The sequence below is a fragment of the Crotalus tigris genome, unplaced genomic scaffold, assembly GCF_016545835.1.
Source record: "Crotalus tigris isolate CLP2741 ecotype Arizona unplaced genomic scaffold, ASM1654583v1 scf7180000017690.20705106771:4171800, whole genome shotgun sequence".
Taxonomy (NCBI): Eukaryota; Metazoa; Chordata; class Lepidosauria; order Squamata; family Viperidae; genus Crotalus; species Crotalus tigris.
In genome coordinates, this window is record NW_024096569.1 from 3,461,252 (window position 1) to 3,600,000 (window position 138,749).

Consider the following 138,749-nt stretch of genomic DNA (forward strand, 5'->3'; position numbering starts at 1 on the left):
CACCCCAGACTTAACAATTGTCGATAAGAAAGACAAAAAAGTCTGGATAGTGGACGTGGCAGTGCCTGGAGACAGCAGAATAGAAGAGAAAGAACTGGAGAAGATAACAAAATACAAAGACCTACAAATAGAAATAGAAAGACTGTGGCAAAAGCAAGCAAGGGTAGTACCAATAGTCATAGGCTCCTTGGGTGCAATCCCAAAACAACTGGAGCACCACTTGAACACCATTGGCATTGACAAATTCGCTATTAGTCAATTGCAAAAGGCGGCCTTACTAGGAACTGCTTCCATCCTGCGACGATATCTGTAATACCATCAAACATCCACATCTGCCTATCCCAGGTCCTGGGTAAGGACTCGATAGGTAGACAAAATGCCAAATCCAGTCTGAACATCTGGCTGACTGTGTGATGATCAATAATAATACAAATTAAAAACTCCAAAGGCCAAGAAACAAAACCAGGATCCAAATTCAAATGGCAGAAGAAACAGTTGGGGAGGGAGGCGGGAAGAAAAAGAAGAAGAAGAAAAAAAGACTCAAGAGCTAAAGAACAGCAAAAGCCAATAATATTGTATTTCACTTGTTGATTTGAATTAGTTATCCAATTTCTTAGCTGCAGGCTAATTTCACCCTATCCGGAATCGCTCTCCCCCAAATGATTGGTGTGTATGACATAAACGATTATCCTTATCGAACACTTTGTAATTAGTCAGTTATTCCCCCCCCCCCCGACACACACATACACACATACCTAAAGCGGTAATCCTATCCATGCCAAACTCAAGGAAATCCCTTTGAACTCCAGAAAAACATGTAGGATTAGATGGTTAAGGTGCCTGGAATAATTATAGTTCCGTTATGACACACGCGTGCACCGGCTATATACAAAGCCTCTATGGGTTTAAACTGAGCCGATTTAAACCAAAAAAGGCCATTTAAAAGGGGGGGGGGGAGCTTGCTCCAATCCAAATAAGAAGGAAAAAAACCATGAATTTTTTTGCCTTTTTTTTTTTAAAAAAAAGAAAGGCAAATAGGACGATTCTCCAAATGCATAAAACAATAGGGGAAAAAAAAGTTTCCACCGCAAATTTTAAATTTATTCCCATGCACGCTGCCGCCCTTCAGCCTGTGTTCTCTTTTGCGTCTCCTGATCCTTTGTTTGCGCCAGTGGTGGCCCGGCAGCTACGCTCTAAACCCACCCACCGCCAAGCATCATTGGGCTTGTAGTCCTGTAGTGGGTCCATGTGAAAGCTTCGCTTGCTCCTTTTGGGGGTAAGGAGACCCCCCCCCCAATCCATCTCAGGGTATCTCCTGGTCCAGCCAGCCAGCCAGCCAAACACTCCCCCACTCATTCGTGCCATTCCGATAGGCCTCAAGAAAGAAAGATGGAATCTCACCTCCGTGATCCACGAAGGCCAGCCAAAGGAGACGCTGGCAGATGCTCGAACCTTCTGGACCGGATCGGTTGGTATCGGTTAGTCCCAGGTGGTCAGAGGGCACCTTGGGGAAGAGAGAGAGAGAGAACAGCTGGAGAAGGGGAAGGAAGGAAATAGGCAGAGAAGGAAGGAAGGAAGGAAGGAAGGAAGGAAGGAAGGAAGGAAGGAAGGAAGGAAGGAAGGAAGGAAGGAAATGAGAATGAAGTAGGCAGAGAAGGAAGGAAGGAAGGAATATAATGAGAATGAAGTAGGTAGAGAAGGAAGGAAGGAAGGAAGGAAGGAAGGAAGGAAGGAAGGAAGGAAGGAAGGAAGGAAGGAATATAATGAGAATGAAGTAGGTAGAGAAGAAAGGAAGGAAGGAAGCTAATGAGAGTGAAGTAGGCAGAAGGAAGGAAAATGGAGGGATGATAGTGAGAAGGAAAAGGAAAAGGGAGAGATGATAATGAGGGAAGGAAGGAAGGAAGGAAGGAAGGAAGGAAGGAAGGAAGGACCCCAACCAACCTCTTTTCCCGTGCCCACAGGGATGCCAAGGCGGTGGCCGGCCAGCAGCGTTGCCAACAATGCCTCGCCTCCCTCCTCTTCTTTGCAGAGTGTCAACCTCAGGGATTCGGCTCACGTGCCAGCCGGGGCGATGCCAGCCCCCACCAGCTTTGACTCGGTGCCAAGTTCAGGCGGGCACAAGGATGCCAATGGGAAGCAACCTGGGGGGGGGGAGGGAAGACGGTGCAGGCGAAATAGACCGGAGGTGCCAAGGCCCACTTCTCGGGGGCTCAGCCAGGCAGCTTTCGCCATCCCCCGGTCCAGGCGATGCCCACCTGGCGTGCCCGCGCCCGGGGTTTGCTTCCACGGCGTGAGCTGCGCCTGTGCCTCGCTTCCCTCCCTGCCTTGTGGCATCCCTCAATCCGAGTCCCTGCGCTGCTCCCGGGGCACCGCCTCTGATGCCCGAGCCCTCCGCCGTTGCACGGGCACCCTCTTCCCCACCCATGCCAGCTGCCGGCTGGTGCCCAAGTCTCTTTGTAGCCGAGGCCGGGGCGGGGCGAGGGGCACAGTGCCAAGGCTCCTCAAACGTCCCGGAAGACCTGCCAGCCTCCGCCTGGATGCCAGTCCCTTGCCCCGGCCTTCTCTGCCTCCATCTGCCTGGCGGGCACCGCCGTGCCAGCTGCTCTCTTCCCCTCCCCTCCGTGCCGGGTGCCCCCTCCCTCTCTAGGCTGCAATTTGTGCACCAACCTGGCATCTCTCTCGCATGCTGTCCCCCCCCACCCGCCCAGTTGGCATCGGCGATGGTGAGCAGAGCGAATGCCGCAGAAAGGAGGGAGGGAGGGGAGGAGGGAGGGTGGCAGGGTGGGCGGCTGTTCCATGCCAGCTGTCATCACCCCTCCCCTGTGCAGAATCTCTCCTGGTATCCGGCTGGCATACGCCACCTCCCCCTGCCATCTTCCTCTCTTTCCTTCCATCACGGGCGTCCCCTGTTCAAGCCATCTTCGGCTTCTCTGCCCGCGTTCTCTCTCTCTCTCTCTTCCTACTTTCCCTGAGACCTCTGGGCAACCCTCTCCTGCCTCCACTCCTCCTTTTCCCTCTTTCTCCATCACCCCATCCTTTCTCTCTCTCCCACCGTCCCTTTTCCTTAGCGCCAACCTGATTCCGGCACCCCATTCCCAATGCCGGGTCCGGTGCAGGTGCCCTCCTCTTTATGCCAACCACGGGCAAGGGTTGTGTGTGTGTGTGTGTGTGTGTGTGTGTGTGTGTGTGCACGGCCACGTCTAGCATCCTTCTCGGGGAGACGACACTCCCCCCCCCAATGTACGGCACACAACAAGAGAGTCTTTCGGCTTTCATCTCGCCCGGCCCCGCCCGCCGTGGAAAAGTGGCACTCTGCCAGCCCATAAACAGCCATCTGTGCCCCAGTCTGCAGCCCCCTTCCCCCATCGCAGCACTAATTGGCAGCTGAATTAATTAAGTCCGGGTTGCTAATTAACATTCCTACGGTGGCGTGTGCAAGGGGAAACTTACTACCAGCACCGCAGCAAAAAAAACAACAACAACTGGGAACGAAGCACCAGGCGGGCGGTGAGTTGGCAAAGCGTGGCTTGATTTGCACCAGCGAAGGCACCCAAAACTGGGAGAATTTGCATCAGGCTTAAAAATGAAGTAAAATAAAATTGATCAATTGCAGGTCGTCCTCGGCTTAAAACGCTTCGTTTAGTGACCGTTCCAAGTTACAACGGCACTGAAAAAAGGAACTTATGACTTTGTTTTTCACAGTTATGACCCTTGCAGCATCCCCATGATCACGTGATCAAAATTCAGATGCTTGGCAACCGACTCATATTTATGACGGTCGCAGTGTGGCAGGATCCAGTGACTCCCTTTTGGAACCTTCTGACAAGCAAATTCAAAGAATAGAACAGAACAGAACAGAACAGAATAGAATAAGAAATAGAATGTAATATAGAATAGAATAATAAAATATAGAATAGAATAATAAAATATAGAATAGAACAGAATAGAATAAGAAATAGAATGTAATATAGAATACAATAGAATAGAATAAAATAATAAAATATAGAATACAATAGAACAGAATAGAATAAGAAATAGAATGTAATATAGAATAGAATAGAATGATAAAATATAGAATAGAATAATAAAATATAGAATAGAATAGAACAGAGCAATAAAATATAGAATAGAACAGAATAGAATAGAATAAGAAATTGAATGGAATATAGAATAGAATAGAATAATAAAATATAGAATAGAATAGAATAGAATAGAATAGAGCAATAAAATGTAGAATAGAATAAGAAATAGAATGGAATATAGAATAGAATAACAGAGTTGGAAGGGAATTTGAAGGTCATCTAGTCCAACCCCCTGCTCAGACCCCTGGAACTTGCAACCATGATAAGTACATGCCAATTGCTCACATGATCCTGGAGAGGCTGCAACGGTCGCAAGTGTGAAAAACGGTCAGAAGTTCACTTTTTTTGAACGGTCACTAAATGAAAGCTTGTAAGTCGAGGGCTACATGTAAATCTCTCAGTCTTTTTTCTCCCAACATCATTGCTTTAATAAGGACAATAAAAAGAAATTTGAAAAGCTGTCTCAAAGTTAGTATAGCGTACTGTAGACTGCAGAGCAGGGTTTTGCAATCTAGGCGACTTTACGATGGGTAGACTTCAACTCCCAGAATTCCACAGCCAGCAATGTTAGCCAAGGAATTCTGGGAGTTAAAGTCCACCCATCTTCAATTTATTAAGGTTCCTTACAGCCATATTGGCTGGGGTATTCTGGGAGCTGAAGTCCAGCATCTTAAAGTGACTAAGGTTGCTAACTCCCATCCTGACTAAGGAATTCTGGGAATTGGTGATCTCCTGATGATTGGCTCAAAGTTATCCAACCAGTTTTCATACCAAAGGCGGGACTAGAATTCACCATCTCCTAGTGATTGGCTCAGTGTCACCCAGCTGGCTTTCATGCCTAAGGCGGGACTAGAATTCCCTGTCTCCTGGTGATTGGTCCAAAGTCACCCAGTCGGTTTTCATGTATTATGTAGGAAGAATTATTATGTATTAACACAGACAAAGGAGGTATTTACAGTTCATTCAATGCAGTCTCCCCATTGTTTCAAGCTGTGTGGATTTAGTCACTGTAGCTTATTCAACAAACCATGGTTGTAACCAAACCAGATTGCAATGGTTGAAACTCTGATGCGGGATGTGTATGTGTGTGTGTGTGTGTGTGTGTGTGTGTGTGTAACTAGCTAGGATAGATAGATAGATAGATAGATAGATAGATAGATAGATAGATAGATAGATAGATAGATAGATAGATATGGAGGGAGGGAGGGACAGACAGGTATATGAGATAGATAGATGGATGGATGGATGGATGGATGGATGGATGGACGGACAGGTATATGAGATAGATAGATAGATAGATAGATAGATAGATAGATAGATAGATAGATAGATAGATAGATAGATAGATAGATAGAGATGGATGGATGGACGGACAGACAGGCATATGAGATAGATAGATAGATAGATAGATAGATAGATAGATAGATAGATAGATAGATAATTCTCCATTCAATATTAGATTAAAACTAACCAGCACTTTCAATTGTGAAATCAATTCCTCCAAGCTACATGGGACTCTCATCCCCATGTTTCCTAGCTCACCTGGCCCAAAGACTGTGGATACTGGGAACTGGAGTCTACTAATTCAGGAAGAGCCACTTTCAGGCCTTGCCACAGCAAACCAGGGTTCAGATAACCACAAACCTTGGCTAGCTGATCTTACAATTAGTCTTTCCCAGCCTGGCCTACCTGTCAGGTTTTCCCCACCCCCCACCCCAAGATATAATAATAATAATAATAATAATAATAATGGAATGGTGGGAAAATTTGATAGATGGCTATCAGATTCACAGGGCAGGCTACCCCACAGGCCCCCGCTTCAAAGCAAGCCCATAAAGCAATGTTTTTCAATCTTGTCAACCTTGTCAACTCCCAGAATTCCCCAACCAACACAGCGGAATTCTGGGACCTGAAGTCCAGACCTCTTCAAGCTGTTGAGAAAGATTGAGAAACACAGCCATAAAAAAAAAAAATCAAGAAAATAATTATTTTTGGCTTGTGAGCCATGCATCCTAGCAAAGTCCACCATTTAGGAATAGCCAACAGGGGTGTCTTTCGGGAAGAAAAATCCCTGGGTTTTCACCCCCTTCTTTGAATTAGCCCCCTCCCCAATTCCTTTGCTCCCCTCCCTCTCGCTCTGTCGAATCCCCGGTGGAATTTCACATACAGGGCCAAACAAACGAACAAAAAAAGATGTAAAGGGGAAACAGGAGCAGAGAAATTAAATGCAGAAAAAAAAAATGGCAGGCAGACGGAAAGAGGGAGAGGAAGAATGAAAGGGAGGAAAGAGAGAAAAAGAAGGGAGAGGGCTGGTGAGTGGCTGCAGCGAGGGAGACAGGTCGCAGCGCTGAATGGCGGCGCCAAATTAATTTGAGGAGTGGGAGGCTGCGTGGTCGGAATGAAAATGAGGGGGGGGAGAGGGGAGGAATCGGGGTGCAGGGAGCCCCCTGCAGGCCGAGATTGGTAAAGGCACAAAAGATGGTGGGTGGAAGCGATTCGCCCCCCAAATGCAGATGGACTCAGGTGGGTGGGTGGTCAATCCTAAGACCCCCTCCCCTTTCTCCAGGTGAGGTGACCCCACCTGCCCTCTGCCCTTCAGACTCCCATCTCCAGCCCCCCCCCCCGCCCCGGGATCAAACTGGGATCCACGTCCTGACACCTGGGCTCGGGGCACCACCAACCCCATCATCCACTCCCTTGTTTCTCCTTAGGGGCGAACTCTACCGCTTGGGCAGTTGAGGCTGGACAGCCACATTTCGAGGAGCTTTTGCTGCCAATGGAAGGATTCTACAAGCGGTTATCCACCCGGAGCCGAGTTCCGGTCCTGCTTCGGCCACAGCAACTGACAGGGTGACGGGGTTTTTTTTGTTGATTTTTATCTGACTTCCCCCCCCCCCACAACTCAAGGCGGCAAACATACCTAATGCTCTTTCCTCGCCTTTTCCCCACGACAACCCTGTGAGGTAGGTTGGCCTGAGGGGGAGGGGTTGGCCCAAAATCATCCAGCTGGCTTTCATGCTTAAGGCGGGACTAGAACTCACCATCTCCTGGTGATTTGCCCAAAGTTACCCAGCCAGCTTTCACGCTTAAGGTGGGACTAGAACTCCCAGTCTCCTGGTGATTGGCTCAGTCACCCAGCCGTCTTTCAAGTCTAAGGCAGGACTAGAACTCATTGTCTCCTTGTGATTGGTCCAGAGTCACCCAGCGGGCTTTCATGCCTAAGGCAGGACTAGAACTCACTGTCTCCTGATGATTGGCCCAAAGTCACTCAGCGGTTTTCACATTTAAGGCGGGACTAGAACTCACCGCCTCCTGGTGATTGAGCCAAAGCCACCCAGCTGGCTTTCCTCACTAAGGAGATTACGAGTTCTAGTTGCACTTTAGGCCCCAAAACTGGCTGGGTGAATTTGGACTAATCACTAGGCGATGGCGAGTTCTAGTCCCGCCTCAGGCCTGAAAGACAGCTGGGTGATTCTCCGTCAATCACCAGGAGACGGGGAGTTCTAGTCCCACCTTAGGCCTGAAAGCCGGCTGGGTGATTTTGGGCCAATGACCAGGAGACTGGGAGTTCTAGTCCCGCCTTCGGCACAAAAGCTGGCAGGGTGCCCTTGGGCCACGCCCTCTCCCTCAGCCCAACCCACCTCACAAGGTTGGTTTTCTGGAGAAAATATAGAGCAGTGGTTCTCAACCTGTGGGTCGGGACCCCATTTGGGGTCGAACGACCATTTCACGGGGGTCGCCAAACAACGCAGTCCGCCATTTTCTTTCCCCCTTTTCCTTAGCTGTGCTACTCCCTTTTATTCTATTGGCTTTTGAAAGCCAATAGAATAGACTCTCTTGAATAGAGTCTAATTCGATTGGCTTTCAAAAGCCAATAGGAATTGCCCAGGCTGTCTCTGCCCTGCTGAGCCCGCCAAAAGTCCCATTCTGCAAACTGCACCAGTTGAGTAGTCCTCGACTTACGACCGGTTGAGTAGTCCTTGACTTAACGACCGGTTGGGGGTCGCGGCATTAAAAAGGTTGAGAACCACTGATATAGAGGAAGGTGCTTTGGATAGGTTCACCGCCTTATTTATAAAAATAATAAACACGGGACCCAAATAAATAACATTAAAATAAACCATCTCAGGGTGGGTAGGAAGAGTGGAGAAGCCCTGTTCACCCCATCAACACCCCCCCAAACCCCAAAAGCTACCCCCCCCACACACAACTCCTTGCAATCTGGTGCACTTTCTCCATTTCTATCTTCGTCTGTTCTTTTTTTTCTCGTCCTTTTGCCCGCTGCCCCCCCTCCCCGATTCCTCGAGCGTGTTAAGCCATCGATTCCCTCCTCCTGTTTATCGGATTCCACTTAGCCCGATCACAGTTTAAAACAGGCGAGGATTCCCTTCCGCGCTCCGTCGCGGCCTCCCCTCAGCCTGAGTTTGGATCAATGCCATTGATTTTGCCAGTCACTTTAAACGCAGACGAGGGGTTTGGAGGGAGAGGGGGGGAGAAAGACGGAAACGTGGGGATTCCCGTATTAAGGAGGTTGATCGCAAAAAAAAAAAAAAAAGAAGGAAGGAAGGGAATGAGGGAAGGAAGAAAGATAAAAGGAAGGGAATGAGGGAAGGAAGAAAGGAAGGGAGGGAATAGGAAGAAAAGGAAGGTAAAAGGGAATGAGGGAAGGAAGAAAGGAAGGAAGGAAGGTAAAAGGAAGGGAATGAGGGAAGGAAGAAAGGAAGATAAAAGAAAAGGAAGGGAATGGGGAAGGAAGCAAGGAAGGAAGGTAAAAGGGAATGAGGGAAGGAAAAAGGAAGGGAATGAGGGAAGGAAGAAAGGAAGGTAAAAGAAAGAAAAGGAAGGGAGTGGGGGAAGGAAGCAAGGAAGGAAGGGAATAGGAAGAAAAGGAAGGAAGGAAATTAAAGGAAGGGGGAAGGAAGGAAGGCATGAAAAAAGGGAAGAAATGGAGGAAAAAGGAAAAGAATAGGGAGAAGGGAAAGGAAGAAAGGAAAGAGAATAGTGAGAGAGGGAAGGAAGGAAGAGAAAAGGAAGAAAAGGAAGGGAATGGGGGAAGGAACAAGGAAAGAGGGAGGGAGGGAGAAAGGGAGGGAGGCAGGGAGGAAGGAAGAAAAAAGGGAAGAAAGGAAGGAGGAAAAAGAAGGAAAGAAATAGGGAGAAGGGGAAGGGAGGAAGGAAAGGAAGGAAAAAGGAAGAAAGGAAAGGAAATAAGGAGGAAGAAGGGAGGGAAAGAAGGAAGGAAGGGAATGGAAGGAAGGTAAAAAGAAGAAAATGGGGGAAGGAAGGAAGGAAGGAGGGAGGGAGGGAAGAAAAGAAGATGAAAGAAAGAAAAGAAAAAAACACAGCCCGAAGTCACAACATGTTGCTGGCTGAGGAATTCTGGGAGTTGAAGTCCACAAGTCATCAAAGGGCCGCGTTTCAAGACCCCTGTGCTATGCTTTCAGAAAACAACCTGAGATTGGGGGGGGGGGGGTTGAATTGCAGAAACAGCGGAGAAAAATTGAGAAAGGGACAAGCCCTGATCGCCCGTCGGGAACCGGTTTAACCTTGTTAAACTTCAAATTCTTTTGGGGAAAAAAAAATTCCCTTTTCTTCACACCGAGGGGGAAATGGTAAGAGCAAAACCCAAATTTGCTTTTTTTTCCTCACATCCCCCCCAACTGACGTCACAGGAAAGTAAAAAAAAAAAAAAAAAGCAAACCAGAGTTTAAACAGGAAAAGGTGGCCCTTCAGCTTTATTATTCACAACGAATGACTGTTAATTGTTACGGGCTAAATCGGGGTGTCATTCCCAGCTATTGGGGCTCTGCAGACCTCGATCCCGAGTAGTGAGGTTTATCGTCTCCTGCGGAAACCTGGAGGGTGAGGGAGGGAAAAGAAGGGGAGAGAAAGAAAGAAAGGAAAAGGAAAGAAGGAAGGGAAAGAATTTAGTGCAGAAAAAAATATATATAGCTTCAGGTAGGAAGAGGCTGGGTTTCTATCAAGAGGCTAGACCTCAGGAAGGACCACAATGGAGCCGAAAATTTCTGTCGCCTAGCGAGACATTTGCTAAGTGGGGTTTGCTCCATTTTACTACATTTCTTGTCACAGGTGTTAAGTAAATCACTAACAGTAGTAACCCGGTTGTTAACGGAATCTGACTTCCCCCCATTGACTTGGCTTGTCACAAAAAGGGATCACGTGACACGCCCCAGGACACTGCAACAGTCATAAATTTGAAGCAGTTGCCAAGCGTCTGAATTCTGATCACGTGACCACGGAGACGGTGCAATGGGTCGTGTGAAAAAAATGATGCTAAATCGCTTTTTTCCAGTTCCGTTGTAACTTCCAACGGTCACTATACAAATTGCCGTTAAGTCGAGGACTTTACCTGTACTTTACGGCAAATGTGAGGGAAAAAAAACAAAAACCAAAATGCCCGGTAGCTATTTGGGACTTTCGATTTTTTGAGGCTTTCTTGCTTTGTACCGTTCCAGATTTTAATCTTTTCGCAAGGGCAGAATTTGAACTCAGTTTTTTTTCCCCCGTCGCTTCTTAAACCGCCACCGGAGTCAGCCGGAATTTGGGGTGCAGGCAGGAAGTTTTGCTAAACTTCCTAATTTTCTGATTTAAAGGGGGGGGGGGGGAAAGAGATCACCCACTTTTAATTCAGCGCTTACCTTTCCGCTTGCTCCGTTTCGTGCTGATCTTCTTCCTTCTCTTGTTGGGTGGATTTAAATCCTGTAAGGAAGAAACGAGAGAAGAAAAAAAAAAGAGATCAGTGGAAAGAGGAGATCAGGCACGCAGAGGGGAATCTAAGGATAGAGAAGGGGATTCTGCGCTTCAGGAAATAAGTCCTCTATTAAGGACCGCAAGGGAGCCTGGAATTGTGGTGGTAAATCATTGCAATTGTTCAGCAGATCACCAAGGGACCCGATTCCATTTTACAACCGTTCAGTGAGTCACTCCCAGAATTCCCCAGCCAAAATGGCTGTTAGGAACTTTAGTAAATTGAAGATGGGTGGACTTCAACTCCCAGAATTCCTCAGCCAATATGGCTGTTAGGAACCTTAGTAAATTGAAGATGGGTGGACTTCAACTCCCAGAATTCCTCAGCCAATATGGCTGTTAGGAACCTTAGTAAATTGAAGATGGGTGGACTTCAACTCCCAGAATTCCTCAGCCAATATGGCTGTTAGGAACCTTAGTAAATTGAAGATGGGTGGACTTCAACTCCCAGAATTCCTCAGCCAATATAGCTGTTAAGAACCTTAGTAAATTGAAGATGGGTGGACTTCAACTCCCAGAATTCCCCAGCCAACATGGGAGTTAGCAACCATTGTAATTTTAAGATGGGCGGACTTCAACTCCCAGAATCCCTCAGCCAATATGATTGTTAGGAACCTTAGTTAATTTAAGATGGGTGGACCTCATCTCCCAGAATACCTCAGCCAAAATGGCTGTCAGGAACCTTACTAATTTTAAGATGGTAGACTTCAACTCTCAGAATTCCTCAGCTAACATTGCTGGCTGTGGAATGCTGGGAGTTGAAGTCCACCCATCTTAAAGGTGCTGAGGTTGAAAAACACCACCCCAGACTCTCTCAGAAAGAAGCCAGACACGAAAAGTTCTGATGATCCCCTCCATGGCTAAGGGGATCCACTCCCATTTTGCAAAGCATGGTAAGTAGGAAGGTTTACAGGCATAGATCAGCTATTCCAAGGACCTAAGGCTAGAAAAGCAGGAGATTATGAGTTCAAGTCCCACCTTAGCATGAAAGCCAGCTGGGTGACTTTGGGTCAATCACCAGGAGACAGGGAGTTCTAGTCTCATCTTGGGCACCAAAGCCACCGGAGTGACTTTGAGCCAGTCACCAGGAGACAGTGAGTTCTAGTCCTGCTTTAGGCATAAAAGCTAGTTGAGTGACTCTGGGCCCATTCACCCGGAGACAGTGAGTTCTAGTCCTGCCTTAGAAATGAAAGCCAGCTGAGTGACTTTGAGCCAATCACCAGGAGACGGTAAGTTCTAGTCCCGCCTTAGCACAAAAGCCTGTTTTGGGGTGATTTTGGCCCAATCACCAGGAGACGGTGAGTTCTAGTCCTGTCTTAGGCAATAAAGCTAGCTAAGTGACTTTGAGCCAATCACTAGGAGACGGTGAGTTCTAGTCCCGCCTTAGCACAAAAGCCAGCTGGGTGATTTTGGCCCGATCACTAGGAGACGGTGAGTTCTAGTCCTGTCTTAGGCAATAAAGCTAGCTAAGTGACTTTGAGCCAGTCACCAGGAGACAGGGAGTTCTAGTCCCGCTTTAGGAATGAAAGCCAGCTGGACGACTCTAGCCCAATCACCAGGAGACAGGGAATTCTAGTCCCGCCTTAGCACAAAAGCCAGCTGGGTGATTTTGGCCCAATCACCAGGAGACGGTGAGTTCTAGTCCCGCCTTAGCACAAAAGCCAGCTGGGTGATTCTGGCCCAATCACCAGGAGACGGTGAGTTCTAGTCCTAGCTTAGGCAATAAAGCTAGCTAAGTGACTTTGAGCCAATCACCAGGAGACAGTAAGTTCTAGTCCTGCCTTAGCACAAAAGCTAGCTGGGTGATTTTGGCCCAATCACTAGGAGACGGTGAGTTCTAGTCCTGCCTTAGCACAAAAGCCAGCTGGGTGATTTTGGCCCAATCACTAGGAGACGGTGTTCTCGTCCCGCCTTAGGAATGAAAGCCAGCTGGACGACTCTAGCCCAATCACCAGGAGAACGGGAATTCTAGGCCTGTCTTAGCACAAAAGCCAGCTGGGTGATTTTGGCCCAGTCACCAAGAGATGGTGAGTTCTAGTCCCTCCTTAAGCATGAAACTCACTTCTCCCAGAGATGGGGTGGCCCCTGTGAGGGCGCTGATGTCCCGGAAGTGGGTGAGGGAGCTGAGTTGGGAGCCGAGGACCCCTCCTTGTCTACGACGGGCTTTCTCCTTCCGGGTCACGTTGAGACGGACCATCATGCTCTCCTCGTAGTTGGTCCTGCAAGAAGATGGGACACGTTTGGAAAGCAAAGGTAAAAGAAGGCAGCCTGGCTGAAGGTATTCCAAGATAGATTGCATCTGCCTCTGGAGGCTCCGCCTAGTACAACTGAGACTTCTGCTTCAAGGTCTCTGAGGCCTATCCTTTGGATCCTTCCATGGTGCTCTCTCTTATCAGAGCCTGGGCGCCCAACCCTAAACCTTCGAATTGGGTGGGGGGTTGGTCTAGATGACCTATGAGATCCCTTCCAACGGCTATTCTATTCTTATTTTATATTCTATTCTATACTGCATTCTATTCTATATTCTATTCTATACTGCATTCTATTCTATTCTATACTGCATTCTATTCTATATTCTCTTCTATATTCTATTCTATACTGCATTCTATTCTATTCTATATATTTTATTATTCTATTCTATTCTATTCTATTCTATTCTATTCTATTCTATTCTATTCTCCATCATAATGCTGAGAAAAGGCGTTCAGGTAAGACAACGCCTATTCCAGGGGTAGGCACCCTTGGCTCTTTTGTGACTGGTGGACTTCAACTCCCAGGATTCCTGAGCCAGCCATGCTGAGGAGAAAGGGAGAGGTTTCCATGCTGAGTTATGCTGGCTCAGGAATTCTGGGAGTTGAAGTCCACAAGTCATAAAAGAGCCAAGGTTGCCTACCCCTGGCCTATCCTATCCTATCCTATCCTATCCTATCATCCTCTACTATTCTTTATTTCTATTCTATTTTTCCAATCTTGCCAGAAACCTGGGATCTCCCCATTCCTTCTCTCAAGCCCAAATATATTTTGGAAACTTCTGAATCCTGGGTGTTTTCCTCGCACGAGAACTTTTATTTGGCCAAATGTGATTACATACGCAAGAGGAAGGAAGGAAGGAAGGAAGGAAGGAAGGAAGGAAGGAAGGAAGGAAGGAAGGAAGGAAGGAAGGAAGGAAGGAGAAAAAGAAAGAAAAAGAAAGAAGGAAAGAAAGAACTTTTATTTGGCCAAGTGTGATTACATACACAAGAGGAAGGAAAGAAGGAAGGAAGAAAAAAGAAAGAGAAAGAAAGAACGAACAAACTTTTATTTAGCCAAGTGTGATTACATACACAAGAGGAAGGAAGGAAGGAAGGAAGGAAGGAAGAAAAAAGAAAGAAAGAAAGAAAGAAAGAACTTTTATTTGGCCAAGTGTGATTACATACACAAGAGTAAGGAAGGAAGGAAGGAAGGAAGGAAGGAAGGAAGGAAGGAAGGAAGGAAGGAAGGAAGGAAGGAAGGAAAGAAAAAGAAAGAAGGAAAGAAAGAACTTTTATTTGGCCAAGTGTGATTACATACACAAGAGGAAGGAAAGAAGGAAGGAAGGAAGAAAAAAGAAAGAGAAAGAAAGAACAAACTTTTATTTAGCCAAGTGTGATTACATACACAAGAGGAAGGAAGGAAGGAAGGAAGGAAGAAAAAAGAAAGAAAGAAAGAAAGAAAGAACTTTTATTTGGCCAAGTGTGATTACATACACAAGAGGAAAGAAGGAAGAAAGGAAGGAAGGAAGGAAGGAAGGAAGGAAGGAAGGAAGGAAGGAAGGAAGGAAGGAAGGAAGGAAGGAAGGAAGGAAGGCAGTCCCCCTTGCCCTCCTTGCCCCTGGGCTGACCCTTCCCTCCTTCCTCACTAACCGGTGCTCATCCTCCCGGTTCTGCCGGGCCGTGTGGGCGTGACGCCCTTCCCGGATCTCTTCCGGAGCGTCGGAATACTGCTCCTTCAGCTCCCGGATGATGGAGCTACTCAGTGCTCGCTTTTTGGCTTGTTCGGCCATCTTCTTCTCTCTCTCCATCTCGGTTTCGTCTGTGAGAGACAGACAAGAGAGAGATGTTCGTGCCGGATACGGCAAGCCGGTTTATTCTTCCTTACGTCGTGACGCCAAACTCCGCCCCTCGCTTTGCTCAAACCAGGTTGCATCCTTACTGTAATGCACGGGGACCAGACGAGGTGGGACGTATTTCCGGATGCCTCCTTTGGAGGTGTCTTTCCCAGGAGTCTTGGCGGCGCCCCCAACATCCTCTTCCTCTTCTCCCTCTTCCGAGTCACTGAGCTGGGAACGGGACAAAGGAATTGGGCAGGGGGGTTGGACTAGATGACCTTCAAGGTCCCTTCCAACTCTGTTAATTCTAATTGCAAGGGATTGGGGGAACTTAAAGAGTAGATCCATGTTTCTTAATCTGGGTACTTTTATGAGGTGGGGACTTCAATTCCCAGAATCCCCCAGACAGCGGGTCGATCACAACTCTTAGAATTCTCTCCAGCCAGCATTTGTGGATTTCAACTCCCTCACTTTGGGCCAATCACCAGGAGACAGTGAGTTCTAGTCCCGCCTTAGGCATGAGAGCCAGCTAAGTGATTTTAGGCCAAATACTAGGAGGTGGTGAGTTCTAGTCCCAGACATGAAAGCCATCTAGGAGACTTATATAAGGAGCGGTTGCTAGAATTGGGTATGTCTAGTTTAACAAAGAGAAGGACGAGGGGGGATATGATAGTAGTGTTCCAGTATCTCAGGGGCTGCCATAAAGAAGAGGGAGTCAAGCTATTCTCTAAAGCACCTGAAGAAAGGACAAGAAGCAACGGGTGGAAACTAATCAAGGAGAGAAGCAACCTAGAACTAAGGAGAAACTTCCTGACAGTGAGAACAATTAATCAGTGGAACAGCCGGCCTCCAGAAGCAGTAAATGCTCCAACACTGGAAGTTTTTAAGAAGAGACTGGACAGCCATTTGTCCGAAATGGTGTAGGGTTTCTTGCCTGAGCAGGGGGTTGGACTAGATGACCTCCAAGGTCCCTTCCAACTTTACTACTATTACTATATTACTACTTTGGGCCAAATACTAGGAGGTGGTGAGTTCTAGTCATGACAGCTGACCTGGTGACTCTGGGACATTCATGAGAAGATAAATAAAGATAAAAGGAAGATTAAAAACATTTTTGGAAGGACTGCAGGGCATTTTTTGAAGGACAGGTCACTTTCTCCTAAGCACTACCGTGACTTTTTCTCAAGTCACAAAGGCCGAACTGCCATTTAGACCAACATCCCTTTTTCTCCTAGCAATGATCAAGCCATCTTCCAAGCTGGCTTAAAATTGGCCTCGGCTCAACCTCAATCAAATGATAGGATGATTAATATTAAGCCACTGGTCATTTTCCAGAATATCTCTTTCCAAACAGCAGTTCTACCTCATCAAAGAAAGATGGAGAGGGAGGAAGGGATCTACTTGCACACTCCCAGATGTATGCAAAATAACCCAGTCTATTTTAAATCGTCCGGAAATGTTCTTTTTCTCAAAAACACGGCGGGTTTTTTTTTTTTGAGAGCCGGAAGTTTCCATAAATGAACCGTTTGCAGCCTTCCTAGCAAATTCGAAGACCGAAAAAGCAGAGAGGAGAAACAAGAGATCGAGAAAAACTCAAGCACAAAAATACATTTTTGCCAATTTGATTGAACAATAAAAATGAATTTTCTCCAATCTTGACATCACCCAGATTCACTGGCCTGGGGGCTGTCACACAATTCATTTTTGCTCTGAAGGCCCAGCTAGGCTATCAGGAGTCCTCAGTTTACGACCGTTTGTCACATCGGCATGGGAAAAAGGGACTTATGACGGGTCCTCAGACTTACGACGGTCAAAGCATCCCCCACTCTCACAGGAATAAAATTTGGGCGCTTGGCAACAAGTGTGTATTTACACTTGTGCCCTTCGCAGCCAGCTTCAGACAAGCCAAGTCAGTGGGGCGAGCCAGATCCCCTTAATGGCCGTGTGATTCGTTTAACAACCGCAGGGATTTGCTTTCCAACTGTGGCAAAAAAAAAGGGGCGTAAAATCAGCACAGCTCATTTAATAAACTGCCAGGCTTCAGAATGGCAATATTGGGCCCAAATGCGGTCGTAGATCCAGGAACCCCCCCCCAAACTCATTTTTGCTCGACTTACGACCGCAATCGGACCCCAAAGGACTGTTCGAGCTAGTCCTCAACTTACGACCACAATTGAGCCCCCCCCCCCCGAACTGTTGTAAATGGAGGACCGCCTGTCTTCCAATCTTCCTCTTTTCCTACCTTGCTGATCAAGTTATCCGGATTTGGTTTGAATTTCAAGGGATTGTTTTCATCTGAAAGGAAAGAAGCCGGCTTAAGATGGCTCTACTTAAGGGCCCAGTTTGCACCGTGTTTTTCCCAGCACACCCCTCCACACCCCTCATGACTCACCCAGTCCCCCAGTAACAGCTGCCTTCACCAGTTTGTCCACCTGGTATTTCAATTTCTGCTCAATCGGACGCATCTTCTCCAGCACCTGTGCCACCCCCCCAAAAAATATTTAGGTTAAATCAGTGGTTCTCAACCTTTTTAATGCCGCGACCCCCCAACCGGTCATAAGTCGAGGACTACTCAACCGGTCGTAAGTCGAGGACTACTCAACTGGTGCAGCACCGTTTGCAGACTGGGGCTTTGGGCGGGCTCAGCAGGGCAGAGACAGCCTGGACAATTCCTATTGGCTTTTGAAAGCCAATAGAATTAGACTCTATTCAAGAGAGTCTATTCTATTGGCTTTCAAAAGCAAATAGAATAAAAGGGAGTAGCACAGCTAAGGAAAAGGGGGAAAAAAATGGCGGACTGCGTTGTTTGGCGATCCCCGTGAAATGGTCGTTCGACCCCAAATGAGAACCACTGGTTTAAATACATCAATCTTTCTCAACTGTAACAGCCTGAAGATGGGAGGACTTCAACTCCCAGAATTCCAAAGCCAGCAATGTTAGCTGGGGAATTTTGGGAGTTGAAGTCCACCCATCTTAAAATGACCAAGGTTGCTAACGGACATTGCTGGCTATGGAATTCTGGAAGATGAAGTCCAGCCCTCTTCAATTTACTAAGGTTTCTAATGGCCATATTGGCTGGGGAATTCTGGGAGTTGAAGTCCACCCAACTTAAAGCAGCCACGGTTGAGGAACTGATTCATGTTATCCTGAGAGTCTGAGTGACTTATCCATATAAAACATCTTCAATTTTAGCGTTTAGCCTTAAATCACACCTAACAGCTCAGAATTTTATTGATTATTCTGATGATTTATTAGATTGTTATTCAGGAGTTCAAGGCCGCCTACGCAGCTTCGCCTCCCCCCTCTCCCATTTTCCACCACAAGGGTGACTGGCTCACAATCTTTGGGAAAAACCAGGAAGAGAGCAATAAAAATTATTTTGGAAATTGCTTAAGATCCGAGTAAGAATCTTAAGTTGAGGACTACCTGTAGTCTCTTAACCATCCTACTTTGCAGGGCTGTTTATGTGGCTGGAAAGGCTTGGTTTGCTATACAAAATGGAGGATCAACCTCTATCAAATATATAAGCAAATATAATTAATTAAAAAAAATAACAAACATGCATTTAAGATTTTGATTTTTTTTTTTTAAAAAAAAAAAACTTATTCCTTGAGAAGAGCTGTGCCAGCCAATTGCAATCACACAACTTTCCAATATCTGGACTTCAACTCCCAGAATGCCCTAGCCAGCATGAAATTCCCAGAATCCTCCTCCTCAGCTGGCTGGGGAATTCTGGGAGTTGAAGTCCACCCATCTAATGGACCAGGATCTCCCTGAAAGAAGTCCAGGGTGGCTCATACCGTCCGCGTTTCCACCAGCCGCAGTAAGGCAGGGTGATTGGCCACAGACCGTCCCGAGGTCTTCTCCAACATCAAGTGTGAGAGATCTTGAAGATAGAGGAGCAGGAGATGGTCCTTGACTTCCAGGAAACTGAGGCCCTGATAAGAAGAGAAAAGGAGGTTGGTGAACCATGGGGAAGATGTTTTAAGTTTTAAGTAATGTTTAAATTTGTGTTTTGGAGGGAGTATAATTTGTTTATGTTAATGTTTTAAGTTTTAACTTGTTTATTCTAATGTTTTAAGTTTCAAGTAACGTTTAAATTTGTGTTTTGGAGGGAGTATAATTTGTTTAATTAAATGTATTTAGATTTGTTTATGATTTATATTAGATTTTATATTATAGGTATAGATGTTCAAAGAAAGTTTAGAGTATATTATAATGTGTTTAATGATTTTAATTATTATTTTTTTAGAGAAGATAATCTACTTAATTTAAGGTATTCAGATTTGTTTAGGATTCATATGTGTTTTAAGTTTCTTTTTTTTTTTTCTTTTTGAAATATTTAGGATAAGCCTGTAATCAACTCTGGGAGGCCTAGGGGAGGGTTAGGGAGGTTTGGGGAGATGGGGGAGGGTATGGGAGGGTGGGTTTGGGGAGGGGATTAGTTTTGTAAAATTTAAAAAACTTTTAATAAAAAAAAAAGAGAGAAAAGGAGGTTGGTGAACCATGGGGAAGATTTAGGACCTTGAGTGGAGACTCTGCGAACAGAATTCAGGTATGAAATGTCACCACAGAAGAAGACACTGGAATGGACACAGTGGGGGGATAGGATAGGATAGAATAACAGAATGGAACGGAACGGATAGGAATGGAATGGAATGGAATGGAATAGAATAATAGAATGGAACGGAACGGAACAGAATAGAATAGAATGGAATGGAAGGGAATGGAACAGAACAGAGAATAGAATGGAATAGAAATAAGAATAGAATAGAAATAAGAACAGAACAGAATAGAAATAAGAATAGAATAGAATAGAAATAAGAATAGAACAGAATGTAGAAAATATGGAATAGAATATCTTTACTATCATAGTGTAACAACGAAATTGCTGTCCACAGTGCATACTACACACAAGTAAAAACCACAAATAAGAACATACATTATATACACATATCCTTCACTGCTTTATAAAATCCTAGTGAGGCCACACCTGGAGTACTACAGCCAATTTTGGTCACTATATCACTAAAAAGATGTTGAGAGTTTGGAAAAAAAATTCAGAGAAGAGCAACTAAGATGATCCAAGGCCTGGAGACTAAATCATAAGAAGACCGGCTGCGGGACCTGGGTTTGGCTAGTCTAAAGAAAAAAAAGAAATAGGGGAGACATGATAGCTGTATCTGAGGGGCTGCCACAAGGCAGAGTGGGCCAGGTTATTCAACAAAGCACCAGAGGGAAGGACGAGAAACAACGGTTGGAAACTGACCAAAAACAGAAGCAACCTGGAATTAAGGAGAAACTTCCTGACAGTGAGGACAATCAACCAGTGGAACAGCTTGCCACCAGAAGTTATGGGCGCTCCATCACTGGAGGTTTTTAAGAAGAGACTAGAGACATTCCCCTGTCTGAGACAGGTCCTCCTGCTTGAGCAGGGGGCTGGACTAGAAGACCTCCAAGGTCCCTTCCAGCTCTTTTCTATTCTATTCCTCTTATATAATCTACTATAAGCTCCTTGGTCTTAGTCGTGTCAATTGGCCGTGGAGATCTTGCAGATAACTAAAAGTTCACATTAGAAGCACTACAGATAGTCCTCACAACGGTCCGTTTAGTGACTGTTCAAAGTTACGACAACGCTGGAAAAAAGTGACTTATAACCTTTTTTAACACGACTCTTGCAGCGTCTACATAGTCAGGTGATCAAAATTCAAACACTGGGCAACTGACTCATACTTATGACGGCTGTAGTGTCCCGGGGTCATGTGATCCCCTTCTGCAACCTTCTGACCAGCTAAGTCCATGAGGGAAGCCAATTTCACTGAACAATCGTGGAAAGAAAGGCCGTAGAATGGGGCTAAAGCTCACTTCAGAACTGCCTCGCTTAGCAACAGAAATGTTGGGCTCAGTTGTGGTCGTAAGTTGAGGATTACCTGTAGTTTCCATATTTTGCACCCCATGCCTTCCAGACGCTTACCTTCTCGGTGGGGTACTCTCCTGCTCGTATCTTCCGCGCTAAACTTTGTACATGTTGGGTAACTGCAACCACCTTTATTCCCACCAAAGGAAGGAAGGAAGGAAGAAGAAAAATCAAATTTTAGGAAGGGGAGAGAAGAAACGGTGCCAGCTGCAAAAAAAAAAAAAAAGAGCTGGAAAACCGGGCGGAACAATCCAGGTAAACAGGAAAAGTTAAAAGCTTTATCTCACCTGTTCTTGGAGAGATTTGAACAAGGTTAGGGCTGCAGGCAAGTCAGCTTCCACAATATCCTAAAACCAGGAAGAAAATACAGGCAGGGAAGAGGAAAAAAAATTCAATTTCTGCGTCCCAGAATTGTTCCATCTTATTCCCACCTTCCATACTACTCCAGGTGAGTGGACTCTAGGTATAATTTACAGTTTCTGCCTGCAGTGATAAAGAGGTCTTTTTTCTGTCTCTCTCTCTCTCTCTGTTTAATCATGTCAATCAGTAACGCAATAGATTTCCTTCATCAATTTGTCTGAAATGCTATAGGGTTTCCTGCCTGAGCAGGGGGTTGGACTAGATGACCTCTAGGATCCCTTCCAACATTATTATTATTATTGGAGGAAATAGAGTGGAAGAAAAAGAACACACACACACACATATACACACGGCTCATAGACACGCACCTGCGTATACATACAAATACACAAATATATTACAATGCACAAGTACATTAATATATTTAATTGCATTAAATATATCAAATTAAATCGATCCAATTCTGCCCTGATCACACACTCAGGGCAAAGAGCATCTGCTCAGACAAAAGGCATTGTCGACCCGTGTTCAACACGTGTGTGTACGCCTCCCCTCCCTCCAAGGCCCCCCTGCTCACACGCGAGTCCATCAATTCACACGACGGAGGCAGCCGGTCCGCCATCGCTCCGACTCCCACGTGGAAAAGTTCCTGCTGGGAGAAATCCCGCCTTCTTCAAGCGAGTTGTCCAATCCGAGATGACGCCCGCCACTCTGGCACAGACCTCTAGCCAACGGTCGTGCGATACGGAAGCCTCCCAGCCAATCATGCCGAAGTCTAGCGAGGATTTTTTTTTTTTAAAGGAGCAGAGGGAAGTTTTAAAAGCGGACCTCTTCGGTTCTTTGACGAAGGTAAATAGCCAATAGCGCTTAAGAGCCCACCTCCTGCGGAATAGATGTGGCCAATGAGGGGAGGAGGTGGGGCCTCCCCTTTGGAACGTTGACCAGTCAGAAACATTAAAAGGGTTATAAACAGATTCTTGCTGAATCCCCGCCTCGTTGAAGCCAACAGCCTATCAGAATTTGAACCTGAACCATTGGCAAAACCTTTGGTCCAATCACTGAGCTCCTCTTACTTTCACTATTTTCATTGATAATTTTTTTCAGTACAGCATCCTTGATAATTGATTATATTATAGAGAGCCTGTTTTTTTCCATTTCTAATTAATAGATATCATGCAAACCATCCAAAGGCTTCTTCCGTATCTCCCATTATCCCCAGCCAGGATGATAGTCATTGTAGCCCAACAATCTGGAGACTAGGTTTAAAAAGGGTTTTGGAAAATATGCTCTAAATAAAACGGTTTATTTCAACCTTGGCAACTTTAGTATGACTGGAGAATTCTGGGAGCTGAGATCTACACATACCGGTAGCGGCTACAGAATTCTGGGAATTGAAGTCTACAAATGCAACTGGGGAATAATAATAATAATAATGATAAAGTTGGAAGGGACCTTGGAGGTCATCTAGTCCAACCCCCTGCTCAGGCAGGAAACCCTATACCATTTCGGACAAATGGCTGTCGGGTCTCTTAAAAACTTCCAGTGTTGGAGCATTTACCGCTTCTGGAGGCAGGTAGTTCCACTGGTTAATTGTTCTCACTGTCAGGAAGTTTTTCCTTAGTTCTAGGTTGCTTCTCTCCTTGATTAGTTTCCATCCGTTGCTTCTTGTCCTGCCTTCAGGCACTTTGGAGAATAGCTTGACTCCCTCTTCTTTGGGGCAGCCCCTGAGATACTGGAAGACTGCTATCCTGTCCCCCCTTGTCCTTCTCTTTGTTAAACTAGACATACCCAATTCCAGCAACCGTTCCTGGGAGTTGAAGTCCACAAATGCTGCTTGGGGAATTCTGGGAGTGGAAGTCCAGGAATTTTAAAAGTGGCTAAGATTGAGAAACTCTGCTGTGAGGATTGCAACACAGTGCCTAAATATATGCTAATGGCCAAGCACCCAAATTATGATCATGTGACCATGGGGAATGCTGCAGTGGTCGTAAGAGCAAGGACTGGTCATAAATCACTTTTTCAGTGCTGATGTAACTTCGAACATTCGTTAAAGTAGAGTATGCTGGAACGGACTCAAGATGGCTGTTCTTACCTTACTCTACATCAGGGGTCTTCCAACTTGGCCCTTTTATAACTTGTGGACTTCAACTCCCAGAATTCCTCAGCCAGCGCGCCTGGCTGAGGAATTCTGGGAGTTGAAATCCACAAGTCATAAAAGGGCCAAATTTGAAGACCCCCTGCTCTACATCATTTAATCATAAGAGTACCAAATTGGTTATACGAAGATATAAACTTTATGTTAGATCAGCATTTCTCGGCCCCTTGAAGACTTGTGAACTTCAACTCCCAGAATTCCCCAGCCAGCATATAGCGGCTGGGGACTTCTGGGAGTTGAAGTCCACAGGCCTTCAAGGGGACCATGTTTGAGAAACACAGCATCAAAGGAAGCATCTAAAGCAGTGATTCTCAATCTGTGGGTCGGGACCCCATTTGGGGTCGAACAACCATTTTACGGGGGTCGCCAAACAACGGAGTCTGCCATTTCCCCCCCCCCTTTTCCTTAGCTGTGCTACTCCCTTTTATTCTATTGGCTTTTGAAAGCCAATAGAATAGACTCTCTTGAATAGAGTCTAATTCTATTGGCTTTCAAAAGCCAATAGGAATTGTCCAGGCTGTCTCTGCCCTGCTGAGCCCGCCAAAAGTCCCATTCTGCAAACGGTGCTGCACCAGTTGAGTAGTCCTCGACTTACGACCGGTTGGGGGTCGTGGCATTAAAAAGGTTGAGAATCACTGATCTAAAGATCACTGTGAAATTGCAGTAAAAAAATCCGCCCGTTCAACAACCTGAAAATTCAGCGCAATCTCAGCCAATATGAGAGATGCCCAGTTTTTTTCATCCCGAATCCAACTGAGCTAATTTCTGGAAAGCAGCAGCATCAAAAATAAAAATTTAGAAGCAGGTAAATATAGGAGTCCAGCTGAGAATGTGGGCAGCAGGGATTCCCTTTGTGTGTGTGTGTGTGTGTGTGTGTGAGGGTGGTAGGGAGGATTCCCTGCAATCTGGCAATTGTCTTCCTTGGAACAATAGGCAAGTGAGGTCACCCCTCCTAGATGGGAGATGAGTACCGTAGCAGTAGAGAGAGAATGGGATTCCTAGAGTGCTTCCTCTGGGCTCCCACCTGCCCTAGGAATCTGGCTCTCTATTGTTCCAAACATTAGCTTTGCATACAAGAATTTTACTCTATTGTTGCTCTTCCTGGCTGCTGCCTCAGCTCTCCTCCTGCAGCTCATGTCTGGCTGACTCAGCATCATAGGACAGGTAGTCCTTGACGGACAACCGACTTCGAAGTTACAACAGCAGTGTAAAAAGTGACTTACGACCGGTTTTCCCACTTTGCGTCCTTGCGGCATCCCCATGGATATGGGCTTTACCTTCGGATGCTGGGCAACTGACTCACACTTACGACGGTGTTGCTGTGTCCCGGGGTCACGGGATCCCCTTTGGCCAGCTTTGCTGCTCAGCAAAGTCAATGGGGAAGCCAGGTTGACTTAACAACAATGTCACAAACTTAACCACTGCAGCGATTCGTTTCACGCGCGTGGCAAAAGAAGTCATACAATCGGGTATGGTCACAGAATGCCTCACTTGATTATGATGATTTTCCTTATTTTATGATGATGTTCATTATTGTTTCTTTGTTGTTTTGCATCTACAATGAGAGCTCATGCACCAGATTCCTTGTGTATCTAATCACAGTTGGCCAATAAAATTATTCTATTCTATTCTATTCTGTTCTGTTCTGTTCTGTTCTGTTATATTCTATTCTCTACTCTACTATACTATCTTTTATACTCTACTCTAAACTATTCGTATTCTACTGTATTCTGTTCTATTCTGTCCTATTTTATTTTACTCTAGTCTAGTCTAGTCTGCTCTACTACTATACTATACTATACTATACTATACTATACTATACTATACTATACTATACTATACTATACTATACTATACTATACTATACTATACTATACTATACTCTGTTCCTATTCTACTGTATTCTGTTCTGTTCTGTCCTGTTTTATTCTACTCTACTCCACTCTACTCTATTCTACTCTACTCTACTCTACTCTACCCTAAACTACTCTATTCCTATTCTACTGTATTCTGTTCTGTCCTATTTTATTCTACTTTAATCTACTCTCTTTTCTCTTCTACTCTACTCTAAACTACTTTAAACTACTCTAGTCCTATTTTACTCTATTCTGTTCTCTTCTGTCCTATTCTATTCTACTCTAGTCTATCTACTCTACTGTACTTTATTCTACTCTACTCTCTTTTCTCTTCTACTCTACTCTATTCTCGTTTCTCTTCTACTCTACTCTACTCTACTCTAAACTACTCTAGTCCTATTCTACTCTATTCTGTTCTGTCCTATTCTATTCTACTCTACTCTATTCTAAACAACCCCACCACTTCACAATTTTTTAAACAAGAGACTGGACAATCATTTGTCTGGAATGGTCCAGTGTCTCCTGCTTGAGCAGGGGGTTGGACTAGAAGACCTCCACATTCCCTTTCAACTCTGTGATTCTGTTCCTTCTTTTGCAATGAATTTCCCAGTCCCTGTCCCAACTCGAGCGCGACCTGTACTTCATTTGTGCTATTCATATTTGGACTTTTACTTGTACAGCGTCGGCTTTGTGATGACCACGCTGACCGGTCAACACCCTGGAGCATTGTGTTTGCACAGAAATGTCGCCTCTACCTCCAGGAAACACGTAACAATAAATCAGGGGCTGTTTTCAAACTCGGCTGTTCTCCAACAATGCGCAGCCCGGTTACTCAGATTCGGCAACAATAGCTGGAGCATGCCAGGGAAAAAAGCCAGAAAGTGGATGGCATCCCTTTGTATTATTCAAAGTTTCCTGTTTCTAATCCGCGGACTCCATTTTCACCTGCCTATTGTTATTAAAAACCCAGGGCGGATGATAGCCAGCACATTCCTCTTCCTTGAAGTTGGACTACTACTTCTTCGCTTTCTCTTTTTGTTTCTCTCTCTCTTTCTCTCTCTCTCTCTCTCTCTTTCTTTTTGTTTCCTGACTCTTTTTTTAATTGTGACAATTACATGCCCAGCCGGACTTCGACGGCACCAATCCTACCGCAGGTGCTCCTCGACTTAATAACCATTCGTTTAGTGACCGTTCAAAGTGTCAACGGCACTGAAAGAAGTGACTTACGGGTGTTTTTCACACTTTAAAACCGATGTAGCATCTCCAAGGTGACGGGATCAGAATTGGGACGCTTAGCAAACGACTCGTATTTATGACCAAGTTGCAGTATTTCGGGGTCAGGTGATTTTTTTTTAATAATTTTTTTTTTGCTTCCTGTTCCTGTTTTGTTTTTATGTTGTGTGTTTGAATATATATGTGTTTACATATAGTTTGAATATAGAGTCTCTGTTGAGACTCTAGAAAGAGGGCAGAGAAGAGGAACGAAGATGATCAGGGGACTGGAGGCTAAAACATATAAGGAATGGCTGCTGGAATTGGGGATGTCTAGTTTAATGAAGAGAAGGACGAGGGGGGACATGATAGCAGCGTTCCAGTATCTCAGGGGCTGCCCCAAAGAAGAGGGAGTCAAGCTGTTCTCCAAAGTGCCTGAAGGCAGGACAAGAAGCAATGGATGAAAACTGATCAAGGAGAGAAGCAACTTAGAACTAAGGAGAAACTTCCTGACAGTTAGAACAATTAACCAGTGGAACAACTTGCCACCAGAAGCGGTGAATGCTCCAGCACTGAATGTGTTTAAGAAGAGACTGGACAGCCATTTGTCTGAAATGGTATAGCGTGCCTGGCTGAGGAATTCTGGGAGTTGAAGTCCACAAGTCATCAAAGGGCCAAGTTTGAAGGACCCCTGGACTAGAGGACGTCTAGGGTCCTTCCTAACTGTAAAGTTCTAGGATTATGAGCAGTGGGCACTTCCTGCCTTAGGAATAGGGCTGGACCTCCTTCCAACTCTATGGTTCCAGGAATGTGAACAGTCGGCATTTCCTGCCTTGGGAAGAGGGTTGGACTAGAGGACCTCTAGGGTCCCTTCCAACTCTATAGTTCCGAGAATATGAACAGTGGACACTTCCTGCCTTGGGAAGAGGGTTGGACTAGTGGACCTCCAAGGTCCCTTCCAACTCTATGGTTCCAAGAATATGAACAGTGGACACTTCCTGCCTTGAGAAGAGGGACTTCCAAGGTTTCTTCCAACTCTATGGTTCAAGAATATGAACAGTGGACACTTCCTGCCCTTCCAAGGTCCCTTCCAACTCTATGGTTCCGAGAATATGAACAGTGGACACTTCCTGCCTTGGGAAGAGGGTTGGACTAGAGGACCTCCAAGGTTTCTTCCAACTCTATGGTTCAAGAATATGAACAGTGGACACTTCCTGCCTTGGGAGGAGGGTTGGACTAGAGGACCTCCAAGGTCCCTTCCAACTCTATGGTTCCGAGAATATGAACAGTGGGCACTGTCTTGGGAAGAGGGTTGGCAACCCACTCACATTTATGATGGTTGCAGCGTTCCCAGGTCACGTGATTCCCCCTTTGGCGACCTTCCGACAAGCAAAGTCAATGGGGGGAAAATCCAGATTCACTTCACAACTGCATCACTAACTGAACAACTGCAGCGATTCACTTAACAACTGTGGCAAGGAAAGTTCGCAAAACGGGACAAAACGCACTTAGTTGTCTTGTTCGGCTCCTATTTATGACAGTTGCAGTGTCCCAGGTGTGAGGAATAAAAATTCAGCTCCAAGGATGTTGGAAAACAAAACACGTTTTATTAACGCTTTTGCAAAAGCTGGTGTACCCTCCTATACGCAAATAAAGGTAAGGTGACCAACCGTCCTCCTTTAGGGCGGACAGTCCTTCTTGTGTAAGTTCTGTCCTCTCTCGCAAAGTGTCCTCCTACATGTCCTCCTTTTCGATATTTTGAAGACTAATCTGTAAATCTCCATATTCCGTTGCGTGTGACGTGACGTATTTGTATTTGACATGACGATTCGTCGAGGCTCGGTACAGTGCAGTGAGACACGATTATGAGACACATGCCCTCCGCACAGGTGAATTGTTTTGAGAGAGTGTGCCGCGCGCAAGAGTGCGCTGCACGCAAGTGCCTTTGTTTACTTCTTACCGTAAGGTGACCAACCGTCCTCCTTAAGGGAGGACAGTCCTCCTTTTGTAAGTTCTGTCCTCCCTCAAAAAGTGTCCTCCTTCATGACCTCCTTTTTGATATTTGAAGACTAATCTGCAGGGCTTTTTCCCCCCTCATAGAACGCTTAGAACGGCGTTCTGGCACCTTTTTTTGATGTTTTTTTTTTCCAACTTTTGCATGAGCTGTGCTACTCCCACTATTGGCTTTCAAAAGCCAATAGGAATTGCTGCTGAGCGTGCCAAAACACCCAACTGGCAAACTTTGCACATGCAAGTTATTGTTGCAATGAATAAAATGTTTCTTTTATTTATGATATTTTTGTCTTCAATTTATTTGTGTCCTCCTTTTCATTGTAAAAAAGTTGGTCACCTTACTTACCGAAACATGACACACACACACACACGCATTTGACTCATTTTTTTTTCCCAATTTATTTGTGTCCTCCTTCTCATTGTAAAAAAGTTGGTCACCTTAATAAAGGGCCACACCGAGTGAATTTCTGCATAGGTTTTTCATACCCTGTCCCGTGCATCATGCCACATCCAACTGAAATCCAGTTGATAGGTTAACCAAACTGGATCATTTCAATTATAAAAGATTTACATCTTCCCTTGTTTATCTATCAGAGTGCCCGCTTTTCATCTAGAAGCTAGGTGTGTAACAAAGTGCATGCTTCGGTTAAACATGGCTGCACTTTGGTCTATAGCAGTGGTTCTCAACCTGTGGGTCGGGACCCCATTTGGGGTCGAACGACCATTTCATGGGGGTCGCCAAACAACGCAGTCCGCCATTTTTTCCCCCTTTTCCTTAGCTGTGCTACTCCCTTTTATTATATTGGCTTTTGAAAGCCAATAGAATAGACTCTCTTGAATAGAGTCTAATTCTATTGGCTTTCAAAAGCCAATAGGATTTGTCCAGGCTGTCTCTGCCCTGCTGAGCCCGCCAAAAGTCCCATTCTGCAAACGGTGCTGCACCAGTTGAGTAGTCCTCGACTTACGACCGGTTGAGTAGTTCTTGACTTACGACCGGTTGGGGGTCGCGGCATTAAAAAGGTTGAGAACCACTGGTCTATAGTTATACTTTAAAATACTAACTGTAGACAGTTTTGATAAAGAATAAACCTTACATGAATGGATCAGGTGTTATTTATAAGCCATATGCTCTTCTACAATAGCGTGCACTGTTCTAAAAATATGCTTTAAGCCGGTGTGTATAGTTTCTCTCTTATCCTCCAGCTTACTACATCGCCTTTCTTAAAAAAATAGCTTAGCTAAGTGCCTCTATATGCCTATTCCTTTTGCAGAAATGAAAAATTATAACACGTATTTTTATTGCGTGCCTCACACAGGGGGTCATGCGATTCCCCCAAGCCAATGGGGAAGCCAGATTCAAGTTAGTACTGCAGTCCGAAATGGTATAAGGTTTCCTGCCTGAGCAGGGGGTTGGACTAGATGACCTCCAAGGTCCTTCCAACTTTATTACTATTATTATTATTATGGATCATCGCACAGTCAGCCAGATGTTCAGACTGGATTTGCCATTTTGTCTACCTATCGAGTCCTTACCCAGGACCTGGGATAGGCAGATGTGGATGTTTGATGGTATTACAGATATCGTCTCAGGATGGAAGCAGTTCCTAGTAAGGCCGCCTTTTGCAATTGACTAATAGTGAATTTGTCAATGCCAATGGTGTTCAAGTGGTGCTCCAGTTGTTTTGGGATTGCACCCAAGGAGCCTATTACTATTGGTACTACCCTTGCTTGCTTTTGCCACAGTCTTTCTATTTCTATTTGTAAGTCTTTGTATTTTGTTATCTTCTCCAGTTCTTTCTCTTCTATTCTGCTATCTCCAGGCACTGCCACGTCCACTATCCAGACTTTTTTGTCTTTCTTATCGACAGTTGTTAAGTCTGGGGTGTTATGTTGCAGGTGCTTGTCTGTTTGAATTCTGAAGTCCCAGAGCAGTTTAATTTTATCATTTTCGATGACTTTCTCTATTTTATGATCCCACCAGTTTTTGCTTACAGGCAAATGATATTTTTTGCAGATCTTCCAATGCACCATTGTTGCTACTTTGTCATGCCGCTGCTTGTAATCAGTTTGTGCAATATTCTTGCAACAGCTTACCAAGTGGTCCACTGTTTCTTCAGCTTCTTTGCATAGGCGGCACTTACTGTCTGTTGCTGTCTTCTCGATTTTGACTTTGTATGCATTTGTCCTTAAGGCTTGGTCTTGTGCAGCCAGAATTAGTCCCTCGGTCTCTTTCTTCAGTTTTCCTGCTCTTAGCCATTGCCAGGTTTTATTATTATCTGCTTTCCCAGCTATTTTTTCATGTATTGGCCATGTAGTGCTTTGTCTTCCCATGCCTCTATTCTGTTCTTCATTTGGTCTTTGTTGTAGGCCAGTTTGGTCTCTCCAGTAGTCAGTAAGCCTTCCTGATATACTAATTTCAGTGCATCTTCATCATTGTTCTTCAGATATTCTTCCAAAGCCATCTTTTCTTCTTCAACCATCTGATGTACTTGTAGCATTCCACGCCCACCTATTTGCCTTGGTAGATAAAGTCTATCAATGTCACTTTATTATTATTATTATTATTATTATTATTATTATTATTATTATTATTATTACTTAGCAGCTGAGGCCAGAAAGATCGTAAAACGGGATCGAACTTGTTAAGTGTTAAGTAACAGACTTCTCACTCAGCAACATCAATTCCGGGCTCCATTGTCGTCGTAAGTGGAGGATTGCTTGTATTCCTGCACCTTTCTGTGCTCCTCCTGTTCTTTTTTCCTTCTTCGTCCGTCCCCTCCTTTGGCGCCTTGCCTTTCCTGGCCTGTCATGACACACAGCCCTTGTCCCTGGTGGCATTTCCCACCCCAAATGTCAGCTTCTCTTCTCAACCACCCCCCCCCATTAAACACCCCCCCCCCAGACACCCGCCTGGGCCCTGTCACCCGATCCGGCCTTTGACGTGCTTGTCAGTCGGGCCGAACAAAAGGCAAAAAAATGCAGAAGGAGAACAAGGCGACCTTGCTTGCCTACTCCGGTCCTTATATAGCAACGGTGCCTCTACACACAAAGACGTCTTATTTTAGCCACAATGGGCTGACCGGCCCTTGCAAAGCGCCTGGAATAGACCCCCAGGCGTTCCAGGGCGCCCGGTTGACGCAGCAAGCAGCAAGATCAGCTTGCAAGGAGAAAAAACAAAAACAAAAATCGGATTTTTCTGGGATTGAATCAAGCTTTTTTAGCTTTGGGAAGGGAGAAAAAATGGGGTGTGGGGGGGCTTTCTCCTTTTGGGGACCTGCTGAGAGGTGTTTTTGGGGTTGAGGATTTGCTCAGATAAACGGGGTTTTAGGTTCGACATCCTGCACGCTCACCCTGGGGAGAAAATGAAAGAGGATCAAACAGGATCCGTAGGAGATTTTCTCGGAATTAAACCCACATCCAGAACATGCAAAGGCCAATGTACAAGTGGGATTTTTTCCTCCCGATACAGGCGATCCTTGATTTACGACTACAATTGAGCCCCTAATTTCCGTTTTTAAGCCAGATAGTTGTTAAGTGAGTTTTGCACCATTTGACGAGCTTTCTTTAGAATAGAACAGAAGAGAACATAATAGAATAATAAAATAAGGAATAGAATAGAATAGAATAGAATAATAAAATAAGAATAGAATAGAATAGAATAGAAAATAGAATAGAATAGAATAGAATAATAAAATAAGGAATAGAATAGAATAGAATAGAATAATAAAATAAGAATAGAATAGAATAGAATAGAATAGAAAATAGAATAGAATAATAAAATAAGGAATAGAATAGAATAGAATAGAATAGAATAGAATAAGGAATTTCCCAATTTCCCAATTACCTCGTCCCTCTCAGATCTCCTCATGGTCTCCCATCCAAAACTAAATCCCAGCTTGCTTAGCCGGAAGCCCAGCCTGGAAGCAAACGACAGGGTAGTTGTTCCAACTCACAACCACAACTGAGACCACAATTTCCATAGCGCGGCAAATCGACTGTTGGAACGAGTTGGACCAGATTTGACAACTTTTTTTTTTTTTTTTACCGGCGAAGCCCATTGGCTGAAGTCGTTCGATGAATCACAACTTTGTTAAGAGGATCCGGCTTTCCTCGTTGACTTGTTTTGCCAGGAGCCAGATGGGAAAGTCACAAGTGACAATCCCCCAAATTTTAATTATCTGGCTGTGGGGCTGACAGAAGAATAGAGCTGGAAGGGAACCTAGAGGTCCTCTAGTCCAACCCGCTGCTCAAGCAGAAGACCCTATAATATTCCAGACAAATGGTTGTCCGGTCTCTTCTTTAAAAGGAGGAGGAGGAGGAGGAGGAGGAGGAGGAGGATGGAGTTGGAAGGGACCTTGGAGGTCTTCTAGTCCAGTCCCTGCTCAATCAGGAGACCCTGTACCATTCCAGACAAACGGTTGTACAGTCTTTTCTTAAAATGGAAGAGGAGGAGAAGGAGGACAGAGTTAATAATAATAATAAAGTTGAAAGGGACCTTGGAGGTTATCTAGTCCAACCCCCTGCTCAGGCAGGAAACCCTGTACCATTCCAGACAAATGGCTGTCCAGTCTCTTCTTAAAAACTTCCAGCGTTGGAGCATTCAAAGCTTCTGGAGGCAAGGAGTCCCACTGGTTAATTGTTCTCACTGTCAGGAAATTCCTCCTTAGTTCTCGGTGGCTTCTCTCCTTGATTAGTTTCCATCCATTGCTTCTTGTCCTGCCTTCCAGCGAGTTGGGACCCTGGAGGTCTTCTAGTCCAACCCCCTGCTCCAGCAGGAGACCCTTTACCATTCCAGACAACTGGCTGTCCGATCTCTTCTTAAAAACCTCCCGTGATGGAACACCTACAACTTCTGGAGGATGCTGCGACGGCCGTAAGTGTGAGGACCGGCCGCAAACCACTTTTTTTCCGTGCCAACGTAACTTTGATCGCTAAATGGATGTTCATAAATCAAGGATCCCCTGTATATATCATCCCAGCTCGTTTCTGCCAGAGTCAGCAAGTTTCCCCTTTTTGAAATCAAGACAATGGTTTGCTAAAGGGTGGGGTGGGGTGGGAAAACATTCCCAGATAAACTTCTCTTTTCGTTATCGGCAAAACGACAACACTCATTATAGATACGGTGTTGTTTCGCAAGCTTTGGCACCGCAGGAAACGAGTCCTACCCCCCCCCCACACACACACACTAACTCCAAAATGCCAGAGGGGGTTTGCGTGCATGTTAACGCCAAGAATATATTTTGTGCCCTGTTGCAGAGATCATCCCGCTTGTGTCTAACTTCTTCTGAATTTCGCAAAAGATTTGCGGAGTAAAATCAGATGGAAAAAGAGGCATTAAAAAAAAAAAAGATTGCATTTTCAGAAAAAAAAACCCAAGTAAGTTTATTAATCCAGATTATCGTTTATTTTCACGGACTCTAGCAAACCACGTCTCAGCTTTTAATTTCCCAGTTATACAGGGACCGCAAGGGAGTCCAAAGTTTAAGTCGCTAAGCGAGATGGCGAGTTTTGCCCCATTTTGCTAACTACCTTTCTTGCCACAGTCCTTAAGCGAATCACTGCAGTGGTTAAGTCAGCCATGCGGTTGTTAAGTGAATCCTGCCTTCCCCATTGACTTTGGTTCATCAGAAGGCCACAGAAGGGGGTCCCCTGACACCCACCCCCCGGGGACGCTGCAACCGTCGTAAGCACGAGTCGGTGGCCAAGCATCCGCCTTTGGATCGCCCGACCTTGGGAGATGCTGCAAAAAGTCGTAAGTGTGAAAAACAATCCTAACTCGCATTTTTTTCCCTGGGCCGTTGCAATTTCGGTCACTAAAAGGACAGTTGTAAGTTGAGGAGTAACTGCAATAAAAACAACAACTAGTGTTACTTGCTTTAAATCCGAGACAGGTTATTTGGATCAGAGCTGTGGGATCACAAGAGATATTGTTAAACTGTCATCACATACCGCTCCCTATTTTAGAAGCCCTTCCAGGTTGCTATTATTGGTTCCCGGGGGGTGGGGGGAGATATTTCTATCAGACCAGCCCCCCCACACACACCCTTAGTGGGGATTTAAGCTGGGAATGCAAAGTGGAAATCTGAAACAATTAAGATTTGTAACTCCACGGAAATGTATGCTTGGGACTCCCTTGTAGTTTAGGATCTAAGAAAGTTGCAAATAACTCTTAATTAACGGTGCAACACGGGAACAATAGGATAATATGAGATAGAGACCCATAGCAAACATAGAGAGATTGAAAACAAAGAAACAACGATCTGTTCGGTGGTAGTCCTTGACTTAACGACTGCAATTGAGCCCAAATTTTCTGTCGCTAAGCAAGACATCCGTTAAGTGAGTTTTGTTCCATTTTACGACCTTTTCTTCCTGCAGTTGTTAAGTGGCTTCCCGTTGCTTGTCAGACAGTCTCAAAGGGGGATCACGTGACCCAGGGGGACACGGCAACCGTCATAAGTACAAGCCAGTTGCCAAGCATCTGAATTTTGATCACGTGAACATGGAGATGCTGCAACGGTCCTTAAGTGTGAAAAACGGGCGTGTCACTTTTTAAAAGGTCACTCAGCGAATGGTTGTAAGTCAAGGATTACCCACATTGCAGATCAAGTTCAACAAGAATAGGATATTTAAAATGGAAGCACCAATTCTGGACCGTTGGAAGGCCATCGGCGTTGACAAATCAGAATCGGTCCATTTGGAACAGCTTACATCCTGGGATGATATTTGTAACACCATCAGTCAACTACATCTGCCTCTTCTTCAACAGGTGTGCCAAAATGCCAGTTTCAGTCTGAACATCTGGCTGACGGTGCAACAGTTACATCGGTCACCACGATGTAAAAAAGATGTTGAGACTCTAGAAAGAGTACAGAGAAGAGCAACAAAGATGATTAGGGGACTGGAGGCTAAAACATACAAGAAACGGTTGCTAGAATTGGGTATGTCTAGTTTGACGAAGAGAAGGACAAGGGGGGACATGATAGCAGTCTTCCAATATCTCAGGGGCTGCCGTAAAGAAGAGGGAGTCAAGCTATTTTCCAAAGCACCTGAAGGCAGGACAAGAAGCAACGAGTGGAAACTAATCAAGGAGAGAAGCAACCTAGAACTAAGGAGAAACTTCCTGACAGTGAGAACAATTAATCAGTGGAACAGCCTGCCTCCAGAAGCAGTAAATGCTCCAACACTGGAAGTTTTTAAGAAGAGACTGGACAGCCATTTGTCCGAAATGGTGTAGGGTTTCCTGCCTGAGCAGGGGGTTGGACTAGATGACCTCCAAGGTCCCTTCCAACTTTACTACTATTATTATTATATAATATGACAGTTAAAAGTTATGATGCTCTTCAATATTTTTTTCTGTTTCCCAGTTGTGTTACTCCAAAGAAGAATGGGAGGCTAGTTCCAGCTTAAAACTCTTCACAACATCCAGTTCTATCATTTAAAACCAACCCCTAAAATCGATAGTATTAATTTCTACACCAAGTGACATCAGGGCTCCAAATGTATATAATTGGAATAACCTAAATACAGAGTGGATGATGTATAACTAGGCTGCAATGCTCCCCGTGTCCAAAAGGGGTGGTATGAAACACTGTCTGCTGCCATCTAATGGGCATCTGGAGCAATGCTGTTGGATTTTAAATTCCAGAATTGGGAGAGTAATAATCAAGTTTTTTAAAACTCGGGTGAAAAAAAAACATCAGGACTCAACTTCAGTTTATATCAAGAACGTTGTTGGTGTTTCAAAAACCTTTTAATTCACTATGCAAATAGGGATAATATGTGAAAAGTTACGATGCTTGAGATTTTTTTTTTCTATTTTCTTATTTTACACCAAAGAAACACCGGAGGTTAGTTTCATCTTGATGGGAATGGAACTCTCTGAAATCTGAAACTCTTCACATTGTCCAGTTCTGTCATTTAAAACCACTCCATAAAAAATGCTACTATTCATTTCTATGCTCAAGTGACATCAGTGCTTCAAATTTATAACTATAATAATATAAATAGAGAGAGGAAGATGTATAACTAGGCTGCCATACTCTTCGTGCCCACGAGAGGGCAGTATAAAGCATCGTCTGCAGCCCTCTAGTGGCCACTGGAGCTTTGCAGCCCAGGTTTGATATCTTCAATGTAACTAACTCTTTTAGTCTGAGATAAATTACCACTACAAGGTTGCACGCAAGGAGAGGATTCTGTAGCAAAGCCAACAAGCCATCGGCACTCCAAATATATATATAACTAGACCAGTGGTTCTCAACCTGTGGGTCGGGACCCCATTTGGGGTCGAACGACCATTTCACGGGGGTCGCCAAACAACGCAGTCCGCCATTTTTTTCCCCCTTTTCCTTAGCTGTGCTCCTCCCTTTTATTCTATTGGCTTTTGAAAGCCAATAGAATAGACTCTCTTGAATAGAGTCTAATTCTATTGGCTTTCAAAGCCAATAGGAATTGTCCAGGCTGTCTCTGCCCTGCTGAGCCCGCCAAAACTCCCATTCTGCAAACGGTGCTGCACCAGTTGAGTAGTCCTCGACTTATGACCGGTTGAGTAGTCCTTGACTTATGACCTGTTGGGGGTCGCAGCATTAAAAAGGTTGAGAACCACTGAACTAGAATAATATAAATAGAGGAAGATGTATAACCAGGCTGCCATACTCCTCATGTCCACGAGAGGGCAGTATAAAGCATCATCTGCAGCCCTCTAGTGGCTATCTGGAGCTTTGCAGTTTTGGTACCCGCAATGTAAGCTGTCGATAAATCTGCAACTGCAATCTTGGTGTGAGGTTGCATTCTGTGGCGAAGCCAATGAGCCGTTGGAGGGGGGGAGGGTGGCCATTGCACGAATTCTCTCCCCGTGTCTCGCCCTCCCGGGACCCCCTGCTCTCCTTCTCCCCCTCCCTCTGGAATCTCAGTCCTGTTGTTCCAAGATATTTTGACGTCTCTCTCCTGCCCCCTCCTTCTCTCCCCCCCCCCGCCCTGAACCTGTTCCTATTCTTCATACCACGACAATGACGAGAGATTCCAATTGTTCGGGGGGCCAGGCTGGAGATGTGGGGAGGAAGGGGGTGGAGGATGGGTCTGCCTGTCCATATGAGGCTGGCCAGGAGGAGGGGGCGGGAGGGAATTGGGGATTTATAACCAGGGTCCTGAGCCACGGACTCTGCTTAGAACCCCATCCCTTCTCTGCTGGTCTCAGGTAAGACCCCCCCCCCCGTTGCAGCCCTTCAGCCCCCCACAGTGTGGGGTGAGAGATGGGGAATTCCCCCTGTCCAATTCATGCTGCAGGGAAAGGGGTGATGCTTTGGGCGCAAGAAATTATAAACACGGGTCTGACTGGGGTCGTGGGAATGGGATGCGTTTCTTGAAGACCAGGTTGCACGGGGGGGGAGGGCATCGCCCCTTCCTGAATTTTAGAGAGGGGGGAGGAAGCGGTTGTAAGGGGTAATTTGGTGGTAGCCCCGTCCGTCCGCTGAGTGTCTCTGGCACCTGCTGCTGTTAGCGATGTTGCCACCTGTAAGGGAGTGGGTATCCTGCATTTCTCCAGCTGGGAAGCTTTCCCCCAGCTGGGAAGAATGGGAGATGTAGTCCAGTTCAGCTGGAGGACGCAGGCAGGGGAAGGATGAGTTAGCATCACACCTTTGGTGAAGAGGGAAATTCTCCTCTTGAAAACACTCACTTTTGGCCAGGAATATTCTACATCGTCACACCCTAGTCTAACTTTTAATTCAGAAATGTCTTTTCCTTTCTTTTCTTTTCCTTTCTTTTTCCTTCCCTTTCTTTCTTCCTTCCCTTCCTTTCTTTTCCTTCTTTTCATTGCAGTCTCCTTTCCTCTTTCCTTCCTTCCTTCCTTCCTTCCTTCCTTCCTTCCTTCCTTCCTTCCTTCCTCCCTCCCTCCCTCCCTCCCTCCCTTTCTTTCTTTCTTTCCTTCCTTCCTCCCTCCCTCTCCCTTTTTCCTGCTTCTTTCTTTCTTTCCTCCCTCCCTCCCTTCTTTCTTTCCTTCCTTCCTCCCTCCCCCCTTCTTTCCTTCCTCCCTCCCTCTCCCTTTTTCCTGCTTCTTTCTTTCTTTCCTCCCTCCCTCCCTTTCTTTCTTTCCTTCCTTCCTCCTTTCTTTCCTTCCTTCCTCCCTCCCTCTCTCCCTCTCCCTTTTTCCTGCTTCTTTCTTTCTTTCTTTCTTTCTTTCTTTCTTTCTTTCTTTCTTTCTTTCTTTCTTTCCTTCCTCCCTCCCTCCCTTCCTTCTTTCCTTCCTTCCTTCCTCCCTCCCTTCTTTCTTTCTTTCTTTCTTTCCTTCCTTCCTTCCTCCTTCCCTCCCTTCCTTTAATAAAATTGTCAGAAAAGGCACTCTCTTGCTCTGAAATAGTTGGGATTACAACTCCCATCTCTTTGAGATACTATCTGGAAAACATGGTCTTCGTAATCCTTGGGAACAAATGGCGGTCATGCTTGACATGTCTGACTGAAAAAAAAACCCACTTTGGGGAGGATTTAGCTCTTTCATTAGGGAAAGCATACACTGAGAAAATGTACCTTAGAGGCTGATCTTTCATAACATATATGAAAATCTATATATTGTAGCTCCTCTCCTCCCAATATTTTTTTCCTCCCTTAAAATAAAATATATCGGAATCATCCTGGCAGGAACGATACCTGGGTGGCTGGGGAAAGGATTGGGGTGTATTTTATACTAACACGGCCCTTTTCCACGACAGGAGTCCGACCTGAGGTGTCCCCGGTTTTTCTCCTCAGCAATCCTCTAAAAACAAAGGGTAACTATCATAACTATCTATTTCTGACCAACAGAACAATCTATATCTAGTAGTATATCTATTTACACTTCAGTTGCAGCTGTTCTGGGTGGCATCCTTGCCTAAAGCTGGTTTCTAAAGGGTGCAATTCTGCTAACACCCAGCAGGGGGCAGCATATCTGCCCTGGAAGGAGAGGGATTAAATAAGGCGCTGTTCCAGTGTTGTACACCAGGGGGGGAAGCAGCACTATTCAAAACTTGGCTTAGCTCAGGGCGCCCTCCGGTGGATCCCTTCTGAACGACACATTGCAGATTATCTCGCTTTAGCAGTCAGAGCCCTGATGACGTTGCCTAGCTGGGCTGTGAAATGTCTGCCAGAAAACCACCCTTGTTAAAACTTTCCCCCAAGGCTGCAGGTGTGAATCCTGCCCACCTGCCCGCCGGGAGAGCCCCACAGCCTGTATCGACGACATTAACCTGGTTTCGTTGCAGCTCCCACCATGGATGGAGAGACATCTGATTTTGGGGCCGCCGCCCCTTTCTTGCGCATGTCGGAAAAGAGCCGTATCGAAGCTCAGACCCGGCCGTTCGACATGAAGAAGGATGTTTTCGTGCCGGATGCCAAAGAGGAATTTGTGAAAGCCAAGATCGTTTCCAGAGAAGGTGGCAAAATCACCGCGGAAACGGAAAGCGGCAAGGTAGACGTCGTTTGAAGTCAGATCTTTAGACTACAAAAATATACAGAATAACAGAGCTGGAAGGGACCTTGGAGGTCTTCTAGTCCAACCTCCTGCTCAAGCAGGAGACCCTATACTAGCGGTCTTCGAACTTGGCCCTTTGATGACTTGTGGACTTCGACTCCCAGAATTCCTCAGCCAGGCACGCTGGCTGAGGAATTCTGGGAGTCGAAGTCCACAAGCCATCAAAGGGCCAGGTTTAAAGACCCTTGCTTGTGGACTTCAACTCCCAGAATTCCTCAGCCAGGCCTGCTGGCTGAGGAATTCTGGGAGTCGAAGTCCACAAGTCATCAAAGGGCCAGGTTTCAAGACCCCCGTCCTATACCATTCCAGACAAAGGGCTGTAAGCATTCCTCCAGATCTGAAAGATCTCAATTCCTGGCATCTTCCATCCAGCTGTGCTGTAAAGTGGGTCTTCGTGGTGCTGGCTGAGGATGATGGGGCTTAAAGTCCAAGCTGCCTGGACTGGGCCAGTTAGAGAAGGGTAGAGAAACTGAGAAGAAATCATTCAGAGGGCACAGATCAACTTTACTCAGCTGCGGCCATTTTAAGAAGAGCAGAGCTGGCTGGGGAATTCTGGGAGTTGGAAGTCCGCACCTCTTAAAATGGTCGTAGTTCAGAAACTACGGATAGCAGGAGCAGTTGCCACCAAAACAGTGGTTAGATAAGGGGGGGGGGGGCTTGAGCCCTGGCCGAGAAAATGAGAACATATTTCAGACAAGCCCCTTCCCAAGTCGCATGAAGATAAAGGAGGGGAAGGGGACGTGTCTTCAGGCTGCTAGGACCATTACTATAGCTATTACAATATTATATTTATATTGTAATATTGTAATGCTGGCCTAACATGGTGTGGGGCTTCTTAATCCGCTCTAGCCTGTTGGGTTGACAGTGATAAATCTCCCTGAGGGTCAAGCACCGTTGTTCCCTTTACTGTATGTGTGTGTGTGTGTGTGTGTGTGTGTGTGTGTGTGTGTGTTTGTTTGTTAATGTGTGTGGATTCCTGGCAGCGGCCTGGACAAGTCCCTGGAGTTTTCCTGCAAACATTTCGGAAGTGGTGTGCTATTGCTTGCTTCCTAGGGCTGGGAGAGAGGGACTGGCCCAAAGTCACCCAGCCGGTTTTCATGCCTGAGGCAGGACTAGAACTCTCCGTCTCCTGGTGATTGGCCCAAAGTCACCCAGCCGGTTTTCATGCCTGAGGCAGGACTAGAACTTTCTGTCTCCTGGTGATTGACCCAAAGTCACCCAGCCAATTTTCACGCCTGAGGCAGGACTAGAACTCTCCATCTCCTGGTGATTGGCCCAAAGTCACCTAGCCAGCTTTCACGCCTGAGGCGGGACTAGAACTCTCCGTCTCCTGGTGATTGGCCCAAAGTCACCCAGCCGGTTTTCATGCCGGAGGCAGGACTAGAACTCTCCGTCTCCTGGTGATTGGCCCAAAGTCACCTAGCCAGCTTTCATGCCTGAGGCGGGACTAGAACTCTCCGTCTCCTGGTGATTGGCCCAAAGTCACCCAGCCGGTTTTCATGCCGGAGGCAGGACTAGAACTCTCCGTCTCCTGGTGATTGGCCCAAAGTCACCTAGCCAGCTTTCATGCCTGAGGTGGGACTAGAACTCTCTGTCTCCTGGTGATTGGCCCAAAGTCACCCAGCCGGTTTTCATGCTGGAGGCAGGACTAGAACTCTCCGTCTCCTGGTAATTGGCCCAAAGTCACCCAGCCAGCTTTCACGCCTGAGGCAGGACTAGAACTGTCCGTCTCCTGGTAATTGGCCCAAAGTCACCCAGCCAGCTTTCACGCCTGAGGCAGGACTAGAACTCTCCATCTCCCGGTGATTGATCCAAAGTCACCCAGCCGGCTTTCATGCCCAAGGCAGGACTCAAAGCCTCATGGGTCAGGGACGGGTTCAGCAAAGGGAGCCCCGTTCTTGTGGTGAGGCCTATCTGACCTCAAGATCCGATTCCATCTCGTTGGCAGACGGTGACGGTCAAAGAAGATCAAATCATGCAGCAGAACCCGCCCAAGTTCGACAAGATCGAGGATATGGCCATGCTGACTTTTCTGCACGAACCGGCCGTGCTCTACAACCTGAAGGATCGCTACGCCTCCTGGATGATCTACGTAAGCCCAGAGGAATGGGGAGGGAAGACTTTGCATGGAGGACCTTATTCTTACCCCACAGATATCTGGGGGTGATGAGCAAAACAGAATCAGAATCAGAATAGAACTGGAAGGGACCTTGGAGGTCTTCTAGTCCAGCCCCCTGCTCAAGCAGGAGGCCAGGGGTAGGCAACCTTGGCTCTTTTATGACTCGTGGACTTCAACTCCCAGAATTCCTGAGCCAGCCACGCTGAGGGGAAAGGGAGAGGTTTCCAAGCTGAGCCAGGTTGGCTTGGGAATTCTGGGAGTTGAAGTCCACGAGTCATGAAGGGGCCAAAGTTTCCCTCATGCTGGCTCAGGAATTCTGGGAATTGAAATCCACGAGTCATGAGGGGGCCATAGTTCCCCCATGCTGGCTCAGGAATTCTGGGAGTTGAAGTCCACGAGTCATAAAATGGACTAGGCCAGGGGTAGGCAACCCAAAACACTTAAAGAGCCACTTGGACCCGTTTCCCACCAAAAACAAAACACTGGGAGCCGCAAAACCATTTTGATATCTAAAATGAAGATAACACTGCATATATCCTTTTTTACCTTTATTATAGGTGTGTGTGTGTTTGTGTGTGTGTGTTTGTGTGTGTATGTATGTGTGTGTGTATATATATGTATATGTATATGTATATATGTATGTGTATACACACACACACACACACACACACAGGTAAAAAAAAGGATATATGCAGTGTTATCTTCATTTTAGATGTCAAAAGGGTCTCTCTCTCTCTGTCTCTCTCTCTCCCTCCCTCTCTATCTGCCCTTGGTCTGCCACTCCTCTTCCCCCACTCTCTTTCTTTCTCTCTCTCTCTTTCCTCTCTCTCTCTCTCTCCCTCTCTCTCTTTCTCTCTCTCTCTTTCTCCCCCCCCTCTCCTATCTGCTGCTCACCTGACAAGCTTCAAGCTGTTGTCCAACAAGATAAGGGGTAGACAACCTCGTCTCTTTTATGACTCTTGGACTTCAACTCCCAGAATTCCTGAGTCAGCCTAGCTGGGCTAGCTAGCTCTCTCCTGCCCTTCCTGCTTCCTGCAGAGACGCAGCAAAGGGAGGAGCTCCGCCCAGTAAGCTTTTCAGCTCGGAAAACACTGTGAGTCCACTCTCTTTTACATACACACACACTCACACACACACACACACAAAAACACAAACACACCCACACACACACACACACAGAGAGAGAGAGAGAGAGAGAGAGAGAAGCAGGGAAGCGCAATTCCTCTCTCTTCTCTGTCTCTCTCTGCAAAGGCAGAGGAGGCTGGGAGCCGCAGGGGAAGGCTCAAAGAGCCGCATGCGGCTCCGGAGCCGCAGGTTGCCGACCTGTGGACTAGGCCTAGACCAGAGTTAGGCAACCTCAGCTCTTTTATGACTCGTGGACTTCAACTCCCAGAATTCCTGAGCCAGCCATGCTGAGGAGAAAGGGAGAGGTTTCCAAGCTGAGCCAGGTTGGCTCAGGAATTCTGGGAGTTGAAGTCCATGAGTCCTAAAAGAGCCAAGGTGGCCTAGCCCTACGCCTAGGCCATTCCAGACAAGTGGCTGTATAGTCTCTTCTTAAAAAACTCCAGTGATGGAACACCTACTATTTCTGGTGGCAAGCTGTTCCATTGGTTAATTGTCCTCATTGTTAGGAAATTCCTCCTTAATTCCAGGTTGTTTCTCTCCTTGATTAGTTTCCATCCATTGCTAATAATAATAATGATGATGATAGTGGTGGTGGTGGTGGTGATGGAAAGGACCTTGGAAATCATCTAGTGCAACTCCCTGCTCAGGCAGGAAATCCTATATCATTTCAGACAAATGGCTGTTAAAACTTCTTCTTAAAAACTTCCAGTGCTGGAGCATTCACAGCTTCTGGAGGCAGGTGCTTCCACTGGTTAATTGTTAATCTCCTTAATTCCAGGTTGCTTCTCTCCTTGATTAGTTTCCATCTGTTGCTCCTAGTCCTGCCTTCAGGCCCCTTGGATAATAGCTTGACTCCCTCTTCTTTGGGGCAGCCCCTGAGATATTGGAAGACTGCTATCCTGTCCCCCCTAGTCCTTCTTTTCATTAAACTGGACATCCCCAATTCCAGCAATCGTTCCTTATATGCTTTAGCCTCCAGTCCCCTGATCATCTTTGTTGCTCTTCTCTGCACTCTTTCCAGAGTCTCAACATCTTTTTTACATCGTGGTGACCAAAACTGCCTTCGGGTGCTTCGGAAAATAGATCCCCTCTTTCTTTGTGGCAGCCCCTCAAATACCAGAATCCAGCTATCATGTCCCCCCTAAGTCCTTCTTTTCTCTAGAGTCTATCCATACCCAAATCCTGCAACCGTTCTTCCTATGTTTTGTTCTCCAGGCCTTTAATCGTCTTAGTTGCTCTTCTCTGCCCTTTTTCCAAAGTCTCAACCTCTTTTTTGTGACCAAAACTGGATGCAGTATTCCAGGGGTGGCCTTCAAACACAGGTGGGGTGGGGTGTTCAGAAGCCATTCCAGTTACGGGAACCATCCTGGTGGTCTCCCGGCGTCGTTGGCTGGGGGAATCCTGGGAGTTGAAGTCCACGGTCTTTAAAATGTCCCAAGGTTGAGAAAAGACTTCTCCAGAGAAAAGGCAGGCATTCCTCTAGTGAAGAAATAAATTGTCCTCTCCCTAGGCTTTGAGGTTCTACCACAGACCAGGAAGGGCCTTCAAAACTTCACTTCTCTTCCCTCTCTTCTTCTCTAGACCTACTCAGGGCTGTTCTGTGTGACGGTCAACCCCTACAAGTGGTTGCCAGTCTACAACGCTGAAGTGGTGGCTGCCTACCGAGGGAAGAAGCGGAGTGAAGCTCCTCCTCATATCTTCTCCATCTCCGACAATGCCTATCAGTACATGTTGACAGGTAAAGGATCTTACAGGTAAAGGAAGACGAGGGGATCCAGAAGAGGGGAACCTGGTGGTCATGAGAGAAGAATCAATGTTGAAGATTTCAGGAAGTAGACTGGGGCTTCTCCTGTTCCCCTTCTTCCTCTTCCTCTTTGTCTATCTTCTCCTTCTCCTTCTTGTCTTCCTCCTTGTCTATCATCTTCTTCTCTCCCTCCTCCTCCTCGTTGTCTATCTTCTCCTTCTCTTCTTCCTCTTCCTTGTCTGCCTTCTTCTTTTCCTCCTTGTGTATTTTCTCCTGCTTGTCTTTCTCCTCTTCTTCGTTGTCAATTTCTTCTTCTTCTTCTTCTTCTTCTTCTTCTTCTTCTTCTTCTTCTTATTCTTCTTCTTCTTCTTCTTCTTCTTCTTCTTCTTCTTCTTCTTCTTCTTCTTCTTCTTCTTCTTCTTCTTCTTCTTCTTCTTCTTCTTCTTCTTCTTCTTCTTCTTCTACTTCTTCTACTTCTTCTTTTTCTTCTTCTTCTTCTTCTTCTTCTTCTTCTTCTTCTTCTTCTTCCTCCTCCTCCTCCTTGTCTATCTTCACCTCCTCCTTCTCTTCTTCCTCTTCCTCCTTGTCCATCATCCCCTTTTCCTCCTCTTCCTCCTTGACTATCTTCTCCTTCTTTTCCTCTGTTTTCTGCTTCTCCTTCTTCTCTCCCTCCTCCTCCTCCTCCTCGTCCGTCTTCTCTTTCTCTTCTTCCTCTTCTTCATCTGCCTTCTTCTTTTCCTCCTTATGTATTTTCTCCTGCTTGTCTTTCTCCTCTTCTTCGTTGTCAATTTCTTCTTCTTCTTCTTCTTCTTCTTCTTCTTCTTCTTCTTCTTCTTCTTCTTCTTCTTCTTCTTCTTCTTCTTCCTACTCCTCCTCCTCCTTGTCTATCTTCACCTCCTCCTTCTCTTCTTCCTCTTCCTCCTTGTCCATCATCCCCCTTTCCTCCTCTTCCTCCTTCACTATCTTCTCCTTCTTTTCCTCTTCTGTTTTCTGCTTCTCCTCTTCCTCCTCCCCCTCCTTGTCTGTCTTCTCCTTCTTTTCCTCCTCTTCTTCCTTGTCTATCTTCTTCCCCATCCTCCTTGTCTATTTTCGCCTTCTCCTTCTCTTCCTCCTTCTCTTATCTCCTCCTCCTCCTCTGCTTTCTCCTCCATATTCTCCGTCTCCTCTCCCCTTCTTTTTCTTTGTCCTCATCTATCTCCTTCTCCTTCTTGCTTTCATGTTTCTCCCTTTCTTTTCAAATCTTTTTTTTTTCCCCTTCTCTTTTCTAGATCGGGAAAACCAGTCCATTCTTATCACGTAAGTTTCAGCTCCGGCCTTGATCTTTCAAAATACTGTCTAGTTATCAAAATGCTATTTAGTTATCTTACCAACCCCGTGGAACTTGTTTTCCATTTTGATTGGGGGGGGGGCTTGTCTTCTTCTCACAGTGAAATTAAAGTGGTTTTTCTTCAGTCTTTGACCTAGCAGGAAGCTATAGGGACATAACATAGAATAGAACAGAACAGAATAGAATAAAATAGAATAGAAAATATGGGGAATAGAATAGAATAGAATAGAATAGAATAGAATAGAATAGAATAGAATAGAATAGAATAGAATAGAATAGAATAGAATAGAAAATATGGGAATAGAATAGAATAGAATAGAATAGAATAGAATAGAATAGAATAGAATAGAATAGAAAATATGGGAATAGAATAGAATAGAATAGAATAGAAAATATGGGAATAGAATAGAATAGAATAGAATAGAATAGAATAGAAAATATGGGAATAGAATAGAATAGAATAGAATAGAATAGAATAGAATAGAATAGAATAGAATAGAAAATATGGGAATAGAATAGAATAGAATAGAATAGAAAATATGGGAATAGAATAGAATAGAATAGAATAGAATAGAATAGAATAGAATAGAATAGAAAATATGGGAATAGAATAGAATAGAATAGAATAGAATAGAATAGAATACAGTACAGTACAGTACAGTAAGTACAATACAATAGAAAATATGGAATGGGAATGGAATGGAATAGAATAGAATAGAATAGAATAGAATAGAATAGAATAGAATAGAATGTGGAAGGGATCTTGGAGGTCTTCTAGTCCAGCCCCCCGCTCAAGCAGGAGAACCTACACCATCTCAGACAAGTGACTGTCCAGTCTCTTCTTAAAAACCTCCAGTGATGGAGCGCCCACGTTAAGCCCACATAAAAGACAAGAATTGGTAGGATCAACTTAACTTAAAACCACAATTCACCCTCAAAGCTTCTGTTATTAGATGAATCTGGCCTCAGTTATTAAGTGAATCGCTGCAGTTATTAAGTTAGGAACACGGTCGTTAAATGAATCCGGATTCCCCCTTGACTTTGCTTGTCAGACGGTCGTAAAAGGGGATCACATGACCCCCCCGGGGCGCCGCAACTGTCATAAATATGAGTCAGTTGCCAAGCATCTGAATTTGGATCACGTAACCCTGGGGCAAAGCTAGGCCACCTTGGCTCTTTTATGACTCGTGGACTTCAACTCCCAGAATTCCTGAGCCAGCCTGGCTCAGCTTGGAAACCTCTCCCTTTTCCCTCAGCATGGCTGGCTCAGGAATTCTGGGAGTTGAAGTCCACCAGTCATAAAAGAGCCAAGATGGCCTAGCCCTGTCTTAGCTCTAATCAGCTCCTTATTCCTCTGTCTGAGCCAGCGTGAGGGAAACTTTGGCCCCTTCATGATTTGTGGACTTCAACTCCCAGAATTCCTGAGCCAGCAAGGCTCAGCTTGGAAACCTCTCCCTTTCCCCTCAGCATGGCTGGCTCAGGAATTCTGGGAGTTGAAGTCCACGAGTCATAAAAGAGACAAGGTTGCCTACCCCTGCCCTAGGGGATGCCGCAACCGTCGTAATTGTGGAAAAACAGTGCCGAGTCTCTTTTTTTTGTGGTGTTACAACTTCGCATGGTCACTAAATGGGCTTCTGTAAGTCGAGGGCTCCCCACCCTGATCAGATCTGACCTAGCTTAGCTGTCTGATGTCTCCTGGGTTGACTAAATGTTGCTCTATACAGGGAGTCCTCAACTTACGGGACCAGAATTCTGTGCCTAAGCAAGACAGTGGCTACATGAGCCAAAGCTGTTTTGCAATTGGTTTGCCGTGGGGGGTGGTGGTAAGCGAATCACTGCAGTTGTTAAGTGGATCACGTGGTCGTTAAGCGAATCCGGCTTCCCCACCCTCCCCAAATTCAAGTTTGCTTTTCGGGAAGCTGCCTTAGGCAGGTCACCAATGGTGATCTTATTTACATCCACTGTCCCATCAATCAGGCCCGAATTAAGATTATGTTGGGTTTTTTTCCCCCCTCCCTACAGCGGAGAATCCGGTGCTGGGAAGACTGTGAATACCAAACGGGTCATCCAATATTTTGCGGTCATCGCTGCGATTGGCGATCGTAGCAAGAAAGACCAGGCGGCCGCAACGGGGAAGGTGAGCATCCAGTCGGGCAGTGTTTTGTTAACCTTGGGAAGTTTAAGACGGCTGGACTTCAACTCCCAGACTTCCCCATCCAGCTTGGCTGGATGCCCAGGTTGGACATCCCTACTGCAATAATTCAGACTAGTGGATCCTGAACTTGGGCAACTTGAAGACTTAAGTCTTGTGGACTTTGACTCCCAGAATTCCCCAGCCAGCGTGAGGGAACTATGACCCTTTTATGACTTGTGGACTTCAACTCCCAGAATTCCTCAGCCAGCGTGAGGGAACTACGACCCTTTCATGACTTGTGGACTTCAACTCCCAGAATTCCTCAGCCAGCGTGAGGGAACTATGACCCTTTTATGACTTGTGGACTTTAACTCCCAGAATTCCTCAGCCAGCATGAGGGAACTATGACCCTTTTATGACTTGTGACTTTAACTCCCAGAATTCCCCAGCCAGCCATGCTGGCTGGGGAATTCTGGGAGTTGAAGTCCACTCGTCTTAAAGTTCTCAAGGCAGTTACATATTTAAAGCTGGGCTACACATTACACCAGTTCTCTTCAACCGGGTGCTACTTCTATTAACCCTAACCAGATAGCCCAGTAGTAACGGCTATTAATAATTAATTAATTAGTATCAATTAGAACAATTAATTGATTCGTATCAATTAGAACAATTAATCGATTAGTATTAATTAGAACAATTAATTAATTAGTATCAATTAGAACAATTAATTCATTAGTATTAATTAGAACAATATTAATTAGAACAATTAATTAATTAGCATTAATTAGAAAAATGGTGGCCTCTGGTTATCTTGCACTATGACTTCTAACCCTCCATAGAATACTGTATATAGAACAGGGATCTTCAAACTTGGCCCTTTTATGACTTGTGAACTTCAACTCCCGGAATTCCTCAGCCAGGCACACTGGTTGAGGAATTCTGGGAGTTGAAGTCGACAACTCATTAAAAAGGCCACGTTTGTAGACCCCTGATATAGAATAACAAAGTTGGAAGGGACCTTGGAGGTCTTCTAGTCCAACCCCCTATGCCATTCCAGACAAATGGCTGTCCAGTCTCTTCTTAAAAACTTCCAGTATTGGAGCACTCACAATTTCTGGTGGCTGGCTGTTCCACTGGTTAATTGTTCTCATTCTCAAGAAATTCCTCCTTAGTTCTAGGTTGCTTCTCTCCTTGATTAGTTTCCGTCCGTTGTTTCTTGTCCTGCCCTTTGGAGAATAGCTTGACTCCCTCTTCTTTGTGACAGCCCTGAGATACTGGAACACTGCTATCATGTCCCCCCTTCTCTTCATTAAACTAGCCATCCCCAATTCCAGCAACCGTTCCTTATATGTTTCAGCCTCCAGTCCCCTAATCATCTTTGTTGCTCTTCTCTGTATTCTTTCTAGAGTCTCAACATCTTTTTTATCTTTATCTCGTTCTAATGCAGGGCTCTTCAAACTTGGCCCTTGGATGGCTTGTGGACTTCAACTCCCAGAATTCCTGAGGCAGGCAGGCACGCTGGCTGAGGAATTCTGGGAGTTGAAGTCCACAAGTCATCAAAGGGCCAAGACTAAAGACCCCTGGTCTAATACTTCCACCCCACCCATCCACAGGGCACCTTGGAAGATCAAGTCATCCAAGCCAATCCAGCTCTGGAGGCCTTCGGCAACGCCAAGACCCTACGGAACGACAACTCCTCTCGCTTCGTAAGTATGGATGCAAGGAGAAGGCGTGTCCTTTCTGGGATACCATCCTGTCTAATCTTCGCAAGCTTCTACTTGCCCTCAATCCATTTCTCCTTTCTTCTTCAGGGTAAATTCATCCGAATCCATTTTGGGGCGACGGGCAAGCTGGCATCAGCCGACATAGAAACTTGTGAGTGTTGAGTTTCCAGAATTCTCAACTCTTTGATGGATTCTTTGCAAGTTCTTGGATTGTTCTTCTGGACTTTTCGCACTTGTTCACCATCTCGGCATCTTTGTCGTTCTCCGCTTTTCCGTCTTCTTTTCAGATCTCCTGGAAAAGTCCAGGGTCATCTTCCAGCTGAAGTCTGAGAGGAATTATCACATCTATTACCAGATCTTGTCCAACAAGAAGCCAGAGCTACTGGGTGAGTCCTGCTCCGTGAATTATCTTTCGGACCAATCCCAGGTTTTGGTGCCTTGTTTTCGAGGTTCGGGTGAACTTGTCCAAACTGGTTCAGTTCAGCTGCATCTCTTCCATCTTGGCCTTGTACAGGTCTGAAGGGTTCATATATCTGAAGCCAGGAAAGCTTCGTTGAATCCAGGTTGACGTGTCTTGGTCTTGTTGAGTTGGCCATGCTCTTCTGGTTGCTTCTAGTCAGATTTTCCTGACTCGGCCTGAGTTGAATTGGGTCACTCTTCACTAGTTCAACTTAACTGTGCTGGGACTTTTCCAACCTTATTAAGACTGAAGAAGCCTTGATTGGACTACTGGACGCCTTGATCGATTCTCCTCCACTTAGTCTGAAGTTCATCTTTGTCTCCAGCATTGAAGACCTGGTTGACCTGGTTCTCAATCCAAAGAATTGAGAATACCGTACCTGATCTTGTGAGGTCCTGGATGCTCTCTGAGCATGGTTGTTGAAGAGCAGATTCCCCTCTCCCTTCTAGCATTGATGAGGATACCTGGTTGGATCATGAAATGTCTGCAAGAAAGCAACCAAACTCAGAGGAGACTCCACAATCCTCCTCCTCCTCTCCCTTCTCCTTCTCGTCCTTCTCCTCGTCCTCCTCCGCCATCCTCCCCTTTTCTCCTCCACTCCACAAACCCCACTCCTTTCTAGCACTGATGATGTTACCCAGCTGGGTCATGAAACATCTGCAAGAAAACAAGCAAGCTCATAGGATTCCACAATTGTTGTCATCGTTGTCCTCCTCCTCCTCTGTTCTCCTTCTCATCCTTCTCTTCTTCCCACTCCTCTCTTTTTCTCCTCCACTCTACAAACCCCACTCCTTCTAACACTGATGATGTTACCTAGTTGGGTCGTGAAACATCTACAAGGAAACAGCCAAGCTCAGAGGATTCCACAATCCTCCTCCTCTTCCTCCTCCCTCCTTCTCCTTCTCGTCGTCCTCGTCGTCCTCATCCTTGTCCTTCTCCCTTCTCCTTCTCGTCATCCTCCTCGTTCTCGTCCTTCTCCCTTCTCCTTCTCATCCTTCTCTTCCTCCCACTCCTCTCTTTTTCTCCTCCACTCCACAAACCCCACTCCCTTCTAGCTCTGATGATGTTACCTAGTTGGGTTGTGAAACATCTGAAAGGAAACAGCCAAGCTCAAAGGATTCCACAGTCCTCCTCCTCCTTCTCCTCGTCGTCCTCGTCCTCCTCCTTCTCCCCTCTCCTTCTCCATGTCATCATCATTGTCCTCCTCCACCTCCTCCCTTCTCCTTCTCATCCTTCTCTTCCTCCCACTCCTCTCTTTTTCTCCTCCACTCCACAAACCCCACTCCCTTCTAGCTCTGATGATGTTGGCTAGTTGGGCCATGAAAGGTCCACATGAAAACAACCAAGCTCAGAGAGCACCAAACCTAAGGTACAAATTATTCTCTGCTATCGGTACCTGGTCTCCTCTGGGATGACCCTTGTATTCCTTAACAGCATCTTCCTGTGAAGCCCAAGCGGTGGCTATGATTGTTGAAGACCTCTCTCCTCAGCCAGACCTTCTCCCTAAGAATGAAGGACAGCTGGTTTTGATTCCTAGTTTTCATTCCCCGTTATACCTTTCTGCATCTTTTAAATGCGTTGTTTGCACAAGAGGGTTTTCTTGGTTCGACTGTGAGCTGTCTTGAAGATTTACAGCATCGGTAAAGTGCCATTTGCGTTTCAGAATGGTCCTTGACCTCTTCCCCTGATGGAAGAACCACTTAGGAAGAGAAGATTGTCCACGTTTTGTCCACGCCTGACTTCTACCCTCTGTTTCTCCTTCCAGATATGCTGTTGGTCACCAACAATCCTTACGACTACGCCTTTATCTCCCAAGGAGAGACCACGGTGCCCTCGATCGATGACGCAGAGGAACTGTTAGCAACTGATGTGAGTTGTTGAGGGTAGAGTAATGTTCTGAGTGTTCTCCAGCTTGGCTTCTAGATCAGGGGTCCCCAGCCTTGACAACTTGAAGACCCGGGGACTTCAACTCTCAGAATTCCCCATCCAGCATGGCTGGATGCCCAGGTTGGACACCCCTAGTTCAATAATTCAGACTATTGGACCCTGAAGATGGGCAATGTGAAGACTTGAGACTTGTGGACCAACTCTCAGAATTCTGGGAGCTGAAGTCCACAAGACTTCAAATTGCCAAGGTTGAACACCCCTAGTTCAAGATATTTTGGACTATTGAACCCTGAACCCGGGCAACCTAAAGACTTATGGACTTCAACTCCCAGAATTCCCCATCCAGCATGGTGGGCTGGGGAATTCTGGGAGTTGAAGTCCACAAGTCTTCAAATTGCCAAGATTGGAGAGCCCTAGTTCAAGATCTTTTGGACTATTGAACCCTGAAGGTGGGCAACTTGTGGACTTCAACTCCCAGAATTCCCCATCCCGCATGGCTGGATGCCCAGGTTGGACACCCCTAGTTTAATAATTCAGACTATTGGACCCTGAAGCTGGGCAATGTGAAGACTTGAGACTTATGGACTTCAACTCTCAGAATTCTGGGAGCTGAAGTCCACAAGTCTTCAAATTGCCAAGGTTGAACACCCCTAGTTCAAGATATTTTGGACTATTGAACCCTGAACCCGGGCAACCTAAAGACTTGTGGGCTTCAACTCCCAGAATTCCCTATCCAGCATGGCAGGCTGGGGAATTCTGGGAGTTGAAGTCCACAAGTCTTCAAATTGCCAAGATTGGACAGCCCTAGTTCAAGATCTTTTGGACTATTGAACCCTGAAGGTGGGCAACTTGTGGACTTCAACTCCCAGAATTCCCCATCCCGCCTGGCTGACTGGGGAATGCTGGGAATTGAAGATCCACAGCTCTTCAAGGCGCCCAGATTGGACAGCCTTAATTCCAAGATGTTTTTAAAAACTATTGAGCCCTGAATCTTCCCCAAGAAAAGGCTCGTGGGACTTGGAGTCCAACCTATATCTGAGAAATCCGAGATCGATTGGTTGGAATTGAATTAGCTGGCTTTGGGTTGAACTCATCAACTATTTTTTGTTCTCTCCAAACCCAGAATGCCTTCGACATCTTGGGCTTCACCCAGGAGGAGAAAAACTCCATCTACAAATTGACGGGGGCCATCATGCACTACGGCAACATGAAGTTCAAGCAGAAGCAGCGGGAAGAGCAGGCGGAGCCAGATGGCACCGAAGGTCAGGCGAAGAGACGATCAAGGCCACCAAATGATGAAGATGAGCAATAATTTACAAAGACGGATGAATACCCCGTTAACGATAAAATGGGTGCCGGCAATCCTCCACTTAACGAGCCCCCCCCACTGACTCAAACATTTCCCTTGCTCAGCAAGGCAGTGAAGTGTCCCATTTTACGACCTTCTTTGCCAACCGTGGTTAAAACAATCTTGCTTTCCCCCCTTGACTTTGCTTGTCAGAAGATCATAAATGGGGATGATATGATCGCAGGACGCTGCAACCGTCGTAAATGCATATGGGCAGGAAATTACTCCTTCATTCTAGGTCAGTGGTTCTCAACCTTTTTAATGCCGCGACCCCCCAACCGGTCATAAGTCGAGGACTACTCAACCGGTCGTAAGTCGAGGACTACTCAACGGGTGCAGCACCGTTTGCAGAAGGGGACTTTTGGCGGGCTCAGCAGGGCAGAGACAGCCTGGACAATTCCTATGGGCTTTGGAAAGCCAATAGAATGAGACTCTATTCAAGAGAGTCTATTCTATTGGCTTTCAAAAGCCAATAGAATAAAAGGGAGGAGCACAGCTAAGGAAAAGGGGGAAAAAATGGCGGACTGCGTTGTTTGGCGACCCCCGTGAAATGGTCGTTCGACCCCAAATGGGGTCCCGACCCACAGGTTGAGAACCCCTGTTCTAGGTTGATTAGTTTCCATCCGTTGCTTCTCATCCTCTTCTCCATCCTTCCATTCCTCATCCAAGACCGGAGGAGCAATGTTTCTCAATCTTGGCACCTTGAAGGTGGGTGGACTTTCAACCTTGGCGACGTGAAGAAGGGTTGACTTCAACTCCCAGGATTCCCCAGCCAGCTTGGCTGGCTGGGGAATCCTGGGAGTTGAAATCCACCCTTCTTCACGTCGCCAAGGTTGAGGAACACTGCTCCAAAGTGGGGAACTGTGAAAACTCCCAGCTAGTATGTTGCAAAATCTCTACTATAGATCTTGGGAAGCAAGGATTGGAAACGCCAAAGGTTGCATGTCTACGTTCTCCTCTCCTCTATGGTTTTAAAAGATGTCCAGGTGGAGATCTTCAGGCATGCGACTCAATGTTTTGCTTCTCCAAAATGTGTATCAAAAAAAAAAAAACATTCGGACCACTTTCTGTGGGAAAGCACCTTTTTACGGATTGGGTCTTGCACTACAGCAAGCTGGGAACCAACCACTCGGGTCCTTCCCAACCGGTCCACCCTATGCAATAGTGGCGAATATCTGTAGGATGGGGGTCTACGATGGGGGTGAAGGTTTGTCCTCCGAGTGTGTGGGTTGGTTTTCCGAATGTTTCGTTACCAGGGTAGGCAGAATTTAGGGGATGTCTGTGTCAGTGGGCTTCTATTGATAAGGGCTTGAGGTGTGGGTGTGTCAAGTGAGGCTCTTGTCCAAATCAACCGCACAGCCAACCAGAGACAGCACCGACCCTCACCATCCCGCGCAATCCCCCCTCTCCCATCAGTTCCCCTCCCAATGACATAATCTCCCCATCACAAGCCTCTCACTGATGTCTCACACCTGACCCATCACAAGACCTTCTCTTGACACACTCAAACCTGAAGCCCTCATAAAGAGAAGAACAAGCACTGATCCTCACCATCCCGCGCAATCCCCCCTCTCCCATCAGTTCCCCTCCCAATGACATAACCTCCCCATCACAAGACCCGTCACAAGCCTCTCCCTGATGTCTCACACCTGACCCATCACTAGACCCTCTCTTGACACACCCACACCTGAAGCCCTCATAAAGAGAACAACAAGCACCGACCCTCACCATCCCGCGCAGTCCCCCCTCTCTCATCAATTCCTCTCCCAATAACATAACCTCCCCATCACAGGACCCATCACAAGCCTCTCCCTGATGTCTCACACCTGACCCATCACAAGACCTTCTCTTGACACACCCACACCTGAAGCCCTCATAAACAGAAGAACATCGACACTGACATCCCCTAAACTCCGCTGAAGATGTTGCCTAGCCTGGTAATGAAAGGTTTGGAAACCAACCCACAAGATCGGAGAACGAACCTTCGCCCTAGTCCACCCTCTCTTCTTTAACCCAAGAGACGGACGTCTACTGAAACCCTGTCATGGCTCTTGCAGAAGCTGACAAGTCAGCGTACCTGATGGGGCTGAACTCCGCAGACCTGCTCAAGGGGCTTTGCCACCCGAGGGTCAAAGTGGGGAACGAGTACGTCACCAAAGGGCAAAATGTCCAACAGGTAAGACTCCCACCTGTCGAGAGAGGGAGAAAAAAAACAAAACCAACGTCTTGGTCCAAACTCTCAGAAGAAAAATAAGGACCCAGTTTTCAAATTCGGGCTCAGCCTGGACATATTATTTCTTTGATTTCTTTTTTTTTTTTTTTAATGTGGTGAGATGTTCTTATGCACACATACTCAGGCAGACTCAGATTGTCTTCTTGGGTGTCTAATTCAAATTCCTTGTGTGTCTAATCATCCTTGGCCAATAAAGTATTCTATTCTATTCTATTCTATTCTATTCTATTCTATTCTATTCTATTCTATTCTATTCTATATTTTATTATTTTATTCTATTCTATTCTATTCTATTCTATTCTATTCTATTCTATTCTATATTTTATTATTTTATTCTATTCTATTCTATTTTATTCTTTTCTATTCTATATTTTATTGTTCTATTCTATATTCTATTCTATTCTATATTTTATTATTCTATTCTATTCTATTCTATTCTATTCTATTCTATTCTATTCTATTCTATTCTATTCTATTCTATTCCATTCCATTCCATTCCTTATTTTATTATTCTATTCTATTCTACTCTACTCTACTCTACTCTACTCTATTCTATTCTATTCTATTCTATTTTATTCGTGTTGAGCTTTGTCGAAGAATTTAGGACGGGAACAACCTTCGTCTCCCCATAACTTCCGTTTCCTCCGTAGGTGTACTACTCCACTGGTGCTCTGGCCAAGGCTGTCTACGAGAGGATGTTCGTCTGGATGGTCATGAGAATCAACACCACCCTGGAAACTAAGCTTCCCCGACAGTATTTCATTGGAGTGCTGGATATTGCTGGCTTTGAGATCTTTGATGTGAGTCACGCCTTCTTGAGTCATGGGTTTGTTTTGTTTACTGGATGTATCAACCTTCCCCCAGTTGCTTCTCCAATGTGTTGGGACTGCAGTTCTCTGAATTTCCCAGGCAACAATTGGGTAGAAGTTGAGATAGATGGATGGATGGTGCCACCATCTTGCTTGCAGTTAGAAACTGTTGAGATCGTTTTGGGACCAAAGGCCATCTTCTTGAGCTTTTACCAGGTCCATCCATTCTTCCATCCATCCATCTTTCCATTCTTCTAACCCCCCACCCATTCCCCCATCTATTCATTCATCCATTCCTCCCTGACTTTGTTCCATCCATCCATCCACCCGCCCATCCATCCATCTATCCGTCCATCCATCTTTGCATCCCCCATCCATCCTTCCCTTCATCCATCACTCCACCCTTCCTTCCTTCCTTCCTTCCTTCCTCTTTCCCTTCCTTCCTTCCACTCACCCTTCCTTCCTTCCACTCACCCACCCACCCACCCACCCACCCATCTTTCCACCCTTCCACCCACCCAACTATCCATCCATCCCCCCTCCCTCTACCCTTCCTTCCTTCCTTCCTTCTTTGCTTCCTTCCTTCCCTCCCTCCTTCCTTCCTTCCACTCATCCACCCATCCGCCCATCTTTCCACCCATCCACCCATCCATCTATCCATCCCTCCATCCTCCCTCCCTTTACCCTTCCTTCCTTCCTTCCTTCCACCCACCCACCCACCCATCTTTCCATTATTCATCCCACCCTTCCTTCCTCCCTCCCTCCCTAATTTCCAGGAGCCTTGACCTAACTGACAGTGGTTCCTGCTGAAAAAAGAAAAAAAGTCGGATCTTCTGGAAATGCTCACCTGCACGAAGGTCCATAACTTCTTTTCCCCTCCCCCCCAGTTCAACAGCTTTGAGCAGCTCTGCATCAACTTCACCAACGAGAAGCTGCAGCAGTTCTTCAACCACCACATGTTTGTGCTGGAACAAGAGGAGTACAAGAAGGAGGGCATCGAATGGGTCTTCATTGACTTTGGCATGGACCTCCAGGCCTGCATTGACCTCATTGAGAAGGTACCTCATTGAGAAGGTCTTCTCTATAGGCCTTCCTTAAAATACCAACTTCCCTCATTCATGCCTGATTCTGGCCAGTGGGTGGTGACCCCTCCAGAGCCAGGAGGAAATCTTATTTAAGGAGTTAACAGTTCCCTATTGAGGTGATAAGATGGATCCCGTTGGGCTAGTAGTTCTCAAATGTTTTTAGGGTCAGCATCAAGTTATTCATCCAAATAACGTTTTCAGTCAAAATGAACATTTGGGGTTAGGCATAGAGTCAGAGAGTCAGGGGAACGTACTAACTCTTGCAGGGATTTTTCCCCAGAATGAAATGTCTCCATTTAATAAACTTTGGTCCAGATTGCCATGATTTAATTGTCAACTCTACAACGAAATCAGCTGAAGCCATTTTGCCTTTGTTTTCGGTTGCCACAGAACTGGGAGGAGGGAGGAGTGTTTTAGCTTAGACATAACAATAAATTGTTCCGTGGGAACCAAGGTCATTGCTAGCTGCATTTGGGCGGGCTGTATATTTTGCTAGAAAGCCGGGGCAAGTAGTTAATTGGTCTCACCTATCAGAACCGTGACATTAAGGATGAGGACCCAGATTGTTGGGGGCAATGTAAATATATACATACATTGCTTACTGGTGTACACCGCTTAGAGAGTGCTTGCACTTAAAGCAGTATATAAGTCTCATAAATAAATAAATAAATAAATAAATAAATAAATAAATTAACCTTTTTACATATCCCATCAACAGAATAACAGAATTGGAAGGGACTTTGGAGGTCTTCTAGTCCAACCCCCTGCCAAAGCAGGAAACCGTATACCATTTCAGACAAATGTTTGCCCAATGTCTTTGTAAAAGCCTCCAGTGATGGAGCATCCACAATGTCTGTTCCACTGGCTAATCATTCTCACTGTTAGGAAGTTTCTCCTTAGTTCCAGGTTGCTTCTCTCCTTGAGTGGTTTCCATCCGTGGCTTCTTGTCCTGCCTTCAGGCGCTTTGGAGAATAGCTTGACTCCCTCTTCTTTGGGGCAGCCCCTCAAACCCTGGACCATTGCTATCATGTCACCCCTAGTCCTTCTTTTCATACCCTATTCTCGCAACTGTTCTGCCTATGTTTTAGCCTCCAGCCCCCTAATCATCTTTGTGGCTCTTCTCTGCACTTTCCAGAATCTCGGCATCTTTTTGATATCGTGGTGACCCAAACTGGATGCCATAGTCCAGTGGTGGCGAACCTACGGCACGAGTGCCAGAGGCGGCACTCGGAGCCCTCTCTGTGGGCATACGTGCCATTGCCCCAGCCCCACCTCCCCCCACGGCCCCCTCCTCACCAGCAGCCCCCCTGGAGGAGAGTCACCCCCAGGCACAGCCCGCATGGAGCAGAGCAGCCAAGGAGATAGGCGGGCAGCAGGGATAAGACTCCGCCCTCATGCCCCATAGCGTGCAGATGACGCTGTGGGGTGTGGGAGGAGGGCGTGGCTGCCATGGTGCTGCAGGGCTGCCTGGCTGATCTGCTGTGGCGGTGTGTGGCCCTGTGGGTGGGGCGGGGTAGAGGGTGGGCAGAGGCGGAGCAGGCAGGGCGGGAGGCGGAGCGGGGACAGGGGGCGGTTTTGGGGCACTCGGTCTCTAAAAGGTTCGCCATCACTGCCATAGTCCTAGTGTGGCCTTACCAAGGCATCATAGAGCGCTACTAACACTCCACGGGAAATTTCCTAACAGCGAGAACAGAAGTGGTGGGTGCTCCATCACTGGAGGCTTTTAAGAAAAGATTGGACAGTCCTTTGTCCGAAATAGTACATGGTCTCCTTTTTTAAGGAAGGGGCTGGACTAGAAGACCTCCAAGGTCCCATCCAGCTCTATTCGGACTGACGTGATCTTGATTCTGTCCCCTCTGTTAGTGCCGTTCGCGTTAACCCTTGGGGAGATATTGAAGGACAGACCTTCTCCGTCATAATATCTTGGTCTTCTTCTTCTTCAGCCCATGGGCATCATGTCCATCCTGGAAGAAGAGTGCATGTTCCCCAAGGCCACCGACATGACCTTCAAGGCCAAGCTGTACGATAACCACCTGGGCAAGTCGGCCAATTTTGGCAAAGCACGGGCCATCAAGGGGAAACCCGAAGCGCACTTTGCCTTGATGCACTACGCCGGCACCGTGGACTACAATATCATCGGCTGGCTCCAGAAGAACAAGGACCCTCTCAACGAAACGGTGGTGGGCCTCTACCAGAAGTCAGCTCTGAAGCTCCTGGCCAATCTGTTTGCCAACTACGCTGGAGCTGATGCACGTAAGAAAAACCTTTTTAGATTTTAGAAAGAGCCGGCATAGTCAGACTCCATTTTGGATTAAGGCTGACGCTCTGGAGGTGGTCGACAGTATTAAGTATCTGGGGAGGGTGTCAGATCACTAACAATCTGACTTGTTCTCTTCCTACGTTAGCCTTAGTGAAGGGTGCAAGCCAGTGTTTGTATTTGCCGCGTCGGATGAGGAGAACACCTCTTTCTCCTGTCCTCACCACTTTTTACAGAGGCGCGATTGAGAGCGTTTGAACAAACTGCATCACAGTCTTGTTTGGGGATAGCAGAGCCTCAGATGGAAGGTCCATGCAGAGAGTGGTGAGGACAGCTGAAAAGATTATAGGAAGTTCACTTCCCCTTATTCAGGATACGGCTTATAAGCGCTACGTACTTAGAGCTCGGAGCATTGTTAGAGACATCACTCGTCTCCACTTCAGAGTCTGTTTCTGTTGCTCCCCTCTACGAGGAGGTCTTGAAGTATTTATAGTAGGACTACTATATTCTGCAGTAGCTTTGTTCCCTATGACATCTGTGTGGGGAATTCGCACGATTCGTTTTTCTCGCCATGTACTGTATATGTATACATCCCAAGCAAACTCTGTTGTTTCTCTGGACCATATCAGAATCAGAATAACACAGTTGGAAGGGACCTTGGAGGTCATCTAGTCCAACCCCCCCTCCAAGCAGGAGACCCTACACCTTTTCTGATGGCAGTTTCTTAATAATAACAATAGTAAAGTTGGAAGGGACATTGGAGGTCAAGAAGCAACGGATGGAAACTAACCAAAGAGAGAAGCAACCTAGAACTAAGGAGAAATTTTCTGACGGTAATAATAATAATAAAGTTGGAAGGTCATCTAGTCCAACCCCCTGCTCAGGCAGGAAACCCTATACCAGTGGTTCTCAACCTTTCTAATGCCGCGACCCCATAATACAGTTCCCTATGTTGTGGTGACCCCCAACCACTTATACATCACCGGGTGCCAGGGGCGTGGCGAAAGAAAAGGGGGGAAAAAATGGCGGACTGCATTGTTTGGCGACCCCCGTGAAATGGTCGTTTGACCCCAAATGGGGTCCCGACCCACAGGTTGAGAACCACTGCCCTATACCATTTCAGACAAATGGCTGTCCAGTCTCTTCTTAAAAACTTCCAGTGTTGGAGCATTCACCGCTTCTGGAGGCAGGTGGTTCCACTGGTTCATTGTTCTAACTGTCAGGAAGTTTCTCCTTAGTTCTAGGTTGCTTCTCTCCTTGATTAGTTTCCACCCATTGTTTCTTGTCCTGCCTTCAGATGCTTTGGAGAATAGCTTGACTCCCTCTTCTTTGGGGCAGCCCCTGAGATATTGGAACACTGCTATCCTGTCCCCCCTTGTCCTTCTCTTCGTTAAACTGGACATACCCAATTCCAGCAGCCTTTCCGCTTACATGCTTTAGCCTCCAGTCCCCTGATCATCTTTGTTGCTCTTCTCTGTACTCTTTCTAGAGCTTCTTGAAAGCTCCCAGTGATGAAGCTCCCACAACATCTGAAGGCAACTTCTGTTCTATTGGTTGATTGTTCTCACTATCAAGAAATTTCTCCTTATTTCTAGGTTGAATCTCTCCTTAATCAGTTTCCATATGTATGTGTGTGTGCGTGTATGGGTATAAGCATAATTATTATAATTACCTTTGTCCTGTTTATGCAGTGTGTTGGAGGGAATGGCCCTTTGAGAGCTGTATGCAACAAAATCTCATTTTAATGTATGCCGATTAGCGTACATTTAAAGTGACAATAAAGTTATTGTTATTCTAAACAAAAACAAAAACGGGCACAGGAAGAAATAGAGAGGAGGTCCTGATGCCTTCAAACCACTTTCTGGTCTAGGAGATGAAGGCCAAACGAATTACCACAACTCAAGAATCAAGGTCAGGTGAAGTGTTAATATCACTTTACAACGCCTGGGTAACGCCACACTTGGAATAAGGCATCCAGTTTTGGTCACCACGATGTAAAAAAAGATGCTGAGACTCTAGAAAGAGTACAGAGAAGAGCAACAAAGATGATTAGGGGACTGGAGGCTAAAACATACAAGGAATGGTTGCTGGAATTGGGGATGTCTAGTTTAATGAAGAGAAGGACAAGGGGGGACATGATAGCAGGCTTCCAGTATCTCAGGGGCTGCCCCAAAGAAGAAGGGAGTCAAGCTATTCTCCAAAGCGCCTGAAAGCAGGACAAGAAGCAACGGATGGAAACTAATCAAGGAGAGAAGCAACCTAGAACTAAAGAGAAACTTCCTGACAGTTAGAACAATGAACCAGTGGAACCACCTGCCTCCAGAAGCTGTGGGTGCTCCAACACTGGAAGTTTTTAAGAAGAGACTGGACAGCCATATGACTGAAATGGTCTAGGGTGTCCTACCTGAGCAGGGGGTTGGACTCGATGAACTCCAAGGTCCCTTCCAACTCCGCAATTCCGTATTCTAGTTAAAGGACTGGAGGCCAAAACATATGAAGAACAGTTGCTGGAATTGGGTATGTCTAGTTTAATGAAGAGAAGGATGAGGGGGGACGTGATAGCAGTGTTCCAGTATCTCAGGGGCTGCCATAAAGAAGAGGGAGTCCAGCTATTTTCCAAAGTGCCTGAAGGCAGGACAAGAATCAACGGAGGGAAACTAACCAAGGAGAGAAGCAACCTAGAACTAAGGAGAAACTTCCTGACAGTGAGAATAATTAACCAGTGGAACCACCTGCCTCCAGAAGCGGTGAATGCTCCAACACTGGAAATTTTTAAAAAGAGGCTGGACAGCCATTTGTCTGAGACGGAATAGGGTTTCTTGCCTGAGCAGGGGGTTGGACTAGATGACCTCCAGGGTCCCTTCCAACTTTATTATTATTATTGATCATCGCACAGTCAGCCAGATGTTCAGACTGGATTTGGCATTTTGTCAACCTATCGAGTCCTTACCCAGGACCTGGGATAGGCAGATGTGGATGTTTGATGGTATTACAGGTATCGTCGCAGGATGGAAGCAGCTCCTAGCAAGGCCACCTTTTGCAATTGACTAATAGCGAATTTGTCAATGCCAATGGTGTTCAAATGGTGCTCCAGTTGTTTTGGGATTGCACCCAAGGAGCCTATTACTATTGGTACTACCCTTGCTTGCTTTTGCCACAGTCTTTCTATTTCTATTTGTAGGTCTCCAGGGTCCCTTCCAACATCATCATTATTGTTGTTGTTGTTGTTATTATTATTATTATTATTATCTGCCCTCAGAATAGGGAGTGTGGTAGCCAGTGTGACTGTATGGAACGTAGGATGGGACTAGACTCTCGACTAAAGAGAGAGATGGGTTCAGATTCTGGATAAAGCACACTCGGTGCCCTTAGGATAGCAGCGTGGCCTACCTCGCAGGGCAGGGCTCTGATGAGGATAATGGGAAGTGACGACTTCCAGAGGCTTTTTTCCAAAAGGCAACTGGATTTCCTTGAAGACCTTTCGCTTCCCATCCAAGCAGCTCCTTCCGTTCTGACCGAATGGTGGGGAATGGAAGGACTTATATTCTTTGCCGAATAGAATTATTCTTTTCATATATTCATATATTTGGAAAAGCACCAAGTAAAAAGGTAAAAAGGTAAAATCGAGCAAAATTCACTTTACAAACGTCTCACTTAGCAACGTAAATCTCGGCCTCGGGGGTCGTCGTACCTAGAGGACTAGCTGAACGTGCCGGGTGCCAAGGGCCCAAATTCCGATCACGTGACCGCAGGGAGGATGCGACGGTCACAAGAGCGAGGACTGTCCAGAAGTCCCTTTTTTTTTTCCAGGCGTCCTCGCAACTTTGAACAGTCCCTAAACGAACGGTCATAAGTTGAGGACTTACGTTTAGCTAAGTAGGCAGTCAGTCTGGCCTAATGTCAGGCTGTTGCTTCTGTCTTCTGGATTAAGCTTTGCTTTTCTTTATCCGTAAAAACATAACTCCGCCTTCCCTAGCAGAGGGTCCTCCAGAGGTGGGGCATTCCACCCCACGTCTTCTCCAGCCAGCCCACCTTCGGGCCGGGCTGGGAGATGATGGGAATTGTAGTCCGAGACTCAGCTGGCCGACGGCTGGAATCCCCGGGGCTCCGAAGTTGCTTTTCAGCTGGACCCTTCCGTCTTTTCTCTCCTCCGCAGCGCTGGAGACCACCAAGGGGAAGGGGATGCATAAGAAGAAGGGGTCTTCCTTCCAGACGGTGTCGGCCCTGCACAGGGTAAGGGGGAGTCCAAAGTTTAGGGGGAGAGGGTCTTTCAAGGGCCCTGCTTGGACGGGTGGAGGGGTCATCTCGCGTTTACTGTCCCCTGTTTGCTCTGGACCATGGACTTCCGTCCAGGACACCGTCTGATCTCCAGTTCTGGAGCCTTCAGCCACTGGCCAGCTGCGCCCAGGAGGAAACAAGGGGGGGGGAGGAGGAAGCCCCCCCTCTCCCCCCAGGGGGCTGGGCAAAGTCTAGGCGGCCGTTTCAATGAGGGCTCAGCCGAGGCTGGTTCCTCCTTTGAGTTTGTCTTCAGTGGAGATGATTGAAAAGAGTCACACAAGGATTCTTTGGGATGCCCCCCTTCCTCCATTTAAGTCTATTGCTATCGCTCTTCCTTCCTTCCTTCCTTCCTTCCTTCCTTCCTTCCTTCCTTCCTTCCTTCCTCCCTCCCTCCCCCCTCCTGTCTTCTCCTTCCTTCCTTTCTTCCTTCCTCCCTCCCTCCCTCTTTCCCCCCCTCCTCTCCATCCTCTCCTTCCTTCCTCCTCCCTCCCTCCTCCCATCTTCTCCTTCCTTCCTTCCTTCCTTCCTTCCTTCCTTCCTTCCTTCCTTCCTCCCTCCCTCCCTCTTTTCCCTTCCTGTCTTCTCCTTCCTTCCTTCCTTCCTTCCTTCCTTCCTCCCTTCCCTCCCTTCTCTCTTCTCTTTCCCTCCCCCTCCCATCTTCTTTTTCCTTCCTTCCTTCCTTCCTTCCTTCCTTCCTTCCCTTCCTTCCTTCCTTCCTTCCTTCCTTCCTTCCCCTCCTGTCTTCTTCTTCCTTCCTTCCTCCCTCCCTTCCCTCCCCTTCTCTCTTCTCTCTTCTCTTTCCCTCCCCTTCCCATCTTCTCCTTCCTTCCTCCCTCCCTCCCTCCCCCTCCCGTCTTCTCCTTCCTTCCTCCCCCTCCTTTCCTCCTTCCTTCCTCCCTCCCTTCCCCCTCTCCTTTCCCCTCCCCTCCTTCCTTCCTTCCTTCCTTCCTTCCCTCCTTCCTCCCTTCCTCCCTCCCCCTACTTTCCTCCCCTTTTCTTCCTTCCTTCCTTCCTCCCTCCCTCCCTTCCCCCTCTCCCCTCCTCTCCTTCCTTCCTTCCTTCCTCCTTCTCCTCCCCTCCCCTCCCCTTCTCTCTTTTCTTTCCTTTCCTTTCCCTTCCCTTCTCTCTTCTCCTTCCCTTCCCTTCCCTTATCCATCCATCCTATATGTTTATCTCCTTTCTTGCTTGCCTAATTGAAGTTTTCCCCACCAACCTCTATACAAGGGGTCCACAATCCCCGGTCCGTGGACCAGTACCGGTCCGCACAAACAACAAAAGTCCCATCTGTGAGATGCAGGCAGCACATAAAACCACGCCCCCTCCGGTCCGCGGAAAAACCTCTCTCCACGGAAGTGGTCCCTGGTGCCCAAAAGGTTGGGGACCTCTGCTCTATACCATCTGCCTGTTTTTGCATTTCTTCCCTTTCCTCTTCCACCCTCCCTCTGCCCTTCCCCAGTTTCCTCCCGCAGCTCCTTAATCCTCTTTTCCCTCCAAACGTAAAACTAACTCCCGACTTCCTTTTCTTCACCAGGAGAACCTCAACAAGCTGATGACCAACCTGCGTTCCACCCACCCCCACTTTGTCCGTTGCATCATCCCCAACGAGACCAAGACCCCAGGTGAGACCACACACACACACACACACACACCACCCTCGAGGGCCACCCAATTTGTTCGTGACGTCTTCGTTTCAAGCACGTTCACGGCCGCCAGTTTTCATATGGTAACTCTGGGTGGCCAACCAGACATAAATGTAAGATAATAAATACAGTAGTAGCCAAAACTGTGGAAACCTTTTGGGAAAAGCATACATTTGAGGTTTGATGGCTAATAACACCACTTTTTTGGGGTGGGGGAGTGGTACCATAAAATGTATACGTCAATGGAAAGATAATTTAAGCAAGAATGGAGTGCAACAAAGATTGTTCAATTATCTGTACTGTATTCTGTGAAAAGTTATAGCCAAATAACCAGAAAAAGGAATCACAACTTGCTTAGGTTGATCTCAGGTAGATTTCCTTCACCCGATGGTAGCCAATGAGCACGAGTGTTTAGAGAGCCAATCAGGTGTCATCTTGTTTTGGCCATTGGCCAACCAGATTACAGTAGGATCCAGTTATTGATCTCATGTATTGATAAGATAAGATAAGATAAGATAAGATAAAAGATGAGATGAGATGAGATGAGAAGATAAGATAAGATAAGATAAGATAAGATAACCTTTATTGTCATTTTTTTTTTTACCATGGGCACAACGGCACACATCGAAAATGAAATTTAGTTGCCCGCTCTCAAAGAGAAACACATATATGACACACACCTAAACATTCTATGTAGAACATATGTATAGACCCACACCCCTACATATACATAGCAAATAAATATTAAACACTGTCCATCTTGAATATATAACGGAAGGAGGAAGCTTGAGAGTTCACAAGGTTAACGCTGTATGGAATGAAACTATGGAGAGGAGGACGTTTGTCAGTGTGTTATGTCATCGTTATCAAGTTGGCTGGGGTTTTTTGTGTTCTTTCATTGAGTGAGCTTGTAAAACGTAATAAAATAATAATAATAATAGTTGGAAGGGACCTTGGAGGTCATCTAGTCCAACCCCTTGCTCAGGCAGGAAACCCTATACCATTTGAGACAAATGGCTGTCCAGTCTCTTCTTAAAAACTTCCAGTGTTGGAGAATTCACCGTTTCTGGAGGCAGGTGGTTCCACTGGTTAATTGTTCTCACTGTCAGGAAGTTTCTCCTTAGTTCCAGGTTGCTTCTCTCCTTGATTAGTTTCCATCCGTTGCTTCTTGTCCTGCCTTCAGGCGCTTTGGAGAATAGCTTGACTCCCTCTTCTTTGGGGCAGCCCCTGAGATATTGGAACACTGCTATCATGTCCCCCCTCATCCTTCTCTTTGTTAAACTAGACATCCCCAATTCCAGCAACCGTTCCTTATGTGTTTTAGCCTCCAGTCCCCTAATGGTGCAAAGAGTTGACCGGTTGCCCAGAAAGCGATGTAAAATAGCATTATTAAGTGAACAAGGCCACAGTTATAAAGAAATTAGAAGAAAAACGGGTGGAAATTTAAACCAAAGGTGGCATTTCTACTGTACACTTCTCCCAAAAGTTTTCCACAATTTTTGGCCACTACTGTACCAGTACAGTCCTAAGGCACTGCAGTCAAGGGTCCTAAAAAACTGTTTCAGAGCTAGGGGACAATCCCTTAACTAGGAGCAAGCCGTGTGCTGCAGCTGCCGAAAAAGCCAACATAGTTCTAGGCTGCATCAACAGAGGGAGAGCATCAAGATCACGTGAAGTTCCAAGTACCGCTTTATATTGAATTGGTAAGACTTACGGATAGCATCAAATATTAGGAAAGCTCACCTCACCGTCTTCCGATCCTTCCTCAACGAGGACTAGCTTCTTTACTTTTACTTTACTTTACTTTACTACCTTCAATGCCTTGGTAAGGCCACACTTGGAATACTGCATCCAGTTTTGGTCACCACGATGTAAAAAAGATGTTGAGACTCTAGAAAGAGGGCAGAGCAGAGCAACAAAGAGGATTAGGGGACTGGAGGCTAAAACGTATAAGGAACGGTGGCTGGAATTGGGGATGTCTAGTTTAACGAAGAGAAGGACAAGGGGGGACATGATAGCAGTGTTCCAATATCTCAGAGGCTGCCATAAAGAAGAGGGAATTAAGCTATTTTCCAAAGCACCTGAAGGCAGGACAAGAAGCAACGAGTGGAAACTAATCAAGGAGAGAAGCAACCTAGAACTAAGGAGAAACTTCCTGACAGTTAGAACCATTAACCAGTGGAACAACCTGCCTCCAGAAGCAGTAAATGCTCCAACACTGGAAGTTTTTAAGAAGAGATTGGACAGCCATTTGTCCGAAATGGTGTAGGGTTTCCTGCCTGAGCAGGGGGTTGGACTAGATGACCTCCACCTTCCAACTTTACTACTATTACTATTACTACACACCGGCTTCTTCTCTATCTTCCACAGGGATGATAGACAATCCCTTGGTCATGCACCAGCTGCGTTGTAACGGAGTGCTGGAAGGGATCCGGATCTGCCGGAAAGGATTCCCTAACCGGATCCTCTACGGGGATTTCCGGCAAAGGTAGGCCTGAACTTCGCGCGTTTGGGGAGGGGCTTTCAAGACCCTCGGAAAAGTCACCCATCCCCCCCCAAAGAAAAGATTAAAGAAAAAAACACACACACGATGACTTTTGTTTCTACTTGGAAACCACAACTGGACTTTGTGCTCGAGGTGGGGGGAAAAAACCCGAAACTTTGATTTTGGGATTTGCCGATTAGATCCGTTCGTTGTTATGGAAACGGCTAGTTTAGAGTACAGGCCGTCCTCAACTTATGACCACCATGGAGCCCCCCATTTTTGCTACGAAGGCATTTACAAAGTGAACTTTGCCCGCGTCTTACGACCTTTCTCGCCGCAGTTGTTAAATGAATCACTGCAGTTGTTAAATTAGTCACACGGGGATGAAGTGGATCTGGCTCCTTCCCCGTTGACTTTGCGGGTCAGGAGGTCGCAAAAGGGAATCACGCAATCCCGGGACACCGCAACGGTCATAAATGTGAGTCAGTTGTCAAGCATCTGAGTTTGGATCACGGGACCGTGGGAGACGCTGCATCGGTCGTAAGTGTGAGAAACAGTCGTAAGTCCCTTTCGTCAGGGCCGTTGTAACGTTGAACAGTCCCTAAATCAAGATTGTAAGTCGAGGACTACCTGTATTTGACACTGGATGTATGAGAAGAGGAACTTACAGCCTTTCCTTCTTTTCCTTCTGAGGTACCGCATCCTAAACCCTGCAGCCATCCCGGAGGGACAGTTCATTGACAGCCGGAAAGGGGCAGAGAAGCTTCTGGGCTCCCTGGACATTGACCACAGCCAGTACAAATTTGGACACACCAAGGTGAGATAGAATAGAATAAGAATGGAATGGAATGGAATAGAAATAAGAATAAAATAGAATAGAAATTAGAATAGAATACAAAATTAAGAACAAAATTAAGAATAGAATAGAATTAAGAACAAAACAGAATTAAGAATAGAATAGAACAGAACAGAACAGAATAGAATAGAATAGAATAGAATAGAATAGAATAGAATAGAATAGAATAGAATAGAAATAAGGAATGGAATGGAATGGAATAGAATAGAAATAAAAATAGAATAGAATAGAAATAAGAATGGAATGGAATAAAATAGAAATAAGAATAGAATAGAATAGAAATTAGAACAAAATAGAATAGAATTAAGAACAGAATTAAGAATAGAATAGAATAGAAATAAGAATGGAATGGAATGGAATAGAATAGAAATAAAAATAGAATAGAATAGAATAGAATAGAATAGAAATAAGAATAGAATACAATAGAAATAAGAATAGAATAGAATAGAATAGAATAGAAATTAGAATACAATAGAATAGAATAGAAATTAGAATAGAATAGAATTAAGAACAGAATTAAGAATAGAATAGAATAGAATAGAATAGAATAGAATAGAATAGAACAGAATTAAGAACAGAACAGAATTTAGAATAGAATAGAATAATGGAATGAAGACTAGACTAGACTAGACTAGACAATACAATACAATATAATAGAAAATATGGAATGGAATGGAATAGAGTAGAGTAGAGTAGAGTAGAGTAAAATAGAATAGAATAGAATAGAATAATGGGATGGAATAGAATAGAAGCTGGAAGGGACCTTGGAGGTCTTCTAGTCCAACCCCCACTCAAGCAGAAGAACCTATACCATCTCAGACAAGTGACTGTCTAGCCTCTTTTTAAAAACCTCCAGGGATGGAGTGCCCACGATTTCTGGTGTCAAGCCGTTGTTCCACTGGTTGATTGTCCTCACTCCAGTGCTTGGACAAGGACGATGGGCTTCATTCACTGAGCTCCCATTGAGCGCTAGGAGACAACAGCAGCCATTTTAAGAAGAATCTTAAGAAGAAAAGAAGTTGTTGAGACTCTGGAAAAAGTACAGAGAAGAGCAAGAAAGATGATTTGGGGGCTGGAGGCTAAAACATATAAAGAGCAACTGCAGGAATTGGGTATGTCTAACAAAGGAAAGGACCAGGGGGGACATGATAACAGTCTTTCAATATCTGAGGGGCTGCCCCAAAGAAGAGGGAGTCAAGCTATTCTCCAAAGCGCCTGAAGGCAGGACAAGAAGCAACAGATGGAAACTAATCAAGGAGAGAAGCAACCTAGAACTAAGGAGAAATTTCCTTAAAGTGAGAACAATTAATCAATGGAACGGCATAATAATAATAATAATAATAATAATAATAATAATAACCCCCAGTGAGGCACTACCTTGACGTGGTTGTGGGGCTTGTGTACTCTGAGGAAGATGAGAGCTATGCCAGAGGTTCAACCATACTGGACAGGTCTCATCAGAGGAGTCAGACAAAGAGTGTCTCTCCCATAAAAAATATGGTGAGACGTAAATTGCAGAATGCCATACCGGCTCGGACGTCGCCCGGGTTAACAAGGTCCGCGCTAGATATCGGAGTTCCTGGATATCTGGTGAAAAATGGGTTACAGGACTCAGGACTGTTGGCTGAGCAACCAGGGCCAGCAGCTGCAGAACTACTGGAAGAAAAGGTGTTTACCCGTCGCAGATACACAGTGATGGAAAACAAAGAAATAATGATCTGTTACTACAGATCAAGTCCAACAAGAGAGGATATCTAAAACGAATGCACCAGTTCTGGAAAGAACAACATCCAGAATCAGAAATAACAGAACAGAGACTAGCAGATCAACGCCGATTTATAACACGAAATAAAGTATTCACAGAAACAGAATTGGACGAACTGCAAAGGTTTACCCAGGGCAAAGAAATCAAAGCCTTACCAGAAGTAATTCAGAATGTAGAGGCAAACCAGGGGGAGTTGGCAGTGAAGGAATCCAGCAGAGATATACAACTGTTCTCATTTGGAAACCAGGCACCTCTTCCTCAGGAAGAACAAAACCCTCTAACTAAAGAAATAAAAGAATTGAAACAAAGAATAACTGAGCATCTAGAACAGCACAAAAACAACAGAATAAGGCTGCCTGCATTGAAGCTTGTTTCAAAGAAACAGCTAGCACAAGCATTAAAAGATGCAAATACTGCAATAGCAAGTATAAGCACCAATTCACTGCAAGAAACAAACCAACTAATGTACAGCACAGCTGCAGTTATAACTGAATACCTGGGATGCAAAATCAACAAAGAAGAAAAACAAACAAACAGTGCACCAGAAAAATGGAAGGTTAGACTAGAAAATAAGATCAGCAAGTTAAGATCACATGCAAGCAAGCTAGAACAGATGAAAGAAAAGAAGCTGAAGAACAAGAAGACCAAAGAATACCTAATCAAGAAATACCACTTAGAAACAAGGAAGATCAAGGAAGCACTGGAAATAATAAAGCAACAAATAACAGCTATAGCCAGGAAAATCAGTAGATATGAAGCTCGAATTGCAAACTATAGGCAGAACCTCCAATTTCAATCCAATCAGAAACGTTTCTACCAATCCATCAATGGAGAAACTGCAAGGAATCAGTCAGTACCTGACAAGGAAGAAACAGTGCAGTTCTGGAAGCAGATATGGGATAACCCAAAGAAATACAACAAGGATGCGGCTTGGTTAAAAGAGGTGGATGCAAATAAAACAGAAGTTGAAATGAAAGAACTAGTAATAACAACAAAAATGGTAGAAAAAAGAGCAAAGAAAATCAAAAATTGGTCAGCACCAGGTGAAGATGAACTGCATGGGTTTTGGTTGAAACATCTAACTGTTATACACCCACTCATTGCCAAACAGTTCAACAATATACTACAAGGAGGAGAAATTGAAAAGTGGCTAACAACTGGGAAAACCTACCTAATAATGAAAAATCCAGCAAAAGGGGCAACACCAGGTAACTACAGGCCAATTACCTGCTTACCAACAACTTTCAAATTACTAACTGGTGTGGTAGCTGATGCAGTACAACAGCATCTAGTTGAAAACAATCTCTTTCCACCTGAGCAGAAAGGAAACCGCCCCAATAGCAGAGGAACAAAAGATCAACTCCTAATAGACAAAATGATCTTGGAAAACTGCAAGAGAAGGAAGACCAACCTGAATGTTGCATGGATTGACTACAAAAAGGCATTTGACTCTCTGCCACATGATTGGATAATCAAGTGCCTAGAAATAACAGGAGTCAGTAGAAACATCAGAAAATTTGTGCAAAGATCGATGGCACAATGGAAGACACAGTTGCAGATCAATGGTGAGAAGCTGGGAGAGGTTAATATCAAGAGAGGAATATTTCAAGGAGATTCATTATCACCATTACTATTTGTTATTGCACTGTTTCCTCTGTCAACAATACTGAATAACTCAGGACATGGCTATCAAACATCAAAAACATCTGCCAGACTATCCCACCTCCTTTACATGGATGATCTGAAGCTGTATGGAAAAACATCATCTGAAATAGAATCGCTGCTCAACACTGTCCGTATATATAGCCAAGATATTGTAATGGAGTTTGGCTTGGACAAATGTGCCACACTTACTATCAAACAAGGAAAAATAGTGAAAACTGAAGGAATCAAGATGCCCCACGAAAATAACATTAAGAGTCTGGATGAGGAAGAGTACTACAAATACTTGGGTATCCTTCAAGCTGACAACATCAAGCACACTGAAGTCAAGAAAAAGATTAGAAGTGAATACATCAAGAGAGTGAAGAAGATCTTAAAGTCCAAACTCAATGGAGGAAATACCATAAAGGCAATCAACACCTGGGCAATCCCAGTCATTAGGTACACAGCTGGAATAGTGGACTGGACTCAAGCAGAACTAAAAGCAATGGATAGGCAGACCAGAAAAATAATGACAATGAATCATGCCCTTCATCCACGCAGTGACATTGATAGACTTTATCTACCAAGGCAAATAGGTGGGCGTGGAATGCTACAAGTACATCAGATGGTTGAAGAAGAAAAAATGGCTTTGGAAGAATATCTGAAGAACAATGATGAAGATGCACTGAAATTAGTATATCAGGAAGGTTTACTAACTACTGGAGAGACCAAAGTGGCCTACAAGAAAGACCAAATGAAGAACAGAATAGAGGCATGGGAAGACAAAGCACTACATGGCCAATACATGAAAAAAATAGCTGGGAAAGCAGATAATAATAAAACCTGGCAATGGCTAAGAGCAGGAAAATTGAAGAAAGAGACCGAGGGACTAATTCTGGCTGCACAAGACCAAGCCTTAAGGACAAATGCATACAAAGTCAAAATTGAGAAGACAGCAACAGACAGTAAGTGCCGCCTATGCAAAGAAGCTGAAGAAACAGTGGACCACTTGGTAAGCTGTTGCAAGAAGATTGCACAGACTGATTACAAGCAGCGGCATGACAAAGTAGCAACAATGGTGCATTGGAAGATCTGCAAAAAATATCATTTGCCTGTAAGCAAAAACTGGTGGGATCATAAAATAGAGAAAGTCATAGAAAATGATAAAATTAAACTGCTCTGGGACTTCAGAATTCAAACAGACAAGCACCTGCAACATAACACCCCAGACTTAACAATTGTCGATAAGAAAGACAAAAAAGTCTGGATAGTGGACGTGGCAGTGCCTGGAGATAGCAGAATAGAAGAGAAAGAACTGGAGAAGATAACAAAATACAAAGACCTACAAATAGAAATAGAAAGACTGTGGCAAAAGCAAGCAAGGGTAGTACCAATAGTCATAGGCTCCTTGGGTGCAATCCCAAAACAACTGGAGCACCACTTGAACACCATTGGCATTGACAAATTCGCTATTAGTCAATTGCAAAAGGCGGCCTTACTAGGAACTGCTTCCATCCTGCGACGATATCTGTAATACCATCAAACATCCACATCTGCCTATCCCAGGTCCTGGGTAAGGACTCGATAGGTAGACAAAATGCCAAATCCAGTCTGAACATCTGGCTGACTGTGCGATGATCCATAATAATAATAATAATAATAATAAGGTGGAAGGGACCTTGGAGGTCATCTAGTCCAACCCCCTGCTCAAGCAGGAAACCCTACGCCATTTCAGACAAATGGCCATTCAGTCTCTTCTTAAAAACTTCCAGGGTTGGAGCCTTCACCGCTTCTGGAGGCAGGTTGTTCCACTGGTTAATTGTTCTGACTGTCAGGAAGTTTCTCCTTAGTTCTAGGTTGCTTCTCTCCTTGGTTAGTTTCCATCCGTGGCTTCTTGTCCTGCCTTCAGGCGCTTTGGAGAATAGCTTGACTCCCTCTTCTTTGGGGCAGCCCCTGAGATATTGGAATACTGCTATTCATGTCCCCCCTCGTCCTTCTCTTTGTTAAACTAGACATCCCCAATTCCAGCCACCGTTCCTTATGTGTTTTAGCCTCCAGTCCTCTGATCCTCTTTGTTGCTCTTCTCTGTACTCTTTCCAGAGTCTCAACATCTTTTTTACCTTGTGGTGACCAAAACTGGATGCTGTATTCCAAGTGTGGCCTTACCAAGGCCTTGTAAAGTGGTATTAACACTTCACGTGATCTTGATTCTATCCCTCTGTTAATGCAGCCCAGCCCTGTGTTGGCCTTTTTGGCAGCTGCAGCACACGGCTGGCTCCTATCGAAGGGATTGTCCACTAGGACTCCGAGGTCCCTCTCACAGTTACGTCTTTCAGAAATCGTGGGTGCTCTATCTCTGCAGGCTTTTCAGGAGAGACTGGACAGCAGCGTCTCCTGCTTGAGCCGGAGGTTGGACTGGAGGACCTCCAGCCTCCTTTTCCATCTGATTATTCTGTTCTGTTGTTCTGTATCCATCCCATCAAGCTGAAACCGTATCGGATCTCCTGCCCTGGGTAGGGGGTTGGCCTAGATGACCCCTAAGGTCCCTTCCAACTCTATTATTCAGTGTTTTATGTTCTAAATCTGCTTCCCTCCAGGTCTTCTTCAAGGCTGGTCTCCTGGGCCTGCTGGAGGAAATGAGAGACGAACGCCTCTCTCGGATCATCACTCGTATCCAAGCCCAATCCCGCGGTGTGTTGGCCAGGATAGAGTTCAGGAAGATCATGGAACGCAAGTAGGTCCATTGGCGGTCCTCCTGGTTTCGCTCTTCCGTCTGGAGGAGGTCCTCTTTGGCGGTAGCTTTCCTCAAAGGCCTTCCGTGACCTTTCCTAGGTCCCCCCCCCTCATCTCGGTTCAAACGTAGACCTAATAATAATAATGATGATGATGATGATGATGATAAAGTTGGAAGGGACCTTGGAGGTCATCGAGTCCAACCCCCTGTTCAGGCAGGAAATCCTAGACCATTTCGGACAAATGGTCCAAGGTCCAAGGTCCCTTCCAGCTCTGTTATTCTGTTATTCTGAATGGTCTAGGCCAGGGGTGGGCAACCTCAGCTCTTTTATGACTCGTGGACTTCAACTCCCAGAATTCCTGAGCCAGCCATGCTGAGGGGAAAGGGAGAGGTTTCCAAGCTGAGCCATACCGGCTCAGGAATTCTGGGAGTTGAAGTCCACGAGTCATAAAAGAGCCAAGGTTGCCTACCCCTATTCTAGATGATAGATAGATAGATAGATAGATAGATAGATAGATAGATAGACAGACAGACAGACAGACAGACAGACAGACAGACAGACAGACAGACCAGAGGTAGCAACCTTGTCTCTTTTATGACTCGTGGACTTCAACTCCCAGAATTCCTGAGCCAGCCACGCTGAGGGGAAAGGGAGAGCTTTCCATGCTGAGCCATGCTGGCTCAGGAATTCTGGGAGTTGAAGTCCATGAGTCATAAAAGAACCAAGGTGGCCTACCCCTGTCCTAGATTGCTGTACCTCGCGGGCACAGATAAACCTCCAAGTGGCCTCAACGGCTCTCCAAAAGAAGGCAAATGACCAGCTGTCTGCAAGGAGTATCCGTCCTTCCCTTCCCCACCGTCCACTCAGAGCTGAAGAAGCTTCTTGGATGAGAAGTAAAAAGGTCTTCAAAGAAAAACAAGGCAGTCCAGTTGCTTCGTGAAAAAGCACCTTAGGGATTCTCAGACTTGAGAATATCTATAGCTTAGCTAGAATTATTGGGTTCTTGGTATTCTCCAGGCTTGGTTGTTTTCTTGCAGGCATCTCATTGCCATACCAGTAACACCCATCAGCGTGTGGGAAAGTCTATGAAACCGAGGTTCCATGCCCCTGTGGCCTGATGGTCCTCTCCTCTCCTCGTTTTGCAGGGAATCCCTGCTGGTGATCCAGTACAACATCCGGGCTTTCATGGTGGTGAAGAACTGGCCCTGGATGAAGTTGTACTTCAAGATCAAACCACTCTTGAAGAGCGCAGAGACGGAGAAAGAGTTGGTGGCCATGAAGGAGGAGCTGGCCAAGTTGAGAGAGGCCTTGGAGAAGTCGGAAGGCCGTCGGAAGGAGCTGGAGGAGAAGATGGTCTCCTTACTGCAGGAGAAGAACGACCTGCAATTGCAAGTTCAAGCAGTAAGTCCCGGAAGGTCCTCCTCGTGTCTAGGTTGGTCATGTTAAGTCAAGAGCAATGTTGTCTCCATCTTAAAATCAAACACTTGAAGGGAGTGTTTTTCAACTTTAGCACCTTCAGGGTGGGTGGGCTTCAACTCCCAGGATTCTCCAGCCAGCATAGAATTCTGGGAGTTGAAGTCCGCTCGTCTTAAAGTTGCCAAGGTTGAGAAATTCCAGACTAAGGTGTGGCCTTCATCTCTCTTTCTTCCCTCGTTAGGAGCAAGACAACCTGAACGATGCCGAGGAGCGCTGTGACCAGCTGATCAAGAACAAGATCCAGCTGGAAGCCAAAGTGAAAGAGATAACCGAACGGCTTGAAGACGAAGAGGACATGAACGCCGAACTGACCGCCAAGAAGCGGAAGCTGGAAGACGAGTGTTCTGAGCTGAAGAAGGACATCGATGACCTGGAGTTGACTTTGGCCAAGGTGGAGAAGGAGAAACACGCCACGGAGAACAAGGTAAGGAGGGATTTGACGTGGCATGGAATCCAAAATCTATCAGGTAGCCAAGGAGATATCAGAACTATTGGTTGGGGGGGTCATCATTCATGGAAACATTGACACACTTTCCTTGGGGAGGAGGAGGAGAAGAACGAGGAGGAAGAGGAAGGAGAGGATGAGGAGGAATATGGGGTCCTTGCTGCTCTCTGGTTGTTTTCCTCCAGACATTTCATGATCAAATTAGAGAACATCGTCAATGGTAGAAGTGTTTATAAGAGAGCAAAGCCACCTCCCTTCTAACACTGATAATATTACCTAGCTGGGTCATTAAATGTCTGTGGGAAAACAACCAAGCTTTTGTTGTTGTTGTTAGTTGCGAAGTCGTGTCCGACCTGTCGCGACCCCATGGACCACATTCCTCCAGACCTTCTCTACCATCTTCTGGAGTCTATTTAAGTTCACACCTACTGCTTCAGTGACTCCATCCAGCCATCTCATTCTCTGTCGTCCCCTTCTTCTCTTGCCCTCCATCTTTCCCAGCATTAGGCTCTTCTCCAGTGAGTCCTTCCTTCTCATTAGGTGGCCAATGTACCTGAGTGTCAACTTCAGGATCTGGCCTTCTAAAGAGCAGTCGGGGTTGATCTCTTCTAGGACTGACCGGTTGGATCGCCTTGCAGTCCAGGGGACGCGCAGGAGTCTTCTCCAGCACCAGAGTCCAAAGGCCTCCATTCTTTGGCGCTCGGCCTTTCTTATGGTCCAGCTTTCACAGCCATACATTGCAACTGGGAAAACCATGGCCTGGACTATACGCACTTTTGTTGGCTGGGTGACGTCTCTGCTTTTTAGTGTGCTGTCTAGGTTTGCCAAGCTTAGAGAACACCAAAGATCCCACAATCAGGAATATCTGCAAGTGTGCACACACTCTCTCTCTCTCTCACACATACACATAGCTACCTTACATCACATTTGGCCATTAGTTCCCTGATACGGTATTCCAGCTGATGACAAAAGAGGTGCCTTGTGATCTGCCACTTAGGCACTCACCAACTTTAATGCCTTGGCTTTAAGTAGCACCATACCAAGGTTTCCTTCTTCCCTCAAGAGCTTCAGATTGTGAGAGAAACAAGCAACCGACGTGAAACCTCCACTGTTAGATGTGACTTGGATAATGACTAAGTCGCCAGGTCTTTAGGTATCCACCAAGGTTGAATTTTGATAGCTCCAGGCAGCTGATATGGTATGTTATCCTATGACCACAGGTGAAGAACCTCACAGAAGAAATGGCTGGCCTGGATGAGATCATCGTCAAGCTCACCAAAGAGAAGAAGGCTCTCCAAGAGGCCCACCAGCAAGCTCTGGATGACCTTCAAGCTGAAGAAGACAAGGTCAACACATTGACCAAAGCCAAGGTCAAACTGGAACAACAGGTGGATGACGTAAGTATACCGACTTTGAGGTGCCCGAAATGGTGTGCGGTCCGTATTTCACCAGAGAAAATTTCCTGGAAAGAAGATGCTAGAACAAAGAACATGGAACCACGGGGCTGGAAGGGACCTCAAAGGTCTTCTAGTCCAGCCTTCCTGTTCCTGTAGATTGGACCTAGCTAATTTGGTTTTTCTTGGCCGGACAGCTGGAAGGGTCCTTGGAACAGGAGAAGAAAATCCGTATGGACCTTGAACGGGCCAAGAGGAAGCTGGAAGGAGACTTGAAGCTGACCCAAGAAAGCATCATGGATTTGGAGAACGACAAGCAGCAACTGGACGAAAAGCTGAAAAAGTAGGTGTCTCTTTTGATACAGAGTTATGGAGGCGCAAGATGTTTTCCGTCTCTTTATCGCTGGATCCAACCTGGTTCTCCTTCCCGATTCTCAGGAAAGATTTTGAGTTGAACGCCTTGAATGCTAGAATTGAAGATGAGCAATCCTTGGCTGCCCAGTTACAGAAGAAACTCAAAGAGTTACAGGTACAAAGTCCAAGTCTACATTGATGTGGTTTCTCTAAAAAAAAAAACCAAAAAAACCCCAAATCTAGATCAAAACTTGAAAACAGCATTTTTGGGTAAGGTCTGGAATGTCCAACATGATGTCCACAAGTACCGAGGTTCTCACTGGTACCACTCTTTATTTCCATTGATCCATAGCCATGATCCCAAAATCATAATGTTTTCATTGGCTGAAGTAGTTGAGAACCTCTAATCAAATTGGGTTCTACCTGTCAACTGTCCAGTTGGCATTTCCAGAAAAAGAAATTCCCGGGATGTGGTTTTTACCAAGCATATAATACTTTACTGAAAATTTACATTGGCACAGAAGAAGGCAAAACCAGCTCTGGTTTTCCCATGCAAAAGTGTATTTAATTAAACAATAGATTCTCTCTCCCCCTCCCACCGGGTATTCACATTGTAATGTTGTTGTTATGGAAATTGTCCCCTTCTCCTTGAGGAGCAGTGTTTGTGGTCTTGACTCTTTGGTTGCCTAGACATCATGCCTCCCACCTTTGCATTAATTCAAATTAAGTCAGATAAAGCCCACTTTTCTACACGGCAGGCGCGGATCGAGGAACTGGAGGAAGAACTGGAAGCAGAGCGCGCGGCCCGGGCCAAGGTGGAAAAACAGCGCTCTGAACTTTCGCGAGAACTGGAGGAGATCAGCGAACGTCTGGAGGAGGCCGGAGGGGCCACCACGGTGCAGATCGAGATGAACAAGAAACGGGAGGCCGAGTTCCAGAAGATGCGACGTGACCTGGAAGAGGCCACGCTGCAGCACGAGTCCACGGCGGCCACCTTGCGCAAGAAGCACGCGGATTCCGTGGCCGAGCTGGGCGAGCAGATCGACAACCTGCAGCGGGTGAAGCAGAAGCTGGAGAAGGAGAAGAGCGAGCTGAAACTGGAAGTGGACGACATGGCATCCAACATGGAGCAGCTCATAAAAGCCAAGGTCCTATCTTAATGAAGAGGTGGTGGGACCCCATCAGAGGGTGGGTGGAGGGAATCCAGATTTGTGGACAAGGGTGAGCTTTGGAGATGAATCCGGAGACATGGTAACAATTAATTTGGACAGGGGGAAGGACCCAAAAGATAAGGAGAACATGAATTGTTCCTACATCTGGACAGAATCTGCTTCTTGATGTTTTGGTTCTTAAAGATTTGAATTTTACTCATCCTTCCTTCTGTTATATAATTATAACTTCCATCATCCTCAGCCAGCACTATCATGTTTGCCAGGATGATAGGAGTTGTTGTTCAATATATGTCAAGACAAAATGACTTGTTTCTCCATCCATCCATCCATCCATCCATCCTTCATTCATTCATTCAATCCGTTCATCCAACCAACCATTCATCCACCCTTCCTTCCATCCTTTCCTCCATCTTTCCATCCTTCTGTCCATCCATCCATCCATTCATTCCTTCATCCATACTGCCTCCCTTTCTTCTTTCTACCCATTCACCCATCCACCCAACCCTTCCTTCCATCCATCCATCCATCCATCCATCCTTCCCTTATTTAAATCTATTTCTCTATTTTTTTTTTTCACCATTTCTTCTTCTTCTGGAAATCTAGGCCAACCTGGAGAAGATGTGTAGGACTTTTGAAGACCAAATGAATGAGCACCGGGCCAAGTCCGAAGAGTCTCAGCGTATGGTCCATGACCTCACCACACAGCGAGCCAAGCTCCAGACCGAGAATGGTAAGCCACAGGAGAACTTTACACATTTATCCTTAAGAACTTCGATTATTCTCTTGGTCTTCTTTTTTCCAATATTGTCTGCTTTGACCATCAACTCGTCCCAATCTTTCTTGGAGATACTAAACCTGCGGAATAATTTATCTGAGTACAGATGGTTCTCAACTTACTACCAGTTGTTTAGCAACTATTCAAAGCTGTGACGTACCTACCTGGGGGTTACCTACGACTTGGATTTGAAGTTCCAACGGTCAGCCCCCCCATGTGGACAGATGACCACATGGACACTCAACAACCATGTTGCATTTACATCTGTTTGCACCGTCCCATGATTATGTGAACATGTTTTATGACAATTTTGTCCAAAATCAACATTTTTGACAAACCCATGCCCATCCCAAACCATTGGTTCATTGAATGATTTTGGTATCTGTTTAATGGATTCACTCAATGACCATCGTGTTTCACTGCAACAAACCATCATAAAGTCAAGTCAGAGAAGTGACCTACCTGTTTTACGACTGTTACGACTTTCCACCATGATAGGCAGGCCCCATTATGGTCATACCCCGAGGTCTACTTGTAATCAATTGTCCATCACTAAGTGAGTCTTCTGGTGAGAACTTCGATCATTCTCCCTTGCCTGTTTTTTTTAATTCCAGGTGAATTGTCCCGTCAGTTGGATGAGAAGGAAGCTTTGGTCAACCAGTTGACCCGAGGGAAGTTGACCTACACCCAACAGCTAGAAGATCTGAAGAGGCAACTTGAGGAAGAAGCCAAGGCATGGGGGACACTTGGAGGCTGAGGGGCACGAGGGAGAAATTGAGAGAGATGGAGCTAGCTAGGCCAAGAATGAGATGCTGAAATTGTATCTCTGTTCTTCTCCACCTCTAGGCTAAGAATGCTTTGGCCCACGCACTCCAGTCAGCCCGCCACGACTGTGATCTTCTGAGGGAACAGTACGAAGAAGAAACGGAGGCCAAAGCTGAGCTTCAGCGTTCACTCTCTAAGGCCAACTCTGAGGTGGCCCAGTGGAGGACCAAGTATGAAACTGACGCCATCCAGAGAACAGAGGAACTAGAAGAGGCCAAGTGAGTAGCTCCATCATTGTCATCCATGTCCCAGAGAAGATCCATCACACGACAGGTGGTTCCTCTCATGCCTGTTTTCCTTCCCGTCCCTCTTCAACACATTTTGTCCCTCAAGATGGCTTCCTTCCACCCCATCCTGACTTCCTCTGACTCCATCTTCCTCACTTTCCCTTTCCCTCAGAAGCTGGAGGACTCATGGTTAGCTTTGAGTTGACCTGTAAATGAAAAAAACGGTGGTCCTACCTCCCGCTTCACCTTGATGTCCCATCCCCGGATGGCCTCTTCATGGCTTTGGGGAGGGACTGACTCATTGGGACATCTTCTCACTTACCAGGAAGAAGCTGGCTCAGCGGCTTCAGGATGCCGAGGAAGCAGTGGAGGCGGTGAACGCCAAGTGCTCCTCGCTGGAGAAGACCAAACACCGCCTGCAGAATGAGATCGAAGATCTCATGGTGGACGTGGAGCGTTCGAATGCGGCCGCAGCTGCCCTGGACAAGAAGCAAAGGAATTTCGACAAAGTATGTTAAGGGAACCTGTTCCAAATATGCTTTTTTTATGAGGCAACTGGACTTTCTTGTTTGGAAGACGTCTTTGAAGGCGTTTCGCTTCTCATCCAAGAAGCTTCTTTAGTTCTGACTGGATGGTGGAGCATGGAAGGATTTATACTCCTTGCAGACAGCTGGTCATTTGCAATCTTTCAGAGAATTGTTGAGGCCACCAGGATGCCACCTCGATGTCAAAACTGAACAGACCTCTTTCAACAAAGGGGGAGGGATATGACACCATCTGTCTCCAGCCTACCACACGGTCCTTTCAGCAGTTCCAAGAAGGTCCACACCCACTTGCACTACTCAGGTGACCCTGAGGACACAGATAAACCTCCAAGTGGCCTCAACGGCTCTCCAAAAGAAGGCAAATGACCAGCTGCCTTCAAAGGAGAAACAAGAAAGTCCAGTTTCCTCGTGAAAAAAACATCTTTGGGACAACCATGACCCGGATGAAAACAGGCACCATAAAGTCATTATGAGCAGGGATGGTGCAGTGGTTAGAATGCAGTAGTGTAGGCTAATTCTGTTGACTGCCGATTGCCAGCAGTTTGGCAGTTCGATCCTGACCGGCTCAACGTTGACTCAGCCTTCCATCCCTCCGAGGTCGGTTAAATGAGGAACCAGATTGTTGGGGGCCAATAGGCTGACTCTGTAAACTGCTTAGAGAGGGCTGCAAAGCACTGTGAAGTGGTATATAAGTCTAAGTCAGTGGTTCTCAACCTTTTTAATGCTGCTGAAAGCCAATAGAATTAGACTCTATTCAAGAGAGTCTATTCTATTGGCTTTCAAAAGCCAATAGAATAAAAGGAAGTAGCACAGCTAAGGAAAAGGGGGGGAAAATGGCGGACTGCGTTGTTTGGCGACCCCCGTGAAATAGTCGTTCGAACCCAAATGGGGTCCCGACCCACAGGTTGAGAACCACTGGTCTAAGTGCTATTGCTAAGCGTTATTACAATTGTCCAACCTAACTTTCCTTCACCACCTCCTCCCTCTTCTTCTCCTCCTCCTTCTTCTCCACTTCTTTCTCCTCTTCCTCCCCCTCCTCCTTTTCCTCCTCTTCTTTCTACTTTTTCCTTCTCTTCCTCCTCCTCTTCCTCTTCCTCCACCTCCTCTTTCTTCTCCTCTTGTTCTCCTCTTCTCATTCTCCTCCTCCTTCTCCTCCTCCATCACTTCAACTTCTCCTTCTTCTCTTTCTCCATCCTCTCCTCCTCCTCCATCATTTCAACTTCTCCTTCTTCTCCTCCATCCCCTCCTCCTCCTCCTCCTCCAACTTCTCCTCCTTCTCCTTCTCCATCCCCTCCTCCTCCTCCTCCAACTTCTCCTCCTCCTTCTCCATCTCCTCCTCCTCCTTCTCCTCCATCACTTCAACTTCTCCTTCTCCTTCTCCATCCCCTCCTCTTCCTCCTCCTCCATCACTTCAACTTCTCCTTCTTCTCTTTCTCCATCCTCTCCTCCTCCTCCATCATTTCAACTTCTCCTTCTTCTCCTCCATCCCCTCCTCCTCCTCCTCCTCCAACTTCTCCTCCTTCTCCTTCTCCATCCCCTCCTCCTCCTCCTGCAACTTCTCCTCCTCCTTCTCCATCTCCTCCTCCTCCTTCTCCTCCATCACTTCAACTTCTCCTTCTCCTTCTCCATCCCCTCCTCTTCCTCCTCCTCCATCATTTCAACTTCTCCTTCTTCTCCTTCTCCATCCCCTCCTCCTCCTCCTCCTCCAACTTCTCCTCCTTCTCCTTCTCCATCCCCTCCTCCTCCTTCTCCTCCTCCATCACTTCAACTTCTCCTTCTTCTCTTTCTCCATCCTCTCCTCCTCCTCCATCATTTCAACTTCTCCTTCTTCTCCTCCATCCCCTCCTCCTCCTCCTCCTCCAACTTCTCCTCCTTCTCCTTCTCCATCCCCTCCTCCTCCTCCTCCAACTTCTCCTCCTCCTTCTCCATCTCCTCCTCCTCCTTCTCCTCCATCACTTCAACTTCTCCTTCTCCTTCTCCATCCCCTCCTCTTCCTCCTCCTCCATCATTTCAACTTCTCCTTCTTCTCCTTCTCCATCCCCTCCTCCTCCTCCTCCTCCAACTTCTCCTCCTTCTCCTTCTCCATCCCCTCCTCCTTCTCCTCCATCACTTCAACTTCTCCTTCTTCTCCTTCTCCATCCCCTCCTCTTCCTCCTCCTCCTCCATCATTTCAACTTCTCCTTCTTCTCCTTCTCCATCCCCTCCTCCTCCTCCTCCATCACTTCAACTTCTCCCTCTTCTCCTTCTCCATCCCCTCCTCTTCCTCCTCCTCCATCATTTCAACTTCTCCTTCTCCATCCCTTCCTCCTCCTCCATCACTTCAACTTCTCCTTCTCCATCCCCTCCTCCTCCAACTTCTTCTCCTTCTCCATCCCCTCCTCCTCCTTCTCCTCCATCACTTCTTCTTCTTCTCCTTCTCCATCCCCTCCTCCTCCTCCATCACTTCAACTTCTCCTTCTTCTCCTTCTCCATCCCCTCCTCCTCCTCCTCCTCCTCCAATTTCTCCTCCTTCTCCTTCTCCACCCCCTCCTCCTCCTTCTCCTCCATCACTTCAACTTCTCCTTCTTCTCCTTCTCCATCCCCTCCTCTTCCTCCTCCTCCATCACTTCAATTTCTCCTCCTTCTCCTTCTTCATCCCCTCCTCCTCCTCTTCCTTCTTCTCCCACCCCAGATCTTGTCGGAGTGGAAGCAGAAGTTCGAGGAATCCCAAACAGAGCTGGAGGCATCTCAGAAAGAGGCCAGGTCCCTCAGCACGGAGCTCTTCAAGCTGAAGAACGCCTATGAGGAATCTCTGGAACATCTGGAGACCTTCAAGAGGGAGAACAAGAACTTGCAAGGTGGGCCCGTCTCCTTCACATTCGGAGGTTCCTTATCTCTAGGTCCTGCTTCCTCTGGAGAACTAATGTTTTCTTCTCTTTTCGTACAGAGGAGATTTCGGATCTCACTGAGCAGCTCGGGAGCACAGGCAAGACCATCCATGAACTTGAGAAAGTGCGGAAAGGTCTGGAGGCTGAGAAGATGGAGCTGCAGGCCGCTCTCGAGGAAGCTGAGGTGAGAAGTCCCCTTGGCTATGAAAAACCAGAGCCCTCAACTCAAGCTCTCCACCATTTTGTTTTGAAGTCTTCCTGGGCTTCAGGAGGACCTTCAGTGTGTAGGTAAAGAAGTCAAAATGGCGGCCAAACCAATGTTTGAGCTTTCTAAACTTCATTTCTCCTCTTCTTCATAAACATGAAGGGGGTCAGACTAGAAGACCTCCAGGATTTTTTCCACGCTCTGTTATTCTGTATGACTTATCAACCTTCAACTAACTGGCGAACAAAAGAGGTCCAGAAAGTCCAATGGCAGCCACATCCCTGCCACTAAAGCCCAGCATTACCGCACAAATAAAAAAAAGAATTGGACCATGTGGTCTTTACCGCCATCTTGACTTTTTTGACAAGCTTGGGGAAATTCCAGCTTCTTAAGAGCAAAGTATTCTCCCTTTTTCTGGAAAAAAAATGGCTCATTTGCACAAATTTGAATAAGCTTTTGAATTTTTTTTTTTTTTTTGCAAATATAGGTGGCCTTCGACTTATCCCTGGTCACTTAGTGTCCATTTGAGATTACAACTGACCTCTCTGGGGGTACTTATGACCTGGATTTGAAGTTACAACGGTCGCCCCCTCGGCATTGCAGGACATTTGCAGTGTCCTGCATTTTACGTGGCTGCATTTTACGACAGTTTTGCTAAAACCGGAAATTTATACTATTTTTTTCCAAATCCGCCGATAGCAAAGCGTCGGCTTGCTTAATGACCACAGTGTTTGCTTAACAACCATCACACACACACAAAAAAAGGTCATGAAATTGGATTTCTCACGTGGGTGATTCAATTTATGACCATTATGGTTAAAACCATGATAGGCAAGCTCCATTACGGTCATAACTCAAGGACTATGAACTCTTGGACGTGAATGCACATCACAGTTCCTTCCAACTGACAGAAATTTTTTTGAAGGTCACAGTTGCCAATAATATTCCTGAGGTAAATTTGTAGCTATCGTAAGTTCCTCAAAAGATGGTGTATGTATTTGCACGGATTAACAAACTTTGATCCAGTTGCCGCGATTTAATCTTTTTTAAGATACTTTTGGCCTGGATGACTAAATCTCCATTTACATATTTGCCCGAAGTAAATATTTTCTTTCATCATTCTTGAGAGGAATTCTTTGGTTGTCCATGTTTTTCTTTGTTTGTCACTGACTTAGTCAAGGACTAGAAGCTTAACAGGCATTAAACAATTGTGTTTATGATTGTTAAAAAAAACTCGCCGCATCACAAATATCTCCATCTGAGATCCATTCATAGCATATAGGCAGTCCTTGACTTACGGCCAAAATGGAGCCCAACATTTCTGTCACTGAGACATTTTGTTAAGTGAGTTTTGCCCCATTTTACGACCTTTCTTGCCACAGTTGTTCAGTGAATCCCTGCAGTTGTGAAGTGGGTCACACGGTCGTTAAGTGAATCAGGCTCCTCCGTTGACTTTGCTCGTCAGAAGGTCGCAAAAGGGGATCACGTGACCACAGGGATGCTGCAACGGTCATAAGTGTGAAAAATGGTCATAAGTCACTTTTTTCCATGCCGTTGTAACTTTGAACTGTCACTAAACAAACTGTTGTAAGTTCAGGGATACCTGAATTTTAATTTCTTCATTGGAAATAAGGGTAGCAATATTTTGGGCCCTTGGAAACCTCAAGAACTTGGTCGGTACAGACAAAATGGCCGTTGTGAAAAAATTGTCTTCTCTCAAAATGGCGGCCATGATGATCCGGAAGATATATGTAGCTTTCTGGAGGCACCAAATTGGTGTCTGAAATCCTGTTGGTACCATGGGCTCCACATTGGTTACTCATGAACTAAGGAGTCTCTCTGCCATCTCTCTCTCCATCCAACCTTACCCTAAACCCTCCAGGCCTCTCTGGAACATGAAGAAGGCAAGATCCTCCGAGCCCAGCTGGAGTTCAGCCAAATCAAGGCCGAAATTGAGCGCAAGTTGGCCGAGAAGGACGAGGAGATGGAGCAGGCCAAGAGGAATCATCTGAGGACGGTGGACTCGCTTCAAGCTTCCCTGGATGCTGAGACCCGCAGCCGCAACGAGGCCCTGAGGGTCAAGAAGAAGATGGAGGGCGACCTCAACGAGATGGAGATCCAGCTCAGCCATGCCAACCGCATAGCAGCTGAAGCCCAGAAGCAAGTGAAAACTTTGCAAGGCTACCTGAAGGTACAGCTTGGAAATTGGTCTGAAGGACCTTCCTTCCTTCCTTCCTTCCTTCCTTCCTTCCTTCCTTCCTTCCTTCCTTCCTTCCTTCCTTCCTTTCCATCCATCTACTGTTCTTTCCTTCATTCCTTCATCCATCCATCCATTCATCCTTATACCCATCCATTCATCCAACCTATTCTTCCTTCCTTTCTTTCCTTCCTTCCCATCCATTCATCCATCCATCCATCCATCCTTTCTTCCATCCTTCCCTCTTTCCTTCCTTCCATCCATCCATCTACCTTTCCTTCCTTCCCATCCATCCATCTATCCATCTATCAATCCATCCATCCATCCATCTATCCATCCTTCCATCCTTCTCTCTATCATCCATCCAGCCTTCCATCTATCCACCCATCCATCTACCTTCCTTCCTTCCTTCCTTCCTTCCTTCCCATCCATCTACTGTTCCTTCCTTCATCCATCCATCCATCCACCCATCTACCCTTCCTTCCATCCTTCATCCACCCACCCACCCACCCATCCATCAACCCTTCCATCCATCCATCCATCCATCTACCCATCCATTTACCCTTCCCTCCTTCCTTCCTTCCTTCCTTCCTTCCTTCCTTCCTTCCTTCCTTCCTTCCTTCCTTCCCTTCCTTCCTCCCTTTCTTCCTTCCTTCCATCTCCACCAGGGTTCCATTTCAGCTTTCCCTTGTTCACACCTCCATTCCACCTGTCCTCCTCCTCTTTCTAGGACACTCAGATACAGTTGGATGACGCACTCCGACTCAATGAGGACCTCAAGGAAAACATTGCCATTGTGGAGCGACGGAACAACCTGCTCCAGGCTGAGCTGGAGGAGTTGCGGACCGTGGTGGAGCAGACAGAACGGGCCCGGAAACTGGCGGAACAGGAACTCATTGACACCAGTGAAAGAGTCCAGCTCCTTCACACCCAGGTAAGGGGGATCTGAAAGCAAGATGGTCTTAAACCTCATGGATGGTCAGCAGCCAAGAGCGATGTTGTGATTCTGCTTTCATGAAATTATTTCCACTGTCTCGTCTTCCAAAAATTAAAGAATTCACTGTCTCTTCTCTTCTCTTCCCCTCTCCTCTCCTCTCCTCTCTCCTTCCTTTCTTCCTTGTTTCCTTCCTTCTCTTTCCTTCTTCCCTTTTCTTTCTCTTCTTCTCTCTTTACTTCCTTCTTCCTGCTCTCCTCTCCTCTCTTCCTTGTTTCCTTCCTTCTCTTTCCCTCCTCCTTTCTTTCCTTCTCTCTTTACTTCCTTCTTCCTGCTCTCCTCTTCCTTGTTTCCTTCTTTCTCTTTCCCTTTCCTTCTTTCTTTTTCTTCTTCTCTCTTTACTTCCTTCTTCCTGCTCTCCTCTCTTCCTTGTTTCCTTCTTTCTCTTTCCCTTTCCTTCTTTCTTTTTCTTCTTCTCTCTTTACTTTCTTCTTCCTGCTCTCCTCTCTTCCTTGTTTCCTTCCTTCTCTTTCCCTCTTTCCTTTCTTTTTCTTCTTCTCTCTTTACTTCCTTCTTCCTGCTCCCCTCTCTTCCTTGTTTCCTTCCTTCTCTTTCCCTTTCCTTCTTTCTTTTTCTTCTTCTCTCTTTACTTCCTTCTTCCTGCTCTCCTCTCCTCTCTTCCTTGTTTCCTTCCTTCTCTTTCCCTCCTCCCTTCTTTCCCTCCTCTTCTTCTCTCTTTACTTCCTTTTTCCTCCTCTCCTCTCCTTCCTTTCTTCTTTGTCTCCTTCCTTCCCTCTTTCCTTTCTCCCTTCTCTCCTTCTCTTTACTACTTCTTCCTCCTCTCCTCTCTCCAGAATACCAGCCTCATCAATCAGAAAAAGAAGATGGAGTCGGACCTCTCCCAGCTGCAAACAGAGGTGGAAGACGCCATTCAGGAATGCAGAAATGCTGAAGAGAAGGCTAAGAAAGCCATCACAGACGTGAGTGAAATTTTAGCACATCCACTTCTACTTTTCCAAGAAAGCACTAATTCCAACGAGTGGCTAGTTAGAAAGCATCGTTTCTCGTTTATACATTGTTTATACCCAATCTGGGCCGCAACTATCCAAGCAACCAGCAGGTGGCAGCAAAGGGACATTTCCTTATCTCTCTTTACCGCCATCTTCTGGTCACTTCAATGCTCACAGTCTCTATTTGGTATGGGATAATAGAAACCCGAGTAGTTAATTTGGAACAGATGCCTTCATTGTGCACAGGGGTGTATTATGACTAAATTAACACCGTGCTATTTTTGACAGCTATCATTAATTCAGAAAAGATCTTGTAGGTCCTGTTTTGAGATCAACCCACAAGACAGCCCTTTCTTTGATGGCCAAGAATAGTTTATGCGTTACAGAGGAACCTGAGATAAAATCTTTGCTTTTTGGTGAAAAGACAAGAGCTAATAAAGATGGAATTCAATTCTACACCTGAGGAAAGGTGTATGGGTACTGCTCTCCCTCTTCCCCACATACCTTCCACCCCACCTGTCTTCCTCACACCCACAAAGCTGGTTCAGAAGACCCTGTGGAGAAGGATGAGGGTGAATGTTATACGTGAAAGAAAATAAGGCTGACCATGGGGGCAGGATCTCCATAACAACCCTTTGAGGCCAAAATAGCTCCTCCTCCTCCTGTTTTTAATGAGGAGATCCAAGGTCCATGAATTGAGACCCATCAACAGGATCTCCTTGGCTTGGGTCCACCAACCCACCGGTGGACAGGCTCATCCTGGGTCAAAAGAAGACCCCAACCATAATCTTCATGAGAATATGGAGTCTAGGATCAATTCTTGGAAGGAATAAACAAACGGGAGGTCTCCCCAACCCAAAATCATCTCCTTTTGCCAGGTGGACCTGTTTTTCCATTGTCCTCTTGAACGGGGCGCAGGTGGCCATGATGGCAGAGGAGCTGAAAAATTGATCCACTTAACCACAATGAGTAATGATCAGAATCCTGGGCTCAATTATGGTCATCTAAAGTCTGAAATAAGATCTCCAGATCCTCCTTTGCTTTGGTCCACCAGAAGCGTCAAAAGAGGACCCATAATGTTGACATGAATAATTAGCCCAGGAGTTTAGGACTAATTTCCCCATTAATGCCAAGAGTAAGGTCCGACGGACGTCTTTCTCCCTTGTCTCTTGAACGGGGCAGGCGGCCATGATGGCGGAGGAGCTGAAGAAGGAGCAGGACACCAGCGCCCACCTGGAGAGGATGAAGAAGAACATGGAGCAGACCATCAAGGACCTCCAGATGCGCCTGGACGAGGCAGAGCAGCTGGCCCTCAAGGGCGGCAAGAAGCAGCTTCAGAAACTGGAGGCCCGCGTGCGGGAGCTGGAGAACGAGCTGGAAGGGGAGCAGAAACGCAACGTGGAGAACGTCAAGGGCATGCGCAAGTGCGAGAGACGCATCAAGGAGCTCACCTACCAGGTGAGGGGACACGGGTTAACATGACTGAGACAACCTGGGCTCTGGAGCCAAGCTTTCGTATGGATGGGTGGATTGATTGACTTCAACAGGTTTTGGGTCACGCCTCTAAAACGGGTTGGGTGAGGAATTTGGGGTGGTGGTGGATGGATTGAACCCCATTTTTTCCCAGACTCTTATACAAGATGCCATTTTGTACATCCAAAGCAAATTCCATGAGGCAAAAAAAAAAACAAAAAACCAAAACCCTAGAATAGTGTTTCCCAACCTTGGCTACTTTAAGATGGGTGGACTTCAACTCCCAGAATTCCCCAGCCAGCCTTGGCTACCTTAAGATGGATGGACTTCAACTCCCAGAATTCCCCAGCCACTTCTTAAAGTGGTCCAGTTTGAGAAACACTGCTCTAGATTTGGAACATGTCAATATTTCCACATCTAAGCTAGAATGTAACCATGGTTTAGAGAAGGATTTCCTAAAAAATACCATTTTTTAAATTCAATTTCACAAATGCCTCCACATAATTAAGAGCTCTTGATGCAAGCCAGGAGATGATCTTATTTAAACTCAGTGGTATAAACCAACTTTTTGCCGCAGCCAAATAAACCCTGATCTCTCTGTCGCACTCTTTTCCGGTTCCTCGGCCCTGTAGACGGAGGAGGATCGTAAGAACTTGATCCGCCTCCAAGACCTGGTTGACAAGCTGCAACTGAAGGTTAAAGCTTATAAGAGACAAGCAGAGGAAGCGGTGAGTAGCATCCATCTTTCTGTTCCTCTTGGGATAATCCTGGTTTGTCACTCATCCTAGTTTAGTGCATCTCGGGATGCTGAGCTGGAGAACATGGATGGTCACCTCAATCATGGTGAGACTAGTTGGGACCCTCGTCCAAACCTTCTCTCTCAGCATCTCAACAACAGTACAGATGGTCCTCGACTTACGACCCCATATGATGAGGTTGTTAAGTGAGTCACTCCCAATTTGAGGAGCTTTTTTGATGCAGTCATTGAGGAAAATACACGGTTGTTATGCGAATCCATCAATTTTTCTTGTCAGAAGCCTTGTGGGACGATCATAAATGGTGACCACGTGACCTGCTCTGTGCCAATTTTGATCACGTGACACAGGGACACTGAGAGAGTTGTAAATGCGAGACCCAATCAAAAGCCCAGTTATAACTTTGAGCAGTCTTTAAACAAATGGTTGTAAATTGAGGAAAGAATAGAATAGAATAGAATAGAATAGAATAGAATAGAATAGAATAGAATAGAATAGAATAGAATAGAATAGAATAATAAAATAAGGAATAGAATAGAATAGAATAGAATAATAAAATAAGGAATAGAATAGAATAGAATAACAAAGTTGGAAGGTACCTTGGAGGTCATCTAGTCCAACCCCCTGTTCAGGCAGGAAACCTACCATTTCAGACAAAAAAAATATAATTTTATAACCCAAATTCATTTTGTAAGTGCTTATGGACATTCATAAATATACTGCATGTCAATAGCCAAGTGCCCAAATTAAAAAAAAAATCATTTGATGGTGATAAGTGCGAGGACTGGTCGTAAGTCAATATTTTCAGCACCTTGGTAACTTCAAACAGCTGTTAAAAAAACAGGCGTATGTTGAGGACTACTTACAGCAGGGGTCTTCAAACTTGGCCCTTTTATGACTTGTGGACTTCAACTCCCAGAATTCCTCAGCCAGCATGCCTGGCTGAGGAATTCTGGGAGTTGAAGTCCACAAGTCATAATACGGCTAAGTTTGAAAAACCCTGGCTTAGAGTGTGCCAAACATTTTGAATGGGAATTGGATCCTGGCTGGAGGACATACCAGTAGTAGTGGCTGCTCATCAGAGGCAAAAGCTCTCCATAATTTTCAAGGCCTCCCTTCTCGGTTCTCCTCAGGAGGAACAAGCCAACAGCAACTTGGGCAAATTCCGGAAGGTTCAGCACGAGTTGGACGAAGCCGAGGAGCGGGCGGACATCGCTGAGTCCCAGGTCAACAAGTTGAGGGCCAAAAGTCGTGATATTGGGGTGAAGGTGAGAAGCTGCCCTTAAAGCCTAACCCTAACTCTATCCCTATCCCTAGTCCTACTCCTACTCCTAACCTTAACTCTAACTCCTAACTTTAACCCTAACCCTATCCATTACTCTACCCCTAAACCTAGCCCTACCCCATCTCTATCTCTATCCCATCCCACCTCTAACCTTAACCCTACTCCTAACTGTACCCCTATGCCTAACCTTAACCCTATTCCTATCCCTACTCCTACCCTTAACCCTACTCCTACGCCTACCCCTAACCTTAACCCTATTCCCTACTCTATCCCTAACCGTAACCCTATTCCTATGCCTAACTCTACCCCTACCTCTACCTTTAACCCTACTCCTACCCCTACGCCTACCCCTAACCTTAACCCTATTCCCTACTCTATCCCTAACCGTAACCCTATTCCTATGCCTAACTCTACCCCTATCTCTACCTTTAACCCTACTCCTAACCCTACCCCTACGCCTACCCCTAACCTTAACCCTATTCTCTACTCTATCCCTAACCGTAACCCTATGCCTATGCCTAACTCTACCCCTACCTCTACCTTTAACCCTACTCCTAACCTTATCCCTACCCCTAAACTTAATCCTACTCTTAACTCTACCTCTACCCTAACCTTAACCCTACCCCTATCCCTAACTCTACCCCTACCCTTAACCCCATGCCTACCCCTAACTCTACCCCTACCCTTAACCCTACTCCTAACTTTAAGCATAACCCTACTCCTAACACTAAACCTATCCCTATCCCTATCCCCTACCACTATGGATAACCCTAACCCTAATCCTACTAACTTGTACCATAGTCTACCCTTCCCATAACCCTAACCCAACCCAGTTGTTTCCTTCTTTCGTTTCTCACTTCTATTCCTTTCTTCCCCAGCCGAAAGGTTTGTACGAGGAGTAACTCCTTAGAAGACCGGATGCCCTGCTCTCTGAGACCCCCCCCCCCGCACACCTACTCCCAGACCTAAAAGGCCCTGGGGAAATCACTCCCCCATCTCCTGCGCTCTGTATATCAGCATTGCCCCCTGCTCAAAGGTAGAATAAAAGCGATGAAACAGCTGTTGGCTTATTTAATTTTGTGCCTAAGGCAGGACTAGAACTCACCGTCTCCTGGGGATTGGCCCAAAGTCACCCAGTTGGCTTTCATGTGTAAGGCGGGACTAGAACTCACCGTCTCCTGGTGATTGGCCCAAAGTCATCCAGACAACTTTCATATTTAAGGCGAAACTAGAACTCACCATCTCCTGGTGATTGGACCAAAGTCACCCAGATGGCTTTCATATATAAGGTGGGACTAGAACTCACCATCTTCTGGTGATTGGCCCGAAGTCACCCAGCTGGTTTCATGCCTAAGGTGGGACTAGAACTCACCATCAACTAGTGATTGGCCCCAAATCACCCAATCAGCTTTCATACTTCAGCAGGGACTAGAACTCACAGCCTCCTGGTTTCTAGACTGGTGCCTTAACCACTAGGCCAGTGGTTCTCAACCTGTGGGTCGGGACCCCATTTGGGGTCGAACGAGCATTTCACGGGGGTTGCCAAACAACCCAGTCCGCCATTTTTTTCCCCTTTTCCTTAGCTGTGCTACTCCCTTTTATTCTATTGGCTTTTGAAAGCCAATAGAATAGACTCTCTTGAATAGAGTCTAATTCTATTGGCTTTCAAAAGCCAATAGGAATTGTCCAGGCTGTCTCTGCCCTGCTGAGCCCGCCAAAAGTCCCATTCTGCAAACGGTGCTGCACCAGTTGAGTAGTCCTCGACTTACGACCGGTTGAGTAGTCCTCGACTTACGACCAGTTGGGGGTCGTGTCATTAAAAAGGTTGAGAACCACTGGGCTAGACAAAACGGGCCTCTCTTTTGCTTCCGATGGGTGTTACACCTGTGTACCCAACAGGGGATTCTGGTGAATTTTAGCCATGATAATTCAATCCAGCCTCCATGTCCAGGAGCAATGTACCTGGTCAGTCAAGCCAAATAACAGACTTAATCCATCCCATCTCTTCCTGGTTTACTTGTTATTAAAAGCAGGATACACAGCAAAATATGTTGGTTAAAAAGAGTTACCTACATTCAGGTGGTCCTCGACTTACGACCACAACTGAGCCCTAAAAATTTCTGTTGCTAAGCGAGACGTTTGTTAAGTGAATTTTGCCCCGTTTTACGACTTTTCTTGCCACAGTTGTTAAGCGAATCACCACCGTTGTTAAATCGGAAACACGGTCGTTAAGCGAATCTGAGTTCCCCATGGACTTTGCTTGTCCGAAGGTCGCAAAAGGGGATCACGTGACCCCGGGACGCTGCAACCGTTGTAAATATGAGTCAGTTGCCAGGCCTGAATTTGGATCACGTGACCATGGGAGATGCTGCAACGGTCGTAAGTGTGAAAAATGGTCATAAGTCACTTTTTTCCAGTACCGTTGTAACTTTGAACGGTCACTAAATGAACAGTTGAAAGTCGAGGACTAGCTGTACATTGGAAAAAAGGAGAACCCCCTCCTCGTTTACTACATACAGGAAATTCATCGACTTAGAAAATTTCATTTAGTGACCATTCAACGGCACTGACAAAAGCAACTTATGACCACTTTTCACACTTACGACCTTTGTAGCATTTCCATGATCACATGATCCAAATTCAGAAGTTTGGCCACTGGTTCATACTTATGACCGTCGCAGCGTCCTGGGGTCACGTGACGCCCTTTTGCGACCTTCTAACCAGCAAAGTTAATGGAGAAGTCAGATTCACTTAACAACCGGGTTACTAATTTAACAACTGCAGTGATTCACTTAACGACTGTGGCAAGAAAGGCCATAAAATGGGATAAAACGTCCTGGTAAACCCAGATTCACTTTACAACCGTGTTACTAAGTTATAACAACTGCAGCGATTCACTTAACAACTGTGGCAAGAAAAGTCATAAAACGGGGCAAAACTCCCTTAACAAACGTTTTACTTAGCAACGGAAATTTTGGCCTCCATTGTGGTCATAAGTCGAGGACTACCTGGATAAAAGTTGACGCCTGGCAATAAATTCAATGGGATTTGTTGGTAACAAATTCCGAACAGACAAAAAAAAAGAAACTTGCAACCTCTTTTTATGACTTTACAGAGGGTTCAGACTCAAATTTCTCTTTATGAGGTGTGGACTTCAACTCCCAGAATTCCACGCAGCCATTTTTTTTTCTGTGAAAGAAAGAAACGAGAATTCTGCTTTTTTTTCTCTGACTGTTTAGCCCAGGGGTAGCAATCTTGGCTCTTTTATGACTCGTGGACTTCAACTCCTAGAATTCCTGATTCAGCCATTCTGAGGGGAAAGGGAGAGGTTTCCGTGCTGAGCCAGGCTGGCTCAGGAATTCTGGGAGTTGAAGTCCACAAGTCATAAAAAGGGGCCATCGTTCCCCACCTCTGGTCTAGGACAGGGGTAGGCAACCTTGGCCCTTTTATGACTCGTGGACTTCAACTCCCAGAATTCCTGAGCCAGCCATTCTGAAGGGAAAGGGAGAGGTTTCCAAGCTGAGCCATGCTGGCTCAGGAATTCTGGGAGTTGAAGTCCACGAGTCATGAAGGGGCCAAAGTTTCCCTCATGCTGGCTCAGACAGAGGAATAAGGAGCTGATTAGAGCTAGGACAGGGGTAGGCAGCCTTGGCTCTTTTATGACTCGTGGACTTCAACTCCCAGAATTCCTGAGCCAGCCATGCTGAAGGGAAAGGGAGAGGTTTCCAAGCTGAGCCAGGCTGGCTCAGGGATTCTGGGAGTTGAAGTCCACGAATCATAAAAGAGCCAAGGTTTAGCCAATCTTATAAATTCAATGGGATTTGTTGATAGCAAATTCCGAACAGCTGAAAAAAAAAGAAACTTGCAACTTCCTTTTATGAGTTTACAGAGGGTTCAGATTCAAATTTCTCTTTACGAGGTGTGGACTTCAACTCCCAGAATTCCCCAGCAGACATTTTTTCTGTGAAAGAAAAAAAACGTGAATTCTGCTTTTTTTCCCCCCTCTGTCCGTTTAGCCAATCTTATAAATTCAATAGGATTTGTTGGTAGCAAATTCTGAACAGCTGAAAAAAAAAAAAAAAGAAACTTGCAACCTCTTTGTATGAGTTTACAGAAGGTTCAGACTCAAATTTCTCTTTATGAGGTGTGGATTTCAACTCCCAGAATTCTCCAGCAGCTATTTTTTTCTGTGAAAGAAAGAAACAAGAATTCTGCTTTATTTTTTCTCTGTCTGTTTAGCCAATCTTATAAATTCAATGGGATTTGTTGGTAGCAAATACCGAACAGCCAGAAAAAAAAGAAACTTGAAACCTCTTTTTATGAGTTTACACAGGGTTCAGACTCAATTTTTTCTTTATGAGGTGTGGACTTCAACTCCCAGAATTCCCCAGCAGCCTTTTTTTTTCTGTGAAAGAAAAAAAGCGAATTCTGCTTTTTTTTTCTCTCTCTCTCTCCTCTGTTAGTTTTGCTAAAATTTGGGTGGGCGCCCGGTTGGGGAAGAAGGGCCTGCAAATTGGCTGCCAGGCCGCATTTGCAGATGGAGACAGGCGTGTTGCCTGCTAAGCAGACAGCGGCTTAAAATATGCATATGTGCAAATGAGATTAGAGCGACCTGATTAGGGATCACAAAGCATTAAGTCTCGATACACAAGGAGATTAAGGAGAGATGAAAGCACACGCCGAGGTCCAGATTAGACTGTCTGATGCTGGATTTCCTGATTAAGCCGATTTAATAGGTCGCTGCCATTAAAACGGACTTAGGAGAGGGGGAGAGCCCGGGGGCTATTGATAGACATTTTTAATTAAAAGGAAAAAGAAAAATCGAACGGGCCTTTTTCTGAACAGATCCCCTGACTGAGTCAAGTAATTCAGCCTGGGATATTTGAGGCTGGAAAAAAAAAAAAGTGAGTTAGGCCCTTTGCTCCTTGAAGAGTTTTGCTACAATGCTGGGCTCTTCCGGCTCTGAGATAGGAGAAAGTGAGCCAAGAGCCGCGCAGCTCGAGCAAGTGAGTCAAGCTGCAGCCTGCAGGAGAAGGCAAATATCACCTGTAGGGTAGTTTACCTTTGCAATTTGCCTCATCTCCCTCTCTTCCACCATGTAGGAAGAGAGAGAGAGAGAGAGAGAGAGAGAGAGAGAGAGAGAGAGAGAGAGAGAGAGAGAGAGAACAGTGTATATATTTCTCTGAAATGGTCTCGTGCTTGAGGAGGGGGTTGGACTAGAGGACCTCCAAAGTCCCTTCTCACTCGGTTATTCTGTTATTCATTTCAACCCTAAACTGAGTTTAAAAGACAGATGTCCGACTTCCTGAAAACTTGGGGAGATGGAAAAAGGATTTGAACTCAGGACTCCCTTGACTGGGATGTCCTCTGCCCGCCCAGTTTAATTCTTCCTGGTCCTGCAAGCTGAAATTCACTTTTCTTCGCCTTATCTGTCCTTGCTTCTGAGAGAGAGCTGGAAGGGGCCTTCGGCGTATTCTCTCCTTCTACATCCCAGAAGGCTATTATCCAGCACAGGAATTGTCACAAAAATACCTGGTTCTCACCCCACATTGGACTTCTATTCTGCTTGTCCTTTTGGACAATGATGGAGGAGGAGGAGGAGGAGGAGGAGGAGGAGGAGGAGGAGGAGGGGAAAGAGGAGAAAGAGGAGAAGAAAGAGGCGGAGGAGAAGGAAGAGGAGAAAAGAAGAGGAGGAGGAAGAGGAGGAGGAGAGAAGATGAGGGGGAGAAAGAGGGGAGAAGGAGAAGAGGAGGAGAAGAAGAAAGATGTGGAGGAGAAGGAAGAGGAGAGAAGGAGGAGAGAAGGAAGAGGAGGAGAAAGGCAAAGGAGAAGGAAGAGGAGGAGGAGGAGAGAAGAAGAGGAGGAGAAGGAGGAGGAGGAGGAAGAGGAAGAGGAGAGAAGAAGAGGAAGAGGAGAGAAGAAAGAGCTAGAGAAGGAAGAGGAGGAGAAAGAGGAGAAGGAAGAGGAGAGAAGAAGAGGAGGAGAAGAAGAGGAGGAGAGAAGAGGAGGAAGAGGAGAAAGGGGGAGGAGGAGGAGAGGAGGAGGAGAAGAAAGATGTGGAGGAGAAGGAAGAAGAGAAGAGAAAGAAGAGGAGGAGGAGAAGAGAAGAAGAGGAGGAGGAAGAGAAGGAGGAGAGAAGAAGACGAGGAGGAGGAAGAGGAGGAGGAGATGGTTGGGGAGCACCTTCTGTTGTCTCCATTATGGGCAGCAAAAGACCCAAAAGGCAGGAAGGCAGGAAGGAAGGAAGGAAGGAAGGAAGGAAGGAAGGAAGGAAGGAAGGAAGGAAGAGCAATAGCAATAGACTTATATACCGCTTCACAATGCTTTACAGCCCTCTCTGAGCGGTTTACAGACTCAGCCTCTTGCCCCCAACAATCTGGGTCCTCATTTTACCGACCTCGGAAGGATGGAAGGCCGAGTCAACTTTGAGACGCTCAGGATCGAACACCCGGCAGTGGCAGAGTCAGCCTGCAATTCTGCCTTCTAACCACTGCGCCACCCTGGCTTATGTAACGTCCTGAAGAGAGAAGGCTTGCTTGCCTTCCATGATTAAGCCACGCGGTGTGATCTTCCAAGAAGGAATACTGGCAGTCCTTGACTTATGATCAGACATTTACTGACCATTCAAAGCTACAATAGTATTGAAAAAAGGCAACTTATAACCAGTCCTCGCGCTTACGACCATCACAGCATCCCCCCCCCCCGATCAGATGATCACCATTTATTTATACGTATGCACAAGGGTTGAGTATCTCAGAGCCATGTGATCGCCATCTGCAGCCTTTCCCCTAGCCATTGGAGGGGGAGGGTTGGATTTGCTTAACGACCACGGTGATTCGCTTAATGACCGTGGCGATTTGCTTAATGAGTGTGGCGCAAAAAAAAAAGGTTGTAAAAATCGGGACTGCTCGCACGGCGACTTACTTAATGACCGTCCGGCTTAGTGACAAATTCTCGTCGTATGTTGGAGGAATACCTGTACGCGGAAAAAAGATGGGATGAGGTTAAGGTCCCCGCCGACAAAAACCCAGAATTGGAACTCGGAGCGTAGTTTTTTTAAACTGGGTCAGCTCTGCCGCTCACGGCTAGCCTGGCCCCGCTGTAGGGTCACTTAACGTCGTGAGGAAGAGGCAGCAGAGAGGTGGGGGCCATTAAAAGAGGATCCCAGTGAAGTTTTGAAACGGGGTGGGGTAGGGGACTCAACAAGCCACTTTCGGAAGCTCAGCCTCAATCCGTGCAGCTGTCTAAGCTATCTGAGCACCAGCCAGCCTCGAATTAACAATGGGAGGAGAAGCTTTGGGTCCAGCAGGTGCACCAAATCTTTGGAAACTTAAAAGGGGGGGAGCGGAGGGGGGGATGGAAAGAGAAATAACCTGGTTAAACTGATGGGGGGGGGCATAGCGGCAGAGAGGTGAGAGGCAGCATCGGAGGCAGCAGCATCCAACTCAGGGCTCACAATGGCACGTGTTGGGTGAGAAAAAAGGGGGGCGGGGGTTTCAATGCAAGATTGCCTCCCCTCCATCTTGACTTTTTTTGACCTCCTTGCTGATGCCCCAGCGTGGATGAAATGGACAAAGCTGAAGGGAAGCATTAGTACCGCTTTATAAGGCCTGGGTGCAATACGGCATCCAGTTTTGGTCACCACGATGTAAAAAAGATGTTGAGACTCTAGCCCAGTGGTTCTCAACCTGTGGGTCGGAACCCCATTTGGGGTCGAATGACCATTTCACGGGGGTCGCCAAACAACGTAGTCCGCCATTTTTTTCCCCCCTTTTCCTTAGCTGTGTTCCTCCCTTTTATTCTATTGGCTTTTGAAAGCCAGTAGAAGAGACTCTCTTGAATAGAGTCTAATTCTATTGGCTTTCAAAAGCCAATAGGAATTGTCCAGGCTGTCTCTGCCCTGCTGACCCCACCAAACGGTGCTGCACCAGTTGAGTAGTCCTGGATTTATGACCGGTTGAGTAGTCCTCGACTTACAACCGGCTGAGTAGTCCTCGACTTACAACCAGTTGAGTAGTCCTCGACTTACAACCGGCTGAGTAGTCCTCGACTTACAACCAGTTGAGTAGTCCTCGACTTACGACCGGTTGAGTAGTCCTCGACTTATGACCGGTTGGGGGTCGCGGCATTAAAAAGGTTGAGAACCACTGCTCTAGAAAGAGTACAGAGTACAGAGTACAGAGAAGAGCAACAAAGAGGATTAGGGGACTTGAGGCTGAAACATACAAGGAACAGTTGCAGGAATTGGGTATATCCAGTTTAATGAAGAGAAGGACGAAGGGTGACATGATAGCAGTGTTCCAATATCTCAGGGGCTGCCCCAAAGAAATGGAGTCAAGCTATTCTCCAAAGTGCCTGAAGGCAGGACAAGAAGCAATGGATGGACACTGATCAAGGAGAGAAGCAACCTGGAACTAAGGAGAAATTTTCTGACAGTTAGAACGATTAACCAGTGGAACAGGTTGCCTTCAGAAGTTGTGGGTGCTTCATCACCTGAGGCTTTTAAGAAAAGAATGGATAGCCACCTGTCTGAAATGGTATAGGGTCTCCTGCTTGAGTAGGGGGTTGACCCCTCTTTCTTATAGCAGCCCCTCAAATATTGGAAGACTGCTATCATGTCACCCCTAATCTGTCATGAAACTAGACATAAAATTCAGAGAAGAGCAACTAAGATGATCCAAGGGCTGGAGACTAAAACATACAAAGAACGGCTGCAGGACTTGGGTTTGGCTAGTCTAAAGAAAAGAAGAAATAGGGGGGACATGATAGCAGTGTTCCAGTATCCGAGGGGCTGCCACAAGGCAGAGGGGGTCAAACTATTCTCCAAAGCACCAGAGGGAAGGACAAGAAACAATTGTTGGAAACTGACCAAAGAGAGAAGCAACCTGGAATTAAAGAGAAACTTCCTGACAGTGAGGACAATCAACCAGTGGAACAGCTTGCCACCAGAAATCATGGATGCTCCATCACTGGAGATTTTTAAGAAGAGACTGGACATTCATCTGTCTGAGGCGGGGTTCTCCTGCTTGTGCAGGGGGCTGGACTATAAGACCTCCAAGGTCCCTTCCAGCTCTATTCTATTCTATTCTATTCTATTCTATTCTATTCTATTCTATTCTATTCTATTCTATTACTATTACTATTACTATTATTTCTTATTCTATTCTATTCTGTTCTGTTCTGTTCCCAATTCCTGCAACTGTTCTTCGTATGTTTTTGCCTCCAACCCCCTAAGCATCTTTGTTACTCTTCTCTGCACTCTTACCAGAATCTCAATGTCTTTTTTGATATTGTGGCAACCAAAACTGGACACAATATTCCAAGTGTGGGCTTACCACACTTGGAATATAAGGTGGTACTAAGCCTTCTTGTGATCTTGACTCAAAGAAGGAATGATCCCCCTAGAATGGGGATTCAAGTCAAGCTGCTTTGATTCTATTCCAGAAGCCCCTGAAGGCAGGACAAGAAGCAACAGATGGAAACCAACCAAGGAGAGAAGCAACCTAGAACTAAGGAGAAACTTCCTGATATTTAGAATAATTAACCAGTGGAACAGCTTGCCACCAGAAGTTGTGGGTGCTCCAACGCTGGAAGTTTTTAAGAAGAGACTGGACAGCCATTTGTCTGAAATGGGATAGGGTCTCCTGCTTGAGCAGGGGGTTGGACTGGATGACCTCCAAGGTCCCTTCCGACTCTGTGATCCTGTTATTCGGTCATGTTGCGCAGGCTCACTTACACGTCTACACAGTCCCACACACGCGTCTTCCCAACTCACCGGAATGTCTCACCTCTTTCAGGATAACATTTGTTTCAATATCCACTTTATACTGACTAAGTGGACTTTATGTTCGAGAAAGCGAGCCAATTTTATTTCCATCGACCAGCGTCTCCAACCCGGTCAGTTTCAGGCTGAACAAAAGACGCCCGGCTGCCAGATCGTTAATTGCCATCACCCCCACCACCCCGCCCCCCCTCCCTGCTCCTGCTGTTTCTTAATTCCTTTTGTCTCAATATAGAAAGGATGAGATTCCAGGACAGCCGCCAGAAGTGGAGAGCTGTCAGCAACAGCTGAGCGTCAAGACAGATATTTCCCAGAGGCAGGGAACGTCACATTCCCACATTCCAAACTTGGGGGGGGGTCCTGTTCCTCAAACTCATCCGAGACCCCAGACATCGTCCTGGGGAATTTTCCAGCCCGACAAAGATGTGGCTATCCTTTACGGGGTGGACAAATTTGCAGCCCGCTCCCCGACTTGAGTTATTCAACCAGGCTCTGTGGACACAAAGTGTAGTAGAGGTTAATGTAGCCCATGTTCAGAGACGCCCTTGTTTCCTTGTAGTAAGACCACACGTAGAATACGGCATCCTCTTTTAGTCACCCCGTTATGGACAAAAAAAAAAGATGTTGAGACTTTGGAAAGAGTGCAGAGAAGGGCAACAAAGATGATCAGGGGACTGGAGGCTAAAACATACAAGGAACGGCTGCAGGAATTGGGGATGTCTAGTCTAATGAGGAGAAGGACCAGGGGTGACATGATAGCAGCGTTCCAATATCTGAGGGGCTGCCCCAAAGAAGAGGGAGTCAAACCATTCTCCAAAGCACCTGAAGGCAGGACAAGAAGCAACGAATGGAAACTATTTAAGGCAGTGGTTCTCAACCTTTTTAATGCCGCGTCCCCCAACCGGTCGTAAGTCGAGGACTAAACCGGTCATAAGTCGAGGACTAAACCGGTCATAAGTCGAGGACTAAACCGGTCATAAGTTGAGGACTACCCAACCAGTCATACGTCGAGGACTTTCCATGCCCAGGAGCGCCGCGCATGCGTGGTGCCGCCCCCTGCGCCGGCCGAGGCGTAGCTGGCAAGCGGCAGGGATGGAGCAGGCCGACCACCGGCTGGGCCACCAGCTGGCCCAGCCCAAGGGAGGTAAGGCACCCGCCGGAAAAGGGGAAAAAATGGTGGACAGCCTTGCTTGGAGACCCCCGTGAAATGGTCGATCGACCCCAAATGGGGTCGTGACCCATAAGTTAAGAACCACTGATTTAAGGAGGAAAGCAACCTAGAACTAAGGAGGAATTTCCTAATGATGAGAACAATCAACCAGTGGGAGAGCTTGCCTCCAGAAGTTGTGGGTGGAGGTTTTGATGAAAAGACTAGACAGCCATTGATCTGAATTGGTATGTTTCTCAGCCTCGGCCCCTTTAAGACAGGTGGACTTCAACTCCCAGAATTCCCCAGCCAGCTATGTTGGCTGGGGAATTCTGGGAGTTGAAGTCCACCGGACTTAAAAGGGCCGAGGCTGAGAAACATTGATCTAGTCCAGGGTAGGCCACCTTGGCTCTTTTTATGACTGGTGGACTTCAACTCCCAGAATTCCTGAGCCAGCCACGCTGAGGGGAAAGGGAGAGGTTTCCAAGCTGAGCCAGGCTGGCTCAGGAATTCTGGGAGTTGAAGTCCACGAGTCATGAAGGGGCCAAAGTTTCCCTCATGCTGGCCCAGGAATTCTGGGAGTTGAAGTCCACGAGTCATGAAGGGGCCAAAGTTTCCCTCATGCTGGCTCAGGAATTCTGGGAGTTGAAGTCCACTGTTGGGACCAAAGTTTCCCTCATGCTGGCTCAGGCAGAGGAATAAGGAACTGATTAGGGCTAAGCTAGGGCTAGGCCATCTTGGCTCTTTTATGACTTGTGGACTTCAACTCCCAGAATTCCTGAGCCAGCCACACTGAGGGGAAAGGGAGAGGTTTCCAAGCTGAGCCATGCTGGCTCAGGAATTCTGGGAGTTGAAGTCCACGAGTCATAAAAGAGCCAAGGTTGCCTACCCCTGGTATAGGGTCTCCTACCTGAGCAACGGGCTGGACTAGAAGACCTCCAAGGTCTATTTCAAATCTGTCATTCTGTTATTCTTTCTCAAGGAGGATTCCCTAAGCAAGAGCTGAATGGAATATCTGTCCTGAACACCTTTTTTGGGACCAGCCTCTTCCATCACAACTTCCACGGCCATTCCACAGCTTGATGGGCAAATTTGGAAAACATTTAGACATCATCATCATAATAATAATGTTGGAAGGGACCTTGGAGGTCATCTAGTCCAACCCCCTGCTCAGGCAGGAAACCTTACCCTTTCAGAGAAATGGCTGTCCAGTCTCTTCTTAAAAACTCCAGTGTTGGAGCACCCACAACTTCTGGTGGCAAGCTGTTCCACTGGTTAATTGTTCTAACTGTCAGGAAATTCCTCCTTAGTTCCAGGTTGTTTTGCCCCTTGATTAGTTTCCATCCGTTGCTTCTTGTCCTGCTTTCAGGTGCTTTGGAGAAGAGATATGGAATAGAATCAGAGGGCTGAGGGATTCTGGGAGTTGAAGTCCACAAGTCATCAAAGGGCCAAGTTTGAAGACCCCCGATCTAAAGCTATTGTCCATGTTCTCCTGCCTTAATGAGAGCTTTTTCCTCTTTTTTTAGGGACCAGAGTTTGCTGCAAAAAAAAACCAAAGTAAAATAAAATTGTCCATTGGGCCCTCCAGTCACTTTCACAAGTATTTCTCAATCTTGGCAACTTTAAGATACGTGGATTTGAACTCCCAGAATTCCCCAACCAGTATCAGGAATTTTTTTTTTTTGTATTTATATTTATTTTTTTTGTATTATATTGTAGCAGCAAGCATTTTTAATTTCTTACCCCTTAGTTTTGATGGCGACAGCAAGCAAGAACACACCATTACCACAAACGCTCCCTTGGCTAATGCATTAGCTGGATTCACACAACATATTGACCTCGTTGTGCAACTCCCTCTTATTCTGCGTGTGCACAATCACATTGCCACAAACCAGATTTGCATAGGCAAAACAAGGCAAAGTCGTGCAATAATCCTAAGCAAGCTAACTTAAATTTTAACCATGTGATCCAAATCCAACTCACCTAGTTAAGCATGCTGGGCGAAGCAGGATTCCCCTCCGCAATGAGGACTAGAAGCTTGTCCTTCTGCACAAAGGAAGCCGGCGTTTTCTAGACTCACAATGGCAGAAGTGCACAACCACGCGAAGCACCGTTGCAGTGTGAAGACTCTTGAGTTTTCTCCTTCAAAAAAAATCACAGCCTCTCATTTTTTCCACCCATCCATCTGTTTCTTTCCCTGTTGTCCCTACCACAAAAGGGAGAATGTGTAACAGCCTAGTAGTGTAACAAACAAAGGAGGTGTTAATCTCTAAACATTGCCAAACCTTCAGTCCTGCCCTTCCAGCCACCATTTTAATTCCACCCCTGGGTTCATCCCAGCTACCGACACCTGTCTCGTTCTCCATTCCTCCCTCGGTGGTCAACAAAAGCAGCTGAGAATCAACACCAGATCCAAGAACCACGGGAGGTGAGGTGCAGGGTTTCAAGGCTGAGCTAATCCCAGCTGCCCGTTGCCCAGATTAGCCTGCCCTTGCTAGACCCTGTCCCCTCAGACAACCTGTTTAGCGTCGCTCCTTCGCAACCTGCTGAGTTGCCCAAGGTCAGAAGTAAGGAATAGGGCGAGGCCTATTGCTTGACCACAACCCACAACAGATCTGGAGATGGGGGAAGAAGGCGAAACCAACTGGTTGATCATAGCCAGCTCCAAGGTCAAGGATGGGGAAGAGGGAAATGCCACCTGGTTGACCACAGCCAGCCTCCAGGTTGGAGATGAGGAAGAAAGTGAGGTCAACTGGTTGACCATAGCCAGCTCCTAGATGAAAGGTGGAGAATGGGGAGAAGCCAAACTGGCCCCCAGGTCAAAGATGGGGAAGAGAGTAAGGCCAACTGGTTGACCACAGCCATCCTCAAGGTCAAAGATAGGAAGAGGGTGAAGTCAACTAGTTGACCACAGTCAGCCTTAAGGTCAAACATGGGGAAGAGAGTGAGGCCATCTGGTTGACCACAGCCATTCTCAAGATCAAAGATAGGAAGTGGGTGAAGCCAACTGGTTGACCACAGTCAGCCTCAAGGTCAAAGATGGGGAAGAGAGTAAGGCCATCTGGTTGACCACAGCCACCTCAAGGTCAAAGATAGGAAGTGGGTGAAGCCAACTGGTTGACCACAGTCAGCCTCAAGGTCAAAGATGGGGAAGAGAGTAAGGCCAACTGGTTGACCACAGCCACCTCAAGGTCAAAGATAGGAAGTGGGTGAAGCCAATTGGTTGACCACAGTCAGCCTCAAGGTCAAAGATGGGGAAGAGAGTAAGGCCAACTGGTTGACCACAGCCACCTCAAGGTCAAAGATAGGAAGTGGGTGAAGCCAATTGGTTGACCACAGTCAGCCTCAAGGTCAAAGATGGGGAAGAGAGTAAGGCCAACTGGTTGACCACAGCCACCTCAAGGTCAAAGATAGGAAGTGGGTGAAGCCAACTGGTTGACCACAGTCAGCCTCAAGGTCAAAGATGGGGAAGAGAGTAAGGCCAACTGGTTGACCACAGCCACCTCAAGGTCAAAGATATGAAGAGGGTGAAGCCAACTGGTTGACTACAGTCAGCCTCAAGGTCAAAGATGGGGAAGAGCATAAGGCCAACTGGTTGACCACAGCCATCCTCAAGGTCAAAGATAGGAAGAGGGTGAAGCCAACTGGTTGACCACAGTTAGCTTCAAGGTCAAAGATGGGGAAGAGAGTAAGGCCAACTAGTTGACCACAGCCGGCCCCAAGATCAATCAATCAGACTAGAGCTAAAAGGGACTTTAGACATCTTCTATAGTCCAACCCCCTACTCAAGCAGGAGACCCTATACAAGTTGAGACAAGTGGCTGTCCAGTCTCTTCTTAAAAACCTCCAGTGATGGAGCACCCACAACTTCTGGTGGCAAGCTGTTCCACTGGTTAATTGTTCTCACATGTTAGGAAGTTTCTGCTTAATTCTAGGTTGCTTCTCTCCCTGATTAGTTTCCATCCATGGTTTCTTGTCCTGTCTTCAGTTGCTTTGGAGAATAGGTTGGCCTCCCTCTTCTTTGGGGCAGCCTCTCAAACACCGGAAGACAGATATCATGTGAAATAGCGCTACCATGCTAAACACTATCAGGTCAAAGGTGGGGAAGAGAGTGAGGCCAACTGGTTGACCACAGACCCCTTCAGCCTTTGGCACCCAGACTTTTTTATTTTATTGATGCAAACTGTCCCATATTTCCTCAAATAGAGAAAAGTATAACCTCTTCTTTCAAAAGATTGACAGTCGACAAAATACATTTTGCACCAGCATCTTGTTGGAGGGTGGAAAAACGTGCAAGCAGAAAAATGCATCCTAAATGCCCTGCATAGCTCCTTACCCCACCAAACCCCCTTTTGTAAGGGTCAAACCACTCCTACTCATAAGTATAAGCAAGCAAGCAAGCAAAGAGCTGGAAGGGACCTTGGAGGTCATCTAGTCCACCTCCCTGCTCAAGCAGGAGGCCCTACGCCATTTCAGACAAGTGGCTGTCCAGTTTCTTGTTAACAACCTCCAATGCCCACAATGTCTGGTGGCACGCTGTTCCACTGGTTAATTGTTCTCACTGTTAGGAAGTTTCTCCTCAGTTCCAAGGTGATTCTCTCCTTGATGAGTTTCCATCCATTGTTTCTTGTCCTGCCTTCAGATTCTTTGGGAAATAAGTTGACCCCCCCTTCTTTTTTGTGGCAGCCTCTCAATTACTGGAATCCAGTTATCATGTTCCCCCCTAGTCCTTCTTTTCTCTAGAGTCTATCCATACCCAAATCCTGCAACCGTTCTTCCTATGTTTTAGTCTTCAGGCCTTTAAATCATCTTAGCTGCTCTTCTCTCCACTTTTTCCAAAGTCTCAACATCATTTTTGTAATGTGGTGACCAGGATTCCAGCTGAGGCCTTACGAAGGCTTTATAAAGCGGCACTAATACTTCACGTGATTTTGATTCTATGCCTCTGTTTATACAACTGGGGATTGTAAATGAGTAGAAAGTAAATCTGCTTAAGGTAATTCCACCACTGACTGAAAAAGCTATAAGTAGTACTTAGTAGATTTGCCCTACATGTCCTCCGAGGCACATTTTTTAAAAAAACAAAAACGTGGTACAAGATGGAATGTTTGTGGCCGCCATTTTGACTTTTTTTGGCACATGCACCTTGGGGGTCATCCCTGGATCCCTGCCTCTGTCCATGGAGTTGGACATTTTTTAAAAAAGATTATTCCAAACAAGCCAAATTAGAAATAGAATAGAATAGAATAGAATAGAATAGAATAGAATAGAATAGAATAGAATAGAATAGAATAGAATTATAGAACAGAATAGAATTATAGAATAGAATAGAATTACAGAATAGAATAGAATTATGGAATAGAATAGAATAGAATAGAATAGAATAGAATAGAATAGAATAGAATAGAATAGAATAGAATAGAACAGAACAGAATAGAATAGAATGTATGGAATAGAATAGAATAGAATAGAATAACAAAATACAGAATAGAATAGAATAGAATAGAATAGAATAGAATAGAATAGAATAGAATAGAATAGAATAGAATAGAATAGAATTACAGAACAGAATAGAATTACAGAACAGAATAGAATTACAGAATAGAATAGAATTACAGAATAGAATAGAATAGAATAGAATAGAATAGAATAGAATAGAATAACGGAAAGGACCCTGGAGGTCTTCTAGTCCAACCCCCTGTTCGGGCAGGAAACCCTACACTAAATGAATTCTAATTCCAAGCATCAGCCTGTAAGATCATCTTTACTGAAACAATATCTGGGTCTTCTCCATAGTGAGGGGCGCAGGACACGGGCTTTGTAACTTGTTAGCAAACATATTTATTTTGTATTTTACTTTGCATTTTAAACTTAGTTACTCTGTATTTGGACCTGACTTCCTTTTTCTCTCTTTTAAAATGGTGATCAGGCTTTATAAAAACCATTAGACTGGGATGCAGGAAAACCTCTTTCCCTATGGCTGTATGGATGGATTTAGACAGATAGCTCCTAACATCCCTAGAATAAAGTTACATCCCTAGATAAAGTTACGGAAGGAGGGCTTATCTCCTGATAAGAAAAATTTTCTTAGTATCAGCTGGCATTTGGTTATCTAGCTTCAAACAACCTTTGTGGTTGATTTCGTGTGCAAAGGAGGGATTACTTTTATCTTGTCCAACCATTTTTTCTTTGATACGTTAAATAGAAAAGGAGATGTAAGCTAAGGATCAGGGCTCCCTCTTTGAATGGGAGGAATCCCTATTTGTCTGAATATTCTGAAAAATTGTAATAAAATGATCTTCCTGTCTCTGGGTCCGTCTCATTGGAAAATATGCATGCCAAGGCATGAGACTAATAAAAAGAGCCATATTTAGCCTTCGGAGGGCACAAGGGGAATGAAAAGACAATTAAAACCATAATTAGCTGCCGCCCACTATGTTTTATCTCTGAAAGCCCAGCCTCTAACAAACAAGGGAAGGGAGGAATATCATTCTTATTATTCACTGTTTCTTAATTTTAAGAACTTTAAGATGGATGGACTTCAACTCCCAGAATTCTAAGAGTTGAACTCCATTCATCTTAAAGTTCCAAAACGGTGTTTATTACTTCTATATTTTTTGGACTATTTACCTCACTGCATTTCTTGGAATATCTCAAGTGGTGCGTGAAACTCAAAAACCACAAAATATTAAGTATGGGGCAGTACTCAAAATGACTCCACTTTAAGAAGAGGCTAGACCCGGGGTAGGCCGCCTTGCCTCTTTTATGACTCGTGGACTTCAACTCCCAGAATTCCTGAGCCAGCCTGGCTCAGCTTGGAAACCTCTCCTTTCTCCTCAGCGTGGCTGGCTCAGGAATTCTGGGAGTTGAAGTCCACGAGTCCTAAAAGAGCCAAGGTTGCCTACCCCTGGTCTAGGGACTCCTACATGAGCAGGAGGTGGACTAGAAGACCTCCAAGGTCCCTTCCAGCTCTGTTATTCTGTTATTCTGAATGGTCTGGGCCAGGGGTGGGCAACCTTGGCTCTTTTATGACTCGTGGACTTCAACTCCCAGAATTCCTGAGCCAGCCACGCTGAGGGGAAAGGGAGAGGTTTCCAACCTGAGACAGGCCGGCTCAGGAATTCTGGGAGTTGAAGTCCACGAGTCCTAAAAGAGCCAAGGTTGCCTACCCCTGGTCTAGAGACTCCTACTTGAGCAGGGGGTGGACTAGAAGACCTCCAAGGTCCCTTCCAGCTCTGTTATTCTGTTATTCTGAATGGTCTAGGCCAGGGGTGGGCAACCTTGGCTCTTTTATGACTCGTGGACTTCAACTCCCAGAATTCCTGAGCCAGCCATGCTGAGGGGAAAGGGAGAGGATTCCAAGCTGAGTCATGCTGGCTCAGGAATTCTAGGAGTTGAAGTCCACGAGTCATGAAGGGGCCAAAGTTTCCCTCATGCTAGCTCAGGAATTCTGGGAGTTGAAGTCCACCAGTCATGAAGGGGCCAAAGTTTCCCTCATGCTGGCTCAGGAATTCTGGGAGTTGAAGTCCACGAGTCCTAAAAGAGCCAAGGTTGCCTAGCCCTGAGCTAGACAGACAAGTGATGGTATAGATTGGACTGGACTGGGGCTGGACTAGAAGACCTCCAAGGTCCCTTCCAGCTCTATTTTATTCTTATTATTAAACCATGTCAAAAAAAAAACAAACCCTCAGCAGATACTCAAACAAATCTTGGGAGGTGAGTCAGTATTTCGGGAATTTTTTTTTAACCCCGGCATTTTCTACAGTCCAATGCTGGCATTGTCTTTATTCCAGTGTTCCTCAACCTGGGGAATTCTGGGTGTTGTAGTCCACACACCCTAGCTGGGGAATTCTGGGAGCTGAAGTCCCCCCCATCTTAAAGTTGTCAAATCGGACAGAGCCTGATCTAAGGCAGGTGCATTTAGACCTCTTCAAGCAGGTAATCATGATTAAGCAGCACACCATATGCACCTTCTCTCAGTTAGTCCTCTATTCCCCCCCCCAAATTTGGCTATCTAAAAGGTGGACCCCCAAAATATCCTGTGTTATTTCTTTACTGCACTCATCCAAATGAGATAAAATCCCAAAGGGGCAGTGAGGCATAATTGCAGTTCTGTCCCTTTAAAAAGTGGGACGTACATAAAAAGGGGCGGGGCCTCACACTTTAAGGTGTGACTCCAGTTTGACTTTTTTGACCCCCCCCCCCTTGGGCATTACCTATGCATTTTAAAATAATATTTATTGAACATGTCCTTAATGTAATTACAAACTGAAAGGGGGGGAAAGCAAAGAGGACTTCCGACTTGATTGAAAAAAATTAAAAAAAAAAACCAGGTCAGGTTTGAGATTAGTGCAAATTCTGACACTCTCACCATCTGTGAGTTTTTGAATCCTTCTAAATCCTTTTCTTGATTCCAGTGTTCCTCAACCTGGAGGATTCTGGGAGTTGCAGTCCACACACCCTAGCTGAGGGAATTCTGGGAGCTGAAGTCCACCTGTCCTAACATTGTCCAGTTCTGATCTAAGGCTTATACTTTTAAACCTCTTCAAGCTGGGTATCGTCACCGAGTGTGGCTGGATGGGGCATTCTGGGAGTTGTAGTCCACACACCCTAGCTGGGGAATTCTGGGAGCTGAAATCCGCCCGTCTTAAAGCTGTCAAATCGGACCAAATCCTGATCTACGGCTTGTACTTTTAAATCTCTTCAAGCCAGGAATTGTAACTGAGCGTAGCTGGCTGGGGGATTCTGGGAGTTGAAGTCCACGCTTCTTCAAAGTTGCCCGGTTTCAGAAACATTGTTCTAAACACAAGAATCTGGTGTGCGTTTGGCCCCAAATGCCTTACACCCACCTTGATTTTTGCACAAAAGTCTTTCATGCACAATCTCCATCCAACAGCATACAGGGAGGGAGGAAGAAGAATTTAAGGACATATAAATGATCTTCTTCCTTGCCCAAAAAATAAAAATAAATAAATTCTGGCTGAGAATGTCTCCTCTTCCAGTTATCGTCTTTGGACAGAAGCTCGCTTATCAGCCGCCCGTCACCACCTGTGCCCTACACCAGTGTGTATGTGTACACGCATGTGTTCCACACACACACACACACCCCTCCATCCTCTGGAATGTTCTTTCTCCACGGAGCATCAAAGGATGCAGTAAGGAGGAGGAGAAAGGCAGCCGATGAGGAGCTTAAAAAGCAGCACCATTCATGGTCAGGCCTGGCCTTCTATAGGACCACTTCCTTGTCAACATGTCACTCACAGCTGAAATGATCTGCAGGGAAGGGGGGAGGCAGGAGGGGGTGGGGAGCAGCTGATGCTATTTTGGAAAGGCGGATATAAAGAAAGGGGCCACCATTAGAGCCTCAGTTCTTGCTGGGACTCCAGAGCGGGACATCTCCAGTGAGTAAGTATGAACTTCTTCCGAACGGAACGGTTGAGTTTTGCCAGGAAGATCTAGACAGGAACGGAACCCAGAAACTTGAACCCGTGTCCCATCCTGGAGCGATGTTCGTACAACCTTACCGACTTTGGGCTGGAAAAGAACAGCGTTGGTGGAAGTAGGTTGTATCCGTGCCTCCGTCGAAGGAGTTGAGGGCCTACGTTTGCAAGAGGGACCTCTTAGTGTGTGTGTGGGGGGGACTTCTTGGAAGACGTGAATAGATGGAGGAGTTGGATCCGGATGAAAAGAGAGGGGGGTGCGCACGTGGATTGTGAGGATGGAGGCCCAGCACGGTTAGAAGAACTGAGCTGACCACAGTTGGGGAGCATCTGCAGAGCTTCTCACCCAACGTGGGTTATCACAAACAAGGACAGCATGGATGAAAGATCTGGATGGCTATGCAGTGTTTCTCAAGCTTAGCCACTTGACTATGTCTGGACTTCAGCTCCCAGCTGGGGAATTCTGGGAGTTGAAGTCCAGATATCTTAAAAGGGGCCAAACGTGAGAAACAGTGGCAGTGAAGGGAAATCAGAGAGAGCAGGACAACCTGTAGCAGGTACTACAGCCAGAAATCTTGCTGCAATTAAGAAGAGATTGAACAACACTTGTCTGAAATGGTAGGGGTCTCCTGCATGAGCAGGGGGTTGGACTAGAAGACCTCCAAGGTCCCTTCCAACTCTGTTATTCTCCTCCTCCTCTTCCTCCTCCTCCTCTTCCTCCTCCTCTTTTTTAAGAAGCGACTAGACAGCCATTTGTCTGAAATGGTATGGTGTCTCCTGCATGCGCAAGGGGTTGGACTAGATGACCTCCAAGGTCCATTCCAACTCTGTTATTCTCCTCCTCTTCCTCCTCCTCTTCCTCCTCTTCCTCCTCCTCCTTTTTAAGAAGAGACTAGACAGCCATTTGTCTGAAATGGTATGGGGTCTCCTGCATGCGCAGGGGGTTGGACTAGATGACCTCCAAGGTCCCTTCCAACTCTGTTATTCTCCTCCTCTTCCTCCTCTTCCTTTTTAAGAAGAGACTAGACAGCCATTTGTCTGAAATGGTATGGGGTCTCCTGCATGAGCAGGGGGTTGGACTAGATGACCTCCAAGGTCCCTCCCAACCCCGTTATGCTGAATCCACTGAGTCAGCCCTGGAGGTTTGCAACGAACAAGAGAAGCTTTGCAGGAAATTTAGCAGAAACTTTAGGCTCGGTGGGTGCAACGGCCAAAAAGACGAGAACAACGCAGAGATGATTAAATAAAGATGAAGTATAAGCAAGCGGGAGAAGAAGGGAAGGTAACTTGGAAACCGTGTCAGAGAGAGAGAAAGAGAGAGAGAGAAGGAGAGGGAGAGGGAGAGAGAGAGAGAGAGAGAGAGAGAGAGAGAGAGAGAGAGAGAGAGAGAGAGAGAGAGAAATTTTGGCCACCAAGCAAGTCAAGAAACAATGGATGAAAACTAATTAAGGAGAGAAAAGCAATCTAGAACTAAGGAGAAACTTCCCTACAGTGTGGACAATTACTCAAAAAGATGGCTTCTTGCCTTCAGGAGTTGTGGGTGCTCCAACACTGGAGGTTTTTAAGAAGAGACTGGACAGCCATTTGTTTGAAATGGCATAGGGCAGGGGTAGGCCACCTTGGCTCTTTTATGACTCGTGGGCTTCAACTCCCAGAATTCCTGAGCCAGCATGAGGGAAACTTTGGCCCCTTCATGACTGGTGGACTTCAACTCCCAGAATTCCTGAGCCAGCATGGCTCAGCTTGGAAACCTCTCCCTTTCCCTTCAGCTGGCTGGCTCAGGAATTCTGGGAGTTGAAGTCCACCAGTCATAAAACAGTTGAGGTGGCCTACCCCTTGTTTAGGATCTCCTGCTCAAGCAGTGGGTTGGACTAGATGACCTCCAAGGTCCCTTCCAACACTGTTATTTTGAAAAGAAGGACTAGGGGAGACATGATAGTAACGTTCCAATATTTGAGGAGCTGCCCCGGAGAAGGCGGGGGGGGGGGTGTTTCAAGTTAATCTCGAAAGCCCCTGAAGGCAGAACAAGAAGCAACGGATGGAAACTAATCCAGGAGAGAAGCAACCTGGAATTAAAGAGAAACTTCCTGACAGTGAGAACAATTAACCAGTGGAACAGCTGGCCACCGGAAGTTGTGGGCGCTCCAACACCGGAGTTTTTTAAAGAAGAGATTGGACAGCTATTTGTCTGAAAGGGTAATTTGTCTGAAATTGAGTAGGGGGTTGGACTAGATGACCTCCAAGGTCCCTTCCCACTCTGTCATTCTCTGTTCTTCCGTTATTCTGTTCTTCAGTCAAAACCCTAGTAAATAAAAGTAAGGGTAGAATTTTGCTCTGTAATCTGTTCTCCTCTGGCGTGTCTCCCCCCCCCAAAAAAACCTACCTAAGGTTTGCAAACAGTTCCCCCCCCCTCCATCACGTATCACAACTTTTCGAGGGCAGTTGTCCACCCCCTCTGACATCCATGTCCAGCTGTACCCAGAAATATCAACCTCAAGGCATCAAGTCTTGGCCTCTTTTGGGATCTTAACTTTTTTCTCTGTTTCTTTTTCTTCTCTCCCCCCCCCCACCAGCTTTGAATTCTTTTTTGTTCCTTCGTTGTCTCCTTGCAAGCTTCTTAAAGGTAAGACTTTTATTATTATTATTTTTTAAATTTTGGCCACCCGTTAATGCTCCAATACTGGAAGTTTTTTAAGAAAAGACGGGACAGCCATTTGTCTGAAAGGATATAGGGTATAGATGACCTCCAAGGTCCCTTCCAACATTATTATTATTATTATTATTATTATTATTATTATTATTATTATTATTATTATTATTGTCGTTGTTGTCATTGTTGTTGTTGTTGTTATTATTATTATTATTATTATTATGCATTTTTCGGCACTGTGTTCCTGGTTAAGCCCCCAGCACAGATGAAATTCCTTTATTTTATTTGTAAATTAAGGTAATCATAATATGTCTTTATTTCACTTATTGATTTTGTATCCTACCTTTGTTATTTTTACAAATAACTCAAGGATGGTGAACATTTCCAAAACACTCACTATTTTCCCCACAACAATCCTGTGAGGTAGGCTGGCTTGAGAGAGAGGGACAGGCCCACAGTCCCCCAGACAGCCAGTAATTTAGGACAAATTCCCAGGTGACTGTGAGTTCTAGCCCCACCTTAGGCATAAAAACCGTCAAGGTGACTTGGGCCAATTACCAGGTGACTGTGAGTTCTAGTCCCACCTTAAGTAGGAAAGCCAGCTGGGTGTCTTTAAGCCAATCATCAGGTGGCTGTGAGTTTTAGTCCCACCTTAGGCATAAAAGCTGTCAAGGTGACTTGGGCCAATTACCAGGTGACTGTGAGTTCTAGTCCCACCTTTAGTAGGAAAGCCAGCTGGGTGTCTTTAAGCCAATCATCAGGTGGCTGTGAGTTCTAGTCCCGCCTTAGGCATAAAAGCTGTCAAGGTGACTTTGAGCCAATCACCAAGAAACGGTGAGTTCTAGTCCCGCCTTAGGCACGAAAGCCATCAGGGTGACTTAGGGCTAATCACCAGGTGACTGTGAGTTCTAGTCCTGCCTTAGACATGAAAGGCGACTGGGTGAGCTTGGAAACCTCTCCCTTTCCCTTCAGTGTGGCTGGCTCAGGAATTCTGGGAGTTGAAGTCTCCCAGTCATAAAAGAGCCAAGGTGGCCTACCTCTTGTTTAGGATCTCCTGCTCAAGCAGTGGGTTGGACTAGATGACTTCCAAGGTCCCTTCCAACTCTGTTATTTTGAAAAGAAGGACTAGAGGAGACAGGATAGTAACGTTCCAGTATTTGAGAAGCTGCCTGGGGAAGGCGGGGGGGGGGGTTCAAGTTATTCTCGAAAGCCCCTGAAGGCAGAACAAGAAGCAACGGATAGAAACTAATCCAGGAGAGAAGCAACCTGGAATTAAAGAGAAACTTCCTGACAGTGAGAACAATTAACCAGTGGAACAGCTGGCCACCGGAAGTTGTGGGCGCTCCGACACCGGAGTTTTTTAAAGAAGAGTTTGGACAGGAAAGCCAGTTGGGTGTCTTTGAGCCGGTCACCAGGTGGCTGTGAGTTCTAGTCCCGCCTTAGGCATAAAAACCATCAAGGTGACTTGGGCCAATTACCAGGTGACTGTGAGTTCTAGTCCCACCTTAAGTAGGAAAGCCAGCTGGGTGTCTTTGAGCCGGTCACCAGGTGGCTGTGAGTTCTAGTCCCGCCTTAGGCATAAAAGCTGTCAAGGTGACTTTGAGCCAATCACCAAGAAACGGTGAGTTCTAGTCCCGCCTTAAGTAGGAAAGCCAGCTGGGTGTCTTTAAGCCAATCACCAGGTGGCTGTGAATTCTAGTCCTGCCTTAGACATGAAAGGCGACTGGGTGAGCTTGGGTCAATCCTTCTCTCTCTCATCCTAACCCGCCTCACAAAGTTGTTGCTGTTTGGGGGAAAATAGAAGTATTAACTAAGTTCTCCGCCTTGAGTTGTTTATAAAGGTGGGATATAAATCAATCAATTTATAGTCCCTCCCCCAAACTTAACCACGGGACAAACACCGTGGGAGAAGAATCAGCAATAGAATAGCAAATTTCACCCTTGTATATAACATATGTACTACACAGGGTCTCCTGCTTGAGCAGGGGGTTGGACTGGATGATCTCCAAGGTCCCTTCCAGCTCTGTTTCATTCTATGTTTTATCATTATCTGCCAGCTCACAGATGTGTGGAGAGCTCATTTCTTTCGAAGGTGGAGAAATGGAAGTTATGAAAGGCAAACATTTGAAAATCTGGCGGCTTTTTATCAGCTTTTATATAAGCGTTTCGGTGGAGATCACTCAGGGCTGGCATTTCGGTTCAATAAGAGAGCGCAAACACCTCACGAATATTTTTGAAAAATGTTGGAGGGGTGTCAAGAGAAGGGATTATTATTTTTTTTCAGAAATGGGTAAATGAAAAAGCGATGCCTTTCTGGGAGAAAATATTCCCAGAAGTAAGGGTTAGAACTAAATTGGGCCCTCAAATTGGGATGATTTTATTATATTTCTGAGGTGGTTAGTACTAAATTATTTGACAAGGAACTGCTCTACGTGTTTATCGTTGGCAGCTAAATTAATAATGGCTTGAACAGCAGAATTTTTTTATAGAATTTATCCTTTGAGAAAGGCTAATGGATAGTCAATTGCTCTTCTTGAAAAACCTATTGATAAAATCCAAACGCTAAATTCTCTGAGGGGTGAATTGCATTTTGATCGGGCTGGAAAAGATGATAAATAACACTCATGTTATCCGTGAGGCTCGCGTTCTTGAATCCCATCCCCGTGGAAGCAAAAATCAGGATTATTGAAGCATTTGATCTTAGGGAAATTCCATGATTTATTCCATACATAAGAGTTTTTAACAGAATAAAAACGACAGCAAAAATAAGAACGAGCTTTTCCCACAGGGCAGATTTTAGATTATTTTTCCGTTCTTTGCCTGGTTTTATATATAAGCTACATGGAGACCATGTTTCAGGAAAATTCTATGACCATAATAAAGATTTGATTGAATGCTTGCATTACACTGTTATAGAAATGTAAAAAAGATCCGTATCTCTCAAGCTTGGCAACTTTAAGATGTGTGGACTTCAATTCCCAGAATTCACCAGTCAGCAAGCCTGGTTGGGGAATTCTGGGAAGTGAAATCCACTCCTCTTAAAAGTATGACTGGCTGGGGAATATTATTATTATTATATTATAATATAATATAATATAATATAATATAATATAATATTATATTATAATATAATATTATATTATATTATATAATATTATATTATATTATATTATAATATTATAATATAATATAATATAATATTATTATATTATTATATTATATTATATTATATATTATATATTATATTATATAATATAATATAATATTATTATATTATTATATTATATTATATTATATATTATATATTATATTATATTATTATTACATTACATACACATACACATGCATACACATACACACACACACACACACACGTATATATTGCATTTGTTTAAGGTTGAAGAAGAATACAATTGGGAGAAGGAAAGGTCAAAGAAATATAATATTAATATACTAATTATGGAATTATCAAGATCAGTCATTACTGACTATTAATTATTATTGTTGGGTTTTTTTTCAAATGTATAAACCAAGGAAACACGTTGTATACCAGGCACTGGCAATTGTTATTGTAAAAAAAACCCCAATAAAATATTTTTTTTAAAAAAAATTGCTCAAGCTTTTAGCACCGCAACGGTGCCAGGGCCGCCACTGTCCAACACTCACTCCCATGTTGTGTGGGGCTGTGCGTCCCTTTCTCTTCAATCTCCTTCTCGGCCTCCTCTCTCTTCCTTTCGTCCGGCGACGTAGAATGGGTGATGCAGCAATGGCTGAATTCGGGGCAGCGGCTCCTTACCTTCGCAAGTCGGACAAGGAGCGTCTGGAAACCCAGACCAGGCCCTTCGACAGCCGCAACGAGTGTTTCGTGCCCGACGAGAAAGAGGAATTTGTCAAGGGCAAAGTGACGAGCCGGGAAGGGGCCATGGTCAACGTGCAGACGGAGAGCGGCAAGGTGGGTGGAGAAGGTGGGGTTGGAAAAGATGGGTTCCAGAAGGAAGCTGGCAACGGAGGAGAGATGGTTGGGAGGGTCTCCGAGGTGGACAAGTGAGAACGTGTGAGGAAGCTGGGTTCCAGAAAGAAGGTGGCAAGGGAGGGCAGATGGTTGAGGTGATTGTCCAAGATGGGCTGGTGAGAATCGTGACTCCAAACATTTGAAACGGTGTGGAGTCAAGAGCAAGGAAGGAGATGCTACAGTGGAATCTTGACCGAGAGTGAAGGATAAATATCAAGGCCTTCAAAGAATTGAGAGGAGCTGAAGTATCATTCCAGAGATGCCAGATAGATAGTCCCACTCTCCGAAGTTTCCTTCTAGAGTCCCGAGAAGAGTTTCAGCCTCAGCCCTTTGAGGTAGTCCAACCAAGGAAGCACAAGCCATGATTACTAACGTTACCTTTACCTGGTGTCTTTTCGAGTCAGAAAGCACCCCTCTCCTTCTTTTCTTGGGCCAGAAGGATTTGGGGTGACATGATAGCAGTCTTCCAGTATTTTTGGGTCTGCCACAGAGAAGGGAGGGGGGTCCACCTATCCTCCAAAGCCCCAGAAGGCAGGACAAGAAGCAATGGATGGAAACCAATCAAGAAGCAACCTGGAACTGAGGAGAAATTTCCTGACAGTGACAACAATTAACCAGTGGAACAGCTTGCCACCAGAAGTTGTGGGTGCTCCATCACTAGAGGTTTTTAAGTGGAGATGGGGCAACCGTTTGTCTGAAACGACATAGGGTCTCCTGCTTGAGCAGGGGCTTGGACTAGAAGATCTTTAAGGTCCCTTCCAAAAAACTAGGGAGGGTCCTTCTGGTGTGCTTCCCATTCCCCTTTTCCTTCCATGGGTTGAGATGTCTCTTATCTGACAGCTGCCTTGTCGGCAGCTTTTCCTCCTGTCTCCCATGGACATTGTCACAGTCGCTTACACCCGGCCAAACCCTGTTCCTTCTTCTTGACCCTTTTCAGACAGTGACGGTGAGGGAGGCCGACGTCCACCAGCAGAATCCGCCCAAGTTCGACAAGATCGAGGATATGGCCATGCTGACTTTTCTGCACGAACCGGCCGTTCTCTACAACCTGAAGGAGCGCTACGCCTCTTGGATGATCTATGTGAGTGAAAACACGTCCGTTGTTGGGTTCCACGCTCCAAACAAGGGTTTATTTTCTCCCCCGAAGCACTCCTGTCAAAGCATGCACAATCTTATTGCGCTGAGGTAGCCCAGGAGTAAATACAGTAAACAGTGATCTGTATTAAATGGTGGTTTATATGACACTATCTACAAATACAGAAACAAAATACGTAACGTGGTGAAACAGCAAACTCTAATACACAGCAGTTACAGCAGGAAACGGACAAGAGAGAAAGACTCCAGCAAAAAAAACTTCCCTTTTATACTCAGACTTTTAAAGGGATACACATACCTGATGAGTCATTCCTATTGTTGCATCATCCACCTTACATTATATCATTACATGAGCGGTTTAGCCTTTAAATCAGTGCTTCTCAACGTTTGTGTGACGGCGACCCCCGTCACACAAACGTTCTGCGCATGCGCGGTGCTGCGCGCATGGGGGGCGGGGCCCCATGTGCGACGCGCATGCGCACCACCTCCATGCGCGACGCGCATGTGTGACGCCCCCCGTGCACGATGCGCATGCACGGCGGCGCCCCCGCGCGTGACACACATGCGCGGCGGCACCCCCATGTGCGGCGCGCGTGCACGGCGGTGCCCCCCATGCGCGGCGCGCATGCGCGGCGGTGCCCCCCATGCGCGGCGCGCGTGCACGGCACCGCGAAAAATGGCGGATCGCCACCTTTGGCGACCCCCGAAAAATGGTCGATCGACCCCAAATGGGGTCGCGACCCATAGGTTGAGAACCGCTGCTTTAAATCATTATCCTGACAACTCTCCCATAGCTGATGATCTCGGTTGATGTCCTGTTACAGGTGTCTATGAATAAACACCTTTGGGTCCCCACACAGGGGTGTTGGAAGGAAGAGAGGTCAAAAAAGTCAAGATGTTGGCCACAATCATGCATTCAACGCCCATTTTTTTTTAAATTGCATTGCATTTACATCAATGTGCGGTATGTACATCGCACTCCAGAGTCACGTGATCAAAATTTGGGCCCATGGCTGGCTCAGGAATTCTGGGAGTTGAAGTCCACGAGTCATACCCCTGGTCTAAGGCAGGGGTCTTCAAAATTGGCCCTTTGATGACTTGTGGACTTCAATTCCCAGAATTCCTCAGCCAGGCGTGCCTAGCTGAAGAATTCTGGGAATTGAAGTCCACAAGTCATAAAAGGGCCAGGTTTGAAGATCCCTGGCATAGGGTCTCCTGTTTGTGCAGGGGGTTGGACTAGAAGACCTCCAAGGTCCCTCCCAGCTCTATTCTGATTCTGATGTTCCCAAGATCCTGTCCAACTCTGTGCTCCTTAAACTGGTCCAGTACCACATTTGCAATTTTGATAATACAAGAGACTGGTCAGCCTAAGTCAAGAGGCTTTGCTAGGGCTGAATTTTACAAGCCCTTCGAATTTTTTTTTTTTAATCTGTTGGTCTCAGAAATCTAATCCACTCTTATTTATATTCGTCGTGTTTATATATCATCCAAGGAAAAACGGAAAGGACACGTCATTTTTTTTTTTTAAAAAATGGCAAACTGTACATATGGTACAGTGACCTTTGAGGAGAGCAAAATGTGTGGGTATCAACACAAATGTCACAACTGCTGTTTTTTTAATTGCTTTTTTTATGAATTAGGAGGAAAAAGATCTTTATACCGGTGTATTTTGCGGAACCTGTTTCTTTCTTGCCAAATACAGCTGGTCCTTAACTTACAACTTTTCGTTTAGCAAGCAAAGTTGCAACAGCACTGAAAAAGGTGACTTATGACCGTTTTTCACAGTTACGACCTTTGCAGCCTCCCCCGTGGCCACGTGATCAAAATTAGGATGCTTGGCAACTGGTTCATATTTATGACGGTCGTAGCGTCCCCTGGGGGGGTCACGTGATCCCCTTTTGCGGCATTCTGACCAGCCAAGTCAATGAGGGAAGCTGATTCACTTAATGACTGAATTACTAACTTAACAACTGCAGCGATTTACTTAACAACTGCGGCAAGAAAAGTAGTAAAATGGGCAAAATTCACTTCACAAATATCTCAGTTCGCTACAGAAGTTCAGTGGGGTCAACTATGGTCGTACGTTGAGGACTACCTGTATGGAACAGATCTCCAATGCAACTTCCAGGTTGCCCTTACAGGTCCCTGCGCCAAATAATTCAGTGAGCCAAACTTCTCTAGATGTTTGGACTTCAGCTCCCAGAATTCCTCAGTGAGTGCAGCCATGGCTGGGAATCCTGGGAGACAGAGTTTGCCCCGTGTGGAAGAACACCAGCATCCAGAAGAAAACAGCCATTTGTCTAAAATGGTATAGGGCAGGGGTAGGCCACCTTGGCTCTTTTATGACTCGTGGACTTCAACTCCCAGAATTCCTGAGCCAGCTGTGCTGAGGGGAAAGGGAGAGGTTTCCAATCTGAGCCGTGCTGGCTCAGGAATTCTGGGAGTTGAAGTCCACCAGTCATAAAGCGGCCTAGGCCTAGGCCAGAGTTAGGCAACCTCAGCTCTTTTATGACTCATGGACTTCAACTCCCAGAATTCCTGAGCCAGCCGTGCTGAGGGGAAAGGGAGAGGTTTCCAAGCTGAGCCATGCAGGCTCAGGAATTCTGGGAGTTGAAGTCCACCAGTCATCAAGGGGCCAAAGTTTTCCCCATGCTGGCTCAGGAATTCTGGGAGTTGAAGTCCACCAGTCATAAAAGAGCCAAGGTTGCCTACCCCTGGTCTAGTGCAGGGGTAGGCAACCTTGGCTCTTTTATGACTGGTGGACTTCAACTCCCAGAATTCTTGAGCCAGCATGGCTCAGCATGGAAACCTCCCTTTCCCCTCAGCGTGGCTGGCTCAGGAATTCTGGAAGTTGAAGTCCACGAGCTATAAAAGAGCCAAGGTTGCCTACCCTTGGTATAGGGTTTCCTGCCTGAGCAGGGAGTTGGACTAGATGACCTCCAAGATCCCTTCCAACTTTATTGTTGTTGATGTTGTTGTTATTAAGATGCTTCAAATCATGCAATTTTGGGTAATTTTTTTTTTTAAATTACTATTTCCTCCTCCCCACTCCCCACACCCCCACAGACGTATTCAGGCCTCTTCTGCGTAACGGTCAACCCCTACAAATGGCTCCCGGTTTACAACGCTGAGGTTGTGGCTGCCTATAGGGGGAAAAAAAGGAGCGAAGCCCCTCCCCATATTTTCTCCATCTCCGACAACGCGTATCAATACATGTTGACAGGTAGGAGACCTTCGAGCAGATTTGCCAGGTTATTTTTAATAAAGTGACCAACTTTTTTACAATGAAAAGGAGGACACAAATAAATTGAAGAAAACAATATCGTAAAAGCTGGTTCGGCTCATGGAAGGTCAACCGCCTGCCGCACCCCGCCCGGAGTCACCCCGCCAGCACCGCTGATCTGCCGTGTAGAGCGTGCCCCACGGCTCCCAAAGCACCAGCCGTGCCGGCTCTGGCCCTGGGGGGCAGCCCGCAGTTGACACACCCCGCCTGCAGCCGCCCCGCCAGCATCACCGCCCTCCTGCACAGCCCTGTGTAGAGAGGGCCCCACAGCTCCCACAGCACAGGGGCAGCCGGCCGCTGCCACCCCTCACACCCCCGCCTGCAGCACCCCAGTCGCCCTTGCCTCTTGCTCCCGCAGCCATTATTGCCCTAGCAGAGCTGAAGATCAAGAGAAACTTACCGCTCCAGTCTCCTCCAGGTATCTTCGGGACTAACTAGGAGATGGTGTAGTTGGGGTGCTAAGTTTCTGCCAATTCGCCTTCACTGCAGACAACTTGCATGTGCAAAGTTTGCTGGCTGGGTGTTTTGGCGTGCTCAGCAGCAATTCCTATTGGCTTTCGAAAGCCAATAGGGAGAGTAGCACAGCTCATGCAAAAGTTGAAAAAAAAAACCATCAAAAAAAGGTGCCGGAACGCCGTTCTGAGCGTTCTATGAGGGGAAAAAAGCCCTGCAGATTAGTCTTCAAATATCAAAAAGGAGGTCATGAAGGAGGACACTTTTTGAGGGAGGACAGAACTTACAAAAGGAGGACTGTCCTCCCTAAAGGAGGATGGTTGGTCACCATATTTTTAAGCCCCTGGAGAAGAGAAGACTTTGTGGCTCAGGGTTGAAATGAGAGGTCTTTGGTGAACTCTGAGCTTGGTGGCTTTCTTGCAGACGTCTCATTGCCAAACTAGGGAATGTCATCAGTGCTAGAAGGGAGGGGGATTTGTAGAAAGGAGGAGGAGGAGGAGGAGGAGGAGGACTATGGCGTCCATGGTGCTCACTGAGCTTGGTTGCTTTCTTGCAGGCGTTTCATGATCCAACTAGGGAACATCATCAGTGCTAGAAGGGAGTGTGGGAGGAAGAGGAGGAGGAGGAGATGATGGGGTCCTTGGTGCTCTCTGAGCTTGGTGGCTTTCTTGCAGACGTCTCATTGCCAAACTAGGGAATGTCATCAGTGCTAGAAGGGAGAGGGGTTTGCAGAGATGAGGAGGGGGGAGGAGGGGGCCTGTGGGGGTGCTCTCTGAGCTTGGCTGTTTTCTTGCAGACATTTCATGACCCAACTAGGTAACCTCATCAGTTGTGGAAGAGAGTGGGGTTTGCTCTCTTTGTATAGACTAGCGGCCTGCCCTGTCGGTGTTGTTGGGAGTGGTCTTGTCGGTTCCTTGATTAGGCTGTTATTAACTTCCCAACACATGGATAGACTTAACATATTTTCAACTGGGAAACTATGAGCCTCCTAGCCCAGGGTAGGCAACCTTGGTTCTTTTATGACTCGTGGACTTCAACTCCCAGCAGAGCTGGCTCAGGAATTCTGGGAGTTGAAGTCCACGAGTTGAAGTCCACGCGTCAGAAAAGAGCCAAGGTTGCCTACCCCTGTCCTAGACCAAGCCAAGTCCAAAAATGCTAGAGAATTCCTGGAAGCCTGGCACTCAGCCATATCAGCCATCAACAGGCACACAGAGAGAAGCAACAACTACATACCATTGAAAAGTGAGAATCAGAAAAGCCAAAAAGGAAACAAAAAGACCCCCAAACCTCCTCACCACCACCACCCAGAGATTAACACCTAGATCAGGGCTCTTCGAACTTGGCCCTTTTATGACTCGTGGACTTCAACTACCAGAATTCCTGAGCCAGGCATACTGGCTGAGGAATTCTGGGAGCTGAAGTCCACCAGACATCAAGGGAGCCATAGATCCCCCATGCTGGCTGAAGAATTCTGGGAGTTGAAGTCCACAAGTCATGAAGGGGCCATAGTTCCCCCATGCTGGCTGAGGAATTCTGGGAGTTGAAGTCCACCAGTCATGAAGGAGCCATACTTCCCCCATGCTGGCTGAGGACTTCTGGGAGTTGAAGTCCACAAGACATGAAGGGGCCATAGTTCCCCCATGCTGGCTGAGGAATTCTGGGAGTTAAAGTCCACCAGTCATAAAAGGGCCAAGTTTGAAGACCCCTGACCTAGATCAACAATCAAGAGGTAAACCACACCCCAGTCAATAAACTATCAACTCAGACAAACAAGTTAAAAGTAAATAACAACCTAATCCGGGAATTGTCACCAAAACAGTCCTAAAATCGGGCACAACCCACTTAGCAACCTCATTATTAGCAACGGAAGGTGAGAACTACCTCTGGAGGATGTCAGCTCCCCATTCATTGTCAAAGATGAATTAATGGGTTAAATTCAGCTCCACTCTAATTCCCAACACTATCTCGATATTTGCTGTTTTCTTTCAGATCGAGAAAATCAATCTATCCTCATCACGTGAGTATCAAAGTGCACGTTCGAACTACGATTTTTATAAGCTGGAGGAGTTCATTTTTTTAAAAAATGGGATGGCTTAGAAGTCATAAATCAAAGATACCCCTTTCCTCCCCCCCCCTTTATTCTGTCTCCTTTTCAGTGGAGAATCCGGTGCAGGGAAGACAGTCAACACGAAGCGAGTCATCCAGTATTTCGCCAGCATCGCGGCCATTGGGGACCGCAAGAAAGAGGCCACCAACTCACCCAAGGTAGTTCTTATTAAGGTTTGGGGGTTTCAATAGTCTTCCCCAATCTGGTTCCCTCCAGATGTGCTTAGTTAGGGGTGATGGGGCTAGTAGTCTAACATCTGGAGAACATCAACTTGGAGAAGCTTATTTCAAAGCATGTTCCTGACAAGAAGTTCCTGGCATTTTCTGGAGAACGTCAACCTGGGGGAGCTGGAGAACATCAACCTGGAGAAGCTTCTTTCAAAGCATGTTCCTGAAAAGATGTTCCTGGCGTTTTCTGGAGAACGTCAACCTGGAGAAGCTGGAGAACATCAGCCTGGAGAAGCTTCTTTCATAGCATGTTCCTGACAAGATGTTCCTGGCGTTTTCTGGAGAACGTTAACCTGGGGAAGCTGGAGAACATCAACCTGGAGAAGCCTCTTTCAAAGCATGTTCCTGAAAAGATGTTCCTGGCGTTTTTTGGAGAACGTCAACCTAGAGAAGCTGGAGAACATCAACCTGGAGAAGCTTCTTTCATAGCATGTTCCTGACAAGATGTTCCTGCCATTTTCTGGAGAACGTCAACCTGGAGAAGCTGGAGAACATCAACCTAGGGAAGCTTCTTTCATAGCTTCACCTTTGAGAAGATGTTTCTGGAGTTTTCTTCCTTTGCGTTTTGGATTTGGCTGATAGCATCTTGAGAAGGTCCTGGTGCTCCTTTTCTTCTGCTTCCTTAGATGAAAAGCAAGCCGTGGTCTTCTGCAATGGAGGGTAGAACCAAAACTAAAGTCAGATTTCCTCTGATAGATGATGGTATCTCCTAGAATCAGCCAACAATTGCTCTACTAAATAACAGCATGGAGGGCAAACTTTATATAAAGTTTATATAGATAGATGTGAGAAGATGGGATGAGTCACTAGCATGGAAATTACTTTTGGGTCCACATTTTGGACGGACACCACCCAAAAGTTCACCAAGCTAACCAATGTCAACAGAACCTCTCAAATCAACTGAAGAATAAGATCTAAGCTCTACCATTTGTCAGTGTGGCATAGAAGAAGACAGTGTGGTATAGGCCAGAAAACCCTATGAACTCTTGATGGAACCCAGATGCACGTCTTCAGGTTGACTTTTGTTTAGCCAAGGAGGAACCACTTCTGATTCATGGACTTGCTTCTAGAGTCACCACCATTTTGATCTGGAAAGGATAAAGATGGGACCCGGAAACTTGAGAACTTCCAAAGCTCCTTCAGATATCAACCCAAATGATCCCTTCTATGTGTGGTCATTCTGCCAGGTTCTTGTGTTCATCCTTGATCATTCTTGATCTTCTGTTATGACAATGGTCCTTGTTTCAGGTTGTTCTCACACAAATGACACAACGATGGGATTTGTTTTAGCTGGCAGAACTGAGTGCCCTTTCCCATACGTCCCTTTCTCCATGCCACCAGCCTTCTCCAACTTTCTAGAAGGATTTGATGACAGATCCATCTTGGTTTCCATCAACTTATTCGGGAAAAGCTAGATTGACTATTCCAACATTCTGGTGATATTTCTTGTATCTTCTACTTCAGTATCTCTCAACCTTGGCAGCTTTAAGCTGGGTGGACTTTCAATTCCCAGAATTCCCCAGCCAGGAAAGGGGAATTCTGGGAGTTGGTCCACCCAGCTTAAAGTTGTCAAGTTTGAAGAACATTGTTCTACTGCCTCATTCATGAATAGGAACCGTTTCTATGGAGAGATGGGATGAAAAAAGCAAATGATCTTTCTTCTCCCATGGATTTTTTTTTTAATCTGTTTATCTCTTTAGGGGACCTTGGAAGATCAAATCATCCAGGCCAACCCTGCCTTGGAAGCCTTCGGCAACGCCAAAACGTTGAGGAACGACAATTCTTCCCGTTTTGTGAGTGTTCCAAATCTAAAGTTGGACTTGGGTAAGAAAAGATCTCCAGAAGTTCATCTAGAATGGGTAGGCAACTTTGGCCCCTTCATGATTCGTGGACTTCAACTCCCAGAATTCCTGAGCCAGCCTGGCTCAGCTTGGAAACCTCTCCCTTTCCCCTCAGCATGGCTGGCTCAGGAATTCTGGGAGTTGAAGTCCATGAATCATAAAAGAGCCAAGGTGGCCTACCCCTGCTCTAGAATCATGGTGGAGGGCAATAAGGAGGAAGATATCTCATTTCTCTTCCTACTCCACAAGGTTAGGTAGATCTTGAAGGAGCTGCCATCTTTCAGAAGCCATCAGCCAATTCCATAATACATGTAGTTCTCGACTTACGACAGTTCATTTAGTGACCGTTATAAGTTACAACAGCCCTGAAAAAAGTGACTTACAACCATTTTTCACACGTACAACGGCTACAGCACCCCTTGGGATCACACGATCAAAATTCAGACCCTTGGGCAACTGACTCATATTTATGACGGTTGCAGCGTTCCAGGGTTGCCTGATCCCCTTTTGCGACCAAAGTCAACGGGGAAGCCGGACACAACGACCGTGTCCCTAACTTTGATTCACTTAACAACAGTCTCACCTAGCAACAGAAATGTTGGATTCGATTGTGATCGTAAGTTTGAGGATTACCCTTGCAATTAGTCCTCGACTTACGACCGCAATTGGGATCACAATTCCCGTTGCTAAGCAAGGTGATTTTTAAGGGCGTCACGCCTGATTTTACGACCCATTTGCCACCGCTGTGAAGTGAATCCCTGCAGTTGTTAAATTAGTGACATGGTCGTTAAGGGAATCCAGCAAATCACTGTAGTTGTTAAGTGAATCGCACGGTCGTTAAGCAAACCCGGCTTCCCCCCTCGGCTTTGCTTGTCGGGAGGTTGCAAATGGGGATCACCTGACCCCAGAATTCAGCAACTGTCATAAATACGAGTCACTTGCAAGCATCCTAATTTTGATCATGTGACCATGAGGGAGGCTGCAACAGTCGTAAGTGCGAGGACTAGACGTAAGTCGCATTTTTTTTCAGTGTCATAACTTTGAATGGTCGCAAAACAAATGGTTATAAGTCAAGGACTACCGGCAGAATGGAAGATCTGATTCAAATCTAGGCTCCTTTCACCTATTTACACTCATATTTCTACCTAGGGTAAATTCATCCGAATTCATTTCGGAGCAACAGGCAAGTTGGCATCCGCTGATATTGAGACATGTAAGTCACCCTGGTTAATAAAACTTTTATTTTATTTTATTTTATTTTATTTTATTTTATTTTATTTTATTTTATTTTAAGAAGAGACTGGGCAGCCATTTGTCTGAAATGGTATAGGGTTTCCTGTCTGAGCAGGGGGTTGGACTAGATGACCTCCAAGGTCCAACTTTATTATGTTGTTGTTGTTGTTGTTGTGTCTTCGTTCCCTGGCCCACATCCAGCCAAATGGCCTCCTAACCAGTAAGGTCCTGACTCCTAGAGGTGGAAAGGCCTGGAAAAAAAAACTAAAAAAATTGGGGAAAATTTGGGGTTTTTTTTTTCTTTTTTTCCAAAGCCGTTTGGGGGGGAAATGGGGGAGGGACTATTTTTTTCCCCCAATTTTTTCAGTTTCTTTTTTCCAGGCCTCCACATCCCTAATCCTGACCCACCAATACTGGCTGAGAATTTTAGCCAGTTCCAGCTGAGGAAAACTGGTTTATATAGAAAATGGAAAGACTCAAAAGTGGAAAGACAGCAGATAAGATGGATGAATGAGGTCAAAGCGATGACCGGAAGGGCTGTAAATTATTCCCAGCCACCGATCAAGTTGAGTTTCAAACATGAATCACCTTGAACTCAATAAAACCTAATTAATTGCACCTCTGTCGTCTTTCCATCCGACCTTTAGCTTCCCTCTCCAAATTTTTTACCCGTCCATTGGGGCGCTTGTTGACAGAAGCTTTTTTTTTTTTTCAGTCAAGCATTTCTTTGTATCTGATTCCAATTTCGTTCATCTTTTTGTCTCTTCGGTTTTTTTTTTTCTTTTCTTCTTCTCATTTTTACATAGCCTCTGTTATATTTTTCTTTCTTTCTCTCACTCTCTCTCTTTCTCTCTCTCTCTTTTTTAGATCTCTTAGAGAAGTCCCGGGTGATTTTTCAGCTTAAATCCGAGAGAAATTATCACATCTTCTATCAGATCCTGTCCAATAAAAAGCCAGAACTTTTGGGCAAGTTTATATATATATATATATTTTTGGGGGGTAGAAAGATAATTTACAATCATTCATTTAGTGAAGGTCTTCTCAGAATTCCCCAGCCCAGAATTTGTCTGTAATTTACAACCTTTCGTTTAGTGACGGTTTGAAGTTACAACAGCACGGAAAAAGGTGACTTATGACCATTTTTCACAGTTGCGACCTTTACAATCGCATGATCTAAATTCAGATGTTTGGTAACTGGTTCGTATTTATGACTGTTGGTCGTGTTGATCCCCTTTGGTGGCCTTCTTTCAAGCAAAGTCAATGGGGAAGCCAGCGGGAAATCGAAGACGGTCCTTGTTTAACCGTGTTACTAACTTAACAGCCGCAGTGATTCACGAAAGATCGTAAAATTTCCCTTAGCAAATGTCTCATTTAGTGACAGAAATCTGGGGCTCCGTTGTGGTCGTAAATTGAGGACCACCTCCATTATGAATAAGCCAGTGGTGGGATTCAGCTGGTTCGCACCACTTTGGCAGAACTGGTAGCTAATTTCTTGTCGCCCAGACCCAGAACGGACTTCCGGAAGCGGCATCCACACAGAGAACCGGTTGTTCACCTATTTGAATCCCACCACTGGAATAAGCCCATCTCATAACTGACCTTTTCCTCCCATCGTCTCCTACCAGATCTCCTTTTGGTCACGAACAACCCTTACGACTATCATTACGTCTCCCAAGGAGAAGTAACCGTGGCCTCCATCGATGACTCCGAAGAGCTAATGGCTACCGACGTAAGTTGACTTTGGGTTGAGGTTCACCAACCTTTCAGGAATGGGTAGCAAGCTGGTCAACCTACGTCCTCTTCACTTTTCATGGACATTGTCTCTTTCGACTCCCTCACCTCTTTTCCGCTCAGAGTGCCTTTGACGTCCTGGGCTTCACCCCTGAGGAAAAAGTGGGTGTCTACAAGTTGACGGGCGCCATCATGCACTATGGGAACATGAAGTTCAAGCAGAAGCAGCGTGAAGAACAGGCCGAGCCTGATGGGACGGAGGGTGAGTGTTGGAATTGATGTGTTAGAATGTATTTCTATAAGGTGACCAACTTTTTTACAATGAAAAGGAGGACACAAATAAATTGAAGAAAAAAATATCGTAAAGAAAAGAAACATTTTATTCATTGCAACAATAATACAGAATACACTATAATGTGGTAAATGCATCATAAAAAACATTTGTAACAATAACATTTAATATTGTAATTATGTCCTGGCAAATAGACGGGGAAGAAATGGAGGTAGTGACAGATTTTATTTTTCTGGGCTCCAAGATCACCTCAGGTGGGGTCTGCAGCCGAGAAATTAAAAGACGCTTGCTCCTGGGGAGGAAAGCTATGGCAAATCTAGACAGCATACTAAAAAGCAGAGACATCCCCCTGCCAACAAAAGTGCGTATAGTCCAGGCCATGGTTTTCCCAGTTGCAATGTATGGCTGTGAAAGTTGGACCATAAGAAAGGCTGAGCACAAAAGAATTGAGGCCTTTGAACTATGGTGCTGGAGAAGACTCCTGCGAGTTCCTTGGACTGCAAGGCATTCAGATCAGTGAGTCCTAGAAGAGATCAACCCCAACTGGTCTTTAGAAGGCCAGTTGAAACTCAAATACTTTGGCCACCTAATGAGAAGGAAGGACTCACTGGAGAAGGGCCTAATGCTGGGAAAGATGGAGGGCAAGAGAAGAAGGGGACGACAGAGAATGAGATGGCTGGATAGAGTCACTGAAACAGTAGGTGTGAACTTAAATGGACTCCAGAAGATGGTGGAAGGACAAGAAGACCTGGAGGAACGTTGTCCATGGGGTCGCGATGGGTCGGACACGACTTCGCAATTAACAACAACAACAATTGTAATTATGCTTACATGCCGCGCCTCCACCCGCAGCCACCCCGCCAGCACTGCTGCCCCATGTAGAGCAGGCCCCTCAGCTCCCAAAGCACCAGCTGCGCTGGCTACGGCCCCGGGGGGCAGCCCACCTTCGACACACCCCGCCTGCAGCCGTCCCGCCAGCACCACCGCCCACCATGCACAGCCCCGTGTAGAGCAGGCCCTGCGGCTCCCACAGCACAGGGGGCAGCCGGCCACCGCCGCTCCTCACATCCCCGCCCGCAGCAGCCCCACTGCCCCTGCCTTTTGCGCCGGCAACCATTATTGCCCTAGCAGGGCCAAAGATCAAGAGAAAGTTACCGTGGCGTCGCCGCTCCAGTCTCCTCCAGGTATCTTCGGGACTAACTAGGTCAGTGGTTCTCAACCTTTTTAATGCTGCGACCCCCAACCGGTCGTAAGTCGAGGACTACTCAAGTGGTCGTAAGTTGAGGACTACTCAACTGGTGCAGCACCGTTTGCAGAATGGGACTTTTGGCGGGCTCAGCAGGGCAGAGACAGCCTGGACAATTCCTATTGGCTTTTGGAAGCCAATAGAATTAGACTCTATTCAAGAGAGTCTATTCTATTGGCTTTCAAAAGCCAATAGAAAAAAAGGGAGTAGCACAGCTAAGGAAAAGGGGGGGGGGGGAAATGGCGGACTGTGTTGTTTGGCGACCCCCGTGAAATGGTTGTTCGACCCCACAGGTTGAGAACCACTGAACTAGGAGATGGTGTAGTTGGGTAGCAGGGAGGGGTGCAAAGTTCCTGCCAATTCGCCTTCACTGCAGACAACTTATGTGCAAAGTTTGCCGGCTGGGTGTTTTGGCGCGCTCAGCAGCAATTCCTATTGGCTTTTGAAAGCCAATAGGGAGAGTATTGCAAAATTTGGAAAAAAAAAAAAAAACATGAAAAAAAAGGTGCCGGAACGCCATTCTGAGCATTCTATGAGAAAAAAAAAACCCTGCAGATTAATCTTCAAATATTGAAAAGGAGGACATGAAGGAGGACACTTTTCGAGGGAGGACAGAACTCACAAAAGGAGGACTGTCCTCCCTAAAGGAGGATGGTTGGTCACCTTAATTTCTGTGCAACAACCATAGTAGTATTCAGCCAGTAGATGGCAGTATTCACAAGTTTGGATCTATATACTCTATGCCAGCAGTTCTCAACCTGTGGGTTGGGACCCCATTTGGGGTCGGACGACCATTTCACGGGGGTCGCCAAACAACGCAGTCCGCCATTTTTTCCCCCTTTTTCTTAGCTGTGCTACTCCCTTTTATTCTATTGGCTTTGGAAAGCCAATAGAATAGACTCTCTTGAATAGAGTCTAATTCTATTGGCTTTCAAACGCCAATAGGAATTGTCCAGGCTGTCTCTGCCCTGCTGAGCCCGCCAAAAGTCCCATTCTGCAAACGGTGCTGCAAGTTGTCTGCAGCGAAGGCGAGCTGTCTGGAAGTTTCCACCCCTCCCTACTGAGCAACTACTAAAAATGTAAGTAAAAGAGGGCCAGGGGTGGGAGGTGGGAGCCCGGCGGACGCAGGGAGGGTTGCTGGTGCGCGTGGAACCCGGCGGGTGCCTTACCTCCCTTGGGCTGGGCCAGCTGGTGGCCCAGCCGGTGGTCGGCCTGCTCCGTCTCTGCCGCTTGCCAGCTACGCCTTGGCTGGCATGGGGGCGGCACCACGCATGCGCGGCGCTCTCGGGCAGGGAAAGTCCTTGACTTATGACCGGTTGGGTAGTCCTCGACCTACGACCGGTTGGGTAGTCCTCGACTTACGACCGGTTGGGGGTCGCGGCATTAAAAAGGTTGAGAACCGCTGCTCTATGCTCTTTTGTTCTAAGCAGAGTTTCCTGTTACAGTTAAACAGTTAAGCAGTAAAGCACATGGTGGCAGTACTCTTTCTTTGCTGTGTGGTGCTACATATAAAAACAGAATTTCTAACCGTGAGAAAGCAATGGACCTTAGGACAAAGGAAAAAGGGCTGGAGAAGTCGTAGTTGGTATGAAAAGGTCTTCCTCAAAAGCCTCCTCCAGTTGTGTTGCTCCCCTGGATGCAGAATTCCACTGGTGGTTGGGAATGTCAGGGGTTGAGGGACACATTTTGGGAGGAAGACAGATAGAGAAGGTCTTCTCGGAGTGTCCTAAGAAGGAGAGGACTTCTATGGAAGGAAGAGGACATCAGCAGAGGAATATCTCACCTTTCTTGTTTTACGTTCCCGTGAAATTTGCCGGAACCGTTTCTTTTACTCTCCAGATGCGGATAAATCTGCCTACTTGATGGGTCTCAACTCAGCCGACTTGGTCAAAGGGGTGTGCCACCCCCGGGTGAAGGTTGGCAACGAATATGTCACCAAAGGGCAAAATGTCCAACAGGTAAGGATGTTTCCTTTTCTTAGGCTCGGTTGGAGTTATCCAACTGGGAAGTCTTTGGACTTGGCTGAACTTTCCCTGAGCTGCACAATTGAGAAAACAGCACCTGTTGAACTTCTACCTTGCAATTCTTAAAGGGCACGTTTCCTCAGTATAAAGGAGGGCGGGTTTAGTACAGGGAGTCCTCGACGTACGACCACAATTGAGCCCAACATTTCTGTTCTTAAGCAAGACATTTGTTCAGCGAGTTTTGCCCCATTTTACAACCGTTGTTAAGTGAATCAATGCAGTTGTTAGTAATGCGATTGTTAAGGGAATCTGGCTTTCCCCCATTGACTTTGCTTGTCTGACGGTTGCAAAAGGGGATCACGGGGCTATGGGACATGGCAACCGTTGTAAATATGAGTCAGTTGCTCAGCGTCCGAATTTTGACCACGTGACCATGGGGATGCTGCAAAAGTCGTAACTATGAAAAACGGTCATAAGTCACATTTTTTAGTGCTGTTGTAACTTTGAACGGTCACTAAACAAGCTTATTGTAAGTCGAGGAGAACGCTGCTATCCTTTCACCCCTAGTTCTTCTTTTCATTAAACTAGACCAGGGGTAGGCAACCTTGGCTCTTTTATGACTCGTGGACTTCAACTCCCAGAATTCCTGAGCCAGCCACACTGAGGGGAAAGGGAGAGGTTTCCAAGCTGAGCCAAGCTGGCTCAGGAATTCTGGGAGTTGAAGTCCACGAATCATAAAAGAGCCAGGGTTGCCTACCCCAATACTAGACATCCCCAATTCCAGCAACTCTTCTTCTTCATATATTTTAGCCTCCAGCCCCCTGATCATCTTTGTTTCTCTTCTCTGCACTCTTTTTTCTAGAGTGTCAACATTTTTTTTACATTGTGGTGACCAAAACTGGATGCAACATTCCAGTTGTGGCCGTACCCAGGCCTTGTAAAGTGGTATTAATTTTTCTTTTACTTTGATAAAAAAACAAAATAGCAGAAGGCCTGAAACTATGGATTGAAGGGGGGAGCTGGGCTCAGCAAACCCCTGTCCCACCAAGGGCCTTCAACTATGTCCATGACAGCTGGAACCCAAAACACAAAGTAAGCCACAAATACACAACGGCTTGCAGATCCTGGCTGATAGCTTTATCTCCTTCTAAGGCATGGCATCGGCTAGCCCAGGGGCAGACAACCTTGGCCCTTTTATGACTCGTGGACTTCAACTCCCAGAATTCCCGAGCCAGCCATGCTGAGGGGAAAGGGAGAGTTTCCAAGCTGAGCCATACTGGCTCAGGAATTCTGGGAGTTGAAGTCCACGAGTCATAAAAGAGCCGAAGTTTCCCTCATGCTGGCTCAGGAATTCTGGGAACTGAAGTCCACGAGTCATGAAGGGGCCAAAGTTTCCCTCATGCTGGCTCGGGAATTCTGGGAACTGAAGTCCACGAGTCATGAAGGGGCCAAAGTTTCCCTCATGCTGGCTTGGGAATTCTGGGAGTTGAAGTCCACAAGTCATGAAGGGGCCAAAGTTTTCCTCATGCTGGCTCAGGAATTCTGGGAGCTGAAGCCCACAAATCATGAAGAGGCCAAGGTTGCCTACCCCTGGCTAGAAACTGAGAAACGGGCATCTTACAGAGATATCTCTTCTTTCAAACACCGGAAACTGGAGAAAAATGGCTATAAATAACACCCGGACTATTATAGATAGTCCTCGACTTACAACAGTTCATTTAGTGACCATTCAAAGTTACAACAGCACTAAAAAAAGTGACCTACGACCATTTTTCACAGTTGTGATCTTTGTAGCCTCCCTGGGGGTCACAGGATCAAAATTCAGTCGCTTCGCAACTGGCTCGTATTTATGACGGTCGCAACGTCCCAGGAGTGTCGCATGATCCCCTTTTGGGACCATCTGACACGCAAAGCGAAGCCAGATTCACTTAACAACCGGGTTACTAACTGAACAACTGCGGAGATTGACCAAACAGCTGCGGCGAGAAAAATCCTAAAAAACAACTGTCTCATTTAGCAACAGAAAATGTGGGCTCAATTGCGGTCATAAATTGAGGACTCCCTGTATTTTGAAAGCACTCTTTGATTAAGCGAAAATACCAGTAGCTACAGCAGCATCTTTGGTGCAGAGTTAAAAAAAAAAAAAACGGGTTAGCCTCAAATTTGTGATTCCTTGGATCACAGGTGATCCCAGCCAAGATTTATGTCTTTTTATTTATTTATATCCCGTCTAAAAATCTTGATAGATTTGTTTGCTCTTTTGCAGAGTTTAGATCAGGGGTCTTCAAACTTGGCCCTTTTATGACTTGTGGACCTCAACTTCCAGAATTCCTCAGCCAATATGCCTAGCTGAGGAATTCTGGAAGTTGGTCCCCAAGTCATAAAAGGGCCAAGTTTGAAGACCCCTGTCTTAAATCTAACAAACAAAATGGAGGCTGGCTGAGGAATTCTGGGAGTCGAAGTCCACTAGTCATAAAAGGGCCAAGTTTGAAGACCCCTGTCTTAAATCTAACAAACAAAATGGAGGCTGGCTGAGGAATTCTGGGAGTCGAAGTCCACAAGTCATAAAAGGGCCAAGTTTGAAGACCCCTGTCTTAAATCTAACAAACAAAATGGAGGCTGGCTGTGGAATTCTGGGAGTCAAAGTCCACAAGTCATAAAAGGGCCAAATTTGAAGACCTCTGTCTTAAATCTAACAAACAAAATGGAGGCTGGCTGAGAAAT

At 46.0% G+C, this 138,749-nt stretch overlaps 3 protein-coding genes across 3 annotated transcripts in view; 2 read left to right on the forward strand and 1 right to left on the reverse strand.

The window, feature by feature from the left end:
- Window positions 1-9,788: 9,788 nt before the first annotated feature.
- Window positions 9,789-21,898, reverse strand: NGDN (neuroguidin). The gene is made up of 11 exons (XM_039338102.1): window positions 21,771-21,898; window positions 21,121-21,180; window positions 20,891-20,962; window positions 18,717-18,854; window positions 17,309-17,393; window positions 17,159-17,211; window positions 15,021-15,147; window positions 14,732-14,900; window positions 12,913-13,069; window positions 10,742-10,802; window positions 9,789-9,937 (listed from the first exon to the last, which is right to left on the reverse strand). The coding sequence occupies exons 1-11, from the start codon at window positions 21,813-21,815 to the stop codon at window positions 9,918-9,920; spliced, it is 987 nt and encodes a 328-aa protein (XP_039194036.1). The 5' UTR covers window positions 21,816-21,898; the 3' UTR covers window positions 9,789-9,917.
- A 15,666-nt stretch (window positions 21,899-37,564) lies between these two features.
- Window positions 37,565-94,583, forward strand: MYH7 (myosin heavy chain 7). Its single transcript, XM_039338103.1, has 40 exons — window positions 37,565-37,622; window positions 39,133-39,189; window positions 39,661-39,866; window positions 41,878-42,021; window positions 44,755-44,911; window positions 46,186-46,213; window positions 48,267-48,381; window positions 49,992-50,084; window positions 50,190-50,253; window positions 50,390-50,488; window positions 52,328-52,431; window positions 53,573-53,711; window positions 55,855-55,973; window positions 56,681-56,830; window positions 57,727-57,897; window positions 59,868-60,177; window positions 64,338-64,414; window positions 65,991-66,078; window positions 68,470-68,587; window positions 69,278-69,401; window positions 75,447-75,583; window positions 76,730-76,985; window positions 77,242-77,484; window positions 78,726-78,902; window positions 79,097-79,242; window positions 79,338-79,428; window positions 80,012-80,401; window positions 81,029-81,155; window positions 81,815-81,933; window positions 82,047-82,243; window positions 82,578-82,761; window positions 85,469-85,634; window positions 85,724-85,848; window positions 87,752-88,060; window positions 88,797-89,000; window positions 89,855-89,980; window positions 91,193-91,468; window positions 92,116-92,211; window positions 93,372-93,506; window positions 94,402-94,583. The coding sequence occupies exons 3-40, from the start codon at window positions 39,669-39,671 to the stop codon at window positions 94,423-94,425; spliced, it is 5,826 nt and encodes a 1,941-aa protein (XP_039194037.1). The 5' UTR covers window positions 37,565-37,622; window positions 39,133-39,189; window positions 39,661-39,668; the 3' UTR covers window positions 94,426-94,583.
- Window positions 94,584-113,750: 19,167 nt separating this feature from the next.
- LOC120305651 (myosin-6-like) overlaps window positions 113,751-138,749 on the forward strand; it is a 39,931-nt gene continuing 14,932 nt past the window's right edge. The window contains exons 1-13 of the mRNA XM_039337829.1: window positions 113,751-113,856; window positions 116,465-116,514; window positions 120,292-120,493; window positions 121,491-121,634; window positions 124,715-124,871; window positions 127,374-127,401; window positions 127,541-127,649; window positions 129,419-129,511; window positions 130,709-130,772; window positions 131,660-131,758; window positions 132,418-132,521; window positions 132,647-132,785; window positions 135,901-136,019. Of these exons, the coding sequence (XP_039193763.1) occupies window positions 120,293-120,493; window positions 121,491-121,634; window positions 124,715-124,871; window positions 127,374-127,401; window positions 127,541-127,649; window positions 129,419-129,511; window positions 130,709-130,772; window positions 131,660-131,758; window positions 132,418-132,521; window positions 132,647-132,785; window positions 135,901-136,019 (1,257 nt within the window). The 5' untranslated portion in view covers window positions 113,751-113,856; window positions 116,465-116,514; window position 120,292. The remainder of the gene's footprint in view (window positions 113,857-116,464; window positions 116,515-120,291; window positions 120,494-121,490; window positions 121,635-124,714; window positions 124,872-127,373; window positions 127,402-127,540; window positions 127,650-129,418; window positions 129,512-130,708; window positions 130,773-131,659; window positions 131,759-132,417; window positions 132,522-132,646; window positions 132,786-135,900; window positions 136,020-138,749) is intronic.

Excerpts from the sequence above, each read along its gene's own strand:
- NGDN (XM_039338102.1), bottom strand. The coding sequence starts at position 21,815 with ATGGCGGACCGGCTGCCTCCGTCGTGTGAATTGATGGACTCGCGT. Across the intron at positions 14,901-15,020 it reads TCTGGTCCCCGTGCATTACA|ACGAAACCGAGATGGAGAGA; the intron begins GTAAGGATGCAA and ends TGTCTCTCACAG. Across the intron at positions 10,803-12,912 it reads CCACCCCATCTCTGGGAGAA|GATTTAAATCCACCCAACAA; the intron begins GTGAGTTTCATG and ends TCTTCCTTACAG.
- MYH7 (XM_039338103.1), top strand. The coding sequence starts at position 39,669 with ATGGATGGAGAGACATCTGATTTTGGGGCCGCCGCCCCTTTCTTGCGC. Across the intron at positions 85,635-85,723 it reads GGAGAACAAGAACTTGCAAG|AGGAGATTTCGGATCTCACT; the intron begins GTGGGCCCGTCT and ends CTTTTCGTACAG. Across the intron at positions 93,507-94,401 it reads GTCGTGATATTGGGGTGAAG|CCGAAAGGTTTGTACGAGGA; the intron begins GTGAGAAGCTGC and ends TTTCTTCCCCAG.